Source organism: Bos javanicus, chromosome 16, assembly GCF_032452875.1.
Source record: "Bos javanicus breed banteng chromosome 16, ARS-OSU_banteng_1.0, whole genome shotgun sequence".
NCBI classification, from domain to species: domain Eukaryota; kingdom Metazoa; phylum Chordata; class Mammalia; order Artiodactyla; family Bovidae; genus Bos; species Bos javanicus.
This window is the reverse complement of record NC_083883.1, coordinates 6,298,237-6,442,415: the sequence shown is the minus strand read 5'-3', so window position 1 is coordinate 6,442,415 and position 144,179 is coordinate 6,298,237. Positions and strand designations below refer to the sequence as shown.

The following is a 144,179-nucleotide window of genomic DNA, read 5'->3' as shown; positions in this document are numbered from 1 at the left end:
AACACAAAAATACAAAGGATCATAAGAGACTACTATCAGCAACTATATACCAATAAAATGGATAACTTGGAAGAAATGGACGAATTCCAAGAAAAGTATAACCTTCCTGAACTGAACCAGGGAGAAAGAGAAAATCTTAATAGGCCCATCACAAGCATGGAAATAGAAACTGGAATCAATTTCCAACAAACAAACGCCCAGAACCAAATGGCTTCATAGGTGAATTTATCAAAAATTTAGAGACAAGCTAACACCTATCCTTCCCTGGTGGCTCAGAGGATAAAGCATCTGCCTGAATGTGGTAGACCCACGTTCAATCCCTGGGTAGGGAAGATCCCTTGGAGAAGGAAATGGTAACCCACTCCAATACTCTTGCCTAGAAAATCCCACAGATGGAGAAGCCTGGTAGGCTACAGTCCATGGGGTTGCAAAGAATCGGACACGACTGAACAACTTCACTTTCACTTTTCTTTTCAACACCTACCTACTCAAACCCTTCCAGAAAGTATCAGAGGAAGGTAAAGTCCCAAACTCATTCTATGAGGCCAACATCACCCTAATTCCAAAACCAGACAAAGATGCCACAGAAAAAGAACACTAAAGGCCAATATCACTGATGAACATAGATGCAAAAATCCTTAACAGAATTCTAACAAGCAGAATCCAACAACATAATAAAAAGATCATACATCATGACCAAGTGGGCTTTATCTCAAGGATGCAAGGATTCCTCAATATTTACAAATCAATCAATGTCATACACTACATTAACAAATTGAAGGGAAAAAACCCATATATTTATCTCAAAAGATGCAGAGAAAGCCTTTAACAAAACTCAACATCCATTTATAATAATAAAAAAAAAACCCTACAGAAGGAAGGCATAGAAGGAACATACCTCAACATAATAAAAGCCATATATGATAAACCCACAGCAAACATTATCCTCAGTGGCAAAAAATTGACATCATTTCCCCTAAAGTGAGGAACAGGACAAGGGTGCTCATGCTCATCACTACTATTTAACATAGTTTTGGAAGTTTTATCCACAACACTCAGAGAAGAAAAGGAAATAAAGGAATCCAGATTGGAAAAGAAGAAGTAAAACTCTTATGGTTTGCAGATGACATGATCCTCTACATAGAAAACCCTAAAGACACCATGAGAAAATTACTAGAGCTAATCAATGAATATAGTAAGTTTTCAGGATATAAAATTAATACACAGAAATCCCTTGTATTCCTATTCACTAACAATGAGAAAACAGAAAGAGAATTTATGGAAAGAATCACATTCATCACTGTGATGAAATGAATAAAATACTTAGGAATAAATCTACCTAAAGAAACAAAAGACCTATACATGGAAAGCTATAAAACACTGATGAAGGAAATCAAAGATGACACAAATAGATGGAGAAACATGTTGATGGATAAGAAGAATCAATATACTGAAAATGAATATACTACTCAAAGCAATCTATAGATTCAGTGCAATGACATTTTTTCACAGAACTAGAACAAATAATTTCACAATTTTATGTAAATACAAAAAACCTCGAATAGCCAAAGCAATCTTGAGAAATAAGAATGGCACTGGAGGAATCAATCTGCCTGACTTCAGACTATACTACAAAGCTACAGTCATCAAGATAGTATTGTACTGGTACAAAGCCAGAAATATAGATCAATGGAACAAAATAGAAATCCCAGAGATAAACCCATAAACCTGTGGACACCTTATCTTTGACAAAGGAGGCAAAAATATACAATGGAGTAAACACAATCTCTTTAACAAATGGTGCTGGGAAAAGTAGTCAACCATCTGTAAAATAAGGAAACTAGAACACCTTCCAACACCATACATAAAAGTAAACTCAAAATGGATTTAAATCTAAACGTAAGATCAGAAACTATAAAACTCCTTGAGGAAAACATAGGCAAAACACTCTTGACATAAACCACAGCAAGATCCTCTATGACTCACCTCACAGAGTAATGGATATAAAAGCAAAAATAAACAAATGAGACCTAATTAAATGTAACAGCTTTTGCACAATGAAGAAAACTCTAAGCAAGGTGAAAAGACTGCCTTCAGAGTGGGAGAAAATAATAGCAAACAAAGCGACTGACAAAGAACTAATCTCAAAATCATATAAACAACTCATGCAGCTCAATACCAGAAAAACAAACGACCCAATCCAAAAATGGGACAAAGGACTAAGCAGACATTTCTCCAAAGAAGACATACAGATGGCTAACAAACACATCGAAAAATGCTCAGCATCACTCATTGTCAGAGAAATGCAAATCAAAACCACAGTGAGGTACCATCTCCTGCCAGTCAGAATGGCTGCTATCTAAAAGTCTAATGCAGGAGAAGGTGTGGAGAAAAGGGAACCCTCTTACACTGTTGGTGGGAATGCAAACTACTACAACCACTATGGGTAACAGTGTGGAGATTCCTTAAAAAAAAACTGAAAACAGATCTACCATATGACCCAGCAGTCCCACTGCTGGGCATACCCGTTGAAGAAAACAGAATTAAAAGAGAAACATGTACCCCAGTGTTCATCGTAACACTGTTTACAATAGCTAAGACATGGAACCAACCTAGATGTCCATCAGCAGACGAATGGATAAGAAAGTTCTGGTACATATGCACAACAGGAATATTACTCAGCTATTAAAAAGATTGCATTGGAATCAGTTCTAATGAGGTGTATGAAACTGGAGCCCATTATACAGAGTGATATAAGTCAGAAAGAAAAACACCAATACAGTATATTAATGCATATATATGGAATTTAGAAAGATGGTCATGACGACCCTATACGCAAGACAGCAAAAGAGACACAGATGTAAAGAACAGAATTTTAGACTCTGTGGGAGAAGGCAAGGGGGGATGATTTGAGAGAATAGCATTGAAACATGTATATTACCATTTGTGAAATAGATCACCAGTCCAAGTTTGATGCATGAAACAGGGTACTCAAAGCTGGTGCACTGGGACAACCCAGAGGGGTGGAATAGGGAGGGAGGTGGGAGGGGGGTTCGGGATGGGGGTATACCTGTGTCTGATTCATGTCAATGTATGGCAAAAGCCACCACAATATTGTAAAGTAATTAGCCCTCAATTAAAATAAAAAATTAAGTAAAAGAAAATTGTTGTTCAGTTGCCAAGTTGTGTCCAACTCTTTGCGACCCCATGGACTGCAACATGCCAGGCTTTCCTGTCTCTCACCATCTCCTTGAGTTTGCCCAAGTTCATGTCCATTGAAATGGTGATGTCACCCAACCATATCATCCTCTGTTACCCTCTTCTCCTTCAAGAGAAAAGGCAGTAGTTACCTACAAGGAGACCCTAACAAGTATCAACAGCTTCTGAAGAATATTTTTTAGGTCACAATGGATTGGCACAACATATACAAGGTAATGAAAGGGAAGAACTTGCAGCCAAGACTACTGTATTCAGGAAAATCATATTGCAACCATAGTGTGATGTCCCTTCACACCTGTCATAATGGCTACCATGAAAAGGACAATATCAAGTGTTGTCAAAGATGTGGAGGAAAGGGAATCTTTGTGCACTGTTGGTGGGATTGTAAACTGGCAGAGTTGCTATGGAAAAGAATGTGTGATTTCCTTTAAAAATTAAAAATAAGACTCTCATATGATCCAGCTAATCCACTACTGGATATTTATTCATAGGAACCAAAAACACTAATCTAAAAAGATTATGCACTCCAATGTTCACTGCAGCATTACACACAATAACCAAGACTTGGAAGCCACCTAAAGAATCAACTGATATATAAGTAGATAAAGAAGGTGTTTTATACATACACACGATATGAACTATGACCGAGCCATGAAGTATGAAACGTTTCCATTTGCAACAACATGGGTATGTCTAGGATGTATTTATTCTAAGAGATATAGGTCAGATAGAAAAAGACAAATGCCACGTGATTTCACTTATTTGTGGAATCTAAAAACAAAACAAAAGGAAAACAGGCTCATACAGATACAGAAAATTAGTGGTTCTTGCAAGAAAGGAGGAGGGGGTTGGCAAAGTAGATACCGGGGATTTTGATGTACAAACTCCAATTATGTAATAAGGAGACCAGGGGGATATAACATACAGCATACAGAATATGGTCAATAACATTGTAATAAATTTGTTAGGAACTATTGTTACTAGACATACTGCTAGTCATTTTATAATGTATGTAAAAGTAAAATCATTTTGTAGCCCATATGGAGCTAACATACTGTTATACATCCAACATTTCAATAAAAAATTCATTTAAAAAAGGATGAAGGGGCATATTGAACAAGTAGTAGTAGCATAGTGTTTATGGAGACAAATAGCTTGCAAGTTTCAAATATCTGTCAGTTTTAAAATTCTGTAAATTGTTCTGAGTATTCTTTTCTTTCTTTTTTTTTCTTATTTTAAAATCCAAAGTAATATTTGATTATATTTAAAAGATTTTCAAAAAAAATTTTTTTTAATTTAAAGATTATATTTTGGGGAGGGAGGTGGGAGGGGGGTTCAGGATTGGGAACACGTGTACACTCGTGGCAGATTCATGCTGATGTATGGCAAAACCAATACAATATTGTAAAGTAATTAGCCTCTAATTAAAATAAATAAATTTAAATAATAAAGATTATATTTGTACTTTACTCTTTGATCTCTGTACTTCATATAGAAAAAATTGGATGTTCTCAACCACCTCAAATAGACCATGGAACCATTAACTCATCTAGCTCTGCAAAAGAAAGGAGAGAAATACACAAACAAAGGCTGTATGCACATGGGACGAAGTTAAGTTATATATGTGAAGAAGGCTTCGAGATATCTGAAAATAATGTGATAATATGCCAAATGGGAAAGTGGAGCTCTCCACCTCAGTGTGTAGGGGAGGACACTAGGCAAACCAAAATCTATTTTCAGTATCATTCATTAAAACTAATCAATTGTCATCAAAGTCATGAGACTTGATCCTTTAGATTTCTAAATACATCAAGTAACTTATCTATTTATACATCATTTATGTATTAAAATAAAATGTATATCAGATCAGATCAGATCAGTCGCTCAGTCATGTCCAACTCTTGCGACCCCATGAATTGCAGATCGCCAGGCCTCCCTGTCCATCACCAACCCTCAGCGTTCACTCAGACTCATGTCCATCGAGTCAGTGATGCCATCCAGCCATCTCATCCTCTGTCGTCCCTTCCTCCTCCTGCTCCCAATCCCTCCCAGAATCAGAGTCTTTTCCAATGAGTCAACTCTTCGCATGAGGTGGCCAAAGTACTGGAGTTTCAGCTTTAGCATCATTCCTTCCAAAGAAATCCCAGGGCTGATCTCCTTTAGAATGGACTGGTTGGATCTCCTTGCAGTCCAAGGGACTCTCAAGAGTCTTGGCTAACAAACACATGAAAAGATGCTCAACATCACTCATTATCAGAGAAATGCAAATCAAAACCACTATGAGGTACCATTTCACACCAGTCAGAATGGCTGCGATCCAAAAGTCTACAAATAATAAATGCTGGAGAGGGTGTGGAGAAAAGGGAACCCTCTTACACTGTTGGTGGGAATGCAAACTAGTAGAGCCACTATGGAGAACAGTGTGGAGATTCCTTAAAAAACTGGAAATAGAACTGCCTTATGATCCAGCAATCCCACTGCTAGGCATACACACTGAGGAAACCAGAAGGGAAAGAGACACGTGTACCCCAATGTTCATCGCAGCACTGTTTATAATAGCCAGGACATGGAAGCAACCTAGATGCCCATCAGCAGATGAATGGATAAGAAAGCTATGGTACATATACACAATGGAGTATTACTCAGCCATTAAAAAGAATACATTTGAATCAGTTCTAATGAGGTGGATGAAACTGGAGCCTATTATACAGAGTGAAGTAAGCCAGAAGGAAAAACACCAATACAGTATACTAACGCATATATATGGAATTTAGAAAGATGGTAACAATAACCCTGTGAACGAGAGCAAAAGAGACAGTGATGTATAGAACAGTCTTATGGACTCTGTGGGAGAGGGAGAAGGTGGGAAGATTTGGTAGAATGGCATTGAAACATGTAAAATACCATGTATGAAACGAGATGCCAGTCCAGGTTCGATGCACGATACTGGACGCTTGGGGCTAGTGCACTGGGACGACCCAGAGGGATGGTATGGGGAGGGAGGAGGGAGGAGGGTTCAGGATGGGGAACACATGCATACCTGTGGTGGATTCATTCTGATATTTGGCAAAACTAATACAATTATGTAAAGTTTAAAAATTAAAAAAAAAAAAAAAGAGTCTTCTCCAACACAACAGTTCAAAAGCATCAATTTTTTGGTGCTCAGCCTTATTCACAGTCCAACTCTCACATCCATACATAACCACTGGAAAAACCATAGCCTTGACTAGACGAACCTGTGTTGGCAAAGTAATGTCTCTGCTTTTGAATATGCTACCTAGGTTGGTCATAACTTTCCTTCCAAGGAGTAAGCGTCTTTTAATTTCATGGCTGCAGTCACCATCTGCAGTAATTTTGGAGCCCCCAAAAATAAAGTCTGACACTGTTTCCACTGTTTCCCCATCTATTTCCCATGAAGTGATGGGACCGGATGCCATGATCTTCGTTTTCTGAATGTTGAGCTTTAAGCCAACTTTTTCACTCTGCACTTTCACTTTCATCAAGAGGATTTTGAGTTCCTCTTCACTTTCTGCCATGAGGGTGGTGTCATCTGCATATCTGAGGTTATTGATATTTCTCCTGGCAATCTTGATTCCAGCTTGTGTTTCTTCCAGTTCAGCATTTCTCATGATGTACTCTGCATAGAAGTTAAATAAGCAGGGTGACAATATACAGCTTGATGTACTCCTTATCCTATTTGGAACCAGTATGTTGTTCCACATCCAGTTCTAACTGTTGCTTCCTGACCTGCATACACATTTCTCAGGAGGCAGATCAGGTGGTCTGGTATTCCCATCTCTTTCAGAGTTTTCCACAGTTTATTGTGATCTACATGGTCAAAGGTTTTGGCATAGTCAATAAAGCAGAAATAGATGTTTTTCTGGAACTCTCTTGCTTTTTCCATGATCCAGCAGATGTTGGCAATTTTATCTCTGTTTCCTCTGCCTTTTCTAAAACCAGCTTGAACATCAGGAAGTTGATGGTTCACATATTGCTGAAGCCTGGCTTGGAGAATATTGAGCATTACTTTACTAGCATGTGAGATGAGTGCAATTGTGCGGTAGTCTGAGCATTCTTTGGCATTGCCTTTCTTTGGGATTGGAATGAAAACTGACCTTTTCCAGTCCTGTGGCCACTGCTGAGTTTTCCAAATTTGCTGGCATATTGAGTGCAGCACTTTCACAGCATCATATTTCAGGATTTGGAATAGCTCAACTGGAATTCTATCACCTCCACTAGCTTTGTTCATAGTGATGCTTTCTAAGGCCCACTTGACTTCACATTCCAGGATGTCTGGCTCTAGGTCAATGATCACACCATCGTGATTATTTGGGTCATGAAGATCTTTTTTGTACAGTTCTTCTGTGTATTCTTGCCATCTCTTCTTAATATCTTCTGCTTCTGTTAGGTCCATACCATTTCTGTCCTTTATCGAGCCCATCTTTGCATGAAATTTTCTTGAAGTGATCTCTAGCCTTTCCCCTTCTGTTGTTTTCCTTTGCATTGATCGCTGAAGGCTTTTTTATCTCTTCTTGCTATTCTTTGAAACTCTGCATTCAGATGTTTATATCTTTCCTTTGCTTTTCACTTCTCTTCTTTTCACAGCTATTTATAAGGCCTCCCCAGACAGCCATTTTGCTTTTTTGTATTTCTTTTCCATGGGGATGTTCTTGATCCCTGTCTCCTGTACAGTGTCACGAAACTCATTCCATAGCTCATCAGGCACCCTATCTATCAGATCTAGGCCCTTAAATCTATTTCTCACTTCCACTATATAATCATAAGGGATTTGATTTAGGTCATACCTGAATGGTCTAGTGGTTTTCCCTACTTTCTTCAATTTAAGTCTGAATTTGGCAATAAGGAGTTCATGGTCTGAGCCACAGTCAGCTCCTGGTCCTGTTTTTGCTGACTGTATAGAGCTATATATATATACATTAAATCAAATTTGACATATAAAATTAATCATTTTTGCTATTAATAATTTCATTAGTTCTATAGAGAATCACTTTTCAACCTGGCAATTATTTTGTATTAACACTGGATGTGCAATAAAATTAAACAACTATTTATATTGGTAAACCTTTTTATATTTCTATTTAAGTTTCAAAAAAACTTCATATATCTTCCTTAAAATGTCTCTTTTAATTTCTTGCAATATATAGTACTTTTCCTAAGATTATGTGTGGAGTCTCAATGTGTTTTTCTTTTATTACTCATGATTGGTTAGAGAAGCACTGATGGTTTCTTTCATATATTGGTAATTTTAGTTTCAAGTTCTTGCTCAAGTGGACACACACCAGAATGGTAATTTTAAGAAAAATTTGTGCACTTTCCTCCCATGTCATAGAAGTTCCTGTATAATGATTTATTATTTTCAAGTAAAACTACCAAGTATGTTGACCAGTACATCAAATTAAATTTCAAAGTTAGCAAAACATGAAATCATTCTTTCATTTCTTCCCAGGACTTCCTTGTGGACTTCCACCTTATATTCAGAATGGTGTTGTATCTCACAAGAAAGTTACCAGTATGGAGAAGAAGTTACTTACGACTGTGATGAAGGGTTTGGAACTGATGGACCTGCATCTGTAAGATATTTAGGAGGGGAATGGTCTCGTCCACAAGATTGCATAAGTATAGTGTTTTTCCTTTTATTCTAAAGCTGACACATATCTTTTAATTCAAAGCATAAATGGCCCAAATATGAAATTAAGCAGTAATTCTAGAATATAACAAGGTATCTATGAAAAGTTCTGAATTCTGGTAGAGAATTAATAACCCTAGAAATAATAAAAGTTTGATTTGCTGTTGTAGTTCCATCATTCAGTCATTTATGACTCTTTGCGACCCTATGGACTGTAGCAAGCCAGGCATCCCTGTCCTTCACTGTCTCCTGGTGTTTGCTTAAACTAATGTCCATTGAATTGGTGATGATGTTCAACCATCTCATTGTTTGCTGTCCCCTTCTCCTCCTGCCCTCAATCTTTCCCAGCATCAGGGTCTTTTCCAATAAGCCAGCTCTTCGTATCAGGTAAACAAAGTATTGGAGCTTCAGCTTCAGTATCAGTCCTTCGAATGAATATTCAGGGTCAATTTTTTTTAGGATTGACTGCTTTGATCTTGCAGTGCAAGGTACTCTCAAGGGTCTTCTCCAGTACCATAGTTCAAAAGTATCAATTATTTGGCACTCAGCCCGACTCTTCTTTATTGTCCAACTTTCAAATCATACATGACTACTGGAAGTCATAGCTTTGGCTAGGTGGACCTTTGTAGGTAAAGTGATGTCTCTGCTTTTTAATATGCTGTCGAGGTTTGTCATAGCTTCTCTTCCAAGGAGCAAGTGTCTTTTAGTTTCATGGCTGCAGTGACCATTCACAGTGATTTTAGAGCCCAAGAAAACAAATTCTGTCACTGTTTCCATTTTTTCTGCATTATTTTCCATAAAGTGTTGGGACTAGATGACATGATCTCCATTTTTTGAATGTTGAGTTTTAAGCCAGCTTTTTCAGTCTCTTCTTCCACCTTCACCAAGAGGCCCTTTAGTTCTTCTTTACTTTCTGCCATTAAGGTGGTGTCATCTGAGGCATAGCTGAGGTTATTGGTATTTCTCCTGGCAATCTTGATGCTTCATTCCACCAGGCATTTTGCATGATGTACTCTGCATATAAGTTAAATAGGCAGGATGACAATATACACCCTTGAAATACTCTTTTCCCAATTTTCAGCCAGTCAATTGTCCATGTACAGATCTAACTGTTACTTCTTCACCTGCATAGTTTTCTCAGGAGGAAGGCAAGGTGGTCTGGTATTCCCATCTCTTCAAGAATTTTCCACAGTTTGTTGTGATCCACACAATCAAGGGCTTTAGCATAGTCAATGAAGAAGAAGTAGATGTTTTTCTGGAATTTCCTTGCTTTTTCTGTGATCCAATGGAGGTTGGTGATTTGATAACACTAAACTATCTGTTTCACATCATCTTGGGTGCAGTTTGAGTTTGAACATCCTCTGATATACATCTCAGATTTCTGGTCTCTGTTCCTGTACCATGGTTGAACTCTGCTCTTAACACTACTTAATTTGCTGTTAATTTGTCAATCATTTCTTTGTAATATGCAATTTTCTAAGGCACTTAACATAATGCAAGGTAACATATTTTGATAAAAGCAAAAATAGAAACATTCATAATTTAGGTGGGCTGTCATGGGAGAAGATAACTTAAATTTGAGAAGTATGCAGCTCTACCTCTTAGAATGTCACCATTCCCATGTTGTATTTTTGATAATATAGAGACAGTCAATGTGACTAAATCAAGATTTCTGACATTTGTCTCAAGGTATAAGAGAAATGCTGTAGAATATTCATTCATTTGATATGTAGCTATTTATTTTCTGGAATATAATCAGTGGTCGTTATGCATCTTTAAAGATGTACTGAACAAATGCATAATCTTTTCTCTTTCAGGCACAAATTGTGTTAACTTTCCCATCTTTGAGGATGCTGTACTCATAGATCAGGAGAAGGATTTCTATGGGTCAGGAGAACAAGTGGCTTTTAAGTGTCTATCATATTATCAGTTGGATGGATCTAATACTATACAGTGTATTAAGAGCAAATGGATAGGAAGGCCAGCATGCAGAGGTACTTTGGTAAATTTTTAAATTTATATAAGTATCTGAAATAATATAATGTAGAAAATTGCCTCCACTATCATTAAATGGACATAGATTACTGTTAGGCCAGGTCAAAAGCAGTTTGTGCCTGAACATAAAAAGGGATGGGCTTATGTTCCCAGTGTTTGGTTTTGCAGCCCAATAGTTCTCAAAGCACAGTCCTGGCAGAGCATTCTCAGCACATTCTGTAAACTGTTAGATATGGAAGCAGATTCACAGGCTTACTCACACTTGTTGAATCAAAACCTCTGGGGCTGCAACTCTGACAATGTCTTGATGGTTCCCAAGGAATTCTGTGTATATTTCAGTTTAGGACCCATGGCTACAGCCTCTTGTAGTTACAGTCTCTGCATCCCTTGAATCACACTGAGGAATGCACATCATTGATGGTGATGTCCTTAGCATTTGCCCCAAAATATCATTAAAGTATAGTTTTGTAAATTTACACTTTATTTTTCTATTATTTTTCCAGATCTTCTGTTCAAATCTTTAATCATCTTTTCCTTGCAACTATAGTATTCTTCAAAGTGTGTTAATTATTGATTAAGTCTCTGAAGAAGAACCTACTGTGTTTATTTTCTGAAAGGCCCTAAAGTTATATCTCATAAACAGGATATATATAAACCAAATCTTGATGTCAAATGATATTTTTATTATGTTTTGCTTATGGTTTAAAATTCATTTTGAATTTATATACTTTATAATTTTTATTATACTAACCTCAAAAAGAGATTTCCAGGAAAATTCTTTTTCTTCAGTGACCTAAAAATTGAGTATCACTTTTCTAGTGAAGTATAGGGGAGATATTTAAGATACAGAAGTTTAATTCATGCTGAAAAATATTGCTTTATTTCCTTTCCCTTACATACACACACACACAAACACACACAGAGAAGTCTCTCAGTCGTGTCCAACTCTTTGCAACCCCATGGATTATAGCACACCAGGCTCCTCGGTCCACGGGGTTTTCCAGGCATGAATACTGGAGTGGGTTGCCGTTTCCTCCTCCAGGGGATCTTCCTGACCCAGGGATCCAGCCCGGGTCCTCCTCATTGTAGGCAGACGCTTCACTGTCTGAGCTACCAGGGAAGTCCATCAAAAACACAGAAGAGTAGTAGTAAGTTTCAAAAGGATGTCAGTTGAGATCTTTTATAGACTAAATCTACTTCCTAAAAGTCAACTCACCAATTATATGCACAGCTGGAGACAAGAGGCTGCAAAAAAAGGTCCAACTGAAAAATATCTTGGGGACCCAATTAGATCCATTTATTCTATGTCTGTGGATTTAAAATGATCATCATCCACGGTGGAATAGATGTGTTCCTCATTCCTTAGAAAATCCACAGCTAGCTTGATTGAGGCTACGGACATGTGTTGGAGTCAGTTCTTGAGATCCTGAAAGTTCAATCCTTCAGTTCTTGGGCAAGCCTTGATCAAATTCAGCACCTGGTACATGAGGCCATTTGCTGGTATGAAGTTAATCCCACTGAAGTTCCCAGCTTCACCCATTCCTGGACTGATGATAGGTGCTCTCCCTGCTGAAGGCTGACTGTTCGACTTGCTCAGCATCGTGTGTGCATTGACTACTTCCAGAATATGTGTGGTGAACTCATTCATATCCTCCAGGGGCATGATCTTAAAGGCTGCCAGGCTTTTCTTGTTCTGGAAAGATCTCAGATGACTTTAACATATGTTTCTGGAGGGACCACAGTTTTTTCACCGCTGGCATCATCTGTGTCAACCCACTGGTGAATATCAGTGGGTGCAGCTGTCATGTCATCTATCTTGTAAACAATGTTGGTTGCACTCTTCTCTGCATTTCTGATAATCCCCACAATACTGACCTGTGAAATCTCAACATTTCCAATTCTGAATACTTCATCAACCAGAGCAGCAGAAAGCAGCTGAGATATGGTACAGGGTACAATGTGCTGAGCTCGAGGTCTGGATTTCTTTTTGGCCTGGGAAGCTGTTGGAGATCCAAAGCTCCCAGGGGACTGTGTGTAGCCACCGGCTCCCCCAAAAGAGCAGGTGCTATAGCTTTCAAACCCACTATTCCACATGTTCGAGATGATTGCCTCAAGAGAGAGTTCCAGAAGGTTCCAGCCCAGGTCCTCCTCATTGAGGAGGGTTTGCCAAACCCCCTCAAGACCCCTGGCACTCCAGCTGCAGTTTATATATTTATACATATATAAACTGATGACAGATTATGTCTTTCATGACAGATTAACTGTTGAATTGAAAGGACCATGGAATATATTTGACATTCTATTTCCTCCTTGCTGTTCATGATAATCATTATACTAGAGATACTTTTTTTACCTTTCTATTCAGATATTTCCTGTGTGAATCCACCTCAAGTGGAAAATGCTATTATACAAAATCAGAAGTCTATATATCAAAGTGGTGAGAGAGCACGTTAGGAATGCACTGGGAATTATGACTTTTGGGGGAGATAGATGTCATATGTTTAAATGGAACTTGGACAAAACCATCTCAGTGCAAAGGTAGAGTATCTTACTCACCCTGTCCACACAGTTTAGATAATATATATAATAAGAACAAAATATATTGAATCAAAATTAGGATGAAGTAGCCTTTCTGGAATAATTTTTAGTTGCAAAAAAATGGTGCTGAAAATCCAGTTCTTTTGTGGTCTGAATATGTGATCTAACATGTTTATTGTATGACAGTGTTGACCAGATTTGAGCAGTTGGAATAATGGGACATTTCCTGTATTAAAACATTGAGATAGTCAATTGTTTTCTGAAGATAAGTGTGTAAAAGATACCATAGTTACATGTAACAGCCCAATAAATTCCGCTTTGAGACATGGAATAAGCAGCTGGGTCCTGATCACAAAATCTGACATAGATGTGGGCAGCTGTACCTATGGATGATATTTAAAGGTAGGTTGCTAGCTGAGTTCCAGCAGAGCTATTTAAAATCCTACAGGATGATGCTACAAAAGTGCTACACTCATTACATCAGCAAATTTGGAAACCCAGCAGTAGTCACAGGAGTGGAAAAGGTCAAACCTCACCAATTCCCAAGAAGTGCAGTACTAAAAAATGTGCAAATCACCAGACAATTGCAGTCATCTCCCATGCTAGTAAGGTTATGTTCAAGATCCTCAAGCTAAGCTTGATGTGAATAGCTGATTCATCTGAAGGTTGAAGGCAGACAGAGAAGAGGGTGACAGAAGATGAGATGTTTGGGTGACATCACCGATTCAATGGACATGAACTTAGGCAACTCTGGGAGATGTCAGGGACCTGGAAACCTGGCATGAGCAGTCTGTGTGGTCACAAAGTGTTAGACACGACTTGATGACTGAAGAATAACTAGTGTACACATAAAAATAAAGAGTCTGAACTTGGTACTGGGACACTTCAGTGTTTAGAGATCATATAGGATGGGAATCCAAACCAAGAAGTACATTCAGTTCAGTTCAGTTCAGTCACTCAGTCGTGTCCAACTCTGTGATCCCATGAATCACAGCACGCCAGGCTTCCCTGTCCATCACCAACTCCCAGAGTTCACTCAAACTCATGTCCATCGAGTCAGTGATGCCATCCAGCCATCTCATCCTCTGTCATTCCTTTCTCCTGCCCCAAACCCCTCCCAGCATCAGGGCCTTTTCCAATGAGTCAACCCTTCACATGAGGTGGCCAAAATATTGGAATTTCAGCTTCAGCATCAGTCCTTCCAATGAACACCCAGGACTGATCTCCTTTAGGATGGACTGGTTGGAATTCGTTGCAGTCCAAGGGACTCTCAGGAGTCTTCTCCAACAATGCAGTTCCAAAGCATCAATTCTTCAGCACTCAGCCTTCTTCACAGTCCCGCTGTCACATCCATACATGACTACTGGAAAAACCATAGCCTTGACTAGACGGACCTTTGTTGGCAAAGTGATATCTCTGCTTTTCAATATACTATCTAGATTGGTCACAACTTTCCTTCCAAGGAGCAAGCGTCTTTTAATTTCATGGCTGCAGTCACCATCTGCAGTTATTTTGGAGCCCAAAAAAATAAAGTCTGACACTGTTTCCACTGTTTCCCCATCTATTGGCCATGAAGTGATGCGACCAGATGCCATGATCTTAGTTTTCTGAATGTTGAGCTGTAAGGCAACTTTTTCACTCTCCTCTTTCACTTTCATCTAGGGGCTTTTTAGTTCCTCTTCACTTTCTGCCACAAGGGAGGTTGACACCTCCCTTGCAGATGACTCTGCATATCTGAGGTGATTGATATTTCTCCAGGCAATCTTGATTCCAGCTTATGCTTCTTCCAGCCCAGCATTTCTCATGATGTGCTCTGCATATAAGTTAAATAAGCAGGGTGACAATATCCAACCTTGATGTACTCCTTTTCCTATTTGGAACCAATCTGTTGTTCCATGTACATTGGCCACTTCTAATTTTTCTAGTTAACTTTTGCCTGGTGTGTAATTTTTGCAATCTCCACTTGAACATGTTTTCATGTTTGAAGCGACTTTTTTTTTTATATATACAACATACAGTTGAGTCTTGTTTAGGTGTCTACCCTGGCATTTTCAGGTTTTTAATTGATGTGTTTAAGACCATTTATATTTAAAGTGACTTATTAACTATCAAGGACAGTCTGCCATTTTCTTATTTGTTCTGTGTTTGTTTCCTTCATTTCTCAACGTTTTTCTTTTCTTGACTTCCTTGTGGATTTTTGAACATTATAAAATAATTTGACTTGGATCTACATTGTTTTTGAGTATACATCTTTGCACGGTTTTCTTTGTCTCTCTAGGTATTAAGATACACTTAGGTAGTTTATACAGAGAAGGCAATGGCACCCCACTCCAGTACTCTTGGTCTGGAAAATCCCAGGGACAGGGGAGCCTTGTGGGCTGCCATCTATGGGGTCACACAGAGTTGGATACGACTGAAGTGACTTAGCAGCAGCAGCAGGTAGTTATTCACTCCCTACTGTTGCTGACATTTTACCACCTCAGATGAAATGTGGAATGCTTACTTCCATTTAGATTTATTGGTTCTCTCCACATTTTTAATATAAATGTCTGTAGTATCCTCTCTATATACATTGAGCACCATATCAGATGACAATTTTGCACAACTGTAATTAAATCAACAGGGAAATCACACTCTTATTATACTTACCCTTTCTTAAAAAAAAAACTCCATTCTAAAATCTCAATTCTTTTTCTATTTTGCTTTTGAAAAGTTCTTAAGCATAGTTCTGTTGGAGACAAATTCTCTCAGTTTTGCTTTGTTCGGGAAATCCTTTCTTTCTCCCTTTAATTCAAAAGGATAGTTTACAAGAATTTGGAGTTGACAGTTTTTTTCATCCAGCTTTGGAAAAATGTTCTCACTTCTTTCTGGCTCTATGCTCATTGATGAGATTTCCACCGAAGCTTGAATCCTTTTTTCCAAATATGTATCGCATAATATTTATCCCCAATAAGTATTGCATATCTATCTAGCTGTTTATGAGATTTTTTTTTTCTCTAAGTTTCAGGAACTTGAACATGATGTATCTTGTTTAACTTTTGATTTAGTATTGGCATATAGCCGATTAACACTGTTGTGCTAACTTCAGGTAAATAGCGAAGGGACTCAGCCACACATATGCATGTGACCATTCTCACCCAAACTCCCTTCCTATCAAATTTGCCACATTACACTCCACAGAGTTCCCTGTGCTATACAGTAGGTCCTTATTTGTCATCCACTTAAAAAATAGCAGTATGTTCATGTCCACCCAAATTCCCTGTCTCTTCTCCCATCATTCCCCCTGGCAACCATAAATTCCTTCTCTAAGTCTGTGAGTCTGTTTCTGTTCCACAAATAAGTCTGTTTGCAAAATTTAAGATTCCATATATAGGGGACGTCTTAGAATTTTTCTCCTTCTCTGTCTAACTTCACTCAGTATAACACTCTCTAGGTCCATCCATATTTTTGCAAATTACATTATTTCATTCTTTTAGTGGATGAGTAATATTCCATTGTACATATGTACCACATCTTCTTTACCCATTTCTCTGTTGATGGACATTTAGGTTGATTCCATATCATGACTATTGTAAACAGGGCTGCAATGAACATTAGGGTGTGTGTTTCCTCTTAGACCAAGTTTTTCACCAGATCCATGCCTGGGACAAGATTGCAGGGTTATATGGTAGCTCTGTTTTTAGTTTCAAAGGAGTGTAAATACTTGTCTCCATAGTGGCTGTATCAACTAACAGTGTAGGAGGGTTACCTTCTCTCCACATACTCGCCAGCATAGCTCTTTTGACTCATGTTAAGGAATATCATGCTGTAGTTTTGATTTGAATCTCTCTAATAATTAGTGATATGAGCATCTTTTCATGGGTGTCTTGCCCATCTGCATGTCTTCTTTGGAGAATAAACCTAAGGAGACAGAAGATCTGTAATCTGAAAACTGTAGTACACTAATGAAAGAAATTGAAGACAAAAACAGATGGAAGGATATACCATTATCTTTGATTAGAAAATCAATATTGTCAAAATGACTGTAATATCAAAAACAATCTACAGATTCAATGCAATCTGTACGTAATTATCAATGGCAATTTGTCACAGAACTAGGGAAAAAAAAAAAAAAGAAACTTACAATTTGAATGGAGACACAAAAGGCCAAAAATAGACAAAGCAATCTTGAGAAAGAAAAATGGAGCTGGAGGAATGACACTCCCTGACTTCAGACTATACTACAAAGCTCTAGACATAAAAAAAATAAAATAAAATAAAAATAGGGTACTCATTATGACATCAGGACTTATGAATCAGTTAATTGAAATGGACAGGAATGGGCAAATTTAATTCAAATTCAAATATAATTCCAGTCTGGAATTTTGTATGATGTTAAATTAGTAGGGTGACAATATACAGCCTTAACATATTCCTTTCCCAATTTTGAACCAGTTGTTGTTCCATTCTGGTTCTAACTGTTAGAACTATGGGCAAGAATTCCTTAGGAGAAATGGAGTAGCCCACACAGCCAACAGAGGAGTCTGAAATGGAGTACTTGGGTTCATTTTCAACAATGACAAACTTATCTCCATTCATTTCCAAGGCAAGTCACTTAAAATCACAATAATCCAAGTCTATGCCCATCCACTAATGTCAAAGTATATGAAGTTGACTGGTTCTATGAAGACTTATATTACATTCTAGATCAAAACATCAAAACAAAAAAATCTGCTTTTCATACAGGGAACTGGAATGCAAAGGTAGGAATAAATGGATACCTGGAGTAACAGGCAAGTTTGGCCTTGGAGTACGAAATGAAGCAGGGGAAAGGCTAAAAGAGTCTTGACAAGAGAAGATATGGGTCATAGGAAATACCCTCTTCAAAAACACAAGAGACATTTCTACACATGGACATCATGAGATGGTCAGTACCAAAATCAGAATGATTATATTATTTGCAGTCAAAGATAGAGAAGCTCTATACAGTTGGCAAAACCAAGACTGGAAGCTGAGTGTGGCTCAGATCATGAGGTCCTTTTTGTGAAATTCAGACTTGAAGAAAGCAGGGAAAATCACTAGGCCATTGAGGTCGTTTATGATTATATAGCAGAAGACATAAAAAGATTCAAGGGATTAGATCTGAGAGAGTGCCTGAAGAACTGTGGATGGAAGTTTGTAACTTTGTACAGGATGCAGTGAGCAAAACCATCTCCAAGAAGCAGAAATGCAACAATGCAAAATGGCTTTCTGAGAAGGCCTGACAGAGGTGAAAAAAGAAGAGATGCAAAGTGCAAAGGACAAAAGGGAAAATATACCCATCTGAATGCAGAATCCAAAAAATAGCAAGGAGGGATAAGAAAGCCTTGTTAGGTGACCAATGCAAAATAATAGAGGAAAGCAATACAATGGGGAAGACAAGAGATGACTTCAAGAAAATTAGAGGGAGCAAGGGAACATTTCATGTAGTGATGGGCACAGTAAAGGGCAGAAACAGTATGCCCCTAAGAGAAGCAGAAGGTATTAAGAAGAGGTGGTAAGAATATACAGAAGAACTGTACAGAAAAGGACTTAATGACCCAGATAACCATGATGGTGTTGTCACTCACCTGGAGCCAGAAATCCTGGAGTGTGAAGTCAAGTGGACATCACTACAAACAAAGTTGTGGAGGTGATGGGATTCCAGCTGAGCTAGTTCAAATGCTAAAGATGATTCTGTGGAAGTACTGCACTTAATATGGAAATTTTATTTGGAAGTAAAATTTGGAAATTTGGAAAACTCAGCAGTGGCCATAGAACTGGAAAAGGTGAGTTTTTATCCCAGTATCTAGAAGGGAAATGCCAAAAAATAGTCATACTAGCACAACACAACTGGATTCATTAAACATGCTAGCAAGGTAATACTCAAAATCCTTCCAGCTGAATTTCCAAAACATGTGAACTGAGAACTTCAAGATGTACAAGCTATATTTCAAAAGACGGCAGAACTAGATATTAAACTGACAACATCCTTTGGATCATAGAAAAAGCAAAGGAATTGAAGAAACACTCTGCTTCATTGATTACATTAAACTCTTTGATTGTGTGGATCACAGAAAACGGTGGAAAATTCTTACAGAGATGGGAATACTTGACCACCTTACCTGCCTCCTGAGAAACCTGTATGAAGGTCAAGAAGCAACAATAAAAACTGGAATGGAACAACAAACTGGTTCAAAATTGGGAAAGGAGTATGTCAAGGCTATATATTGTCACCCTGCTAATTTAACATCATTCAAAATACCAGGCTGGAAGAAGCACAAGCTGGAATCAAGATTGCCAGGAAAAATACCGATAACCTCAGATACACAGATGACATCACACTAATGGCAGAAAGCAAAGAGGAACTAAAGAGCCTCTTGATAATGGTGAATGAGGAGATTGAAAAAGCAGCTTAAAACCACATTCAAAGAACAAAGATCATAGTATCAGGTTCCATCACTGTATGTCAAAAATGGGGGAAGATGGAAACAGTGACAGACTTCATTCTTTTCAGCTTCACAGTCACTGTGGATGCTGACTGCAGCCATGAAATTAAAAGACTGCTTGGAAGAAAAGCTATGAAAACCTTGACAGCATGGTAAGAAGCAGAGACATCACTTTACCAACAAACGTTCGTATTGTCAAAGTTATGGTTTTTCAAGCAGTAATGTATGGATGTGAATGTTTGACCACAATGAAGGCTGAGTACCAAAGAACTGATTTTTTGATCTGTGGTGCTGGAGAAGACTCTTGTGAGTCCCTTATCCTGCAAGGAGATCAAGCCAGTCAATCCTAAAAGAAATCAGTCCTGAATATTCATTGGAAGGACTGATGCTGAAGCTGAAATTCCAGTATTTTGGCCACCTGATGAGAAGAGCTGACTCATTGGAAAAAGAACCTGATATTGGAAAAGATTAAGCACAGGAAGAGAAGGGACATCAGCAATGAGATGGTTGGATGGCATGATCGACAGAATGGACACGACTTGGAGCAAACTCCGGGAGTTAATGAAGGACAGGGAAGCTGGGATTTCTACAATCCATGGGGTTGCAAAGAGTCAAAAACAATTGAGCGACTGAACAACACAACAGGAACTGATTATGATGTATCTTGACATTAAGTTATTTGGCTCTATCTCATTTGGATTTCACTGAGCAGTTTTAGTATGTAGTTGTTATTTTTGGTTAGTCACTAAGTCATATGCCCTATTTGAGAAATTATCAGCCATTATTTTAAAAAAAATTTTTGGAGTGTATTTCCTATATAATATAGTGTTAGTTTCACTGTACATCAAAGTGAATCAGCTAAACATATACATATATCCCCATTCTTTTGGATTTCCTTTACATTTAAGCCATCAGAAAATGATGGAATAGGGAAATCAGCCATTATTATTATTATTATTATTTTTTATCTCTTATTCTTTATTTTCAACTTCATGTTCAACCTTCTTTGCTATCTTCCCACAGGTCCTTGAAACTGTGTCCATTTTCTTTCAGTCTATTTTCCAAGTTAGTTAATATTCAAGCATATTGATCCTTCTGCCATCTGCAATATATTGTCCCACCATGTGGTTTTCTAATAATCTATTTTTAGTTCTACCAATTGGACTAGATTTTTAAAAACCACCATCAAATGATTTCAATATCTGTGTCATCTCAGTGTTGTCTTCTCTTGATTGCTTTTTCTCTTTTGAGGTTTACCTGGTCTTTGGTCTGATAAATGATTTTCAACTGTATTCAGACACTTGGGCTTTTATATCTTGAGACTAAGGATGTTATTGGACTTCTTCATTAATCAGGCCTCCATTACTGCCATGTAGGGTGCAAGCCCAAGGTTCCCACCTGGCCTCCTCTGACACCAGGAGAAAGGGTAGAAGTTTCTTGTTCATTCCTTCAGTTCAGTTCAGTTCAGTCACTCAGTCATGTCCAACTCTTTGTGACCCCATGAATTGCAGCACACCAGGCCTCCCTGTCCTTCACCAACATCTGGAGTTCACTCAAACTCATGTCCATTGACTCAGTGATGCCATTCAGCCATCTCATTCTCTGTCGTCCACTTCTACTCCTGCTCCTATTCCCTCCCAGCTCAGGGTCTTTCCCAATGAGTCAGCTCTTCGCATGAGGTGGCCAAAGTATTGGAGTTTCAGCTTCAACGTCAGTCCTTCCAATGAACACCCAGAACTGATCTCCTTTAGGATGGACTGGTTGGACCTCCTTGCAGTCCAAGGGAGTCTCAAGAGTTCACTCATTATGTGAGTGGAAATGTGGGCTGCTTACTTGGACCCTGTAGATCAAGGCATGGAAAGGACTGGTCTGAGGTTTCTGCCATTGTGTGTTTCTAGACTAAATCAGTCCAGTTCAGTTGCTTAGTCATGTCTGACTCTTTGAAACTCCATGGACTGCAGCACACCAGGCTTTCCCATCCATCACCAACTCCCAGAGCATAACTAACCTCATGTCCATCAAGTCAGTGATGCCATCTTACCATCTCATCCTCTGTTATCCCCTTATCTTTCCACTTTCAATTTTCCCAGCATCAGGGTTTTCTCCAAAGAGTCAGTTCTTTTCATCTGCCGGCCAAAGTATTGGAGCTTCAGCTTCATCATCAGTCCTTCCAATGAATATTCGGGACTTATTTCCTTTAGGATTGACTGGTTTGATCTCCTTGCATTCCAAGGGACTCTCAAGTTTCTTCTCCAACACCACAGTTCAAAAGCATCAATTTTTCGGTGCTCAGCTTTCTTGAAAATCCAACTCTCATATGCATACATGATGACTGAAAAAATCTTAGCTTTCACTAGGTGGAATTTGTTGGCAAAGTAATTTCTCTGCTTTTTGATATGCTGTCTAGGTAGGTCATACCTTTTTTCTAAGGAGCAAGTGTCTACCATCTGCAGTGATTTTGGAGCCCCAAAATAAAGTCTGTCACTGTTTCCATTGTTTCACCACCTGTTTGCTCTGAAGTGATGGGACCGGATGCCATGTCCTTAGTTCTATGAATGTTGATTTTTAAGCTAACTTTTCCACTCTTCTCTTTCACTTTCATTAGGAGACTCTTTAGTTCTTCTTCACTTTCTGCCATAAGGGTGGTACCATCTGCATTTCTGAAGTTGTTGATATTTCTCCTGACAATATTGATTCCAGCTTGTGGTTCATCCAGCTTGGAATTTTGCATGATGTACTCTGCATATAAGTTAAGTAAGCAGGTGACAGTATACAGATTTGATGTATTCCTTTCCTGATTTGGGACCAGTTTTTCTTCTATGTCTGATTCTAACTGTGGCTTCTTGACCTGCATACAGATTTCTCAAGAGGCAGGTCAGGTGTTACCATCTATTTAATTTCCACAGTATGTTGTGATCCACACAGTCAAAGGCTTTGGTGTAGTCAAAACAGAAGTGAATTTTTTTTTTTTTTTTTTTTGTGGAACTCTCTTGCTTTTCTGATGATCCAGTGGATGTTGGCAATTTCATCTCTGGTTTCTCTGCCTTTTCTGAATCCAGTTTGAACATCAGGAATTTCATGAGTCACATGCTGTTGAAGCCTAGCGTGGAGAAGTTTGAGCATTACTTTACCAGCGTGTGAGTTGAATGCAATTGTACGGTAGTTGGAACATTCTTTGGGATTGCCTTTCTTTGGGATTGGAATGAAGATTGACATTTTGCAGACCTTTGTTCCCTGCTGAATTTGCTGGCATATTGAGTGCAGCACTTAAAGAGCATCATCTTTAGGATTTGAAATAGCTCAACTGAAATACCATCACCTTAACTAGCTTTGTTCACAGTCATGTTTTTTAAGGCCTACTGACTTTGTATTTTAAGATGTCTGGCTCTAGGTGAGTGATCACACCTTTGTGGTTATCTGGGTCATGAAGATCTTTTTTGTATAGTTCTTCTGTGTATTCTTGCCACCTCTTCTTAATATCTTCTACTTCCACTAGGTCCATACCATTTTTGTCCTTTCTAGTGCCCATTGTTGCATGAAATATCCTTGGTATCTATAATTTTCTTGAAGAGATCTCCAGCCTTTCCCATTCTATTGTTTTCCTCTATTTCTTTGCACTGATCACTGAGGAAAGCTTTCCTATTTCTCCTTGCTATTCTTTGGAATACTGAATTCAAATAGTTATCTTTCCTTTTCTCCTTTGCCTTTGATATCTGTTCTTTTCTCAGATATTTGTAAGACCTCTTGAGGCAACCATTTTGCCTTTTTATGTTTTGTTTTTTTTTTCCCACAGGGGATGATTTTGATCCCTTCCTCCTGTACAAAGTCAGGAACCACTCTTCATAGTTGTACAGGCATTCTGTCTTATATATGCCCTTGAATCTATTTGTCTCTTCCACTGTAATTGTAAGGGATTTGATTTAGGTCATGCCTGAATGGTCTAGTGGTTTTCACATCTTTTTTCAATTTAAGTATGAATTTGGCAACATAGAGTTCATGATCTGAGCCACAGTTAGCTCCCAGTTTTGTTTTTGCTGACTGTATAGAGCTTCTCCATCTTTGGCTGCAAAGAATATTTTCAATCTGATTTTGGTATTGACCATTTGGTGATGTCCATGTGTAGAGTTTTCACTTGTGCTGTTGGAAGAGGGTTTTTGCTATGACCAGTGTGTTCTCTTGGCAAAATTCTGTTACTCTTTGCCGTGCTTCATTTTGTACTCTAACACCAAACTTTCCTGTTAGTCCAGATATCTCTTGACCTCCCACTTTTGCATTCCAGTCCCCTATAATGAAAAGGACATCTTTTTGCTTGTTAGTTCCAGAAGTCCTTGTATGTCTTCAGAAAACTATTCCACTTCAGCTTCTTCAGCATTACTGTTCAGGACATACACCTGGATTACTGTGCTTGTCAATGGTTTGGCTTGGAAATGAACAGCAATCATTCTGTCATTTTTGAGATTGCATGCAAGCACTGCATTTCAGACTGTTTTCTTGACTATCATGACTACTCCAATTCTTCTTAGGGATTCTTGCTCACAGTAGTAGATATACTGGTCATCTGAGTCAAATTCAGCAATTCAAGTACATTTAAGTTTGCTGATTTTTAAAATGCCGATGTTCATTCTTGCCATCTCCTGTTTGACCACTTCCAATTTGCCTTGATTCATGGACCTAACATTCTAGGTCCCTATGCAATAGTGCTCTTTACAGCATCAGACTTTACATCCATCACCAGTAACACCCACAATTGGATGTTGTTATTTTTCTTCATCTCTTCATTCTTTCTGGAATTATTTCTCCACTGATCTTCCACATATTGGGCACCTCCCCACCTGAGTTCATCTTTTAGTGTCTTATATTTTTGCCTTTTCATACTGTTCATGGGGTTCTCAAGGTAAGTATACTGAAGTGGTTTGCCATTCCCTTCTCCAGTGGACCACATTTTGTCAGAATCCTCTGCCATGACCCATCCAACTTGAAGGCCCTATATGTCATGTTCAGAGTTTCATGGAGTACTACAAGCCTGTTGTCCATGTGATCAGATTGGTTAGTTTTCCGTGATTGTGGTTTTCACTCAGTCTTCCTTCTGATGGATGAGGATAAGAGGCTTATGGAAGCTTCCTGATGAGAGAGACTGACTAAGGGTTAAACTGGGTCTTGGTCTGATGGAAGGCGACATGCTCAGTAAATCTTTAGTTCAATTTTCTCTTGATGGGTGGGGTTGTGTTCCTGCCCTGTTTTTTGACTTTGGCCAAAAAAACCAAGGAAATAAGGAAGATACTGGTGACCTCCTTCAAAAGGTCTTATGCATGCACTGCCGCACTCAATGCCTCCAAACCTGCAGCAGGCCACTGCTAACCCATGCCTCTGCTGAAGACTCCTGGACACTGACAGGCAAGTCTGGGTCTGTCTCTTGTGGGGTCACTGCTTCTTTCTCCTGGATTCTTTTGTGCACAAGGTTTTGTTTGTGCCCTCTGAGAGTCTGTTTCTGCAGTGCTGTGTAAGTTCTGGTGGCTCTGTGGTGGGGTTAATTGTAGCCTCCTCCAAGAGGGCTTATGCAATACCCAGGTCTACTGCACCCAGAGCCCCTGCCCCTGTAGCAGTGCACTGCTCACCCATACTTCTGCCAGAGACACTCAGACACAATTCTGGCTTAGTCCCTGTGGGGTCTCTGGGTCTTGGTGCACACAAAGACTTGGTGTGCACATTTAGTTTAGTATTTCTAGATTAAGTCAGTATTGTGAAAACTGTTTGTATCTTGCTAGGCTACTCTTTTCCGGGCCTTTTCTTAAAGAGATCAACTGCTTCATGAGACTTTTTTTCTTTCTGAACTTGTATTATTTCTGGGTTGCTGTCTCTGTGGCCCATTCAGGGTACATAGAAGGCAAAATGAAAACCCCAAGGACTCTCTTCAGTGTAACTCTTTGAATCCCAAGGTCCCTAAGCAGATTGACTTACTACTTGTTTCACAGTGTTGGTTTTTATAATATGTTCAGGACCTTTATTTAGCACAAGGAATACTTAGCAGATGCTATAAGCAAAAATATTTTTAATTCATCTTGTCCAGAAATGGAAGCAAAATTTGCTTTCAGACACTGCAGCATGTTGTATAAAAGGGTAAAAGGTTGTTTTTTTGTTTTTTAATCTTAGCTATCCATCTTTCCAGCATATACTCTGAAAGAAAACATGTTTGAACATCAGGACACTGCAAAGCAGACATATTTGTTAAAGTGCAATATGTGCTTCCATAGTGGTAAAATAAGGTCTTAAAATGTGTATTTCTGATTAAGTGATTAAAATTCCTTCTATAAATCATTTCTGTCTTTCAAAATTATGTTTTGATATGATATATCTGGCTGATTTTCCTTTTATTTGTTTAAAACTGTAGGAGTTGTCTTTGAATAAAGCAAACACCATTATTTTTTACTCTCTCAAGGAAAATGTGGGCCTCCTCCACCAATAGACAACAGAGATATTACCTCACTCTTGCAATAGGCATATCCTCCAGGAATGAGTATTGAGTACCACTGTCAGGCCTACTATGTGCTTTGGGGAAACAGAAACATAGTATGTCAGAATGGAGAGTGGTCACAACCACCAAAATGCTTAGGTAAATGCTTTAAACTTCTCTTGGATCCTGGGATAATCCTTGTACACAGCATAATGTTTAACTGTCTATGATAGAGGTTTTCTGAATTAAATAACAACCAGGTAATGCTTGCACGCCAAGGATTAATATCTGTATATAGAAATAAAGTTAGAAAATGTCATGTTCAAGCAACAACGGCTCCTTTATGAAAGCTCTTCATACGATAAATGACATTATGAATCTTATAACATTTAATGATTACACTAAACAAAGTATCTCATTCTTATAACATTAATTTTTTCAAAATGATGAAATTTACATTATACATTTTCAGTGTATTGGTTTGGAAAAAGTTTGTGGAAGAATTTTTGGACCAAAGTTCTTGAAACCCTGAAATTCTGTTGAATGTATTTGCATATTACTCACAGGTTTATGTTTATTTTCTTTAACTTTAGAGGCATGTGTAATTTCGGAAGAAATAATGAAAAAAAAACATCACATACAGTTAAAATGGAAACACGATACAAAACTTTACTCTAAGAGAGAGGATAATATTGAATTTATGTGTCAGTATGGTTATCATCGACTGACACCACATCATGCGTTTCAAACAACTTGTCAGGAAGGAAAGGTGGTGTATCCTCGATGTGGATAAAACCTTGACCAAATGCAGTTGTAAAACTGAAATATGTACATGTATTCAGATTTTTCCTTATTAATTCAATTCTGTTTCTTTTATCAAGTATTTTTTAACTCATCTTGAATCATAAATCAGATTTGTGTTAAATATTATGGGGACAATGTAATTGAGAGATGGGTCCAATGAATCACTTCTTAAAAGTATCTCATTAAACTTGGCAAATCAAAATGTTATGTGTCCTGTTCATGAAACATTTATAGCAAGAAATTAGATTCAATCACTTCCATGCCTCCTTCCATCCATCAGTTTCCTAACCTTCTTAAAGCTTTCTCCATTACTTCTGAGGGTTTCTGAAACTCTGTTTTAGAAGACATGGGAAAAAAGTGTGGAAAGAAATGGAAAAAAATCAAAATATTGATAATATCACTTAACAAACATATAAAAGCAAACTATGTCATACTTATGTCAGCAATTAAATATAAGTAGTTTATCTTACTTTTGCTCATCTATCAATAGATGAATAAACCTTAAATGATGAGAAAGATAATATTTTAAGTTCAGTTCAGTCACTCGGTCATGTCCAACTCTGCAACCCCATGCACTGCAGCACTCCAGGCCTCCCTGTCCATCAGCAACTCCCGGAGTTTACTCAAACTCATGTCCATTGCATCAGTGATGCCATCCAACCATCTCATCTTCTGTCGTCCCCTTCTCCTCCCTCCTTCAATCTTTCCCTGCATCAAGGTCTTTTCAAAGGAGTCAGCTCTTCACATAGGTGGCCAATATATTGGAGTTTCAGGACAGATTTCCTTTAGGCTGGACTGGTTGGATTTCTTAATATTTTACAAGATGCTTATCAAAGTACATATAATAATTCAAATAAAGAACAATGAGAATCACATTGCATAACTACTATAGCACAGCATATAAGTGATTAAAAAATTCAACATTAAATATACACACATACATAAAGACACTCTGCTTTAAACACTGAATAACTTTTTACAGAAAAATATTGGCAAGAAATGTAAGAAACTATTTAGTATATCTAGAGTTGAATTCACAGATAATAGGTGTAAAAGTTGTTTCACTTCTTTTTACTTACATGAATTCTTGAATTTTTCTGTCTTCAGTGTATATCAACATTGAACCTCAAAATATTTTCTAAAATAAATATGCAAAGTGACACAAGAGGAGCTTCAGAGATCAATTTGGTAATGAACTCCGGGTCTAGTAATGTTTTCCTGATTTTGCTGGTACAGAGCATTTTAGAAACATTCACCTCCAGTCTGAAAATGATTTTTATGTTCATACATTTTAAACAGCATATTAAGCTTAAATCAGTTAACTATAAACATTTTAAATTTCTAAATATTATAAAAATTTTATTATTAAAACAGATATAATTAATGAAGCCAAAATATTTAAGGTGATATCTTATTACTTTGTACTGCATGAAGTCAAGTGACCTTCTTAGTCTAAGAATCATGGCCATCACCATTGGTGCTAATTGATCGAAATCTGAATTGCTAGTAACAGCTGGTTTTCTCACCCTGAAATGAAATGGTTACAGTTGACAAGTTACCTTTGCTGTAAATGTTAACATTTTTGTAGATATTATTTCTCCAAAGTTTTCAACTAATGGTTGTAGAATCTATTTATGACTCGAGGCTGCAAACAGTTATTTCACTGTTGTCTAGAAAATGGTGATTTTTAAAGATCAGTTCTATCATTTTTTTGCATTTACAGTTATTCTGTGTAAAGATGAGTGCTAATTTACAGACTCTGTTCATAATCAATTTTCACCTAAAAAGTTTTAGCAAATCTTTAAAATAATTTGTTTTTAAATAATTTGTAGTTGACATATAGTTGATTTACAAGTTTCAGGAGTATAACACAGAGATCCATAATTTTTAAAGATTATACTATATTTAGAGTTATTGTAAAATATTGGTTATGCTTCCTGTGTTGTATGGTATGTCCTTGGGGATTCTTTATTTTATACTTAATACCTCTTAATCAAATACACCTATCTTGTCCCTCCCTGCTTCTCTCTCTCCAATGGCAAACACTTGCTCATTATCTGTATCTTTGAATCTGTTGCTGTTTTGTTATATTCATTCATTTTTAATTTTTTTTAATTCCACATATAAGTGATATCATATGGTACTTGTATTTCTCTGTATGACAAATTTCACAGAGAATAATACCTTCCAAGTCCATTCATGTTGTGTAAAATGGCAAAAATTCATTCTTTTTTATAGTTACTTGGCCCCTTGTGTAAATACATACATACACACACACACACACACACACACACACACATATATATATATACACACATACATACATACATACATACATACACACACATAATTAGTGGTTTTGGTTAAATCTACTATAAAGATAAGAAAAGCATCATATCTTTTATCAGTGTAATCTTGGTTATTAACTGGACATGGAACAAAAGACTGGTTCCAAATAGGAAAAGAGTACATCAAGGCTGTATATTGTCACCCTGCTTATTTAACTTTTATGCAGAGTACATCATGAGAAACGCTGGACTGGAAGGAGCACAATCTGGAATCAAGATTGCCCGGAGAAATATCAATCACCTCAGATATGCAGATGACACCTCCCTTATGGCAGATAGTGAAGAGGAACTCAAAAGCCTCTTGATGAAAGTGAAAGAGGAGAGTGAAAAAGTTGGCTTAAATTTCAACATTCAGAAAACTAAGATCATGGCGTCTGGTCCCATCACTTCATGGGAAATAGACGGGGAAACAGTGGAAACAGTGTCAGACTTTATTTTTTGGGGCTCCAAAATCACTGCAGATGGTGACTGCAGCCATGAAATTAAAAGACACTTACTCCTTGGAAGGAAAGTTATGACCAACCTAGCTAGCATATTCAAAAGCAGAGACATTACTTTGCCAACAAAGGTCCGTCTAGTCAAGGCTATGGTTTTTCCTGTGGTCATGTATGGATGTGAGAGTTGGACTGTGAAGAAGGCTGAGCACCGAAGAATTGATGCTTTTGAACTGTGGTGTTGGAGAAGACTCTTGGGAATCCCTTGGACTGCAAGGAGATCCAACCAGTCCATCTGAAGGAGATCAGCCCTGGGTGTTCTTTGGAAGGAATGATGCTAAAGCTGAAACTCCAGTACTTTGGCCACCTCATGCGAAGAGTTGACTCATTGGAAAAGACTCTGATGCTGGGAGGGATTGGGGGCAGGAGGAGAAGGGGACAACAGAGGATGAGATGGCTGGATGGCATCACTGACTTGATGGACGTGAGTCTCAGTGAACTCCAGGAGATACTGATGGACAGCGAGGCCTGGTGTGCTGTGATTCATGGGGTTGCAAAAAGTCGGACACGACTGAGCTACTGAACTGAACTGAGGGTATAGGAGATTTAAATTTGAGTCATATTCGTCCAAATTTATATGCTTACACTGCATAAGGAGTATTAATTTTCAAGCTGTAATGGCCTTTGGCTAAGCATATTTGAAGGTTTTGTTTTTAAGGAAATTGAAAAAGAGCTGTGAAGCCTAGTTTATTTTGTATAATTCTGGTGTGCAGGGGTGGGATGTAAAACAGTGGAATTGTTTTACAGTTGTCCCAGTATTTCAGAAGGCCAGTTATAAATAAAATTTGTTACAATTTTTTTAGTTTCTTCTTAATTGTACTAAGATATCTAATATTTTTGGAAAACACAGGGCAAAAATACATATATATTTATAAATATGTACCTCTAGGAGATGAAATTAAATGAAAGGATCATCACTTGAGGTACTAGAAAATAGACTATGATCTGGCACCTTAAATAAGTACTAGAGAGGAGAATCTAGACATATTTTATAAGTCTGCAATGTGAAACACCAGGGGAAAAAGGATTACATACAAGATGCAAGTCTGGAAAAAAATAATAAAGAGTGAGTCTAAGGAAGTCTAAGGAAGTAAGAACACAAATTATTTTTTCAGTTTCAGTGAAAGGTTGTGATTTTCTTTATGATCATAATCATAAAGATTATGATTTTCTAAACTAAACTATGTGGATCATTACATGCAAATGTGAGTATTGTGAACATATCTCAGACTTTTTTTTTTTTAAACCAATTTTATTGGAGCACAGTTGATTTATAATGTGTAATATCAGATGCATTGCAAAGTGACTCAGTTAAAGATATACACATTTTTTAGATTCTTTTCCCATATAGGCTGTAACAGAGTATGGAGTAAAGTTCCCTGTCTTATATGGTATGTCCTTGCTGCTGCTGCTGCTAAGTCACTTCAGTCATGTCCGACTCTGTGTGACCCCATAGACGGCAGCCCACCAGGCTCCCCTGTCCCTGGGATTCTCCAGGCAAGAAAACTGGAGTGGGTTGCCATTTCCTTCTCCAGTGGATGAAAGTGAAAAGTGAAAGGTAAGTCGCTCAGTCGTGTCCGACTCTCAGCGACCCCGTGGACTGCAGCCTACCAGGTTCCTCAGTCCACGGGATTTTCCAGGCAAGAGTACTGGAGTGGGGTGCCATTGCCTTCTCTATGGTATGTCCTTAACAATCATCTATTTTACATATAGTAGTCAAACTTCTTGTTTGACTACTACATATATATATATATAGTTGTCAAACTTTTTTTTAATTAAAGAATTATCAACAGATCCTACACACAGTCAGTTATCTTGGGGAGAAGTGGCCTTATCCATATAGTAAGATGCAAATGATAAATTATACAGCCCAAGTCTAATATCAAGAAGGAAATTTAGGTTTACACTAATCCCTTATGAGAATTCAATATTTTAAATCCATCAAGGATAATTAATATTAAAATCTTTTATTAATTATGAAAATATATTGAATAAAATAAAATGGTTTCAGAATCACCCTTAAAAGTAGTTATTTTTAATGGAGGAATTCACAAACATGAAATTAAAAAACAAAACTCACAATACAATGTTCAAGGGATTGATATCAAATTTGTATAAAAAGTGTAGTACACAAGTTGACAGAAAAATGTCTTGATCATTTTAAAGTTTATATATATATATTTTATTATTTTATTTTATTTTTTAGCTTTACAATGTTGTATTGGTTTTGCCATATATCAAAATGAATCCGCCACAGGTATACACGTGTTCCCCATCCTGAACCCTCCTCCCTCCTCCCTCCCCGTACTATCCCTCTGGGTCGTCCCAGTGCACCAGCCCCAAGCATCCAGTATCATGCATCGAACCTGGAATGGCAACTCGTTTCATATATGATATTATACATGTTGCAATACCATTCTCCCAAGTCATCCCACCCTCTCCCTCTTCCACAGAGTCCAAAAGACTGTTCCATACATCAGGGTCTCTTTTGCTGTCTCGCAGCACTGTTTATAATAGCCAGGACATGGAAGCAACCTAGATGTCCATCATCAGATGAATGGATGATAAAGCTGTGGTACATATACACAATGGAGTATTACTCAGCCATTAAAAAGAATACATTTAAATCAGTTCTAATGAGGTGGATGAAACTGGAGCCTATTATACAGAGTGAAGTAAGCCAGAAAGAAAAACACCAATACAGTATACTAACATATATATATATATATATATGAATGGAATTTATAAAGATGATAACAAGAACATTGTATGCGAGACAGCAAAAGAGGCACAGATGTATAGAACAGTCTTTTGGACTCTGTGGGAGAGGGAGGGTGGGGATGATTTGGGAGAATGGCATTAAAACATGTATAATATCAGATAAATGAATCGCCAGTTCAGGTTCGATGCAGGATACAGAAAGCTTGGGAATGGTGTACTGGGATGTCCCAGAGGGATGGTATGGGGAGGGAGGTGGGAGGGGGGTTCAGGATGGGGAACATGTGTACACCCGTGGCGGATGCATGTTGATGTATGGCAAAACAAATACAATTTGGTAAAGTAAAAAAAAAAATAATTAATTAATTTAAAAATAAATAAATAAATTATGCCATCAAAAGGAAAAAATTGAAAAATAAAATCTGATTTTACTCAGGTACTTACATACAATAAGCTTACACTCTTTAAGCACACAGTTCAAGAAATTTTGACCAATGAATACAGGTGCATAAGAGTCATCTAGTCAAAATATAGGCTGCTGTTCATTCAGCTGTGTCTGACTCTGTGGGACCCTATGGACTGTAGGCTGCCAGGTTCCTGGGTCGATGGGACTCTCCAGGCAAGAATACTGCAGTGGGTTGCCATTCCCTCCTCTGGGTGATCTTCCCCACCCAGAGATCAAACCTATGCTCTTACATCTCCTGCACTGGCCGGCAGGTTCTATACCACTAGCACCATCTGTTCAATAACCCCGAAGAATCTTATGCAGGCAATCCTCTTCATCAAACCCTAACCTCTGAGAACCATTAATGTCACTTCTGTGACTGTACTTTTGCCTTTTCTGAAAAGAACAGCCACAACCTGGGAATAATCTAAGTAGCACTCAATTGGTAGGTGGATAGACGTTTGTTCTTATCAGCCAACTCTGTGAGTCATATGTTTCAGTACTAGAAGTTAAATTACTGAGATTTTTCTTCAGTTTCCAATATTAGTATATAATCATTTGAAATCTTCAAATGTATAATCTTCAGATATACACTTGAAATCTTCATTAAGTACAAATCTAACCGATTCATGACTTGAATTCAGGTAACACACGACAGCACAGTAAATATATCAATACACATATAGAGAACTGCAGTTAACTTTTTTTTGAAGAGCTATTAACTTTGGAAAGAAGATGGAGTGAGTCCTCCAGAATCTGCATTTTGAGATCAAACTTTCTTAAGTGATAGAATTTAGGTAGAACCTTTGGATGGTGATTAGGATTAGAGGAGGTCTTTGGCATGGAACACTTATACATGGAATTGGGGACCCTGGAACACTAACAATAGCACTTGCTTCCTTTTGTTTCGATTTGTTCTTCTTAATTCCATGTTCTCTCTGAGAATGAGTACAATATTCTTTGCTTCTTTGTAGCTTCTGGGAGTGGCCATCAGTCCTTGTTGGTTTCTGGCTTGCAGCTGCATTAGTCTAACTGCTGCTTCTCTGGTCACAGAATATTTTCTCTAGGTGTCTTTGTCTTTACTTGTATTTTTTTCTTCTTAAAAGACATCAATCATATTTCATTGAAGCCCACCAAAACGATCACATCTTAACTTGATTACATCTGTTAGACACCTAATTCCAAATAAAGTAAGACTTTTAGGTCTTGGCTGTATGGATTCTAAAAACTCTTTTGAGGACACTGTTTGACACATAACAGTGCACATTGCAACCTCTCAGCTTCCTGTGTTTCTCAAGTGTCAAATATATTCACCCAATCCCAACATCTCCCAAAGTTTCACCCTTTTCAGCACCCACTCTAAGGCCCAAATTTTATTAAATGTCTTGTAAATAAGTTATGGGTGAGATGCAGTTTCTTGTCCATCCTTGGGCAAAATTCCTATTTGTGTGTGACCCTATGAACCAGAAAACAAGGAATGTGCTTCCAAAGTACAACATTAATACATACATTGAATAGACGTTACCATTCAAAAATGGAGAAAGAGAAATAAAAATGAGTCTCAAGTCTTAAACTCAAAGCCCATGAGGAGAAATCTCATTAGATTCCAATTGAGAGAGCACTTCTCTATGAAAAAAAAAAAAAAAAACCATGGAGGACAGCCCCAACTTTTCAACCCACCAGAGAAGTGAGCCTACTTTCTCAGCTGAAAGAAGCCCTGTTATCAGAGTTCTATCTTTGGAGGCATTCTTCCTTTATGTGTACGATGCCTGTCCCTTTCAGTCCATGCTGAATGCATTTCTGCTAGCACAAAGTTCTCAAACACCTTGTCAGTCTCTTGTGCTTTAATATGTATAAGTTCTCAGCCATGTGGATAAAACACAGATCATCCTCAGCTAACAGCATCTATTTCTGTCTTGTGCTGTGCCATGCTAAGTTACTTCAGTTGTGTCCGCCTCTCTGCGACCCCACGGACTGTAGCCTGACCAAGTCCTCTGTCCATTGATTTCTCTAAGCTACAATACTGGAGTGGGTTGTGGTTTCCTTCCCCAGGTGATTTTCTCAACCCAGGAATCAAATGCCCATCTTTTAAGTCTCCTGGAATCTCATGCAGGTTCTTTACCACTAGCTCCACTGAGAAATTTCAAATTATCTCCTTCTTAATGACTTCTTAATGACTGATGATTCATTCTTCCATTTACAACTCATTTCATGTATTTTATGCAAGCAGAGAGAAGAAATTAGATGAATCTTTCATAGTTGTGTTGGCAATCTCCTGAACTAAATATCCAAGTTCACCTTGGATATTTTGTAGGTGGTAATTTTGTATCAACTTGGCCTGGTTATAGTACTCAGTAGCTTGGTCAAATAAGTTTGGCTCTTTCTCTGAAGGCATCTTAAAGATATGATTAACATTTAATCAGACTTTGAATAAGTAAATTACCATTCATAACATGGGTGTAATTCATCCATTCTGTTGAAAGTTTTAAGAGAAAACACTGAGCTCCTTCCAGGATAAAGGAACGCTGCCTCTCAAGGTTTCCAAAGGAAAAACTGCAACACACACCCTTCCTGAATTTTCCAGGCTGCCACCTACCCTGCAGGTTTCAGACCTACCAGTCTTCACAATTACATGAGCCAGATCCTTAAAACAAATCTGAGTCTGATGTGTGTGTGTGTGTGTGTGTGTATGTATGGTGGGGAGTTTGGGAACTTTGTATTTTCTGCTCACATTTGCTATGAACCCAAAATTGCTTTAAAACACAGAGTTCATTTTCTAATGAAGTAATTTGTAGAATTATGTGTGTGATTTCATAATCCATTCTCCACTATATTCTTCTTTATTTTAGTGTTAGGAAATCGCAGTTTGTAATTGGAGATATGACTTGCTAGTAAGGATGACGTTTCTAGCCTCCCTTGAAGTTTTTATACCCAAGAATGTTTAGTGGTAAGATAATTGCCTAAGAAGATATCAAATTAAGAAAAACTAAGTTTTAGTAACAACCGATACTTATCTAAAACCAGCTTGAACATCAGGAAGTCCACGGTTCACATATTGCTGAAGCCTGGCTTGGAGAATTTTGAGCATTACTTTACTAGCATGTGAGATGACTGTAATTGTGCGGTAGTTTGAGCATTCTTTGACATTGTCTTTCTTTGGGATTGGAATGAAAACTGACCTTTTCCAGTCCTGTGGCCACTGCTGAGTTTTCCAAATTTGCTGGCATACTGAGTGCAGCACTTTCACAGCATCATCTTTCAGGACTGGAATAGCTCAACTGGAATTCTATTACCTCCACTAGCTTTGTTCGTAGTGATGCTCTCTAAGGCCCACTTGACTTCACATTCCAGGATGTCTGTCTCTAGGTCAGTGATCACACCATCGTGATTATCTGGGTCATGAAGATCTTTTCTGTACAGTTCTGTGTATTCTTGCCATCTCTTCTTAATATCTTCTGCTTCTGTTAGGTCTATACCATTTCTGTCCTTTATCAAGCCCATCTTTGCATGAAATGTTCCTTTGGTATCTCTGATTTTCTTGAAGAGATCTCTAGTCTTTCCCATTCTGTTGTTTTCCTCTATTTCTTTGCATTGATTGCTGAAGAAGGCTTTCTTATTTCTTATTGTTATTCTTTGGAACTCTGCATTCAGATGCTTATATCTTTCCTTTTCCCCTTTGCTTTTCACTTCTCTTCTTTTCAGAGCTATTTGTAAGGCCTCCCCAGACAGCCATTTTGCTTTTTTGCATTTCTTTTCTATGGGGATGGTCTTGATCCCTGTCTCCTGTACAATGTCACCAACCTCATTCCATAGTTCATCAGGCAATCTATCAATCAGATCTAGACCCTTATATCTATTTCTCACTTCCACTGTATAATCATAAGGGATTTGATTTCGGTTATACCTGAATGGTCTAGTGGTTTCCCCTACTTTCTTAAAATTAAGTCTGAATTTGGCAATAAGGAGTTCATGGTCTGAGCCACAGTCAGCTCCTGGTCTTGTTTTTGCTGACTATATAGAGCTGCTCCATCTTTGGCTGCAAAGAATACAATCAATCTGATTTTGGCATTGGTTTTAGAAAAGGCAGAGGAACCAGAGATGAAATTGCCAACATCCGCTGGATCATGGAAAAAGCAAGAGAGTTCCAGAAAAACATCTATTTCTGCTTTATTGACTATGCCAAAGCCTTTGACTGTGTGGATCACAATAAACTGTGGAAAATTCTGAAAGAGATGGGAATACCAGACCACCTGATCTGCTTCTTGAGAAATCTGAATGCAGGTCAGGAAGCAACAGTTAGAACTAGACATGGAACAACAGACTGGTTCCAGATAGGAAAAGGAGTAAGTCAAGACTGTATATTGTCACCCTGCTTATTTAACTTATATGCAGAGTACATCATGACAAACGCTGGACTGGCAGAAGCACAAGCTGGAATCAAAATTACAGGGAGAAATATCAATAACCTCAGATATGCAGATGATACCACCCTTATGGCAGAAAGTGAAGAGGAACTCAAAAGCCTCTTGATGAAAGTGAAAGTGGAGACTGAAAAAGTTGGCTTAAATCTCAGCATTCAGAAAATGAAGATCATGGCATCTGGTCCCATCTCTTCATGGGAAATAGATGGGGAAACAGTGGAAACAGTGTCAGACTTTATTTTGGTGGGCTCCAAAATCACTGCAGATGGTGACTGCAGCCATGAAACTAAAAGACGCTTACTCTTTGGAAGGAAAGTTATGACCAACCTAGGTAGCATATTCAAAAGCAGAGACATTACTATGCCAACAAAGGTCCGTCTAGTCAAGGCTATGGTTTTTCCTGTGGTCATGTATGGATGTGAGAGTTGGACTGTGAAGAAGGCTGAGCACCAAAGAATTGATGCTTTTGAACTGTGGTGTTGGAGAAGACTCTTGAGAATCCCTTGGACTGCAAGGAGATCCAACCAGTCCATCTGAAGGAGATCAGCCCTGGGATTTCTTTGGAAGGAATGATGCTAAAGCTGAAACTCCAGTACTTTGGCCACCTCATGTGAAGTGTTGACTCACTGGATAAACTCTGATGCTGGGAGGGATTGGGGGCAAGAGGAGAAGTGATGACAGAGAATAAGATGGCTGGATGGCATCACTGACTTGGTGGACGTGAGTCTGAGTGAACTCCAGGAGTTGGTGATGGACAGGGAGGCCTGGCGTGCTGCGATTCATGGGGTCGCAAAGAGTCGGACACCACTCAGCGAATGATCTGATCTGATCTGATCTGATCTTATGCTTATCTATACTACATTTCAAAATATTGTATAATTAATATGTGCAATCTTCATGAAAGGCCTTATTACTGGGTATGGTGGTGGTTTAATTGCTAAGCCATGTCTGATTCTTGTGACTCTATGGACTGTAGAATGCCAAGCTCTTCTGTCCATGGGATTCTCCAGGCAAGAATACTGGAGTGGGTTGTCATTTCCTTCTTCAGGACATCTTCACAACACACGAGCTAAACCTGGATCTCCTGAATTGCAAGCAGATTCTTACTAATGAGCTATTAGGGAAGACCACAGAAAGGAAGCTCATATACTGAGTATATGTTTGTAGATATTTCACAGATGAGATGGAAGCCACACAACTCATAGTATATCACTGAAGACCTCACATCTATCCCATTGTTATGACAAAACTTAAATTCTTATTAGTCTGTCTCTTAATACTGTGCCATTTTCAAAAATGTTATGCTACTTCTTAAATGCATAGGATATTTTATATAGAATTCTACACAATTTTATATAACACAGCAATACATGAAAGAAGCAGAAAAAAATGGTGGAGGAGTAAAACAGGGAGGTGTCCAGCTTCCCCACAAATACACCAAAAACTCATCAAGATATTGAACAACACTTACAAAGCAGCCTCTAAGAGACAGCAGAAGACCCCAGGCCTCCAGGGTGGCAAGTTAAGCTCACTGGAATGAGGTGGGACAAAAGATAAGACATAAAAAGTGAAAAGAAGAGATGCAGAATTTCAGGATGGGAGATTGTGCCTGAGACTGAACCACTGAGGTGGGAATATTGAGTCCAAGATCCAAGACTGCTAGAGAACTCCTAACTGCACACACACACCCCCATGGAAAGTAATTACTGATAAAATCTACGAAGGCCTAGAACTGTAAACAGAGTCTGATATCACTGGGCTGCCAACAGCATACTCTACAGGATATCTTACCCAGTCAAGTGGCAAGACAAAAGCACAAAAACAATATCAGCCACAAGATTCCCACAGACCCTCCAAATTATACTGCCTCACACAGCCTTCTCCATCAGGAAAAAAAACATAAACAGTAAAACAACTCACTTCCTCCTCTACAATGCAGGCTTAAATTATGCCAACAAGAAATCAACACAAACCACTGAAACAACCTTTCCCACTGAGAGCAAAAACCAAAAGGAAGAAGGGATACATCCCTAAAGTCCGGGAAAGGAGACTTCAAATGAAGTACGTTAGAGGAAAAAAAAGAAAAACAGAAAAGACACAGAAATATAGGACAAATGAAGAAACAAGGTAGAAACGCACAAGACCAAATAAACAAGGAGGAAATCAGCAAACTACCTGAAAAATAATTTAGAATAATGATAGTAAAGATGTTCCAAAGCCTCAAAAATAGGATGTAGAATATGCAAGAAACAACACAATTAATGCAATTACCAAGGACATAGAAGAAGTAAAGAATAAATAACAAAGAGAAATGAATGACACAATACTGAATTAAAAATACTCTAGAAGGAACCAATAGTAGAGTAACTGAGACAGAAAAACAGATGAGTGATCTAGAAGACAGAATGGCAGAAATAACTGCTGAAGAGAAAAATAAAGAAAAAAGAATGAGAAGACACCTGTGACAGTATTAAACTCACCAATGCTTGAGTTATAGGGACCTCAGAAGAAGAACAGAAAAATAAAGGCACTGAGAACATTTTTGAGGAGATTATAGTTGAAAACTTCCTCAATATGGGAAAGGAAAAAGTCAATCAAGTCCAAGAAACACAGAGTCTAATATAGGATAAACCCCAGGAGAAAGATGTTGAGACAAATACTAATCGAGCTAACAGATATTAAACACAAAGATTAAAAGCACAAAGATAAAGACAGAATATTAAAGGCATCAAGGGCAAAGAAACAAATAACATACAAGGGAAAGCCCATACAAGTAACAGCAGATCTTTCAGCAGAAACTCTGCAAGCCAGAAGGTAATGTCAGGAAATATTTAAAGTACTAAAAGAAAAAAAAAAAAAAATCTACAATCAAGCCTATTCTATCTAGTAAGGATCTCATTCAAAATTGATGGAGAAATCAAAAGCTTTACAGAAAAGTAAAATTTAAGAGACTTTCAGTTCAGTTCAGTTCAGTTCAGTCGCTCAGTCGTGTCCGACTTTTTGCGACCCTATGAATCCCATCATGCCAGGCCTCCCTGTCCATCACCAACTCCCGGAGTTCACTCAGATTCACATCCATCGAGTCAGTGATGCCATCCAGCCGTCTCATCCTCTGCTGTCCCCTTCTCCTCTTGCCCCCAATCCCTCCCAGCATCAGAGTCTTTGCCAATGAGTCAACTCTTCTTTTGAGGTGACAAAGTACTGGAGTTTCAGCTTTAGCATCATTCCTTCCAAAGAAATCCCAGGGCTGATCTCCTTCAGAATGAACTGCTTGGATGTCCTTGCAGTCCAAGGGACTCTCAAGAGTCTTCTCCAACACCACAGTTCAAAAGCACCAATTCTTCGGCGCTCAGCCTTCTTCACAGTCCAACTCTCACATCCATACATGACCACAGGAAAAACAATAGCCTTGACTAGACGGACCTTCGTTGGCAAAGTAATGTCTCTGCTTTTGAATATGCTATCTAGGTTGGTCATAACTTTCCTTCCAAGGAGTAAGCGTCTTTTAGTTTCATGGCTGCAGTCACCATCTGCAGTGATTTTGGAGCCCAGAAAAATAAAACTATTTCCACTGTTTCCCCATCTATTTCCCATGAAGTTATGGGACTGAATGCCATGATCTTCGTTTTCTGAATGTTGAGCTTTAAGGCAACTTTTTCACTCTTCACTTTCACTTTCATCAAGAGGCTTTTTAGTTCCTCTTCACTTTCTGCCACAAGGGTGGTGTCATCTGCATATCTGAGGTGATTGATATTTCTCCTGGCAATCTTGATTCCAGCTTGTGCTTCTTTCAGCCCAGCATTTCTCATGATGTACTCTGCATATAAGTTAGACAAGAGCTAATACCTATACTTCTAAAACACTTTCTAAAATTTGCAGAGGAAAACACTTCCAAATGCATTCTACAAGGCCACAATCACACTGATGCCAAAATCAGACACTGATATTACAAAAAAAGATAAAGGCCAATATCAGTGATGAATATAGGTGCAAAAATCCTCCAAAAAAGTATAACAAACAGAATTCAAGAACACAATAAAAACATCATACACCATGTCAGGTGAGTTTCTTCCAGGGTTCAAGTATTCTTGGATATACTCAAGTCAATTAATATGATTCACCATGTTAACAAATTGAAAGCTAAAACAAAATGATAATTTCAATAGATGCAGAAAAAGCTTTCAACAAAATTCAGCACCAATTTATGATAAAAAAAAAAGCCTCTCCAAAAAAATAGGTATAGCAGGAAGCCACCTTAACATGATAAAGGGCGTATACAACAAACCCACAGAGAAACTTAAAGCATTACCTCTAAGCTCAGAAACAAGAACAGGGTGCCCAGTCATGCAACTAATATTTAAAATAGCTTTGGAAATCCTAGCTACAGCAATCAGAGAAGAGATAGAAATAAAAGAAATCCAGATTGGAAAGGAAGAAGTAAAACTCACTATTTGCAGATGACATTATACTCTACGTAGAAAAGCATAAAGATACTATAGATCAGTCTTATGGACTCTGTGGGAGAGGGATAGGGTGGGGAGATTTGGGAGAATGGCATTGAAACATGTATAATATCATGTATGAAAAGAGTCGCCAGTCCAGGTTCAATGCACAATACTGGATGCTTGGGGCTGGTGCACTGGGACGACCCAGAGGGAGGGTATGGGGAGGGAGGAGGGAGGAGGGTTCAGGATGGGGAACACAGGTATACCTGTGGTGGATTCATTTCGATATTTGGCAAAACTAATACAATATTGTAAAGTTTAAAAATAAAATAAAATTTTAAAAAATTAGTAGAAATTATCAGTGAATTTAGTAAAGTCACAGATTATAAAGTTAATACACAGAAATCACTAGTATACCTATAGAATAACAAAGAAAAATCAGAAAAAGAAATTAAGGTATCAGTCCCATTTACCATTGCAACAAAATGAATAATATACCTAGGAATAAGCCTAACTATGGAGAGAAAAGAACTATATACAGAAAATTATGAGACACGGATGAAAGAAATGAAAGATGGCATTAAGAGATGGAGGATATTCCATGCTCCTGGGTTGGAAGAATCAATATGGTGAAAACGACTGCACTACCCAAAACAATCTAAAGATAGAAAGCAATATCAAATTACCAATGGCATTTTTCACATATCTAGAACAAAAAAATTCACAAATTCTATGGAGACACAGAAGACCCCAAATAGCCAAAGTAATTTTAAGAAAGAAGAATAGAGCTGGAGGAATCAACTCACCTGATTTGAGACTATATTACAAAGCTATAGTCATCCAGAGATCATGGCACAAAAACAGAAGTATAGACCAATGGAACAAGATATAAAGCTGAGAGATAAACCCACACATCCATGGGCACCTTATCTCTGAAAAAGGAGGCAAGAATATACAATGGCAAAAATGTGGTCTCTCCAATAACTGATGCTGGAAGAACTGGATAACTATGTGCAGAGGAATGAAATTAGAACACTTCATAATACCATACCCGAAGGTAAACACAAAATGGATTAAAAACTAAATCAGACACTATAAAATCCTTAGAAGAACAGATAGGCAGAACACTGTATGGCATAAACCATAGCATGATCTTTTATGACTCACCATCTAAAATAAATGAAATAAAACAAAAAATAAATGTGTGATCTAATTAAACTTATAAGCTTTTTCACAGCAAAGGAAACTATAAACAAAGTGAAAAGACAATCCTCAGGATGCAACAAAACAATAGCAAATGAAACAATTGATAAAGTAATAATTTCCAAAATATGCAAGCAGCTCATACAACTCAATACTAGAAAAACAAACAAGCCCATCAAAAAGTGGGCAAAAGACCTAAACAGACATTTCTCCAAAGAAGACCTACAGATGGCTAATAAACCCATGAAGAGATGCACAACATCACTTTAGAGACATGCTAATCAAAACTACTATGAGATGTCACCTCACACCAGACCAAATGGACATAATCAAAAAATTCACAAACAACAAGTGTTGAAGAGGGTCTGGAGAAAGGGAACCCTTCTGCACTTCTGGTGGGAATGTAAATTGATACAGCCACTATGGAAGATAGTATGAACATTCCTTAAAAGAACATTAAGAATAAAACCACCCTATGACCTAGCAACACCACTTCTAGGCATATACCCTGAAGAACTCAAAACTGAAAAAGACACCTGTACCCCAGTATTCATTGTAGCACTATTTACAATAGCCAATGCATGCAAAAAACCTAGATATCCATCAACAGTTTAATAGACAAAGAAGCTATGGTACATATATAAAATGGAAAACTACTCAGTCATAAACAGGAATGCATTTAAGTCAGTTCTGATGAGGTGGATGAACCTAGAGCTTATTATACAGAGTGAAGTACATCAGAAAGAGAAAAAAACATATATCATATATTATTGTACTTATAAGGAATCTAGAAGCATGATCTGAGAAGCAATGGCACCCCACTCCAGCACTCTTGCCTGGAAAATCCCATGGACGGAGGAGCCTGGTAGGCTGTAGTCCATGGAGTCGTGAAGAGTCAGACACGACTGAGCGACTTCACTTTCACTTTTCACTTTGATGCATTGGAGAAGGAAATGGCAACCTACTCTAGTATTCTTGCCTGGAGAATACCAGGGACGGAGGAGCCTGGTGGGCTGCCATCTATGGGGTCGCACAGAGTCAGACACGACTGAAACGACTTAGCAGCATCAGAAGCATGGTACTGATGAACCTGTTCACAGAGCAGCAGTGGAGATGCAGACATAGAGAACAGTCTTATGGACAAGGGTGGGGGAGAAGAGGGAGAGGGTGAGATGAATGGAGACAGCAGCATAGATGCATATACACCAATATATGTAAACAATAGCCAATGGGAATTTGTTGTATCACTCAGGGAACTCAACCAGGGTTCTGTAATAACCTAGATGGGGTGGGAATGGGTGAGAGGTGGGAGGGAGATTCGTATGTACACCTCTGGTTAACTCATGTTGATGTATGACAGATTGAAACTAATACTGTAACACTATCATGAATCAATTAAAACAAATAAATATTTTTTAAAAAAGAATAGGAGCAGAAATTTCTCTCCTAAAACATTAAGAAGTGACACAGTTCAGTTACTCATACAAGGTCAGGTGTCAGGTTTGCTGTTGATCAATCACTAACCAGTGTCTGACTCTGTGACCACATGGACTGTAGGACGCCAGGCTCCTCTGTCCTCTATTGTCACCTGAAGTCTTTCCTGTCCATTGAGCCAATGATGCTATCTAACCCATCTCGTCCTCTGCCATCCCCTTCTCCTTTTGCCTTCAATCTTTCTCAGCATCAGGGTCTTTTCCAATGAGTCAGCTCTTTGCATCAGGTGGCCAGAGTACTGGAGCTTCAGCTTTGACATCAGTCCTTCCAGTGAATATTCAGGATTGATTTCCTTTAGGATTGACTGGTTTGATCTTACACTTCAAAGACTTTCAAGAGTCTTCTTCAGCACTGCAATTCAAAAGCATCATTTCCTCAGTGCTCAACTTTCTTTATGGTGCAACTCTCAGATCCATACATGACTACTGGAAAAAAACATAGCTTTGACTGAATGGGGCTTTGTCAGGCATGTGATGTCTCTTTCAGTACACTGTCTAGGTGACTGCAGCTCCATGAAATTATAACACGCTTACCCATTGGAAAGAAAGTTATGACCAAGCTACAGGTGTTAGGTTAGTAAATGGTATACAGGAAGGACAGCGAAGCCTGGTATGCTGTAAGACTGAGTTGACTGAACAACAACAACAACAACATATGAAGGAAACAGTGGGAGGGAAAACAAGAAGCTTAATTGAAACTGTGCAAAGATGAGTTTGTAAAATTGAACATTTTCAGTTACTGCACCTAACTGTAAGTTTATTCCCACTGAGGACAAGTCTATTTGTTATCTCAACTGAAATATGCTATTCAAGTAGTTTGATGATCTTTTCTATCATGATGTATATGGGGTTTTTTTCCATACCTCCAAGCAATTCTCCAACACAAACTGAGTATTCTACAATTTAGTACATACTAATACCATCTACCTGAAACAGCTTCAGATCCCAGAGGTTAAGAGCTCAGTCCCACAAACATGCTGCCCTCCCCACTTCAGAAGCTGATGACAAATCCATGTGACCCTGCACTTCTAGTCTAATCATTAATATTGGAGGTAGCTACAACTTTTTTTTTTTTTTTAGTGTCAAGGTAGACATTTTTTGTTTTTATTTTATTATTATTATTATTAATTTTTTTTTACTTTACAATATTGTATTGGTTTTGCCATACATCAACATGCATCTGCCATGGGTGTACACATGTTCCCCATCCTGAACCCCCCTCCCACTTCATTCTTCAATATCTGCAAATCAATCAATGTAATACACCACATTAACAAATTGAAAAATAAAAGCCATATTATTATCTCAATAGATGCAGAGAAAGCCTTTGATAAAATTCAACATCCATTTATGATAAAAACTCTCCAGAAAGCAGGAATAGAAGGAACATACCTCAACATAATAAAAGCTATATATACAACTTTGTCTTCAGGTTCAGTTACTTTGCTAGTGTGGCCCATGGAACTCAACAGAAACTAAATAGATTAACTCATGACCAGCCAGATGGAAGGGAGGCCTAAGGCAAGGTGTGATAGAAGTTAATAGAAGACAGCAGGAACCTACTAAATGCAGAGCTTCCATGCTCTTCCAGGGTTCACTCTCCCAGTTCCTCCAAGCTATCAGTGCTGGAGATTATCAGAACTCAGGCACCACTACATGGGCATAAAGTATTTCTTCATTCACCATTGCTAACTGATGGAACCTCCATTTTCTTGCCCTTCCCTGGACATCAGGAGGGTAGGATTGTTGTTTCAACTGTCTAATCACATGGCTAGTTGCCCTGGGCAACTAGCTTCCATCCTTAAAGGATTTCCAAAAGTCACTGTATTAACATAACAAAAGACATATAGGAAATTTCAAAAGTTTCTAGAGTTCTATTCCCAAAATGGGGACAAAGACCAACTATGTCTATTTTATTGAAAATCACAATATCACAAACACGAAAATTGTTGCAAGTTTTTTTCAGATGGTAACATATTGGCAGTGTATTGTATCAATCATTATAATTTGCTTGCACAAATAAATTTTCTATTTGTCTTTGCAAAAATTTGATTTCTTGTATTTTTTAAACCAAGTATTAAACAAGTATTAATCAATTTTTTAACCAAGTATTTTAACCAGGTTGTGTTGATTATTAGTTTGTCTGCATTTGTTAAGATGTTCAATCACTAATAACATTCTTTTTCCAGGCTTACAATTTCTTACTCTGCCAAAGTGCAAGGTTTAGGTCATAATATAAGGGCTTTTCGGAGAAGGCAATGGCACCCCACTCCAGTACTCTTGCCTGGAAAATCCATGGACGGAGGAGCCTGGTAGGCTGCAGTCCATGGGGTCGCTAAGAGTCGGACATGACTGAGCGACTTCACTTTCACTTTTTACTTTCATGCTTTGGAGAAGGAAATGGCAACCCACTCCAGTATTCTTTCCTGGAGAATCCCAGGGACACAGGAGCTTAATGGGCTGCTGTCTATGGGGTCGCACAGAGTCGGACACGACTGAAGTGACTTAGCAGCATAAGGGCTTTTCACCAGAAAATGGATATTTCCCTTTCCTGGAAAATGTAACTATCTGTAATTTAGGCCTTTTATGTCATTAAACTATCTGGCACAAAGATAGATATGAACACAGGCTGGGGACATTGAAGTCAGCCACCAAATGGTCACTGTCTATTGCTACATAATGTGGATAGGAAACTATATTTGAATACAGGAGATTCTCCGAAGATTCTCCTTTCCACTATTCCATTTTCCAATAAAGGTTAATAGAAGATAGCAGAAACCTACTAAGTGTGAGATCCTTCTAATTTCTGACCATTTGGAAATGAAGTTTAGGTTAACCGCAAAAGGTAAGTGACATGGACTGTTTCATTGCTGGCTGAAAAAAAGGCAGATATATAATCAGGTTTAGAAAAACAAATTTATAATTTCAACAGACTCTAAAGGTGACTACTGTACTGAGGATTGCTTCATTGTGCTTTCTAGCTTGATTCTTATAAATAAACTTGTAAATTTCTAACTACATTTTCCTCTTGGCCCTTATGGTTTTAAAGAAAAATCATTCCATTTTTTAAAGTACAAGACACCTGTGTGGAGTTGTGACTAAATTAAAAGAGGTAATAATGTCACCATATATAAATAAGGTGATTCAGTAAGTTTGGAATGCAGCCTATAGAAAGAGAACAAAGGAATCTTCATTTTATTTATTTATTTTTTCCTTAATTACCTTTTATTTTTTTTAACATAAATTTATTTATTTTAACTGGAGGCTAATTACTTTACAATATTGTAGTGGTTTTGTCATACTTTGACATGAATCCATCATGGGTGTATGTGTGTTCCCCACCCTGAACCCCTGTCCCACCTCCCTCCCTATCCCATCCATCTGTGTCATCCCAGTGAACTTCCCTGGAAGTGACATGTGTCCCTCACTGTGGATAAACTTTTCATCATTAACCTAGATGTTTTATCATTGGCGCTGTATAGATGGAGAAGTCTTGAGGCTACTGTAAGAATAAGACTGAAAACAAGAGGCAGGAGGCTTAAGTACAAATCCTGAGAATACCAGGGACTCCAGGGAACATTAATCAATAGGAGCTCATCAAATGCCTCCATACCTACACTGAAACCAAGCACCACCCAAGGGTCAACAAGTTCCAGAGCAAGACATACCATGCAAATTCTCTAGCAACACAGGAACATAGCCCTGAGCTTCAATATACAGGCTGCTCAAAGTCACTCCAAACCCACTGACATCTCATAACTCACTACTGGACACTTCATTGCACTCCAGAGAGAAGAAATCCAGCTCCACCCACCAGAAAACCAACACAATCTTCCCTAACCAGGAAACCTTGACAAGCCACCGATCCAACCCCACCCACAGGGAGGAAACTCCACAATAAAGAGAACTCTACAAACTGCTAGAATACAGAAAGGCCACCCTAAACACAGCAATATAAACAAGATGAAGTGGCAGAGAAATACCCAGAGCAGGTAAAGAAACAGGAAATATGCCCACCAAACCAAAAAAAAAAAAAAAAAGAGGAAGAGATAGGGAATCTACCTGATAAAAAATTCCAAATAAATGATAGTGAAAATGATCCAAAATCTTGAAAACAAAATGGAATCACAGATAAATAGCCTGGAGACAAGGATTGAGAAGATGCAAGAAAGGTTTAACAAGGATCTAGAAGAAATAAAAAAGAGCCAACATATAATAAATAATGCAATAAATGAGATCAAAAACACTCTGGAGGGAACCAACAGTAGAATAACAGAAGCAGAAGATAGAATAAGTGAGGTAGAAGATAGAATGGTAGAAATAAATAAAATAGAGAGGAAAAAAGAAAAACGAATTAAAAAAAATGAGGACAATCTCAGAGACCTCTTGGACAATGTTAAATGCCCCAACATTCGAATCATAGGAGTCCCAGAAGAAGAAGACAAAAAGAAAGACCATGAGAAAATACTTGAGGAGATAATAGTTGAAAACTTCACTAAAATGGGGAAAGAAATAATCACCCAAGTCCAAGAAACCCAGAGAGCCCCAAACAGGGTAAACCCAAGGTGAAACACCCCAAGACACATATTAATCAAATTAACAAAGATCAAACACAAAGAACAAATATTAAAAGTAGCAAGGAAAATAACACACAAAATAACACACAAGGGGATTCCCATCAGGATAACAGCTGATCTTTCAATAGAAACCCTTCAGGCTGGGAGGAAATGGCAGGACATACTTAAAGTGATGAAAGAAAATAACCTACAGCTCAGATTACTGTAGCCAGCAAGGATCTCATTCAAATATGAAGGAGAAATCAAAAGCTTTACAGAGAAGCAAAAGCTGAGAGAATTCAGCACCACCAAACCAGCTCTCCAACAAATGCTAAAGGATCTTCTCTAGATAGGAAACACAGAAAGGGTGTATAAACTCAACACAAAATAATAAAGTAATGGCAACAGGATCATATTTATCAACAATTACCTTAAATGTAAATTAGTTGAATGCCCAACCAAAAGACAAAGAGAGGCTGAACGGATACAAAAACAAGACCCCTATGTAGGTATGTTGTCTACAAGAGATCCACCTCAAAACAAGTGACACATAAAGACTGAAAGTGAAGGGCTGGAAAAATATATTCCATGCAAATAGAGACCAAAAGAAAGCAGGAGTAGCAATACTCATATCAGATAAAACAGACTTTAAATCAAAGGCTGTGAAGAGAGACCAAAAAAGGACATTACATAATGATCAAAGGATCAATCCAAGAAGAAGATATAACAATTATAAATATATATGCACCCAACATAGGAGCACCACAATATGTAAGACAAATGCTATCAAATATGAAAGGGAAAACTAGCAATAACACAATAATAGTGGGAGACTTTAATACGCCACTCACACCTATGGATAGATCAACTAAACAGAAAATTAACAAGGAAACACAAACTTTAAATGATACAATAGACCAGTTAGACCTAATTAATATCTATAGGACATTTCACCCCAAAACAATGAATTTCACCTTTTTCTCAAGCACACATGGAACCTTATCCAGGATAGATCACATCCTGGGCCATAAATCTAGCCTTGGTAAATTCAAAAAAATTGAAATCATCCCACTCATCTTTTCTGACCACAATGCAGTAAGATTAGATCTCAATTATAGGAGAAAAGCTATTAAAAATTCCAACATATGGAAGCTGAACAACACACTGCTGAATAACCAACAAATCACAGAAGAAATCAAAAAAGAAATCAAAATATGCATAGAAACGAATGAAAATGAAAACACAAAAACCCAAAACCTGTGGAACACTGTAAAAGCAGTCCTAAGGGGAAGGTTCATAGCACTACAGGCATACCTCAAGAAACAAGAAAAATATCAAATAAATAACCTAACTCTACACCTAAAGTAACTAGAAAAGGAAGAAATTAAGAACCCCAGGGTTAGTAGAAGGAAAGAAATCTTAAAAATTAGGGCAGAAATAAATGCAAAAGAAACAAAAGAGACCATAGCAAAAATCAACAAAACCAAAAGCTGGTTCTTTGAGAGGATAAATTAAATTGACAATCCATTAGCCAGACTCATCAAGAAACAAAGGGAGAAAAATAAAATCAACAAAATTAGAAATGCAAATGGAGAGATCACAACAGACAACACAGAAATACAAAGGATCATAAGAGACTACTATCGGCAATTATATGCCAATAAAATGGACAACGTGGAAGAAATGGACAAATTCTTAGAAAAGTACAACTTTCCAAAATGGAACCCGGAAGAAATAGAAAATCTAACAGACACATCACAGGCATGGAAGTTGAAACTGTAATCAGAAATCTTCCAACAAACAAAAGCCCAGGTCCAGACAGATTCACAGCTGAATTCTACCATAAATTTAGAGAAGAGCTAACAGCTATCCTACACAAACTCTTCCAGAAAATTGCAGAGGAAGATAAACTTCCAAACTCATTCTATGAGGCCACCATCACCCTAATACCAAAACCTGACAAAGATGCTACAAAAAAAGAAAACTACAGGCCAATATCACTGATAAACATAGATGCAAAAATCCTTAACAAAATTCTAGCAATCAGAATCCAACAACACATTAAAAAGACGACCAAGTGGGCTTTATCCCAGGGATGCAAGGATTCTTCAATATCCACAAATCAATGAATGTAATACACCACATTAACAAATTGAAAAATAAAACTCATATGATTATCTAATAGATGCAGAGAAAGTCTTTGACAAAATTCAACATCTATTTATGATAAAAACCCTCCAGAAAGCAGGAATAGAAGGAACACACCTCAACATAATAAAAGCTATATATGACAAACCCTCAGCAAACATTATCCTCAATGGTGAAAAATTGAAAGCATTTCCCCTAAAGTCAGGAACAAGACAAGGGTGCCCATTCTCACTACTACTATTCAACATAGTTTTGGAAGTTTTGGCCACAGCAATCAGAGCAGAAAAAGAAATAAAAGGAATCCAAATTGGAAAAGAAGAAGTAAAACTCTCACTGTTTGCAGATGACATGATCCTCTACACAGAAAACCCTAAAAACTCCGCCAAAAAATTACTAGAGCTAATCAATGAATATAGTAAAGTTGCAGGATATAAAATCAACGCACAGAAATCCCTTGCATTCCTATGCACTAATGAGAAAATAGAAAGAGAAATTAACGAAACAATCCCATTCACCATTGCAATGAAACAATAAAATACTTAGGAATATATCTACCTAAAGAAACAAAAGACCTACATATAGAAAACTATAAAACACTGGTGAAAAAAAAAATCAGAGGACACTAATAGATGGAAAAATATACATGTTCATGGATCAGAGGAATCAATATAGTGAAAATGAATATACTACCCAAAGCAATCTATAGATTCAATGCAATCCTTATCAAGCTAACAATGGTATTTTTCACAGAGATAGAACAAATAATTTCACAATTTGTATGGAAATACAAAAAACCTCGAATAGCCAAAGCAATCTTGAGAAAGAAGAATGGAACTGGAGGAATCAACCTGCCTGACTTCAGGCTCTACTACAAAGCCACAGTCTTCAAGACAGTATGGTACTGGCACAAAGACAGAAATATAGATCAATGGAACAAAATAGAAAACCCAGAGATAAATCCACGCACATATGGACACCTTATCTTTGACAAAGGAGGCATGAATATACAATGGAGAAAAGACAATCTCTTTAACAAGTGGTGATGGGAATACTAGTTAACCACTGAAACTAGAACACTTTCTAACACCATACACAAAAATAAACTCAAAATGGTTTAAAAATCTAAATGTAAGACCAGAAACTATAAAACTCCTAGAGGAAAACATGGGCAAAACACTCTCTGACATAAATCACAGCAGGATTCTCTGTGACCCGCCTCCCAGAATATTGTAAATAAAAGCAAAAATAAACAAATGGGACCTAATTAAACTTAAAACCTTCTGCACAAAAAAGGAAACTCTAAGCAAGGTGAAAAGACAGCCTTCAGAATAGGAGAAACTAATAGCAAACAAAGCAACTGACAAAGAATTAATCTCCAAAATACAAGCAACTCCTGCAGCTCAAATCCAGAAAAATAAACCACCCAATCAAAAAATGGACCAAAGAACTAAACAGACATTTCTCCAAAGAAGACATACAGATAGCTAACAAACACATGAAAAGATTCTCAACATCACTCATTATCAGAGAAATGCAAATCAAAACCACAATGAGGTACCATTTCATGCCAGTCAGAATGGCTGCTATCAAAAGTCTACAAGCAATAAACGCTGGAGAGGGTATGGAAAAAAGGGAACCCTCTTACACTGTTGGTGGGAATGCAAACTAGTACAAGCACTATGGAGAACAGTGTGGAGATTCCTTAAAATACTGAAACTAGAACTGCTATACGACCCAGCAATCCCACTGCTGGGCATACACACCAAGGAAACCAGAATTGAAAGAGACACGTGTACCCAAATGTTCATCGCAGCACTGTTCATCTTTACGCACCAATGTTCATCTTTACGAGAGCTGTGAGATTGATTATCCCAAACTGTGGTCTATAGCAGTACTTCATTTTGTTTTCTAAATTAGTGAATATTAATGTATTGTATGAAACTGCTACAAATGTTTTATCCATTCTCTGAATGTTCATGGGACCAATGTGCATTTTTGCCATTTAGAATAAAGCTGCAAGAACAGTTCTCTCTATGTATCTTTTTGTGGGCATGCACTCTAGATCCTCTGGTGAGGGAGAGGATAATGGGATAAACTTCCAGGTGCAAAATAGATGAGTCATAAACATGAAATATTCAAGTAGAACATATAGGTAATAACTATGCAACTTTTAAAATCTTGATAGATGGTAACTAGACTTACTGTGGCAATTATTTTGAAATGGACAGAAACATGGAATTACTATACTGTGCATTGGAAAGTAACACAATGTTGTAGGCCAACTGAGCAAAAAAATACTTTGAAAAAGAGATCTGATTTATGGTTATCAGAGGCTAGGGCTGGAGATAGGGGAACTGGATGACGCCAGTCAAAAGGTATCAACTTCCAGCTGTGAGATAGGTTAATACTAAGGATGTAGTGTACAACATGATTAATATGATTTAATTCTGCTGTCTCTTATGTATGGAAGTTAATAGGAGAGTAAGTCCTGAGTTCTCATCACATTTTTTTCTTTAATTTTATATGTATATGAGTTGATGGATATTCACAAACCTTATTGTTGTAATCATTTTATGATATATTAAAATTACATCATTAGGCCATACACCTGAAACTTATTCAGTGCTTTATGTCAATTATATGTCAACAAAATTGGGAAAATTGATAATCATAAAACTCACACATAAATAGCATGTAAGTAACGTGATTGTTCTATAACTTGTGTGACTGTTTTTAAGATCTAATATAATTACAAAAAAATCTATTCACTTCCTTAAGCCCATGAAAATATGAATGACCCAAATGGCTGGGAAAAACTTCACCTACTCTCTAGAAGTACATTATTGAATGTTAGTATCTGATATATGGCTTTGGAACCAGTCCATATTAGCCACAGAGAGTTGTGCACATAGATGTCAGGTGATGAATACAATAACTTATTGTGAAACTACCAACAGAAACAAGTTGGGGAAATCTTGAAACTTTGAACTTTGGTATGTACACAATGGCACTAATTAACTAGGTTCATTGTAATGCATTTAAATTCAGTCACACTTGGTAACTGCACATGGAGCAGATTTTGAACCCTAAACAGTGCAACTGGAGTATTTGTGTGAATGTACCATTGTGAATATCTAACATGTTGTTGCTAATCAGTGTCCTTCTCACCTCGTGGTTTTACACTGCTCACGGACAGGGTAAGTTGAAACAGATATAAACACTCAGCCTTCCTCCTAAATATAACTATTTACTTTCCTTGTGTGTATTCTGATCTAGTTGACTGGTTAAAATAGTCTACACTGTGAGATAACCATAAGAATATATTAATGGAAAAATTATCAGATATTCACCTAAAAGAGGAAAACAAAATAAATACTTTTCTATGTCAGCTGAGTTTCACAGTGCAAAAAGGTATGTAGTTTATAGGGCCATGTGAATATGCTCATGAAAATGTGAATAGAAAATGTGTCACAGAAAAGCTAGATTATAATTCTAGAATGTTTAGGAGAGTCTTACTTGTAATATGAGGAAAATCTGGAGAACAATGGTTATTTTTATACTTTTACACATGGTGACTTTGCAGGTTCAAATCTCATTTTAAATATGTTCAGTTGACTGTATTGTGATTACAGCTTAATAGACCTATTCAAGGTCATTAACATCACTGTTAGTTTAAGGCTTTAAAAAATCCAGCTTGGGTACCAGATACATTTTCCTTTTACAAAATGTGGAATACAGTTTTAAATTCCAGTGTAATGCTGATACATTTAGAATTATTTTCAGAAAGAAATGGAAATGTTGACAACCTTGAAAAAAACTTGTCATTTTATTTTTAAACATAAGTTCTTTTCATTAGTTATCTATTTTTTACACAATAGTGTATGCATGTCAAGCTCAATCTCCCAATTCATCCCTCTACCCTTGGGCCCCTTTTTATCCATACATCCATTCTCTTCATTAGCAAAGAGTTCCTTGCATACTTCAATCATCTGAATTTTCTGTAACTTTTTTTTTCCCTAGAAACCATAATGCAATGAGTGTAATTAACTGAACAAGGATATAATTCATAGATGAAATATTAATTCAAATTGTATACTGAGATAAAACATTATTTCTACTTTTGTTATTCCAAGGGAAACCTTGTAATTATCCAGTAATAAAACATGGACGGCTATATTATTCATACAGAGGATACTTTCCAGCACGTGTAAATCAACAGTTTGTCTATAACTGTGATCATTATTTTGTGCCTCCTTCACAACGTTCCTGGGACCACCTGACTTGCACAGCAGAAGGATGGTCTCCAGAAGAACCATGCCTCAGTAAGTAAACCTCTTTAAGTTTATATGCATAATCTTTGAAAGAGTAAAGAGACAAAAGTTGACAAGTGAGTACAGTTAAGTGTTATATAACAACAGTAAGGCCAAGGGATGAGTTCTATGAGCAAAAAATCCAATAGAACTTCCCTTTACTAGAAACTTTTCATGTAAATCCTGTGAGAGATACAGAGACTTTACAAGAATATGTGCATCATTTATACATATTTTACTCATAAAACTAAAGACAAATAATATGGAATGTTATCTTTTTCATTTTCCACAAATGTGGTACTAGCTTCCATTTTTATTGTTGCATGTTATATTTTAATACTAATGTATTCTTATGTAAATTATATAAGGTTAATCTTTAATGTACTATTTTCCCAAATTTATGTTGTATTTCTTTCATATTAATTTTATGATCCTAAGGACAATGTATTTTCAATTATTTGGAAAATGGACATACCCCACATCCTGAGGAAAAATATTTACAGGGTGAAACTGTAAGAGTTCGCTGCTATGAAGGCTACAGTCTTCAAAATGATCAGAACACAATGACCTGCACAGAGAGTGGCTGGTCTCCTCCTCCCAGATGCATCCGTGTCAGTGAGTAAACTGGGCTGAAATCCCATGTGTTCATAATTTTCTAAGACTCAGCTGTATTATCCACTTCAAAAGTTTATATCAGATTCTTGTTTTGCCAAAGGACCTATTTAATTTTATTGTTTACAAATGTCTATGAGTGTACGTATAGACTTCTTGATAAGTATATAACAAAATACATGTACCTATTGATAGACAGTAGTCAAGAAAAGAGGAAAAGAAGAAACCTGTAATAACAGAGTGAGCTCAGAAAAATGGCAGGAGTCTCACTGTCTCTCCTGATATAAACACAGACTTTGACCATCATTTGTGGATAACGATGGTATCTTTGTGGGGTCCAGGAGTCTAGCAGAGACATGACAGCATGCTGCTAGGGCACTAAGATTCAAGGCTGGACACCTCACAGGGGGTTAGAGACGTAGCCTCATACTGCCCCTGAAGTGGCTCTGCTTAGTGCCAAGACAGACCCCTCAGCACAGGATTTTACCTGTGGGGAAAATAAGAGCGTGTGAGCAAGGGCGGCGTCCTCATCTTCCATCACACTTCTCTCTCCCCTTATCCAGGACACTGGGGTCACCTGCATGGCTGGGATGGGGAGAGGCCAGGAGCACAGCATCCAGGGCTAGAATTCTTCAAGGAACATGGGTCCTACTGACAATGTGGAGACCCCACCAGGGAGCCCCAAACCATTTCAGACACCGTGCTTGTGGTTCTGTGCACCCCTGGGACCCTCATCTCATCCACATCCCCTCCCCAGGTCCAGCTCCCTGTCTAAGTCCCCATGGTTGCATCTAGACCTTTGCAGATGGCCTGTGGTAGATCTAGAAGCCAATCTGTCCCCATGGGTCTGTGAGAAAGCATAGGAATGTAAGCATTTGGCATTGCCCCAGGGAAGCAGTCAGGAAACTGTCAGCACAGAGACTGTCTTTGCTGCGTTGATAGATGCATATGAGCTTCAGAATTCTCTCCTAGGAGGAACTGAGTACATGGGACAGGTGTCTCCTTAAAAAATGTCTGAAAAATCTCAAAATCCCTATCAATGTGACAGTGTACTTCCCTCCCCAGGTCAGTCTGTAAAAACTGGAGAGAGTGACTGCTTTAAATGCAAACACAGCAACCTGAGACTTCAAGGGACACAGACATCAAAGGACTAAAATGTTAACAAAGAAACAATAGTTTTTCAGTTACTGACCCCAAATAACAGATATGGACGATTTGTCTGATAAGTAACTCAAAGTAATTGCTTAAGAATTTCATTGAGATAGAAGAAAACAGTGGAGAAGGAAATGGCAACCCACTCCAGTATTCTTGCCTGGGAAATCCCATGGACAGAGGAGCCTGGATGGCTACAGTCCATTGAGTCTCAAATAGTCAGACACAACTGTAGTGACTTAGCATGCAAACATGCAATCCTTTATATTTAGAGTAATTATTGATAGATAAGGATGTATTAATATTATCTTTTTTATTTTACAGGATGTTTTGTAGTTTCCTAATTATTTCCTTCCTCTGATGGCTTGCCTCTTTGAATTCATGATTTTTGTTATAGTAGTATGCATTTAATAAACTTTTTTTTTTTTTACCATTTGTGAATCTAGTATGGATTCTTGCTTTATGTAAAGCAAGAATTTACATAAAACACCTTACAGAGAGAGCAGTGTATTTTATGCTGACAATATATGAACATCAACCACATATTAAATCTCCTTCTTTTTACCCTTCTCCATTTTATCTTTTTGATGTCATGATTTACCTCTTTTTATAGTGAGTACTTAATTAAAAAATAATTGTAGATATAGTAATTTTTATATTCCTGTACTTTAACTCTTAAATAGTTAAGTGTTTAACATTCCATATCAAGGTACTGCAGTGTTCTGAATGTGAATTTGCACTTAAGTTTACCAGTGTACTAGGTATTTGCATGGAATGAATTAGCATTCTTTTACTTAATCTTCAATAATTCCTTTTAATGTTTCAGTAATGAAGGTCTGTGTGCCTACTCAGTTACCTCAGCTGTGTCTGACTCTTTGGGACCCTGTGGGCAGCCTGGTCCCGCCAGGCTCCTCCCTACACGGGGTTCTCCAAGCAAGAGTATTGGAGTGAGTTGTCATGCCTTCTTCAAGGAAGGTCTAATTGTGCTCTGTTTCCTCAATATTTGTTGGTCTGGTGAAATCTTTATATTCTTTTCTTTTCTGAATGATATTTTCAAGTATTCTTCTTTGGCAGTTTTTTCTTTCAACACTTGGAATATATCATCCCACTTTCTCCTGGCCTAGTAGGTTTCTGCTGAGAGATTTGCTAAGATCCAAATGAAGGCTCCTTAGTAAATTTCTAAGTTTTTGTTTTGTTAGCTTGTTTGTTTTTTCTTCATGCTGCTTGAAGGCTTCTCTATTTTTCTTTGATTTTGCAACTTTATTATAAATGCGTGTTGTAGAGGATTTTTTAAGTTGATTTGGTCACCTGTAAGCTTCCTGAACTTAGATATTCAAATATGATCTTTGATTTGGGGAGTTCTCAGACATTACTCCTTAAATATATTTTTTGCCTCATCTCCTTTTCTGCTCCTGGAACTTCAATAATTTGCAAATCAGTTCTGTTTTCAATGTAGCATAGATCATGTAGCCTTTCTTTGTTCTTTTACATTATTTTGTTTTTAATTTTGTTTTTAATCTCCCTGGACAGGATAACTTTGATATATCATCTATCTGACAGATTCTTCTACCTTTTTGACTCTGTGGTTGATGCTCTTTAATGAATTATTTCATTTCATCCTGGAACCTTCAGCACCAGAGTTTCTGTTTTTTTATGATCTGTATATTTTTATTAAACTGCTTGTTTTGTCCATTGTTTATTGTTTTCCTGCTTTTGTTCAAGTATCTTACTGTATTTTCTATAACACACCAAGTTATTTAAAGTGGCTATCTTGAATTCTTCACTGGATAAATCACACATCGCCAATTGAATATGAATACTGAAGATTTTTATACTTTGTTGCTGTCATGATACTTTGAGTTCATGTTCCTTGAAGTTTTGTGGTGCTGTTTTTCTAATTAAAGTTCCAGTCTCCTTTGGGTGAGAGACAACTTCCTTCAACCCTGCTAGAGACTCCGCAACTATTTCAGATCTTCTATAGTGGCACCTGCTGACACTTCTCATCCCTGTTTTGTCAGAATTTCTGTGCTTCTACGTCTTGTCTAGATAAATTAGCGCACCAGAAATGGTACTGACAGCCTGTCCTTTGTTTTCCCCAAAGTAGCACTACATCTTTTTTTAATTTTTTTTTTTACTTTAAATTTTTTTTTATTTTAAATGGAGGCTAATTACTTTACAATATTGTAGTGGTTCTTGCCATACAATGACATGAATCAGCCATGGGCATACATGTGTTCCCCATCCTGAACCCCCCTACCACCTCCCTCCCCATCCCATCCCTCAGGGATATTTCAGTGCACCAGCCCTGAGCACCCTGTCTCATGCATCGAACCTGGACTGGCGATCTGCTTCAAATATGATATTATCCATGTTTCAGTGCTACTAATCTTGTGTTCCTGTTCTGGGCCACAGATTTAAGCCAAATTTCAGTGCAAGCTCACTGGTGGTCTGTCAAAGGTTGCTCTTCCCTCTGAGTCAGTTGTAACCACAGGGATCTGGCCACAGGATGTGAATGAAGCAGACAGAGGTCCTCTTGTCAATACCTGGAGTTTCACAGAAGGACTTAGCTCCATGCATGAATTTTTAAGATAGGCTTTCCAGGACTCCTGGAGTGCAGCTGAGAGGGAATTGTGATGGTTCATGAGCCACTGTAGGCATCACAGTCAAGACAGAGATCTGTCTGCCTTTTACCTCATGCATGCATGAGCGAGCCTCCTCCTGGGTCCATTGGCATATGGAATTTCAGGGGTGGATGGTTGTTTATTTTATATTTATTTATTTTTAATAGAAGTATACTTACTTTATAGTATTATGTTGGGTTCTACCAAAAATCAACAAGAATCAGCCATAGATTTACCCATGTCCCCTCCCACATGAACATCCCTCCCAGCTCCCTGCCCATCCCACCCTTCTAGGTTGTTACTGAGCTCTGGTTTGAGTTCCCTGAGTCATACAGCAAATTCCCATTGACTGTCTATTTTACATATGGTAGTTTAAGTTTGCATGCTAACCCTCTCCATACATCCCACCCTCTACTTCCTCCCTGCCAGCCGTGTCCATAAGTCTGTTCTCAGTGTCTGTGTCTCTATTGCTGCTGTGCAAATAGGTTATCAGTACAATATTTCTAGATTTCATGTATATGTGTTAGTATACGATATTTGCTTTTCTCTTTCTGACTTACTTCACTCTGTATACTAGGCTCTATGTTCATCCACCTCTTTAGGACTGACTCAAGTGCATTCCTTTTTATGACTGAGTAATATCCCACTGTATATATGCAGCACAGCTTCTTTATCTATTAATCTGTGGACATCTATGTTGCTTCCATGTCCTAGATGTTATAAATGGAACTGCAGTGAACATTGGGGTACATGTGTCTTTTTCAATTTTGGTTTCCTCAGGGTATATACCTAGGAGTGGGATTGGTGGGTCATATAGTGATTTTACTCCTGGCTTTGTAAGTACTCTCCATTTTGTTCTTTAGAGTGGCTATATCAATTTACATTCCCACTAACAGTGCAAGAGTGTTCCCTTTTCTCCACACCTTCTCCAGCATTTATTGTTTGTAGACTTTTTGACGATGGTCATCCTGACTGGTGTGAAGTGATATCTCATTGTAGTTTTGATTTGCATTTCTCTAATAGTGATATTGAAATATATTTATGTGTTTATTCACCATTTTAGGTCTTTAGACAAATGTCTGTTTAGGTCTTTTTCCCATTTTTTGATTGGATTATTTGTTTTTCTGGTATTGATTTGTATGAGCTGCTTGTATCTTTTGGAAATTAATCCTTTGTCAGTTGTTTCATTTGCTATTATTTTTTTCTCTTTCTGAGCATTGTCTTTTCACCTTATTCATAGTTTCCTTTGCTGTGGAGAAGGTTTTAAGTTTAACTATGTCCCACTTGAGTATCCTTGTTTTTATTCCACTACTCTAGGAGGTGGGTCATAGAGGATCTTGCTATGATTTATGACATAGGGTGTTCTGCCTGTGTTTTCCATCCATTTTGAGTTTATCTTTGTGTATGGTGTTAGAAAGTAGTCTAATTTCATTCTTTTCCATGTAGCTGTCAAGTTTTCCCAGCAGCACTTATGAAAGCACTCTATTTGCCCCATGGTATATTCTTGCCTCCTTTGTCAAACATAAGTTTTTCATAGGTGTATGGGTTAATCTCTGGGCTTTCTATCTTGTTCCATTGGCCTATATTTCTGTTGTTCTGCCAGTACCATACTGTCTGGATAACTATAGCTTTGTAGTCAGTCTGAAGTCAAGAAGGTTGATTCCTCTAGTTCTATTTTTCTCTCTCAAGATTGCTTTGGCTATTCAGGTCTTTTGTGTTTCCATATGAATTGTGACTTTTTCTTCTAGTTCTTTGAAAAATAACATTGGTATTTTGATACAGATTGCATTGAATCTGCAGATTATATTTGGTAGTATAGTCATTTTCATAATGTTGATTCTTCTAACCCAGGAACATGGAATATCTCTCCATCTATTTATGTTGTCTTTGATTTCTTTCCTCAACGTCTTGTACTTTTCTGTATACAGCTCTTATGTCTCCTTAGGTTTTTTCCCTAGGCATTTGATTCTTTTTGTTGCAATGGTAAATTAAGATACCTTAATTTCTCTTTCTGATGTTTCATTTTTAGTACAGAGGAATGCAAGTGATTTCTGTGTATTCATTTTGTATGCTGTCAGTTTGCTAAATTCACTGATTACCTCTAGTAATTTTCTGAACATATCTTTAGGGTTTTCTAAGTATAGTATCGTCTGTCTGCAAACAATGAGAGTTTTGCTTCTTCTTTTCCAATCTGGATTCCTTTTATTTCTTTTTCTTCTCTGCTGTAGCTAGGGCTTCCAAACAATGTCGACTAATCGTGGTGAGTGTGGGCACCCTTTTCTTTTCCTCATCTCACAGGGAATGCTTTCAGTTTTTCACCTTTGAGAATAATGTTTGCTCTGGGTTTCTCACATATGGCCTTTATTATGTTGAGGTAGGTTACTTCTTTGCTCATTTTTTGAAGAGTATTTATCATAAATGGGTACTGAAATTTTTCAAAAGCTTTTTCTGCCTCTGTTGAGATGACCATATGGTTTTATCTTGCAATTTGTTAATATGGTATATCACATTGATGGATATACACAAGTATATTGAAGAATGCTTGCATCCTTGGGATTAACCCAACTTGATCATAGTGTGCTATCTTTTTAATGTATTTTTGAATTCTGTTTGCTAGAGCTTTGTTGAGGATTTTTCCATCTATTTTCATCAATGATATTGGCCTGTACTTTTCTTTTTCATGTTGTCTTTGTCTGGTTTTGGTATTAGGGTTATGATGGCTTTGTAGAATGAGTTTGGAAGTGTTCCTTCCTCTGCAGGTTTTTGAAAGAGTTTGATAAGAATAGGCATTAGCTCTTCTCTAAATGTTTGAGAGAATTCACCTGTGAAACTATGTGGCTTTGTGCTTCAGTTTTTTGGGAGTTTTTAAAATCACATTTTCAATTTCAGTGCATGTAATTGGCTTGTTAATAATTTCTATTTCTTCCTGGTTCAGTCTTGGTAGATTGCACTTTTCTAAGAATACATCCATTTCTTTCAGGTTGTCCATTTTATTAGCATATACTTGCTCATAGTAGCCCCTTGTGATCCTTTGTATTTCTGTGTTGTCCGTTACCCTCTCCTTTCTCGTTCCTAATTTTGTTGCTTTGATTATTCTCCCATTTTTTCTTGATGGATTTTACTAATTGACAATTTTGTTTATCTTCTCAAAGAAGTACCTTTCAGTTTTATTAATCTTTACTAATGTTTCTTCACTTCTTTTTCATTTATTTCTGATCTGATCTGTAGGATTTCTTTCCTTCTACTAACTTTGTTTTTTTTTTTTCTTTTTATGTCCTTCTTTATCCAGTTGTTTTAGGTGTAAAGTTAGGTTGTCTGATGTTTTTCTTTTCTTTTTTTTTTTTTTTTGCTATAAACTTCCCTCTTAGAATTGTTTTGTTGCATCCCATAGGTTTTGAGTTGTCATGTTTTCATTGTCATTTGTTTCAAGAATTCTTTTATTTCCCTTTTGATTTCTTCACTTACCTGTTCATTATGTAAAAGCATATTGTTTAATCTCCAAGTGTTTGTGTTTTTTACTGTCATTGACATCTAGTCTCATAGTATTGTGGTCATAGAAAAATGCTTCATAGAACTTCAATTTTTAATAATTTACTGAGGTTTGATTTTTGGCCCCAATATAGTCTATCCTGGAAAATGTTCCAAGCACACTTGAGAAGAAAGTGTATTCTTTTGGAATTGTGTGGAAAATGCTGAATATATCAATTAAGTCCCTTTGGTCTAATGATTCATTTAAGGTTTGTGTTTCCTTATTGAGATCTTTCCTGATGGCTCAGAGGTTAAAGTGTCTGCCTGCAATGTGGGAGACCTGGGTTTGATCCTTATTAATTTTCTGTTTTGATGATCTGCCCATTGGTGTAACTGGGGTGTTAACATCCCTTACCGTGATTGTGTTGCTGTCAATTTCCCTTTTTACGTTTGTTAGTATTTGCCTTATGTACTGAGGTGTTTCTGTGCTGGGTGCATAGATGTTTAGAATTTTGTCTTCTTTTGGGATTGATCCCTTGATCATTATGTAATGTCCCTTCTTATTTTAAAGTTAATTTTGTCAGAAATGAGAATTGCCACTCCAATTCCTTTTGATTTCCATGTGTATGGAATATGTTTTCCATCCTTTTACTTTCAGTCTGTATGTGTTTCTAGGTCTGAAGTGGGTCTCTTGTAGACAGCCTATATATGGGTCTTGTTGTCTATCCATTCAGCCAATCTGTGTCTTTTGGTTGGAGAGTTTAATCCATTTACATTTAAAGTAATTATTTATATATTACTATTAACATTTCACTATTATAATATAATATAATGGTGTATGTTCCTATAGCATTTTTTAAATTAATTAATTTATTTTAATTGGAGGCTAATTAATTGACAATATTGTAGTGGTTTTTGCCATACGTTGACATGAATCAGCCATGGGTGTACATGTGTCTCCCATCCCACCTCCCTCCCCATTCAATCCCTCAAAGTCAGCCCAGTGCACTGGCCCTGAGCCCCTTGTCTCATGCATCCAACCTGGACTGGCAATCTTTTTCACATATTATAATATACATGTTTCAATGCTATTCTCTTAAATCATTGCACCCTTGATTCTCCTACAGAGTTCAAAAGTCTGTTGTTTGCATCCTGTATCTTTCACTGTCTCACATATAGGGTCATCATTAACATCTTTCTAAATTCCACATATATGCCTTAATATACTGTACTGGTGTTTTCTTTCTGACTTACTTCACTCTGTATGCTGCTGCTGCTAAGTTGCTTCAGTCATGTCCGACTCTGTGTGACCCCATAGATGGCGGCCCACCAGGCTCCCCCGTCCCTGGGATTCTCCAGGCAAGAACACTGGAGTGGGTTGCCATTTCCTTCTCCAATGCATGAAAGTGAAAATGAAGTCACTCAGTCGTGTCCGACTCTTAGTGACCCCATGGACTGAAGCCTACCAGGCTCCTCCGTCCATGGGATTTTCCAGGCAACTGGAGTGGGATGTCATTGCCTTCTCCATCACTGTGTATAATAGGCTCTATTTTCATCCACCTCATTAGAACTGATTCAAATGCATTTTTAATCGCTGAGTAGTATTCCATTGTGTATACATATTACAGCTTTCTTATCCATTAATTTGCCAATGGGCATATATGTTGCTTTCATGTCTTAGCTATTGCAAATAGTGCTATGATGAACATTGGGGTACACGTGTTTCTTTCAATTCTGGATTCTTCAGTGTGTATGACTAGCAGTGGGATTGCTGGATCATATGGCAGTTCCATTTCCAGTTTTTTAAGGAATCTCTACCTGGTTCTCCATAGTGGCTGTACTAGTTTATATTTCCACAAACAGTGTAAGAAGGTTCCCTTTTTTCCATATTCTCCAGCATTTACTGTTTGTAGACTTTTTGATAGCAGCCTTTCTGACCAGCATGAGATGGTACCTCATTGTGATTTTAATTTGCATTTCTCTGATAATGAGTAATGTTGAACATCTTTTCATGTGTTTTTTAGCCATCTGTATGTCTTTTTGGAGAAATGTCTGTTAGTTCTTTGGCCCATTTTTTGATTGAGTCATTTATTTTTCTGTAAATTGATCTTCATGAGCTGGTTGTATAGTTTGGAGAATAATTCCTTGTCAGTTGCTTCGTTTGCTATTATGTTCTCCCATTCTGAAGGCTGTCTTTTCACCTTACTTGTAGTTTCCTTGGAGAAGGCAATGGCACCCCACTCCAGTACTCTTGCCTAGAAAACCCTATGGACAGAGGAGCCTGGTAGGCTGCAGTCCATGGGGTCGCTAAGAGTCGGATACGACTGAGCGACTTCACTTTCACTTTTCACTTTCATGCTTTGGAGAAGGAAATGGCAACCCATTCCAGTGTTTTTGCCTGGAGAATCCCAGGGACAAGGGAGCCTGGTGGGCTGTCATCTATGGGGTCACACAGAGTCAGACACGACTGAAGTGACTTAACAGTAGAAGCAGCATAGTTTCCTTTGTTATGCAAAAGCTTTTAAGTTTAATTAGGTCCCATTTGTTTATGTTTGCTTCTATTTCCATTACTCTGGGAGGTGAGTCATAGGAGATCTTGCTGTGATTTATGTCAGAGTGTGTTTTGCCCATGTTTTCCTCTAGGAGTTTTATAGTTTCTGGTCTTACATTTAGATCTTTAATCCATTTTGAGTTTATTTTTGTGTATGGTGTTAGAAAGTGTTCTGGTTTCATTCTTTTACAAGTGGTAGACCAGTTTTCCCAGCACCACTTGTTAAAGAGATTGTCTTTTCTCCATTGTATATTCTTGCCTCCTTTGTGAAAGATAAGGTTTCCATAGGTGTGTGGGTTTATCTCTGGGCTTTCTATCTTGTTCCATTGATCTATATTTTTGGCATTGTGCCAGTACCATGCTATCTTATTGACTGTAGGTTTGTAATATAGTCTGAAGCCAGGTAGATTGATTCCTCCAGTTCCATTCTTATTTCTCAAGATTGCTTTGGCTATTCGAGATTTTTTTGTATTTCCATACAAATTGTGAGTTTATTTATTCTAGTTCTCTGAAAAATGCCATTAGTAGCTTGATAGGAATTGCATTGAATCGATAGATTGCTTTTTGTAGTATACTCATTTTGTATACTACATTTTGTATACTACTATATACTTCTGATCCATGAACATGGTATATTTCTACATCTATTTGTGTTCTTTGGGTTTTTCATCAATGTTTTATAGTTTTCTATATATAGGTCTTTTGTTTCTTTAGGAAGATTTATTCCTATTTTATTCTTTTCATTGCACTAGTGAATGGAATTGTTTCCTTAATTTCACTTTCTGTTTTCTTAGGTAGTGTATAGGAATGCAAGGGATTTCTGTGTGTTAATTTTATATCCTTCAACTTTACTATATTCATTGACTAGCTCTAGTAATTTTCTGGTAGACTCTTTAGGGTTTTCTATGTATAGGATCATGTCATCTGCAAACACTGAGAGTTTTACTACTTTTTCCTGATCTGGATTCCATTTATTTCTGTTTTCTCTTCTGATTTCTGTGGCTAAAACCTCCAAAATTATGTTGAATATAGTAGTGAGAGTGGGCACCTTTCTCTTCTTCCTGACTTTAGGGAAAATACTTTCAATTTTCACCATTGAGGGTAATGTTTGCTGTGGGTTTATCATATATGGCCTTTATTATTCTGAGTTATGTTCCTTCTATGCATAGCTTCTGGAGGTTTTTTTAATCATAAATTGATGTTGAATTTTGTCCAAAGATTTCTCTGCATATATTAAGATAATCATATGGTTTTTATCTTTTAATTTGTTATTGTGGTGTATCACCTTGATTGATTTGTGAAAGTTGAAGGATCCTTGCATCCCTGGGATAAAGCCCACTTGGTTATGATGTATGATTTTTTAAATATGTTGTTGGATTTTATTTCCTAGAATTTTTTTAAGGATTTTTGCATCTATGTTCATCAGTGATATTGGTCTGTAGTTTTCGTTTTTTGTGGCATCTTTGTCTGGTTTTGGTATTAGGGTGATGGTGGCCTCATAGAATGAGTTTGGCAATTTACCTTCCTCTGCAATTTCCTGGAAGAGTTTGAGTAGGATAGGTGTTAGGTCTTCTCTAAATTTTTGGTAGAATTCGGCTGTGAAGCCATCTGGTCCTGGGTCTTTTGTTTACTGGAAGATTACTGATTACAGTTTCGTTCCCATGCTTGTGATGGGTCTGTTAAGATTTTATCTTCATTCCTGGTTCAGTTTTGGAAGGTTAGACTTTTTTAAGAATTCGTCCATTTCTTTCAAGTGGTCCATTTTAGTGTCATAAAGTTGCTGATAGTAATCTCTTCTGATCCTTTGTATTTCTGTGTTGTCTGTTGTGATTTCTCCATTTTCACTTCTAATATTATTGATTTGATTCTCCTCCCTTTGTTTCTTGACGAGTCTGGCTAATGGTTTTTCTATTTTATTTATCTTTTCAAAGAACCAGCTTTTAGTTTTGTTGATTTTTGCTGCAGTCTCCTTTCTTTTTTAACTACTTCTGCCCTAATTTTTATGAGTTATTTCCTTCTACTAACCCTGGGGTTCTTCATTTCTTCTTTTTCTAGTTGCTTTAGGTATACAGTTAGGTTATTTATTGGATTTTTCTCTTGTTTCTTGAGGTAGGCTTGTAATGCTATGAACCTTCCTCTTAGCACTGCTTTTACTGAATCCCTTAGGTTTTGTGTTGTCATGTTTTCATTTTCATTCATTTATATGCATATTTTGACTTCTTTTTTTACTTCTTCCATGATTTGTTGGTTATTCAGAAGCATGTTGTTTAGCCTCCATATATTTATATTTTTAATAGTTTTTTTTTTTTTTCCCCTGAAGTTGACATCTAAGCTTACTGCATTGGGATCAGAAAAGATGCTTGGAATTATTTCAATTTTTTGAATTTACCAAGGCTAGATTTATGGCCCAGTATGTGGTCTATCCTGTAGAAAGTTCCATGTGCTCTTGAGAAAAGATGAAATGCATTGTTTGGGGGTGAAATGTCATATAGATGTTCATAGGTCTAACTAGTCCATTGTATCATTTATAATTTGTGTTTCCTTGCTAATTTTCTGTTTAGTTGATCTATCCATAGGTGTGAGTGGAATATTAAAGTCTCCCACTTTTATTGTGTTACTGTTAATTTCCCCTTTCACACTTGTTAGCATTTGCCTTACATATTGTGGTCTGCCTATGTTGGGTGCATATATATTTATAATTGTTATATCTTCTTCTTGGATTGATCCTTTGACCACGTCCTTCTTTGTCGTTTTTCATGGCCTTTACTTCAAAATCTATTTTATTTGATATGAGTATTGCTACTCCTGCTCTTTTTGGTCTGCATTTGTTTGAAATATATTTTTCCAGCACTCTACTTTCAGTCTGTATGTGTCCCTTGTTTTGAGGTGGGTCCCTTGTAGACAGCATATATAGGGGTCTTGTTTTTTTATCCATTCAGCCAGTCTTTGTCTTTTGGTTGGGGCATTCAACCCATTTCAAGTAATTATTGTTAAGTGTGATCCTGTTGCCATTTATTTTGTTGTTCGGGATTTGAGTTTATAAACCTTTATGGCTTCCTTTGTAGCTTAGTCAGGAAAGAATCTGGCTGCAGTGCAGGAGACCTGGGTTTGATCCCTGGTTTGGGAAGGTCCCCTGGAGAAGGAAATGACAACCCACTCCAGTATCCTTACCTGGAAAATTTCATGGACAGAGGAGCCTGGTGGGCTGCCGTCCATGGAGTCGCAAAGAGTAGGGCATGACTGAGTGACTAACACTTTCTTACTTATAAACCTTTTCTGTGTTTCCTGTCTAGAGAAGTTCCTTTATCATTTGTTGAAGAGCTGGTTTGGTGGTGCTGAATTCTCTCAGCTTTTGCTTGTCTGTAAAGCTTTTCATTTCCTCTGCATATTTGAATGAGATTCTTACTGGGTATAGTAATGTAGGTTGTAGGTTTTTCTCTTTCATCACTTTAAGTACGTCCTGCCAATCCCTTCTGGCCTGAAGAATTTCTGTAGAAAGATCAGCTGTTATTCTTATGGGAATCCCCTGTGTGTCATTTGTTGGTTTTCCCTTGTTGCTTTTAATATTTTCTCTTTGTGTTTGATCTTCATTAATTTGTTTAATATGTGTCTTGGGGTGTTTCACTTTGGGTTTATCCTGTTTTGTACCCTCTGGCTTTCTTGGACTTGGGTGGCTATTTCCTTCCATATTTTAGGGAAGTTTTCAAGTATTATCTCCTCAAGTATTTTCTCATGGCCTTTCTTTTTGTCTTCTTCTGGGACTCCTATGATTCAAATGTTGGGGTGTTTAACATTGTCCCAGAGGTCTGTGATGTTGTCCTCATTTCTTTTAATTCTTTTTTCTTTTTTCCTCTCGGCTTCATTTATTTCCACCGTTCTATCTTTCACCTCACTTATCTTATCTGCTGCTTCAGTTATTCTATTGTTGGTTCCCTGCAGAGTTCTTTTGATCTTATTTATTGCATTATTCATTATTGACTGACTCTTTTTTATCTCTTCTAGGTCCTTGTTAAACATTCTTGCATCTTCTCAATCCTCGTTTCTGGTCTATTTATCTGTAACTCCATTTTGTTTTCAAGATTTTGGATCATCTTTACTATCATTATTCTGAATTCTTTTTGAGATAGACTCCCTATCTCCTCCTCTTTTGTATGATTTTTTGGGAATTTATCATGTTCCTTTACTGGATGAATATTTCTCTGCCTTTTCATTTTGTTTAGATTTTTCTTTTTGGGGTGGCCTTTCTGTATGCTGGAAGTTTGTCATTCCTCTTTATTGTGGAGGTTGCACCCTGTAGGTGTGGTTGGATGTGTGGCTTGTCAAGGTTTCCTGGTTATGGAAGCTTGCGTTCATGTTCTTGTGGGTGGAGCTGGATCTCTTCTCTCTGAGTGCAGTTAAGTGCCACGTAGTGAGTTTTTAGGTGTCTATGGGTTTGGTGTGCCTTTGGACAGCCTGTATATTGAAGCTCAGGGCTATGTTCCTGTGTTGCTGGAGAATTAGCATGATATGTCTTGCTCTGGAACTTGTTGGCTCTTGGGTGAAACTGTGTTTCAGTGTAGGTATGCAGGGTTTTGGATGTGCTCTTGTCGATTAATGTTCCCTGGAATCAGTAGTTCTCTGGTGTTCTCAAGTTTTGGATTTAAGCCTCTTACCTCTGGCTTTTAGTCTTAATCTTACAGTAGCCTCAAGATTTCTCCATCCATACAGCACTGCTGATAAAACATCTAGATAAATGGTGAAAAGAATCTCCACAGTGGGGGACACCCAGAAAGGTTCACAGAGTTACATGGAGAAGAGAAGAGGGAGGAGGAAGATAGGTGAAGAGGGGAATCAAAAGGGGAGAGAGCAGTCTAGCCAATAATCAATTCTTTATGTGCTGTCCACAGTCTGGAACACCCAGAGAGTTTCACAAAATTAAATAGAGAAGAGAAGAGGGAGAAGAGAGATAGAGGTGACCACGAGGAGAAGAGGGGCAGTCAAAAGGGGAGAGACCAATCTAGCCAGTAATCAGTTCCTTAAGTGTTCTCCACAGCCTGGAACACCCAGAGAGATTCAGAGTTAAGTAGAGAAGCGTTGGGGAGGGAGGAGATAGAGGTGACCTGGGGGACAATATGGAGAGTTAAAAGGGAAGAGAGCAATCAAACCAGTAATCACACCCCTAAGTAAAAATGGGTACTGAAGATTAGATTCTTAAAGGTACACAATTGATAACAGATACCAAAAATCAAAGATTAAAAATTTAGAGTAGAGTAGCAGTAGTAGTAGTCCAAATTAAAAATTTAGACTCTGAAAAAATACAACATTAAAAATACAAAACCAATCACAAATTATAAAAAATACATATGTGAAATTTGCTTTAAAAAATAAGGTCTTTTTTTGCAAGGTAACAGTACGTTATAAAAATGAAAATTTAAGGTGTAATATAGAACTGAAAAATTTAAAACAAATGATAACATTAAAAATATATCTAGGAATTTCTCTGGAGAAGTTGAGGGCAGTGTGGGGTCAGTTCAGTTTCAGATAGTTCCTTGTTCCAACTTATACTTCTTTTCAAGATCTCTAGGCCCCCTCCAGTGCTTAGTCAATGCTAACTACAGGGTTTCAGTCTGTTGTGCCTGTCACTTTGAGAGCAGTTCTCTGTTACTTGTTTGTTTTGGCTTCCTCTGTTTGCAAGTCTCTTCAGTGTCTAATTTCCGCCCTGACGCAAGGGAGTGAAGGTGGTCACTTATTTAGGCTCACTTGTTCAGTCGTGCTGTGGAGAGGGAGGAATACTGCAAACAAATATCACTGGCATGTGTGGGGAGTGCTCACAGTGTATGGACCACACTGGGTTTCCCTAGCTCATGGTGGCTGTGCTAGGGAAACCTGTCTACACTGCTCAGACTCCAGGTTGCTTTGAGGGGAACTTTCCAAAGCGGGCCCTATGTTGCATGCACTTCCCAGGTCTAAGCTGCTCAGGTTCAGGTTCTCCACAAAGGCATAGACTTGGCTGGGCCTGCGTTTTTTGCCCTTCCCAGGTCCGAGGAGCTCAGGCAACCAGGTCTTGGCAAGCACACTGCCCCGGTTGTGCAGTGAGTCTTATCACCTCTCTGGTCCCACTCACTCAGTTTACTGGATGCACCACCAGAGCGCCGTCTCAGGTGTGTCGATGTGTCTCCTCTGGGGAGCTGATCTCAGGTTGCAACCCTCCTGGCAGATGTCAACTGTCCAATATCCCAGGAAGACATGGTTAGCAAATGGGAGCCTGTTCCCAGTTTGGTGGAGGATGCCATCTCTGGGGCTAAAGTTGCCCCTCGCCTTCCAGCTCTGGCTGTCGCCTGCCTGTCTCTCTACCTCCTGTGGGGGCGAGGAGCCGGTCAGCAGCCTGGAGCTCTCCTTTGGCATTCGCTCAATCCTTTGTTCTGTGAGCGGGCCAGGATGTGGCTTAGGTTAGAGCTTTTCTTTCTCTCTCTCTCTCTTTTTTTCCCTCTCTCTGTCTGTCCCACAGTTTGGGTTGCTATTTCACGTTAGCTCCCTCAGATTGTACTCAGGGCATTCAGGACTGGCCCTTAACCCTAAGCAATGCAACGGTGCCTCCCCCACTTGCTGGTGGCAGACATGAGCATCTGAGCTATTTCTCCTCTTGGAGTTTTGGTTAAGGCACATATTCTCTCTCTCTGTGTGTGTGTGTGTGTGTGTGTGTGTGTGTGTGTGTGTGTGTGTGTTTCCCCTCCCTGTTATGTTGCCCTCTTCCTGGTGGCTCAGTGGTTAAAGCATCTGGCCGCACTGTGGGAGACCTGGGTTCAATCCCTGGGTAAGGAAGATCCCCTGGAGAAGGAAATGACAACCCACTCCAGTATTCTTGCCTGGAAAATTCCATGGATGGAGGACCCTGGTAGGCTACAATTCATAGGGTAGCAAAGAGGCAGACACAACTGAGCGACTTCACTTTCTTTCTTTCTTTCACTTTATGTTGCCCTCTGAGATTCCAAAACTTCCCACAGACCCACTGGTAAGAGGGTTTCCTAGTGTTTGGAAACTTCTCCCCTTTCACGACTCCCTCCCCAGGACGGGTCTCTGTCCCTAACTCTTTTGTCTCTCTTGTTGGCTTTTATATTTTGTCCTACCTCCTTTGGAAGAGAATGGGCTACCTTTCTGGGTGCCTTTCTGCCAGTGTTCAGAAGTTGTTTTGGGGAAGTTGCTCAGCATTCAAATGACCTTTTGATGAATTTGTGGGGTAAAAGTGATCTCCCCGTCCTATTTCTCCTCCATCTTAAGACCACCCCCACTTAGCATTTTCTTAATTGTTTGTTTTATTTTGTAGGTCTTTCCTTTGTCTTATGCTTATTGCCTATATGTCTCTTTAATATATTTTGTAAAGCTAGTTTGGTGGTGCTAAATTCTCTTAACTACTGTTTGTCTGTAAAGGTTTTAATTTTCCATCAATTTTGAATGAAATCCTTGCCAGGTAAAGCAATCTTGCTTGTAGATTTCCCCCTTTCAGTACTTTAAATATATCCTGCCATTCCTTTCTGGCCTGTAGGATTTCTGCTGAAACATCAGCAGTTAATTGAATGGCTTTTCCCTTGTGTGTTACTTGCTGCTTTTCCCTTGCTGCTTTTAATATTCTTTCCTTGTGTTTAATCTCTGTTGGTTAGTATGTGTCTTGACGTGTTTCTGCTTGGATTAATCCTGTATTGGACTCTCTGTGCTTCTTGAACTTGATTGACTATTTCCTTTCCTATGCTGGGAAGGTTTTCAATTATAGTATCTTCAAAAAAATTCTCAGTGCCTTTCTGTTTCTCTTCTTCCTCTGGGACCTCTATAACTCAAATGTTGGTATGTTTAATACTGTCCCAGAGGTCTCTGAAGCTCTCCTCAATTATTTTCATTCTTTTTCCTTTACTCTGCTCATCAGCAACTATTTCAACCATTCTATCTTCCAGCTCACTGTTCCATTCTTCTGCTTCAGTTAATCTATTATCATTTCCTTCTAGAGTATTTTTAATTTCAGTAATTGTGTTATTCATCTTTGTTTGTTTATTCTTTATTTCTTCTATATTCTTGGTAATTGTGTTAATTTTGTTGATTGCTTCTTGGTATTTTATACATTCTATTTTCAAGGTTTTGGAACATCTTGACCATCATTATTCTGAATTTTTTTGCAGGTATTTGAACTATTTCCTCTTAGGGTTTTTTTTTTTTTTTTTGGTCTTGTGTGCTTCTAGTTTGTTCCTTCATTTGAGCAATATTTTTTTACCTTTTCTTTTTTTCATTATTACATTTGATGTCTCCTTTTCTCAGGCTTTCAGGTCGAATTCCTTCTTCCTTTTAGTTTCTGCCCTTGCTGTGTAAGGTTGTGCCAGTGGTTTGTGTAGGCTTCTTTTGGGTGTGACTTTTGTTTGTACTCTGGTGAAAGGAGGTAAATTCTTTGTTTGTTTGTTTGTTTTTTTCCCTCTGATGGGCAGGGCTGTATGAGGTGGCAATCATGTTTACTGATGACTGGGTTTGTATTTTTATCTTTTTGTTTTTTGGGTGTGGCATCCTACACTGGGTGCTGCTGGCAGTTGGGTCATGCCAGATGTAGACAAGCAGAGGCCTTTATGGGAGTTCTCACTAATAAATACTCCCTGGGCTTAGGAGTTTTATGGCAGTCTAGAGTCTTGTCAGCGCTCCCACTTCAAAGGTTCTGGGTCTGATCTCTGGCCAAGGAAGTGAGATTCCACAGGTGGTTTGTAATGGCATTAAAGGGGATAAAACAAACACACTAAAACAAGAAACGAACTACAAATCTCAGACAAATGGCAGACACAAAATCAGGAAAGTACTAACAAAAAAATGGGAAACATACACACACATATACACACATAAACAAAACCAAAATAGTGAAAAAAATAATAATAAAAGTAGAAGAGATTGATCCAGTGAGCAAAGGAAAGTAAGAATGATATCAACTAGTTATTAACAAATCTGACTAAAAGCATAAACTGGAAAACAAAAACAAAGCCATATGTCAACAGGGGAATAAAACAACTAAAGCAAAACAGACTAATAAACATAATGAGGAAAAGCGAGAAAAGGAAAAAAATAAAGAAAGGCTAGAGAAGCAAATTTAAATAGAGGTAGATAAAGAAGTTTTACATATATTAAAGAAAAACAACAACAGAAAAAAAATAAGAAAAGCAAGCAAAAGAATATATGTGGAAAAATAGTGATAATATATATTGTTTTAAAGCTTTGAAAATTAAAGAGGAAAACAACCCTCAAAACCACAAAAGCCCTTTCTAGGGGACTTGCATCCCTGTCTGGTGTATCTACAGCTGTGGCAAAGTTAGTCTGTGTGATCCTCATTCCATTCAGACTCTCACTGGTCAGCTGCTTCACTTTCCAACAGTCTCAGTGCTTCAGCTCTGTCGCAAATATTTGCCCTCCTATGCAGCTCTGTCCCTGCTTCAGGCAGAAGTATTTAAAGGAAATTAAATGTGTGGTTAAAAAATTTTCTCAAAAGTGTAAATAGATTTAATTGTAGTATTAAAATCAACAGCTACAACAACAGAGAGCAAAAAACAAGTAAAAATTTAAAAACCCAGTAGCAACTACTGAATAAATTAAAATTTAAGAATAATAAATATTTTTCTTGGATCAGCTGTCAGCATCCTTTTCCTCAATGTGAGTCACAGTCCACCTCACCTCCCTAGGATGCCCTCCAGTTCTGGGCTGGTCTCTTACCTGTTGTGGCCACAGCCCAGACTCTAATCTGGTCCTACTCTTTCATGTTCTTGCTCTCATGTCTATGTCTTCCAGTGCTAGTGTGTTTTCTTTTGCAGGAACTCTCACTGTCGTTTATATATTCAATAGATACAAAGTCTTCCAGGTGATCATGTGGATTCAATCTTCAGCTTGTACCACTGGTGGGAATGTTTGGTTCTATTCCTTAGACACCTGCCCCTGGATTTCACTTGTGGTTTTATCTCCACCTTTGCATGTGAGTCGTCCACAGGAGTTTACTCCTGAGGTTCCCCTGGAGGACTTGGGTGTGCCCCAGGGAGGACCGAATGTGGAGGTGGTGCAGTTGTTTGGATTGCAGGAGCCCTGGAAGTACCAGGTGTTAAGGGGAGCCACTGGGTAGGACAGCAGGAAATATGGTGAATTTAGGGTTTTTGTAGCCTCTGGTTGCTCTGTCCTTGTGGGATTGAGCTAGGGAGTGACACAGGAGCTTGGATAATGGAGACCATGGCAACGCCGGATACATAGCTGTGGCTACTGTCACAGGAGGTATGTGACTATTAGGGATTTTTTCTAGCTTCTGAAAGCTCTGCACAGTGAGGATTGAGCATGGAGGTGACACAGCTGCTTGAATTATGGGAACCCTGGCAGTGCCAAGAGTGCAGGGAAACCAACTGTCTCAGCTGCAGAAAGCGATAGTCCTATTAGAATCGTTTCCTAGCTTCTGGCATCTGGCCATCAGAGAGCCTCTTTGGCTGGTCCTTCTCTGTTGCTTGACCCCTTCAGGAGCTTACAGACCCCCCACTTGGGGTCATTGTCTGTTGTTCATCACAACAGGACTTAAAGATCACCCTGGCTGGGGTCCTTCTTTGTTGCTTTGCACGTCAGGTCCTTAAAGGGCCACGCTCTCTGTGTTGTTTCAGCTGTCTGGTGCTGATATGTGCAGAGAAAGGCTATAGAGATGGCTCCATTCTCTGTGTGTTACTCAGCAGTATCACGCTGCCTCCAGGTTAGCTGGCTTTCCTTCATAAGCAACTCCCACTGCGCTCTCCTCTCTCAGGTTCCTTCACACCATCTCCCTTCAGTCAACAGTAGACCTTGCCATGGGATTGCTTTCCAATCTCTATGTTCCAGCTCCAACCTTAAACCCTTTCTAGGGGACTTGCATCCCTGTCTGGTGTATCTACAGCTGTGGCAAAGATAGTCTGTGTGATCCTCATTCCATTCAGACTCTCACTGGTCAGCTGCTTCACTTTCCAACAGTCTTAGTGCTCCAGCTCTGTCACAAATATTTGCCCTCCTGTGCAGCTCTGTCCCTGCTTCAGTTCCCAACCCCAGATGCAGATCCATTTCTACTCACTCTCTTCTTTTTTTGCCCTCCTTCCTTTGTCCTGCTGAGTGTTGCCTGGTTCTATATATTCTTTTCCAGTAGTCAGGTTCTCAGCTGGTGTTCTGCAAGATCTTCTGTGTCTGGAGGTATATTCCTGATGTATCCATGGAGAGAGATGTACTCCACGTGCACCTACTCTTCTGCCATCATGGATCTCAGTGTATGGTATAGAGCCCACACCTCACTCCAAGTCAGGATTGCTGTGGGTGGTTGTCAAATTTCTGTTGTTGGGCTGGGATAAAAAGCAATGGATATCTTGTTCTTCTCATTTGAACATACTTCTCAGTTGATCATTTTTCTTGATTCTCTGTGTTGATATCTGTGCATTAGACTAAACATCCACTTGTCCTAGTCTTTACAGATTGGCCTCAGAAGTAGAACCTTTCCAGAATTCAGCCTTTTCAATCAGCCTGGCCAGAACTTTGGTTACCTCTTTAACCTCTCTGCTCATCCAAACTTCTGTGTTTGTAGTCAGCCTCCTCCAGGAGTTGAGAGTATGCAGTGATCTACAAGTCAAAATACTTGGTGGAACAGGCAATTGGAGTTTATCACCTCACTCACTCTGCACTCACTGACTTGGGGAAAGGAGCTGTGGTTAATGCCTGCATGCTAGTTCAAACCCTGTGCCTTCTGCACCATGATTTAGTTCTCTGTAGTCCCCAGGCACAAATGCAAACTTTGGGTTTCATCAGCTCTCAGGGACAGGTTAGTTAGAAGCCAATTCCTCAGGCAGAATTGGAAAAGATGAAGGTCCAGATGTGCCGTCTGACTCCATCCATGGAGAAACTGGGAGTTGCTTACTCTTCATTAAGCTAGGGGAAGACCTGTGAAAAGTGCTGGTACATATTCATAACTGCCACTTCATTTCTGTAATCCCAGGAGACTGGAAACCCTAGGCCTCCCAGAGGCAGGTAAATTGGAAGCTGGACCCTGGACTGCTGCTGCTGCTAAGTCGCTTTAGTCGTGTCCGACTCTGTGCGACCCCAGAGACGGCAGCCCACCAGGATCCCCCATCCCTGGGATTCTCCAGGCAAGAATACTGGAGTGGGTTGCCATTTCCTTCTCCAATGCATGAAAGTGAAGAGTGAAAGTGAAGTCGCTCAGCTGTGTCCAACTCTAGAGACCCCATGGACTGCAGCCTACCAGGCCCCTCCATCCATAGGATTTGCCAGGCAAGAGTACTGGAGCGGAACACTGGACTAGCATTTGCAAAATCAGAGACCTAGATTGTGGATCAAACTCTTTGCTCCTCCAGGAGAAGCTGGAAATTGAGTGTTCCCTTCAAATTGTATGGATCTGCTGCATGGATTTTATTGCAGGAATGTGTCTTAGTTTTCCCTGCCACTTAGGATTTTGGCATTTTCTCACTTGCCTTGAATGCAGAACTTCTCATCTACTGTTTCTATTTTGAATCAAAGGAGCTAATATACACATAGTTGTTAATTCAGTGTGTCTGTGGAGGGAAGGAGAGGTCAAGGTGGCCTATTCCACTCTCTTACTAATATCACTGCAGTATTTCCAAATTGTATGTGTTGGGCTTGTTTGCTTTTCTATTTTTAGTTTTATGGAAAAACAATTACTGATTTTCAGTCTTTATCATTACTATTATTGCTATGTAATTTTAAAATTCCCCTCAGCACACTTTTGTGTCATCCCATAAATCATATGAAACTTTACTTATTATGGTTTTATTTTCATTCAATTCAAAATATTCAGTTTGCTCTTTTGATTTCTTCTTTATGCATCAAGTACTAAAATAAATTAGCTGAATTCTATGAAGATGTCTAGTAGGTGACAGAATTGTACTTTTCCAAGTTTAGTTATTCATGGTTTGAAGGATCAATATTTTGTCCTTAGTAAAATGAATGGATGTATTGATTTTTGTCATCTTCATTGAACTCCATGTACTGATATGGCTTTAAGCACTCAGTTTTGATGACAGCATTTCAACTTCTCAGAGACAAAGGCTGGGGTCACTATGGTGGAAGATTCTGTGATCGTCACCTGATCTGTGTTCTGGGTTGTGTAAGAGATCCAGACTAGACAATACTTTCAACAAGTCCCAGGAAAGGAAACCCATTGCTAAAAGATTTCTGACATGCTGTGGGATTCCAGATCCTTTAGACAAACAGATTTCTAATAATTTCCTATAAGGGATTTGGAGTATTTTAAATCTTGCTTTGTTCTAGAAAATAGAAATCAAGTGTTTTAGTTTAATATCTTTGGAAATTCATAGTTGTTTGTTTTTTCTTTTCTCTTACACAGGACCTTAAATGATTAGAAGTTTTCTTGGTTTATAGTCATAAATGACCCCCCTTTTTTGTATCATTATCTTATTTTGGTCCTTATGAAATGTGTATCAAATATATGCTTACCTTTTCTTTATGCTTTCTCCCTTTTAGAAACATGTTCAAAATCCAATATAAGGATTGAGAATGGATTTTTGTCTAAATCTACCTTTACGTATCCCCTAAATAAACAAACAGAATATAAGTGTAAACCAGGATATGTAACAGCAGATGGTAAGACATCAGGGTTAATTACATGTCTGCAAAATGGATGGTCAGCTCAACCTGTATGCATTAGTAAGTAATTCATTATCTTAGTATTGTTTATCCTGATGATAACTATACAGAAGTATTCTTTAACTTTGTTCTTTTTTCCTTTTTCTTTCTTTCTTTCTTTTTTTTTTTTTGATGGGGTAGGGTCATATGAAGGGTTTTGTGGTTCCATGGATGTATTTGAAAAGATCAATTACAAAGCTTTGAAAAATGTATCTTTTTTAAAAAATTATCAGTGGAGTAGAAAATCATTGTACCTTTTAGTTCAACGTTTTGTCACTTTAAAACATCCTGTGACTAAAATCTAATTTTGCTAAGAGCCTTACTTCTCTTCCAGGATAAATTCATTTATTTTCAGCTGAGACCTTTATGCTGATTGCCTCTGCTTTTATTTTAGGAGACTCTTAAGCCAGAGTCTCTGCTCCTAAGCCTAAAAGTTATGTTTTTAAGCAAAGATGTGAGGCCATGGTGCATAAACTTCAAATAATACGATATATAATTCATATGTTTGAGTCTCTAGGATAGATATCCTTGCGAAAAATTCTCTTTTAGGAAATCATCATAAACATCCAGTTAGTGGAGACAGAGAAACACTTCTAGACAGGACCAAATTCTGCTGTGCTGAAGGTTTTTCTTGTAGCAATACATAGATGTTTATGAAGATTTTCTAAGAAAAATTAATGAGTTTGTCTTATTCATCCCAAAGCTACACAGTGATATTTTTGAAGTGATATTTTACATACTCACTTTAAGTGAATTGGTTATTTATAATATCCCTTTCTACTGTTTTCATTTTATTTTTCCAGTGTCTATAGTACTACAGGCACTACACCCTCAAAATGAAAAAAGTTGCACATATCAAACTTATTTTATTCTAATATATGACACTTTTCCATTATAACACTCTTTTTATGAAAAATGTCTCTATTATTATATGTTACTAGTATAATTTTGCTTTAACATATTATGAAATTTGAAGCAAATTATTTAAACTATTAACATCAGTCTATGGTGTTAGTGAAAACAGATTGTTAACATATTTTCTTGTAAATAGCTATAAATAATAGAATTATGTGTGTATTGAATCTTGATAAGTATAAAAGAATATACAACCATTAGAAATATAGTTGGAAAAGGAAAATCAGCATGTGAATTTTAAAAACTTTATAGCATCTTTAAAAAAATAACTTGCCTTTTGAAAATTACTTTTTTTCAATGAAGTTTTCCCTGGCAAATATGTCACAACTGCTAATTAATTTGGCATTTATTTTAATACTAGCTTTGGGAAAAAATGCATAAGTACAGCAACTGAGGAACATGTTCATAAAGTAAATAATTCAGGAACCTTAAGTGTTGAGAAAAAAGTTGCATAGAAATACACTTGTTTTCACTTTGAGTAATTATTTCAGGACAGTGATATATCACTGGCATGGTTGGCTAATTTTTTATGATTAGTACATACTAATTGGTGAAGCCCTTTTCCCTTGAGATGAAACTCAATCAAATTGCCCACTAAATAATATTAGAAATGAAACCACAATCCCATTATCCCGTAGAATCCTGTGACAGGCCAGTATTTGAGAAGGCCAGAGTCAAAAGTGATGGCACGTGGTTCAGACTGAACGACAGACTGGACTACGAATGTGTTGATGGGTATGAGAACCGAGATGGACGCACCACAGGCTCCATAGTATGTAGTCAAGACGGCTGGTCTGATAAAGCTGCATGCTATGGTAAGCGCTCTTTTCCAGATGTTCTTTCCTTGAAGATAAGCAAAATTTAACAGTAATTGTCAGAAGTGTTTTATTTTTACCAAATTACACTGATCTAGAATCATCTTTAAGGAATGATGCTTCCTTCTACTTTAATGTAAACTGGAAGGAGGGGAAGTTTTAAAGTCCAACGACTCACTCAATACCAAAATGACAGGGTCTTGCAACCTGTTCAAGTATTTGCTCGTAAGTTTCTGCTTATACCTCCTACCTTGAATGTTAACTTCTGCAGGTTTTGACAGGTGCTTTTTATTTTCTGACTTTGACAAGTTCTGAGGGCAATGACATGGATCTCTTTTATTTTGCCAATGAGATGTGTTTTTTCCAGGTCTAGAAATAGGGCTTCTGTCTCTGGTAAGCTGAGTGGATGTTGAGTGTCCCAAGTCAAGGGAAGAGTTATGTGCAAACTTTGGCAGCAAAGTAATATTTGGAAAATATGAAGGTGGGCAGATTCTTCTGAATGAGAGAGGATTTTATGAGCTGAAGCTGATATGAGGCAAAGGAAAGATGAGCTGGGTTATTTCAAGGCATATTAACATTGATTGATTTTATGATTCATGAAAAGCCATAGGGAATTTTAAGAAAAGGAATTATATAATTTTATTTGGATTTTTGAAGGCCGTTTGTGGATATTTCTGCATGCTGTGCTTATGATGGACAAGAGAAGATTCAAAAAACCATGTGGGGTGAAAAAGTGTGGGGATTAGATAAATTCTTGGCTGAAGTGTTTCAGGGCAGAGAATAGATTTGGGATATATTTTCCTGGTAATAAATGCACATAATGTTGCTAAATGTTGGTTGTCAGAAAGAGCAAAAGTTGAAGGGACTCATGTTTTGAATACCATTTTCTCATACACAAGTAAGCAAATGGAAATGACTTTATACATGGTACTGGCAGGAGAAAGAACACTCTTGCAAGAGCATCACAACTTTGACCTGAACACATTGTGGTTGGGCCAATGGGGACCATAAACATTGGATACATCAACTGTAGTGTTGAATGCATAGGTTTAAACAGGAGATATACACATGAGATTATCACTCTCTAAATAATGACATCAGATTAGAAAAGAATGTAGAATGAAAATAGAAGAAAGTTCAAGACTGAGTCCTGAAGTTTCCAACACTGAGGTGTCTGACAGAAGAAGAATAGATGGCGAAGTGGACAGAAAGAAAGAAGGACCCAGAGAATTTAGGAGGAAAAATGTAAGAATAAATGTTGCATAGATTGGAAAGAAGAAAATGATTTAAGAACAAGGGATAATAAATTGACTAATAGTAATTTCTATGGAATCAGCTTGAAATGGTTCTATATCCAATTCCACCATTTGCTAAATATGAATCTAAGGGCAACAACCTATTTGAAGCTTTGTTCACTCCTCTGAATCTGTAAAATGATTTAATATTTATAAATGTTCTAATATTTCAAAAGATCTTTTAGTTATTAAAATAAATTATTCATATACACTTGTCATAATACCTGCCATACAGTTTAGTCAAAGAAATTGTAAACTAATTACATTAGAATAGTTACACTAATTAATACTTCTAATTCAGTTAATAAGCCAGGTTAAAAGACTAAAAATGTGGTGCCAACATTAATTGTGAGAGATACAGTTTCAGATGGAGTAGATAGGGAAAGACCTACTTAAAACCTGCTAAATAAATTATTAGTAAGAAATGCAATACAGCGTGTGGACATAACTCTTTGAAAAGGCTTGGTTGTGACAGAGAACAAGAGGTTCAGGATAGAGATTTCAGGTAGACACACAGGGGAAGCTTGTTAGAGGAACAGGCCAGGCTTGTTCAACAGTTTTCAGAGCCCAGGTAATTTCACTTTCAGGCTGTCAGCAAGCACCTAATATGTGCCAGAAGTGGCCTAAGAGTACTTGTGAAGAATACAGTGGGGGACAGTGGAATGTCTTTCAAGAGTTTTCATGCCACTATGAGAAAAAAAAAGATGAATTAAGGCAAATAATGAACCAAAAAGTAAAAATATTTCTATTATATTGTTCCAATAAGTGTATTCTAAGAACAAAAGAATCCAAGTGCTTAGAAAGTAGGAAGGACTGCAGATCAACTTTATGTAGGAAGACGTCTATGCAAAGAGAACCTGGAAACCATTCGTCAGCAGAGGCACACGCCTTTGCAGCAGCCGTGGCAGCAAAGCAATTGGCTTATTTAAAAAGATCAGATGGTAAAGAATCTGCCTGCAATGCAGGAGACTTGAGTTCAATCCCTGGGTCAGGAAGATCCCTTGGAGAAGGGAATGGCAACCCTCTGCAGTATTCTTGCCTGAAGAATTCCACAGAAAGAGAAGTCTGGTGGGCTCTAGTCCATGGGGTCAAAAAGAGGCATACCTGAGAGACTACACTTTCACTTTCAAAATTTCTGAGCCAGCTGACAGTAAAATATCCACTTGCATTGTGGGAGACCTGGATTGGATCCCTGGGTCGGGAAGATCCCTTAGAGAAGGGAATGGCAACCCACTGCAATATTTTTGCCTGAAGAAGTCCATGGAATTTTGGCGAGCTGCAGTCCAAGGGATCACATAGAGATGGACACGACTGAGCTACTAACAATTCTAAGTAAAGGGAAAGGCTTTTAAGATGATCATGTCTTTCTTACAGTCACTCTATGTGAAGACAACAGATGGAAAAAGCCTAATAACAAGATCTTTTTGTTGTTGTTAAACCAGTATTTAACACAGTATGATAAAATAGGAATTTTACATAAGATAAGCATAAAATATGTAAACAAAGTCACATAAATTAGAAGTATTGCTATGTGGAAGTTTGGAATAGAATTTTAGGAAAAGAATCCCAATAGTTCTCATCAATAGTAACCTCTCATCTAAGCTACAAATGTCAACATTAAAACAAAAGCAGAAACAAAGTTATTGATTTTGAGGGGAGGGGGCATTACTTTTAAAACTAGTTAGCTTATATACAATTTTATGATAATGTTTGAAAATTTTAGATAGTATGATCCTTCTTTTTGGTGAGATTCTAGTTCTTAAATTCCAATTGAGAAGTTTATAAATGATTTAGCAATAGGAAGATTTCAAATAAAGAATAATGCAATTTTTGATAATATGTAGCAACCCCTGATGGCTCAGATGGTAAAGAATCTGCCTACTATGAGGGAGACCTGGGTTTGATCCCTTGGTTAGGAAGATCCCCTAGAGAAGGGAATGATCACCCACTCCAGTATTCTTGCCCAGAGAATTCCATGGACAGAGGAACCTGGCCAGCTATACTCCATGGGGTCACAAAGGGTCAGACACAACTGAGCGACTAATCCACACACAGCAATGTTACAAATTTCTTAGATTTTGCACATTTTCAATGATAAGTTTAAACATTTTTAAAATGAATCAGAATAATTAAACATATATTAATAGTTAAGCTCATTTATAGGTACAATAAGATTAGATGTTTGTGTTGTCATATACCTAGAATGTCAAGACACCTAGAATATGCCTATGTGACCTTGAACATGTTTACTCATTTTGTTTCATGTTTCAGTTTGATTTCTACACTTGTAGATAAAATTAAGTGATTTTTAATGTGCCTGTAACTCAAATACAAGAGAAATGTCTCTCTTGTGTGTTCTAGTTTCCCAATTATGTTTTTTATAATATCATTTTTTCATTTGTATTCAATTTTAAAATTGTGCCTTTTTTTAAAATTCTGTAAGATATTTCTACATTTTGAGACCAAAAAAGTAGCATTATATTTTGTAAATGTCAGTGATAAAATCAGATCCAGTATTAACAAGTTGACTTTACTAATAAATAATCAGGCATATATGTCGCTGCTCAATACCTTAATATTTCTCAAAATCCCAGATGAATGCAGAGGGTGTATAAAACCTAACATAATGCTTTTCAAGGAAGAGCATTAATGTGTGTTCTGTGTATGTAGTATCCAGCACCTCGTTTTATGTGACACAAATAATATTTATTTTGCAATGGTTAAATATTCTCACTCAATTACTTATCTTTTTTGATAGAAAGAGAATGCAGTATTCCCGAAATGGATCCATACTTAAATGCTTATCCCAGGAAAGAAATATATAAAGTTGGAGATGTGCTGAAATTCTCCTGCAGTCAAGGCCGTATTATGGTTGGAGCAGATTCAGTTCAGTGTTACCACTTTGGATGGTCCCCTAAACTTCCAACGTGTAAAGGTAAATATTTATCTGACAGTTGTTGGAGCAAGAGTTGGGATTTCAGATATCAACCTTTTATTTCCCTCCCTTAATTTTCTGTGCACTTCCAGTGCATCTATATAGTCTAATGCATTAAGGCAGAGATATACCCACCAAGGTGGAGAAGGAAATGGCAACCCACTCCAGTATTCTGCCTGGATAATCCTGGGGACAGAGAAGCCGGGTGGGCTGCTGTCTATGGGGTCGCACAGAGTCGGACATGACTGAAGTGACTTAGCAGCAGCATACCCACCAAGGACATATGCTGGGTAGTAGATACCTCAGTTTTCCTTCTTTAAGAAATTAACCTCCAGCTGCTTCTTGAAATATGTGGTGGAGAATCCACAGAAATGCATGAGGAACCTGACACTGGCAGGATTTCTTCTAAGTTTTCCTTTTTTCCCGCAATTTCACCATTAATATTGGAGAGTTTATATACGGTGGGCTTTACATCTAGTGTCCACAAGTATGTCTAAAGAGTGTTCAAGTAACATAAAGTCAATTCAGTCACATGTATCAAATCATGTGAATCAAAGTTAAAGTGTTCAAACGCTTCTCTCAAATGATTTTTTTTTCAAAAAGTTTTCATAGTGTTTCTGTGGAATAAAATATTGCTATAATTTATACACCCAGATTGAGTAACTGGTTTGCACATTTATTTAGCATGTCTGGATAGTGAACATGCTTTCTGAGCATACATAGACTTCAATATGTTAGTACAAGATGAGTAACAGAATCAGTAAACACTATTCTTTTTTCATTGTTTAAGAATGCTAAAATAAATTATATAACAAATAAAAGATCATTTAGAGAAATAAATTTCTGCATTAGCTGGAATTTTCAGTTATAAGACACAATGTAACCATTATTTATGCAATATTTCTACAGCAAGGAAAGTAAAATCGTGTGCTCCACCTCCTCAACTTCTCAATGGGAAAGGGAAAAAATTACACAAAGAAGAATATGCACACAATGAGGTCGTGGAATATGCTTGCAACCCCAGATTTCTGATGAAGGGTTCTCATAAAATTCAGTGTGTTGATGGAGAATGGACAGCTTTACCTGTGTGTATTGGTAATGTATTAAAAATAGTAATGTTTTCAAGGTAAATCATTACTCTTATTTGTATTCATATACACATTTAAATAATATTTTAAAGACGAATATATTTTTGTGCATTTTCAGAGGAGAAGCGTACCTGTGGAGATATACCTGACCTTGATCACGCCGATATCAAGCCTTCTGTCCCTCCTTATCACCATGGAGACTCAGTAGAGTTCAGTTGCAGAGAAGCATTTACAATGATTGGACCCAGATTTATCACGTGTATTAGTGGAGAGTGGACCCAGCCTCCTCAGTGCATTGGTCAGAATACACATCTCAAATTGACCTTTAGTATTTGCAGCCATTGTGTTGAAATTTAGAATTATCCTTGAAAATGTCAGATCTTAAATTATAATGATCCCAAACATTTGATTTTTATAGTCCAATATGTGTCTAAAGAGGAAAAATATAAACTAGCAATAGAATTTTATGCATCTTTCTGTCCTGATTTTAACATTGTTTATCTTGACAAGTGTGAAGCTAAATCTTACTGATAGATACTCATGTGATTAAAATGGGAGTACTAGTTACCAGGAAAATACAACTATCATTGCAGAAATGCCATTTTTGCTTTTATATGATACTCTTTCTTTTTTTTTTATTTTTTAATTAATTTTATTTTATTTTTAAACTTTACATAATTGTATTAGTTTTGCCAAATATCAAAATGAATCCACCACAGGTATACATGTGTTCCCCATCCTGAACCCTCCTCCATCCTCCCTCCCCATACCATCCCTCTGGGTCGTCCCAGTGCACCAGCCCCAAGCATCCAGTATCGTGCATTGAACCTGGACTGGCATCTCGTTTCATACATGATATTTTACATGTTTCAATGCCATTCTCCCAAATCTTCCCACCCTCTCCCTCTCCCACAGAGTCCATAAGACTGTTCTATACATCAGTGTCTCTTTTGCTGATACTCTTTCTTTTAGAACATTTGAAACCAGGAATTATAGTTGAGGAAAATACCCATTTGATACATTTCTGTAGGAATCTTGCCATTCTCAAGCTTCTAACTATAATTTTTCTATCTGTTTCAAATTCTGCAAAGATAATTTACTGTGCTGGGGAGGGTGGGCTCCAGCCCTCCCTGTTAGTAGGTAACTCTGTCCTGGGAGGCACTTGGGGTGGGGCCAGGAACCTGCCCTGACACATTTCCCTGTAAGAGACTCATCCTGACTTTTGGATGACCAAGTCTTTGATGACTGACCAGGAGAATCGATGTTAGCTGCCTTCTTTCATTTTCTCTTGCAATAGACTTTTTCCTGGAGTTTTCCTGGGCTCTGCATTCAAAGAGAGCCCTGCATGTCCAGGCCTATTGACTCAGATATTTCTAGTCATTAATTATTCCAAGAAGAAGGCAGGGCTTTGGCTCAGGCCCTGAACGAGGGCAGGGACCGATAGCTGTTTTCTTTGCCGACAGTATGTCAAAAGACCCATACTCAAAAGACCAGTTGACAGATGGGAGACATTCAGTGGGAGTTTATTTAGTTAAATAGTAATTTTTTGCTTATTAATCCCTGCATTTTCATGAAGACATTCCTGTCCTAGGTATTGCCAGTTCTTCAAGACCAAACCTCATCTTTGTCCTCTTCTATCTCCTCAAATGACCTCACCTCATTTGACTTTTCATTCTACCTAATGCCAAAATGTTTGCTTCAATTATTACTCTTCTGACCTCAGAGTTTTCCTTGCAAAGGTTAATCCTCTACCTGTATTCAGTTTAATGTAGTCCCCCTTTGCTATAATAGACCTTATTCCAGTTTTCTTCTCTCGAGGTTTATTTTGTAACTCTGTCTAATCTAGCTTGTCATTCTTCCTACTATGCTTATTTTCTCCTAATAAAATACGTCTGCTTTCCTTCCAGAAATCAGTCCATCATAGGATGAGGCCTGCAGCCACTATTTCTCCTTTTGAGTATACATCTTCCTTTGTCCACCATTCCTTGAAGAATACTACTGGTTTTATGTCCCTCAACACCCTGAACAAAACTTAAAAATAAGGCTAATTCTCAAGCCTTTAGTGTATTTTCAATTCAGCTTGTTATTTTATTTTTTCAGAGTTTCATTTTGAAACCATCACTTTTCTTTGACTACCTACTTGACTTTTCCTTATTTTATTCATTTTACTTAACCTTTATCATTAACAAATCATTAACATATACTGCCAAAGCCCTATACGGATATTTTGTCAAATTCTAAAAGAACTTCCACCTTCATTGAATTTATGAAATAGGTATATGTATATATATATATATATATATATATATATATATATATATATATAAAGCTTTTTTTTTAGTCCATATTTAACTTATGCTGGAGCTAGCAAAAAATTGCTATCATGGTTCTATATTGCATTATAATGATCTGATACATAACATAGTGGCTCAAAGACTCCAAGTTTATATACAATATAGGTTGTAACTTTAAGTACCCATCTTCTTATTTCAAGTGTTTGTTTATTTTTGGTGTCAGGTAAAAGATTTGCTTAAAAGTTAAGATTCTATACAAAACACCTTGGATGTAGTTTTCTTATTATGTTTCATATTATTTCTTGAAAAAAACATATATAAAGTAGCAACTTTGTATGCTTTGTCCACAGAAAATTGTTTTTATTTTATTGTTTTAAGATTGTGAATTAAAAATAATGTAGAGATGCTTAAGGTCAACAAGCAAATTATATGAACATTTGCACAGATTTCAAGTTTGGGACCAAATTTATTCATGTGATAGCTATTCGCTATGTAGATCATCAGAAAGTATTCCAGTCAAAAAGGCAGAAATCTTTAGGATGGGTATTTTCTCTGAAACTTCAAAAACTGGATGCAAAACTCAGGCTCATGTATAATTTTTCATCTCATGCAATTTGATCAGCAAAAACTTGGCTGGTGGAATTTGTAGGCAGAAATTGTAACATCATTATTTTATTGACAAAATAAACTATTTTTTGTTATTGGCTATTTGGTTCTTTAGAAGTAGTCTTTTCAAGAGAATATTTTCATTTTATAGCAACAGATGAACTTAGGAAGTGTAAATGGTCAACATTATTTCCACCTGAGGGAAAACCAGCACATAGGATTGAATATGACCATAGCACCAACAAAAGTTACCAATGTCGAGGAAAATCAGAACACAAACACTCAATCTGTATAAATGGAAAATGGGATCCTAAAGTAGACTGCAAAGAAGGTAATCTCTTGTGCATAATGTTTTAAAAAATGTATTCTATTTCTCTCTAACTTGTAAAAGTAGTATCTTTGTGTCCTTCAAGGAAATTTATCTATTTATCATTCCAAATATTTTCCATCTGCAAGGTAATTTAGAAGCTAATCAAAATACTGCGTCTAAATATTAATTGTATAATGTACCTTAGTCAGCTATGTGGCAAACCACTCAGAGACTTTGTAACTTTAAATTAACATCTGGGCAGTAGGTGTGCTCATTTTTACATGAAAAAGCATTGCTTCTGATTTTGTGTATTACACATAAATGTACTTATGCTTATGCTGAACTATTATGTATTTATCAATGTATCTATATGTATCAATCTATGTATCTATCTATTTATATATATTTATGTATCTATCTAGTCATCTATTTCTCTGTTTAACTATCATGAAAAGTCTTGAGTCATGTTTACATGATGAATTCCAATTGAATAGGTTCATTTCAGTTTTCCACTTTTAATATCTGTGTTTCTCTGCTCCGACTCCCTATCTTCTCCCTATCTTGGCTCCCTATCTTGACTCCCTATCGTCAATATGTTTACCAATTTCTAGAATATCTAGAAAGCCTAGAATATCTAGAAAGAAGCTTCAAATCAATAGAAAACGAGATCTACTGTCTAATATTCAACCTCATAATTCAACCTTTTATAGAGATCCCTATATAAAAAATCATATAACAATAAAGCTGTATTAATGGAGAATAAATTATTTCGAAAAGCATAACTATTTGGGAATTAACAACAAGCTTCTAAATAACTGCCATGCTGATACATAATGTACATTGTATATCATGGGCTTCCCTGATAGTTGAGCTGGTAAAGAATGTGCCTGCCATGCAGAAGACCCCAGTTCAATTTCTAGATCAGGAATATCCCCTAGAGAAGAGTTAGGCTGCCCACTCCAGGATTCTTGAGTTTCCCTGGTAGATCAGTCTACAATCTGCTTGTGGGGGGCGGGGAGAGGGACCTGGGTTCAATCCCTGTGTTGTGAAGATCCCATGGAGGCAACCCACTCCAGTATTCTTGCCTGGAGAAGCCCCAAGGACAGAGGAGCCTGGCAGGTTGCAGACCATGGGATCACAAAGAGTGAGACATGACCGAGTGGCTAAGCACAGTGTTGTATATTATACATTATATATCTATGATTGTTGGCCCTTGTGAATTAACTTTTCTATAATTATAAAATATTTCTTACTTTTTGTCATGCACCTTGTTTGGAAATCTATATTAGCTTATTAAATATAATTAAATTAAAACAATTTAATATTTCATATGATGAAAGAATTCCCAACAAATTTCAAGGAATTCAAGTTTATAAATTATTCTAAATTAATCAGCTCAGATAAGATCAATCACTCAATCATGTCCAACTCTTTGCGACCCCATGAATCGCAGCACGCCAGGCCTCCCTGTCCATCACCAACTCCCAGAGTTCACCCAGACTCACATCCATCGAGTCAGTGATGCCATCCAGCCATCTCATCCTCTGTAGTCCCCTTCTCCTCTTGCCCCCAATCCCTCCCAGCATCAAAGTCTTTTCCAATGAGTCAACTCTTCGCATGAGGAGGCCAAAGTACTGGAGTTTCAGCTTTAGCATCATTTCTTCCAAAGAAATCCCAGGGATGATCTCCTTCAGATGGACTGGTTGGATCTCCTTGCAGTCCAAGGGACTCTCAAAAGTCTTCTCCAACACCACAGTTTAAAAGCATCAATTCTTTGGTGCTCAGCCTTCTTCACAGTCCAACTCTCACATCCATACATGACCACAGGAAAAACCATAGCCTTGACTAGACAAACCTTTGATGGCAAAGTAATGCCTCTGTTTTTGAATATGCTATCTAGGTTGGTCATAACTTTCCTTCCAAGGAGTAAGCGTTTTTTAATTTCATGGCTGCAGTCACCATCTGTAGTGATTTTGGAGCCCAGAAAAATAAGGTCTGACACTGTTTCCACTGTTTCCCCATCTATTTCCCATGAAGTGGTGGGACCAGATGCCATGACCTTCGTTTTCTGAATGTTAAGCCTTAAGCCAACTTTTCCACTCTCCACTTTCACTTTCATCAAGAGGCTTTTGAGTTCCTCTTCACTTCCTGCCATAAGGGTGGTGTCACCTGCATATCTGAGGTTATTGATATTTCTCCCTGCAATCTTGATTCCAGCTTGTGTTTCTTCCAGTCCAGCGTTTCTCATGATGTACTCTGCATAGAAGTTAAATAAACAGGGTGACAATATACAGCCTGATGAACTCCTTTTCCTATTTGGAACCAGTCTGTTGTTCCATGTCCAGTTCTAACTCTTGCTTCCTGACCTGCACACAAATTTCTCAAGAGGCAGGTCAGGTGGTCTGGTATTCCCATCTCTTTCAGAATTTTCCACAGTTGATTGTGATCCACACAGTCAAAGGCTTTGGCATAGTCAATAAAGCAGAAATAGATGTTTTTCTGGAACTCTCTTGCTTTTTCCATGATCCAGCAGATGTTGGCAATTTGATCTCTGGTTCCTCTGCCCTTTCTAAAACCAGCTTGAACATCAGGAAGTTCACAGTTCATGTATTGCTGAAGCCTGGCTTGGAGAACAAATTAATAGCAAACATAAAATTAAAAAAGCTTGCTACACAACTGCATCTTTAAGGAAACAAGTAACATTTACAAGTAGTGAAGTACATATGTTCTACAGTTTCTTCTAGAAACTTTATAATTTTATGTGAGTATAGTTAAGTATGTTACCTGTCTCATGTTAACATTTGAGTATTGCATAAAGTAGGTGTTGATGTTTTATGGATGGATTGTCAATTATTTTAAGAATATGTGTGGCAAAGCCGTTGAAGTGAAAAATCAGTTAACTATGAAAGTGTTGATTTATTTCTGAACTTCCTATTTAGTCACTTAACTATCTTCACTGCTGCCAATTACCTTGTAACTAGCTTTTTAGCAGGCTGAAAGGCTGATAATAGTCTCCAAGTATGTTCCTCTCACTCAAAATTACTTTAGTTATTTTGGTTTTGAACATAGAAATTTCAGGGGAAACTTACAAATTTTGATAAAATATTGGATTGTATATCGAACAGGATGACTTTGTAATGAGAAATGAACTGTGGACAATTGGCTTCTTTACCATATCGAATTTTGAATTCATAAACATGGTATGTCTCTATTTATTTCTGCTTCAATTTTTCCAGACATACAAATAGGCTCCCCTGGGGGCTCAGACAGTAAAAAATCTGCCTGCAATTCAGGAGACATGGGTTCAATCCCTGAGTAGGGAAGATTTCCTGGAGAAGGGAATGGCTACCCACTCCAGTATTCTTGCCTGGAGAATCCCATGGACAGAGAAGCCTGGCAGGCTGCAGTCCATAGGGTTGCAGAGAGTTGGACACGACTAAGCACACGTGGGATCTGTTATCCAGTTTGCTACTTCGAAAAATTCCCTTGATAAAGAATTCAATTTCTTTAATAGGGAGTATGCTATTCACATTTTCTACATTGTCTTATCACTGTGTAAAAGTTGCATTTTTCAAGAAATATCTCTATTTTACCTAACTTATGAAATTGATTGATGTAAAATCATTTCTAATAGTCACTTAGCATTCTATTTTTCTTTTAATATATAGTATATTTGGTAATCTCACCTCTTTCATTTTTGGTATTGAGAGTTGTTTCCCTCCTTTATTTTGTGAATAGAGTTTTGTTTTTCAAAATTATCATTTTCTTTTTTTTTCTTTATATTTTCTTTTCTTTTATTTTATTTTTAAACTTTACAATATTGTATTAGTTTTGCCAAATATCAAAATGAATCCGCCACAGGTATACCTGTGTTCCCCATCCTGAACCCTCCTCCCTCCTCCGTCCCCATACAAATTAACATTTTAAACACACTTAGTTTCTTCCATTTCCTCTCTTGTCTATTTTTTATCTTGTTAATATTCATGATTTTTAACTTTCTTAATTTTCTGTTTTCTCTTTTCAATTAATCTTTCTCAATTTTTTCTCTCTTGTGGACTTTTCTTTTTTTTCTGATCTCTTCATTTTAATTTTACTCTCTCATTTTTTAAGATAAAAAATGAAAACATTGATTCAAACCATCATGCGTTTTAAATCTAAACCTGTAAAACTATCTTTTTTCACTTCTAAGTATTGCTTTACCTGTGCCTCAAAAATGTATAAATATGTATCAATTTTATTTTCAATTAACTGTATGTGAAACATTTTCTAATATTCCTAGTGGCTTCTTTATGTAACAGTTGTTTAGAAATGTGTTGTTTAATTCCCCCATATTTATGTTTTTCTAAATAATTCATTCTCCATTAACAGTAATACTGTGGTATGATTGTTATCTAGAGAGCTGCATATATTTACTGTACACAATTTGATGATTATCATTGGTGATTACATAGATAATTTATTCTTATTGATTTCTAATCTAATTCACTTGTCATAGAACACACTCTGTAAATTTTTAATTTTTGAATTTTATTCTTTCTTGTTGCACATCATATTGTCTATCTTTGTGATGTTTCCATTTCATATAAAGTATATGTGTATTCTAGTTTCTAGATCAGGTTAGCATTGTTCATAGTGTTCTAAAATGTATCTATGTCTTAAAATAGCTTTTTCTAGTTGTTTTATCCATCAGAGTAGCAAATCCATCTCAGAATTGCTAACAAGGGGTGTGGATTTGTCTATTTCTTCCTTCAGTTCTGCCCATCCTTACTTCATGTATTCTGATATATTTTTAGATACATTATATATTTATAATGGCTTAGTCCTTGTGAATTACTTTTTTAATATTTATAAAATAGGTCTTCATAGTTTTCATAATATGCCTTCTCTGGAAGTAAACACTAATTTGTTGAAATATAGATAATTTAAAACACCTGATTTTTTTCATGTGATAAAAGAATTCCTAATCAATTTCATGTAATGTGTCATCAAATTATTCTCTGTAAATTAAAAGCAATTGTAAATTAAAAGAAAGCTAGCTAAACAACTTATTCACCCATATCACAACACTTAAAAATTAAAAGGAAAATTAAAAACAATTTTTTTCTGTTATTTAATGACAAAAATATGTTAAATTAAGTAAAATGAAAACTATATACTTTGCAATCTTTGGTATACAGCAAAAAACAAAGATATGTATAGATTAAAACTTGCTTTACTAAAAAAAGGGACTTAAGTAATAGGTAGTACAATCTAGAATCTAGAAAAGAACATACATCCAAAGAACATAGAGGGAAAGAAAAACTAAAATTAAAATGTCAATTTTTATAATAAGATAAAAAGTATAAATAGCTGATTTGCAAAATATTCAGTTTATGGGGAAATGTGTATAGACTAACTTTTGCATGACTTTTAACAAATTAAAATTATTAGGACAAAAATGTTTAAACATCAGACATAAAAGAAAATAAATTATTGAATATACATTGATAAAAATGTCAAAATAGTTAAAACAGAAATAAGAGAAATATTTTTGATGAAACATAAACTATTCCAAGTCTTCCCTGGTGGCTCTGATGATAAAGAGTCCACCTGAGTTGCAGGAGACCTCGGTTCGATTCCTGTGTTGGGAAGATCCACAGGAGGAGGGCAAGGCAACCCACTCCAGTATTCTTGCCTGGAGAATCCAGAATCCCCATGGGCAGAGGAGCCTGGCAGATTATAGTCCATAAAGTCGCAAAGAGTCCGACATTACTGAGTGACTAAGCACAACACGGCACAAAAAAAACTCCCATTGACTTAGATCAAAATAGAAAATCTGATGATATTACTAATGATGAATAAAGTGTTTTCAGTCAAATATTTCCCTGAATTTAATACAAAATATTGGCTCCCTGAAAGGATTTATGAGTTTCCAGCCTATATTTGCATAGTGTTTCTAATGAAATAGAAATGAAGTATGACAGGAGAAAGCAAAACCAAGGAGTCATCAGTTCAGTTCAGTTCAGTCGCTCAATCATGTCCAACTCTTTGCGGCCACATGAATTGCAGCATGCCAGGCCTCCCTGTCCATCACCAACTCCTGGAGTTCACCCAGACTCACATCCATCGAGTCAGTGATGCCATCCAGCCATCTCATCCTCTGTCGTCCCCTTCTCCTCCTGCCCCCAATCCCTCCCAGCATCAGAGTCTTTTCCAATGAGTCAACTCTTCGCATGAGGTGGCCAAAGTACTAGAGTTTCAGCATTAGCATCATTCCTTCCAAAGAAATCCTAGGGATGATCTCCTTCAGAATGGACTGGTTGGATCTCCTTGCAGTCCAAGAGACTCTCAAGAGTCTTCTCCAACACCACAGTTCAAAAGCATCAATTCTTTGGTGCTCAGCCTTCTTCACAGTCCAACTCTCACATCCATACATGACCACAGGAAAAACCATAGCCTTGACTAGGAATCAAAGAGGGCTACAAATTCTTCCAGGTGTATTCATGTAGTCTTCCCTCAGTTGAGCAGAACAGGCTTTGTCTTCAGATTATGAATTGTATATTTGAGGTATCTTTATTTGATGGACTCAGACACAGTTTACAGAGGGATCTTTTATACCCTCTGGTCACATAGAAAAATCCAGGCTTGCTAATCCGTTAAAGAAGGTGCATTCATCAGTGTATATATCGTTTAACAGTGCAGGTAAGCTAGTGAATTGTACCTCCAGGAGAGTACTGACCTGTAAACATACACTCTAAATCCCAGTGAACCTATCTAACTCTTACCTTGTTCAAGAATCAGCATCAAATTAATAGGTTATTAACTAAATGTAGTTTCTCATCTGGCTAATCAACTCCCATGGTAGAAAAATTTGTGAGGGCTTCATTCCAATTCCAAAATATCTAATCATGAATATCTGCTAAAAAAAAAAAAAGAGAGAGAGAGAGAGAGAGACCTTGATAACAGTTTTTCCTCAGTACCTATAACTGAGTGAACAATTCAATTAGGGCATCCTAAAGGTTAGAAAAAAATAAAATCCATTTTACATAAATCATGCAACATTAAGCACAGGAAGAATAAAAGGAAGAAACTAAGACCATGAGACAATGAACCAAATGTGATATACTGAAGTGCTAAACAAGCTTAAGAGTATAATTAGAGAGTATCATATTATTTGATCATTTATGATATATCATTAGAGCTTTCTGTTTATTGAAAAATTTTCCTTTAATATTTGAACTTATGCTTTTTAATCAAGAAATCTTATTTTAACATTTTCAGAAGCACAAAAACAACCATGCCCACCTCCACCTCAGATTCCCAATGCTCGAGATATGACAACTACAGTGAAATATCAGGATGGAGAAAAAATATCAATTCTATGTAAAGAAAATTATTTAATTCAAGATGCAGAAGAAATTGTGTGCAAGGATGGGAGATGGCAGTCAATCCCACGTTGTACTGGTAAGTAGTGCATGCATAAGTTTTTTTTTAAATATGGATCAGCAAAATGAAGTCCTCTCTGTCTCTTCAAATTTATCTTGAAACAGTAAATCTCAGTTTCAGTTTATGAACTGATGAACACTTTCACTTCTGATGTGAAACACAGACAAACTCCTTGGGCTACTGTGCAAATAACAGGTAAAATTTATGTTTATGCAAATTTTATTCCTAATGATCAAAAGGACAAGAATGAAGGGACAACTGGGCTGCCCAGCCTGGGAGTCACGGTCCTGAAAAATAAGCCCCCAGAAATTCTGACTTAGAAGGCCAGAGTAACTTGTGCACAAGAAAGCCAGAGGTCTTTAGGAAACAGAGTTTCTTCTGTTCTTTAAAGGCATACAAAATCTCATATACTCTGTGTCCCAGTAAAGAAGCATCAATGGGAAAGAGGCTTGGGTTAGACTAATTTGTTTATCTTTGTGAAACTTCTAGAGAGATAGGAGACAATTGGGATCATAGATACTGGTGCCAGCCATCACGAGAGACAAGTACAACTTTTGAGTTCTCCCTAACACACACATACATAGCTTACTAGCACCAGAGGCTTAACAACTCAGCAGCATGACAGCACCAACCCCAGACTCCACTGGGCTCCACAGCTGCTACACTGGTATCTCACCTTGCTCTTGGGTGTGATATCACCAGCTCAAGTACACTTAGGCCCTGAAGCCAGCTCTATCAATACTTCATCCTGCATATGAGTGGGCTGGCAGCCACCACATGAGGCACAGTCTGTCAGCCACCTGGGGAGGAGGTGGGAACCTTGTCTACCAGTGCACCCAGAGTAGTTGGCATTGACATGACAGAAGGGCACCCCTATATCATCTAGATCTGCTGCACACATCCTACAGAGGGGAGCATTCTGTTGGGCCCCATAGATTTCTGCATAAGACCACTTCTCTAAGATCAGGAATATACTTAACTCTTAGAAATAAACACAGAGTTAGGTAAAATTAGGAGACAGAGAAATGCATTCCAAATGAAGAAATAAGACAAATCTCAGAAAAGTCACTAAATAAAGTTAACATAAGCAATCTACCCAATAAAGCATTCAAGGTAATGACCATAAAGATGTTCAGTGGACTGTATAGAAGAATGGATGAAAACACATTTTTAAGAATAAGAAAACATAAAGAAGGACTAAACAGTGCTGAAGGATACATGGCAAAACCAATACAATACTGTAAAGTTACAAAATAAAAAAAATACAGTAGAGAAAATCAATAATAGATTAGAGGATTCAGAAGAATGGATCAGAGATCTGGAAGGCAGGGTAGTGGAAACTTCCCAAACAGCATAGGAAAAAGAAAGAAAAACATTAAAACTATTTATAAAATGAGGATAGGTTAACAGACATCTGGGACAACATCAGTACCATTCTCATTATAGGGATCTAAAATAGAGAGAGACAGAGACTTATTTGAAGAAATAATAGCTAAACTTTTCTAACCTGGGGAAGGAAAGAGACATTCAGGTCTAGAAGTCAGACAGTCCCAAAGAGAGATGAACCTGAAGAGGTCCATACCAGGACACATTATCATTTAATAGAAAAAAAAAATAATAATGTTGTTGTTCTAAAGTAAACGGCAATGGGATCATACTTACCAATAATTATCTTAAATGTAAATGGGTTGAATACCCCAACCAAAAGACAAAGACTGGCTGAATGGATACAAAAACAAGACCCCTATATATGCTGTCTAAAAGAGACCCACCTCAAAACAGGGGACACATACAGACTGAAAGTGAAGGGCTGGAAAAAGATATTTCATGCAAATGGAGACCAAAAGAAAGCAGGAGTAGCAATACTCAAATCAGATAAAATAGACTTTGAAATAAAGGCCATGAAAAGGGACAAAGAAAGATACTACCTAATGATCAAAGTATCAATCCAAAAATAAGATATAACAATTATGCACCCAACATAGGAGTATCTCAATATGTAAGGCAAATGCTAACAATATGAAAGGAGAAATGAACAATAACACAATAATAGTGGGAGATTTTAATACCCCACTCACACATATGGACATGTCATCCAAAGAGAAAATTAGCAAGTCAACACAATCTTTAAATGATACAATGAACCAATTAGACCTAAATGATATCTATAGGACATTTCACCCCCAAACAGTGCATTTCACCTTTCTCAAGTGCACAAGGGCCATTCTCCAGGATACATCACATCCTGGATCATAAATCTAGCCTTGGTAAATTAAAAAAAAAATTGATATCCTTTCAGAGAACTTTTCTGATCACAATGTGGTAAGATTAGATGTCAACTACAGGAAAAAGAAACTATTAAAAATACAAACATATTGGAAGTTAAGTAACACGATTCCTAATAACCAATAAACTAATGGAAGAAATCAAAAAGGAAATCAAAATATGCATAGAAACAAATGAAAATGAAAACACAGCAACCAAAGACATATGGGAATCAGTAAAAAGAGTACTAAGAGGAAGGTTCATAGCTTTACAAGATTACCTCAAGAAACAAAAGAAAAATAAATAACCTAACTTTATACCTAAAGCAAATAGAAAAAGAAGAACCCCAGGGTTAGTATAAGGAAGGAAATCATAAAAATTAGGGCAGAAATAAATGAAGAAGAAACAAAGAAGACTATAGCAAAAATCAACAAAACTAAAAGCTGCTTCTTTGAGAAGATAAATAAAATAGACAAACCATTAGCTAGACTCATCAAGAAAAAAAGGGAGAAGAATCAAATCAATAAAATTAGAAATGAAAATGGAGAAATCAGAGCAGGCAACACAGAAATACACAGGATCATAAGAGACTACTATCATCAAATATATGCCAATAAAATGGACAACTTGGAAGAAATGGATGAATTCTGAGAAAAGTATAACCTTTCAAAATTGAACCAGGAAGAAAGAGAAAATCTTAACAGACCCATCACAAGCATGGAAATAGAAACTGGAATCAAAAATTTTCCAACAAACAAAAGCCCAGGACCAGACAGCTTCATAGATGAATTTATCAAAAATTTAGAGATGAGCTAACACCTATCCACTAGACCATTCAGGTATGACCTAAATCAAATCCCTTATGATTATACAGTGGAAGTGAGAAATAGATTGAAGGGCCTAGATCTGATAGATAGAGTGCCTTATGAACTATGGACTGAGGTTCGTGACATTGTACAGGAGACAGGGATCAAGACCATCCCCATAGAAAAGAAATGCAAAAAAAGCAAAATGGCTGTCTGGGGAGGCCTTACAAATAGCTGTGAAAAGAGAAGCGAAAAGCAAAGGAGCAAAGGAAAGATATAAGCATCTGAATGCGGAGTTCCAAAGAATAGCAAGAAGAAATAAAAAAGCCTTCCTCAGCTATCAGTGCAAAGAAATAGAGAAAACAACAGAATGGGAAAGACTAGAGATCTCTTCAAGAAAATTAGAGATACCAAGGGAACATTTCATGCAAAAATGGGCTTGATAAAGGACAGAAATGGTATGGACCTAACAGAAGCAGAAGATATTAAGAAGAGATGGCAAGAATACACAGAAGAACTGTACAAAAAAGATCTTCACGACCCAGATAATCAGGATGGTGTGATCACTCACCTAGAGCCAGACATCTTGGAACGTGAAGTCAAGTGTGCCTTAGAAAGCATCACTACAAACAAAGTTAGTAGAGGTGATGGAATTCCAGTTGAGCTCTTTCAAATTCTGAAAGATGATGCTGTGAAAGTGCTGCACTCAATATGCCAGCAAATTTGGAAAACTCATCAGTGGCCACAGGACTGGAAAAGGTCAGTTTTCATTCCAATCCCAAAGAAAGGTAATGCCAAAGAATGCTCAAACTACCGCACAATTGCACTCATCTCACACACTAGTAAAGTAATGCTCAAAATTCTCCAAGCCAGGCTTCAGCAATATGTGAACCGTGAACTTCCTGAAGTTCAAGTTGGTTTTAGAAAAGGCAGAGGAACCAGAGATCAAATTGCCAACATCCGCTGGATCATAGAAAAAGCAAGAGAGTTCCAGAAAAACATCTATTTCTGCTTTATTGACTGTGCCAAAGCCTTTGACTGTGTGGATCACAAGAAACTGTGGAAAATTCTGAAAGAGATGGGAAAAGCAGACCACCTGAACTGCCTCTTGAGAAATTTGTATGCAGGTCAGGAAGCAAGAGTTAGAACTGGACATGGAACAACAGACTGGTTCCAAATAGGAAAATACGTCAAGGCTGTATATTGTCACCCTGCTTATTTAACTTCTATGCAGAGTACATCATGAGAAACACTGGACTGGACGAAACACAAACTGGAATAAAGATTCCCAGGAGAAATATCAATCACCTCAGATATGCAGATGACACCACCCTTATGGCAGAAAGTGAAGAGGAACTAAAAAGCCTCTTGATGAAAGTGAAAGTGGAGAGTGGAAAAGTTGGCTTAAAGCTCAACATTCAGAAAACGAAGATCATGGCATCCGGTCCCATCACTTCATGGGAAATAGATGGGGAAACAGTAGAAACAGTGTCAGACTTTATTTTTCTGGGCTCCAAAATCACTACAGATGGTGACTGCAGCCATGAAATTAAAAGACATTTACTCCTTGAAAGGAAAGTTGTGACCAACCTAGATAGCATATTCAAAAGCAGAGACATTACTTTGCCAACAAAAGTTCATCTAGTCAAGGCTATGGTTTTTCCAGTGGTCATGTATGGATGTGAGAGTTGGACTGTGAAGAAGGCTGAGCGCTGAAGAACTGATGCTTTTAAACTATAGTGTTGGAGAAGACTCTTGAGAGTCTCTTGTACTGCAAGGAGATTCAACCAGTCCATTCTGAAGGAGATCATCCCTGGGATTTCTTTGGAAGAAATGATGCTAAAGCTGAATCTCCAGTACTTTGGCCACCTCCTGCGAAGAGTTGACTCATTGGAAAAGACTCTGATGCTGGGAGGGATTGGGGGCAGGAGGAGAAGGGGACGACAGAGGATGAGATGGCTGGATGGTATCACTGACTCGATGGACGTGTGTCTGTGTGAACTTCGGGAGTTGGTGATGGACAGGGAGGCCTGGCATGCTGCGATTCATGGGTTCGCAAAGAGTTGGACACTACTGAACGACTGAACTGAACTGAACACCTATCCTTCCCTGGTGTTCAGAGGGTAAAGCATCTGCCTTCAATGTGGTAGACCTGCGTTCAATCCCTGGGTAGGGAAGACCCTTTGGACAAGGAAATGGCAACCCACTCCAGTAGTCTTGCCTGGAAAATCCCACAGTCGGAGAAGCCTGGTAAGCTACAGCCCATGGTGTCACACAGAGTCGGACACGCCTGAACAACTTCACTTTCACTTTTATTTTCAACACCTATCCTACTCAAACCCTTCCCTGAAAATATCAGGGAAGGTAAACTCCCAAACTCCTTCTGTGAGGCCAACATCACCCTAATTCCAAAACCAGACAAAGATGCCACAGAAAAAGAACACTAAAGGCCAATATCACTGATGAACATAGATGCAAAAATCCTTAACAAAATTCTAGCAAACAGAATCCAACAACATATTAAAAAGATCATACATCATGATCAAGTGGGCTTTTTCTCAGGGATGCAAGGATTCCTCAATATTCACAAATCAATCAATGTCATATACCACATTAGCAAATTGGAGGGAAAAAACCCATATGATTATCTCAAAAGATGCAGAGAAAGCCTTTAACAAAGCTCAGCATCCATTTATGATAAAAACCCTACAGAAAGAAGGCATAGAAGGAACATACCTCAACCTAATAAAAACCCTATATGATAAACCCACAGCAAACATTATCCTCAGTGGCAAAAAAAATTGAAATCATTTCCCCTAAAGTGAAGAACAGGACAAGGGTGTTCATGCTCACCACTCCTATTCAACATAGTTTTGGAAGTTTTATCCACAATACTCAGAGAAGAAAAGGAAATAAAGGAATCCCGATTGGAAAAAAAGAAGTAAAACTCTCATGATTTCCAGCAAAACTCTTTTTCTTCAGTGCCCTAAAAATTGTGTATCACTTTTCTAATGAGGTATAGGGGAGAGATTTAAGATACAGAAGTTTAATTCATGCTGAAAAATATCACTTTATTTCCTTTCCCTTAACCTTACATATAAACTGATGACAATTAGCAGTCTTCCATGACAGATGAACTGCTGAAAAAACCATGGAATATATTTGACATTCTATTTCCTCCTTGCTGTTCATGATAATCATTATATAAGAGAGACTTTTTTCCCTTTCTATTCGGATGTTTCCTGTGTGAATCCACCTCAAGTGGAAAATGCTATTATACACAATCAGAAGTCTAGATATCAAAGTGGTGAGAGAGCATGTTATGAATGCATTGGGAATTATTACCTTTTTGGGGAGATAGATGTCATATGTTTAAATGGAACTTGGAGAAAACCACCTCAGTGCAAAGGTAGAATATCTTACTCACCCTGTCCACCCAATTTAGGGAATATAATAAGATATATTGAATCATAATTAGGATAAAGTAGCCTTTCTGGAATAATTTTTAGTTGCAAAAAAAAAATGATGCTGAAAATCCAGTTCTTTTGTGGTCTGAATATGTAATCTAACATGTTTATTGTATGACATTGTTGACCAGATTTGAGCAGTTGGAATCATGGGACATTTCCTGTCTCAAAACATTAAGATAGTCAGTTGTTTTCTGAATATAAGTGTGTAAAAGGTACCACAGTTACATTTAACAGCCCAAGAAATTCCGCTTTGAGACATGGAATAAGCAGCTGGGGCCTGATCACAAAATCTGACATAGATGTGGGCAGCTGTACCTATGGATGATATTTAAAGGTAGGTTACTAGCTGAGCTCCAGCAGAGCTATTTAAAATCCTACAGGATGATGCTACAAAAGTACTACACTCATTACATCAGCAAATTTTGGAAACCCAGGAGTAGTCACAGGAGTGGAAAAGGTCAATCCTTACCAATTCCCAAGAAGGGCAGTACTAAAAATGTTCAGATCAAAAGACAAATGCAGTCATCTCCCATGCTAGTAAGGTTATGTTCAAAATCCTCAGCTAAGCTTGATGTGAATAGCTGATTCATTGAAAGGTTGAAGGCAGACAGAGAAGAGGGTGACAGAAGATGAGATGTTTGGGTGACATCACAATTCAATGGACATGAACTTAGGCAACTCCAGAGGAGGTCAGGGACATGGAAACCTGGCATGAGCAGTCCGTGGGGTCACAAAGTGTTAGACATGACTTGGTGACTGAACAATAACTAGCTGAACTCATTCAGGAAATGAGTGTACACATAAAAATAAAAAGTCTGAACTTGTTACTGGGACACTTCAGTGTTTAGAGATCAGACAGGATGGGAATCCAAACCAAGAAGTACATTCAGTTCAGTTCAGTTCAGTTCAGTCACTCAGTCGTGTCCAACTCTTTGGGACCCCATGAATCACAGCACACAAGGCCTCCCTGTCCATCACCAACTCCCGGAGTTCACTCAAACTCATGTCCATCGAGTCAGTGATGCCATCCAGCCATCTCATCCTCTTAATGAGATGCCCCAGGAAGCATGGTCTTTTCCAATGAGCCAACTCTTCACATGAGGTGGCCAAAATATTGAAGTTTCAGCTTCAGCATCAGTCCTTCCAATGAACACCCAGGACTGATCTCCTTTAGGATGGACTGGCTGGATCTCCTTGCAGTCCAAGGGACTCTCAAGAGTCTTCTCCAACACCACAGTTCAAAAGCATCAATTCTTTGGCACTCAGCTTTCTTCACAGTCCAACTTTCACATCCATACATGACCACTGGAAAAACCATAGCATTGACTAGATGGACCTTTGTTGGCAAAGTAATATCTCTGCTTTTCAATATACTATCTAGGTTGGTCATAACTTTCCTTCCAAGGAGTAAGCATCTTTTAATTTCATGGCTGCAGTCACCATCTGCAGTGATTTTGGAGCCCCCAAAAAATAAAGTCTGACACTGTTTCCCCTGTTTCCCCATCTATTTCCCATGAAGTGATGGGACCAGATGCCATGTTCTTTGTTTTCTGAGTGTTGAGCTTTAAGCCAACTTTTTCACTCTCCTCTTTCACTTTCATCAAGAGGCTCTTTAGTTCCTCTTCACTTTCTGCCATAAGGGTGGTGTCATCTGCATATCTGAGGTGATTGATATTTCTCCCAGCAATCTTGATTCCAGCTTGTGCTTCTTCCAGCCCAGCATTTCTCATGATGTACTCTGCATAGAAGTTAAATAAGCAGGGTGATACTATACAGCCTTTTCCTATTTGAAACTAGTCTGTTGTTCCATGTACATTAGTGATAGTGAAGTCGCTCAGTTGTGTCCGACTCTTTGCGACCCCATGGACAGTAGCCAAACAAGCTCCTCCATCCATGGGATTTTCCAGGCAAGAATACTGGAGTGGGTTGCAATTTCCTTCTCCAGGGGATCTTTCCAACCCAGGGATCGAACCCGGGTGTCCTGCATTGTAGGCAGACGCATGTTAACTTTTGCCAGGTGTGTAATTTTTGCAATCTCCACTTAAACATGTTTTCGTGTTTAAAGTGACTTTTTTTTTAGACAACATACAGCTGAGTCTTGTTTAGGTGTCTACCCTGGCATTTTCAGGTTTTTAATTGATGTATTTAGGACCATTTATATTTAGAATGACTTATTAAGAACAGTCTGCCATTTTCTTATTTGTTTTTTGTGTGTTTCCTTCAATTCTCAAAGTTTTTCTTTTCTTGACTTCCTTGTGGATTTTTGAACGTTATAAAATAATTTGACTTGGATCTGCATTGTTTTTGAGTATATGTCTTTGCATGGTTTTCTTAGTCTCTCTAGGTATTAAGATACACATAGGTAGTTTATCCAGAGAAGGCAATGGCACCCCACTCCAGTACTCTTGCCTGGAAAATCCCAGGGACAGGGGAGCCTGGTGGGCTGCCATCTTTGGGGTCGCACAGAGTCGAATTCGACTGAAGTGACTTAGCAGCAGCAGGAGGTAGTTTACCACTCCCCACTGTTGCTGACATTTTACCACCTCAGATGAACTGTTGAATGCTTAATTCCATTTAGATTTATTGGTTCTCTCCATATTTTTAACATAAATGTCTGTAGTATCCTCTCTATATACATTGAGCACCATATCAGATGACAATTTTGCACAACTAAAATAAAATCAACAGGGAAATCATATTCTTATTATATTTTCCCTTTCTTTAAAAAAAAAAAAAAGGGAGAAAAAACTCCATTCTAAAATCTCAATTCTTTTTCTATTTTGCTTTCTTTTGAAAAGTTCTTAAGTATAGTTCTGCTGGAGACAAATTCTATCAGTTTTGCTTTGTTTGGGAAATTTTTTCTTTCTCGCTTTAATTCAAAAGGATAGTTTACAAGATAATTTACAAGAATTTGGAGTTGACAATTATTTTCATCCAGCTTTGGGAAAATGTTCTCATTTCTCTCTGACTCTATGCTTATTGATGAGATTTCCACCGATGCTTGAATCCTTTTTTCCAAATATGTATTGCATAATATTTATCCCAAATTAGTATTGCATGTCTATCAAGCTGCTTATGAGATTTTTTTCTGTAAGTTTCAGGAATTTGAACATGATGTATCTTGTTTAACTTTTGATTTAGTATTGGCATATAGCTGATTAACACTGTTGTGCTAACTTCAGGTAAACATTGAAGGGACTCAGCCACACATATGCATGTGACCATTTTCACTCAAACTCCCTTCCTATCAAATCTGCCACATTACACTCCACAGAGTTCCCTGTGCTATACAGTAGGTCCTTATTTGTCATCCACTTAAAAAATAGCAGTGTGTTCATGTCCACCCAAATTCCCTGTCTCTTCTCCCATCATTCCCCCTGGCAACCATAAATTCCTTTTCTAAGTCTGTGAGTCTGTTTCTTTTCCAAAAATAAGTTGTCTGCAAAATTTCTTTTAAGATTCATATAGGGGATGTCTTACAATTCTTCTCCTTCTCTAACTTCACTCAGTATAACACTCTCTAGGTCCATCCATATTTTTGCAAATGACAGTATTTCATTCTTTTTTTTTTAATTTTATTTTATTTTAAAACTTTACATAATAGTATTAGTTTTGCCAAATATCAAAATGAATCTGCCACAGGTATACATGTGTTCCCCATCCTGAACCCTCCTCCCTCCTCCCTCCCCATACCATCCCTCTGGGTCGTCCCAGTGCACTAGCCCCAAGCATCCAGTATCGTGCATTGAACCTGGACTGGCAACTCGTTTCTTACATGATATTTTACATGTTTCAATGCCATTCTCCCAAATCTTCCCACCCTCTCCCTCTCCCACAGAGTCCATAAGACTGTTCTATACATCAGTGTCTCTTTTGCTGTCTCGTACACCGGGTTATTGTTACCATCTTTCTAAATTCCATATATATGCGTTAGTATACTGTATTGGTGTTTTTCCTTCTGGCTTACTTCACTCTGTATAATAGGCTCCAGTTTCATCCACCTCATTAGAACTGATTCAAATGTATTCTTTTTAATGGCTGAGTAATACTCCATTGTGTATATGTACCACTGCTTTCTTATCCATTCATCTGCTGATGGACATCTAGGTTGCTTCCATGTCCTGGCTATTATAAACAGTGCTGCGATGAACATTGGGGTACACGTGTCTCTTTCCCTTCTGGTTTCCTCAGTGTGTATGCCCAGCAGTGGGATTGCTGGATCATAAGGCAATTCTATTTCCAGTGTTTTAAGGAATCTCCACACTGTTCTCCATAGTGACTGTACTAGTTTGCATTCCCACCAACAGTGTAAGAGGGTTCCCTTTTCTCCACACCCTCTCCAGCATTTATTATTTGTAGACTTTTGGATCGCAGCCATTCTGACTGGTGTGAAATGGTACCTCATAGTGGTTTTGATTTGCATTTCTCTGATAATGAGTGATGTTGAGCATCTTTTCATGTGTTTGTTAGCCATCTGTATGTCTTCTTTGGAGAAATGTCTATTTAGTTCTTTGGCCCATTTTTTAATTGGGTCGTTTATTTTTCTGGAGTTGAGCTGTAGGAGTTGCTTGTATATTTTTGAGATTAGTTGTTTGTCAGTTGATTGATTTGCTATTATTTTCTCCCATTCTGAAGGCTGTCTTTTCACCTTGCTAATAGTTTCCTTTGATGTGCAGAAGCTTTTAAGGTTAATTAGGTCCCATTTGTTTATTTTTTATTTTATTTCCAATATTCTGGGAGGTGGGTCATAGAAGATCCTGCTGTGATGTATGTCAGAGAGTGTTTTGCCTATGTTCTGCTCTAGGAGTTTTATAGTTTCTGGTCTTACGTTTAGATCTTTAATCCATTTTGAGTTTATTTTTGTGTATGGTGTTAGAAAGTGTTCTAGTTTCATTCTTTTACAACTGGTTGACCAGTTGTCCCAGCATCACTTGTTAAAGAGATTGTCTTTAATTCATTGTATATTCTTGCCTCCTTTGTCAAAGATAAGGTGTCCATATGTGCGTGGATTTATCTCTGGGCTTTCTATTTTATTCCATTGATCTATATTTCTGTCTTTGTGCCAGTACCATACTGTCTTGATAACTGTGGCTTTGTAGTAGAGCTTGAAGTCAGGTAGGTTGATTCCTCCAGTTCCATTCTTCTTTCTCAAGATCGCTTTGGCTATTCGAGGTTTTTTGTATTTCCATACAAATTGTGAAATTATTTGTTCTAGCTCTGTGAAGAATACTGTGTTGGTTATTTCATTCTTTTAGTGGATGAGTAATATTCCATTGTATATTTGTACCACATCTTCTTTACACATTTCTCTGTTGATGGACATTTAGGTTTTCCATATTATGACTATTGTAAACAGTGCTGCAATGAACATTAGGGTGTGTGTTTCCTCATAGACCAAGTTTTTCACCAGATCCATGCCTGGGGCAAGATTGCAGGGTCATATGGTAGCTCTATTTTTAGTTTTCAAAGGAGCGTAAATACTTGTCTCCATAGTGGCTGTATCAACTAACAGTGTAGGAGTGTTATCTTCTTTCCACATACTCACCAGCATAGCTCTTTTGACTCATGTTAAGGGATATCATGCTGTAGTTTTGATTTGAATCTCTCTAATAATTAGTGATATGAACATCTTTTCATGGACGTTTTGCCCATCGGAATGTCTTCTTTGGAGAATAAACCTAAGGAAACAGAAGATCTGTAATCTGAAAATGTAGTATACTAATGAAAAAATTGAAGACAAAAACAGATAGAAGGATATACCATTATCTTTGATTAGAAAAATGAATATTGTCAAAATGACTATACTACCAAAAGCAATCTACAGATTCAATGCAATCTGTATGTATTTACCAATGGCAATTTTTCACAGAACTAGAAAAAAAAAAAAAACTTAAAATTTGAACGGAGACACAAAAGGCCAAGAATAGACAAAGCAATCTTGAGAAAGAAAAATGGAGCTGGAGGAATGACACTCCCTGACTTCAGACTATACTACAAAGCTCTAGACACACACACAAATATATATATATATTTATATATAAATATATATAATATATTATATATATAATATAATAAATATAAATATAATATATATAATATAATATATAAATATAATATAATATATATTATACAATATATTATAGATAAATATTATATATTTATATTAATATATAAATATTATATAATAATAAATATTATATATATATTTATTACTCATTATGACATCAAGACTTACGAATCAGTGAATTGAAAGGGACTGGAATGGGCAAATTTAATTCAGATGACCATTATATCTACTACTATGGGAAAGAATTCCTTAGGAGAAATGGAGTAGCCCTCACAGCCAACAAAAGAGTCTGAAATGCAGTACTTGGGTGCATTCTCAAAACGACAAAATTATCTCCATTCATTTCCAAGGCAAGTCACTTACAATCAGAGTAATCCCAGTCTATGCCCCACCCACTAATGTCAAAATATATGGTTGACTGGTTCTGTGAAGACTTATATTACATTCTAGATCAAAACATCAAAATAAAAAAACAATCTGCTTTTCATACAGGGAACTGGAATGCAAGGTAGGAATAAAAAGATACCTGGAGTAACAGGCAAGTTTGGCCTTGGAGTACAAAATGAAGCAGGGGAAAGTCTAAAAGAGTTTTGACAAGAGAAGACATGGATCATAGCAAACACCCTCTTCAAAAACACAAGAGCCAATTCTACATATGGACATCATGAGATGTTCAGTACCGAAATCAGAATGATTATATTCTTTGCAGTCAAAGATAGATAAGCTCTATACAGTTGGCAACACCAAGACTGGAAGCTGAGTGTGGCTCAGATCATGAGGTTCTTATTGCGAAATTCAGACTTGAATTGAAGAAAGCAGGGAAAACCACTAGGCCATTCAGGTCTTTTATGATTATATAGCAGAAAGGATAAAAATATTCAAGGGATTAGATCTGTGAGAGTGCCTGAAGAACTATGGATGGAGGTTTGTAACTTTGTACAGGAGACAGTGAGCAAAACCATCCCTAAGAAGCAGAAATGCAACAATGCAAAATGGCTTTCTGAGAAGGCCTTACAAAGAGATGAATAAAGAAGAGAAGCAAAGTGCAAAGGACAAAAGGGAAAATATACCCATCTGAATGCAGAATCCAAAGGATAGAAAGGCGAGATATGAAAGCCTTGTTAAGTGAGCAATGCAAAAAAATAGAGAAAAGCAATACAATGGGGAAGACTAGAGATGTCTTCAAGAAAATTAGAGAGAGCAAGGGAACATTTCATGTAATCATGGGCACAGTAAAGGGCAGAAACAGTATGCCCTTAAGAGAAGCAGAAGGTATTAAGAAGAGGTGGCAAGAATATACAGAAGAACTGTACAGAAAAGGACTTAATGACCCAGATAACCACAAGTCACCTGGAGCCAGAAACCCTAGAGGGTAAAATCAAGTGGACATCACTACAAACAAAGCTAGTGGAGATGATGGGATGCCATCTGAGCTAGTTCAAATCCTAAAAGATGATGCTGTGAAAGTACTACATTTAATATGCCAGCAAGTCTGGAAAACTCAGCAGTGGCTATACAACTGGAAAAGGTGAGTTTTTATCCCAGTCTCTAGAAGGGCAACGCCAAAGAATGTTCGTACTACCACAACACAATTGGGCTCATTTCACATGCTAGCAAGGTAATACTCAAAATATTCAAGCTAAATTTCAACAACTTGTGAATTGAGAACTTCGAGATGTACAAGCTAAATTTAGAAAGACAGCAGAGCTAGAAATTAAATTGACAACATCCGTTGGATCATAGAAAATGCAAAGGAATTGAAGAAACACTGCTTCATTGACTACACTAAAGTCTTTGACTGTGTGGATCACAACAAACTGTGGAAAATTCTTACAGAGATGAGAATACTTGACCACCTTACCTGCCTCCTGAGAAACCTGTATGCAGGTCAAGAAGCAACAGTTAGAACCGGAATGGAACAACAAACTGGTTCAAAATTTGGAAAGGAGTATGTCAAGGCTATATTGTCACCTGCTACTTTAACTTCACACAAGATACCAGGCTGGAAGAAGCACAAGCTGGAATCAAGATTGCCAGGAAAAATACCAATAACCTCAGATACACAGATGACATCACACTAATGGCAGAAACCAAAGAGGAACTAAAGAGCCTCTTGATAATGCTGAAAGAGGAGATTGAAAAAGCTAGCTTAAAACCACATTCAAAAAATGAAGATCATGGTATTGGGTTCCATCACTATATGTCAAAAATGGGTGGAAATAGAAACAGTGACTTCATTCTTTTCAGCTTCACAATCACTGTGGATGCTGACTGCAGCCGTGAAATTAAAAGACTTCTTGGAAGAAAAGCTATGAAAACCTTGACAGCATGGTAAGAAGCAGAGACATCACTTTACCAACAAAGGTTCATATTGTCAAAGTTATGGTTTTTCATGCAGTAATGTATGGATGTGAATGTTTGAGCACAAAGAAGGCTGAGTACCAAAGAACTGATTTTTTGATCTGTGGTGCTGGAGAAGACTCTTGAGAGTCCCTTAGACTGCAAGGAGATCAAACCAGTCAATCCTGAAAGAAATCAGTCCTGAATATTCATTGGAAGGACTGATGCTGAAGCTGAAGCTCCAGTATTTTGGCCACCTAATGAGAAGAGCTGACTCATTGGAAAAGAACCTGATATTGGAAAAGATTAAGTACAGAAAGAGAAGGGATATCAGCGATGAGATGGTAGGAAGGCATGATTGACAGAATGGACATGACTGTGAGCAAACTCCGGGAATTAATGAAGGACCAGGAAGCCGGTCTTTCTACAATCCATGGGGTTGCAAAGAGTCAGAAACACTTAAGCGACTGAACAACACAACAGGAACTGATTATGATGTATCTTGACATTAACTTCTTTGGCTCCATCTCATTTGGAATTCACTGAGCAGTTTTAGCATGTAGTTGCTGTTTTTGGTTACTTGCTAAGTCATATAACTGATTTGAGAAATTATTAGCCATTATTTAAAAAACATTTTTTGGAGTGTATTTCCTATACAATATAGTGTTAGTTTCACTGTACATCAAAGTGAATCAGCTACGCATATACACATATGCCCATTCTTTTGGATTTACTTTCCATTTAGACCATCAGAGAATGAATGCATAGGGAAGTCAGCCATTATTTTTTTTCAACTTCATGTTCAACCTTCTTTGCTATCTTACCACGGGTCTTTGAAGCTATGTCCATTTTCTTTCCAGTTTATTTTCAAGGTTAGTTAATATTCAAACTTATTGATCATTCTGCCATCTGCAATATATTGTCAATCCATGTAGTTTTTTAATAATCTATTTTCTAGTTCTACCAATTGGACTAGATTTTTAAAAACTATCATCCAATGATTTCAATATCTGTGTCATTTCAGTGTTGTCTTCTGTTGATTGCTTTTTCTCTTTTGAGGTTTACCTGGTCTTTGGTCTGATAAATGATTTTCAACTGTATTCAGACACTTGAGCTTTTATATCTTGAGACTAAGGATGTTATTGGACTCCTTCATTAATCGGGCTTTCATTACTGCCATGTAGGTTGCAAGTCCAAGGTTCCCACCTGGCCTCCTCTGGCACCAGGAGAAACGGCAGAGGTTTCTTGTTCACTCTTTCAGTTCAGTTCAATTCAGTCACCCAGTCGTGTCTGACTCTTTGCGACTTCACGAATTGCAGCATGCCAGGCCTCCCTGTCCATCACCAATTAGGGGAGTTCACTCAAACTCATGTCCATCGAGTCGGTGATGCCATCCAGCCATCTCATTCTCTGTCGTCCCCTTCTCCTCTTGCGCCTAATCTCTCCCAGCATCAGGGTCTTTTCCAATGAGTCAACTCTTCACATGAGGTGGCCAAAGTATTGGAGTTTCAGCTTCAACATCAGTCCTTCCAATGAACGCCCAGGACTGATCTCCTTTAGGAATGGACTGGTTGGACCTCCTTGCAGTCCAAGGGACTCTCAAGAGTTCGCTCATTATGTGGGTGGAAATGTGAGCTGCTTACTTGGACCCTGTAGATCAAGGCATGGAAAGGATTGGGCTGAGGTTTCTGCCATCATGTGTTTCTAGACTAAAGCATTCCAGTTCAGTCACACAGTCATGTCTGACTCTTTGCAACTCCATGGACTGCAGCACACCAGGATTTCCCATCCATCACCAACTCCCAAAGCTTAACTAACCTCACATCCATCAAGTCAGTGATGCCATCCTACCACCTCATCCTCTGTTATCCCCTTACCCTTCCACCTTCAATTTTCCCAGCATCAGGGTTTTCTCCAAAGAGTCAGTTCTTTTCATCTGCTGGCCAAAGTATTGGAGCTTCGGCTTCATCATCAGTTCTTCCAATAAATATTCAGGACTGATCTCCTTTAGGATTGACTGGTTTGATCTCCTTGCAGTCCAAGGGATTCTCAAGAGTCTTCTCCAAAACCACAATTCAAAAGCATCAATTTTTTGGTGCTCATCTTTCTTTATAGTCCAACTCTCACATCCATACATGATGACTGAAAAAAATCATAGCTTTCACTAGGTGGAATTTGTTGGCAAAGTAATGTCTCTGCTTTTTGATATGCTGTCTAGGTAGGTCATAACATTTTTCTAAGGAGCAAGTGTCTTTTAATTTCATGGCTGCAGTCACCATCTGCAATGATTTTGGAGCCCCAAAATAAAGTCTCTCACAGTTTCCATTGCTTCACCATCTGTTTTCTCTGAAGTGATGGGACCAGATGCCATGACCTTAGTTCTCTGAATGTTGATTTTTAAGCTAACTTTTCCACTCTCCTCTTTCACTTTCACTAAGAGGCTCTTTAGTTCTTCTTCATTTTCTGCCATAAGGGTGGTGTCATCTGCATATTTGAGCTTGTTTATATTTCTCCTGACAATACTGATTCCACCTTGTGCTTCATCCAGCTTGGAATTTTGCATGATGTACTCTGCATAGAAGTTAAGTAAGCAGGTGACAGTATACAGACTTGATGTGCTCCTTTCCTGATTTGGAACCAGTTTTTCTTCCATGTCTGATTCTAACTGTGGCTTCTTGACATGCATACAGATTTCTCAAGAGGCAGGTCAGGTGTTACCATCTATTTAATTTCCACAGTTTGTTGTGATCCACACAGCAAAAGATTTTGGTGTAGTCAATAAAACAGAAGTGGATTTTTTTGTGGAACTCTCTTGCTTTTATGATGATCCAACGGATGTTTGCAATTTGATCTCTGGTTTCTCTGCCTTTTCTGAATCCAGTTTGAACACAGGAATTTCATGGGTCACGTGCTGTTGAAGCCTAGCTTGGAGAAGTTTGAGCATTACTTTACTAGTGTGTGAGATGAATGCAATTGTACGGTAGTTGGAACATTCTTTGGGATTGCCTTTCTTTGGGATTGGAATGAACATTGACATTTTTCAGACCTTTGTTCACTGCTGAATTTGCTGGCATATTGAGTGCAGCACTTAAAGAGCATCATCTTTAGGATTTGAAATAGCTCAACTGGAATACCATCACATCCACTAGCTTTGTTCACAGTGATGCTTCTTAAGGCCTACTTGACTTTGTATTTTAGGATGTCTGGCTCTAGGTGAGTGATCATACCTTTGTGGTTATCTGGGTCATGAAGATCTTTTTTATATAGTTCTGTGTATTCTTGCCACCTCTTCTTAATATCTTCTACTTCTGTTAGGTCCATACCATTTTTGTCCTTTATAGTGCCCATCGTTGCATGAAATGCCCTTGGTATCTGTAATTTTCTTGAAGAGATCTCCAGTCTTTCCCATTCTATTGTTTTCCCCTATTTCTTTGCACTGATCACTGAGGAAGGCTTTCTTATCTCTCCTTGCTATTCTTTGGAACACTGCATTCAAATCATTTTATCTTTCCTTTTCTCCTTTGCCTTTAGCATCTCTTCTTTTCTCAGCTATTTGTAAGGCCTCTTGAGGCAACCATTTTGCCTTTTTTACGTTTCTTTTTTTGGGGGATGATTTTGATCCCTTCCTCCTGTACAAAGTCAGGAGTAACTGTCCATTGTTGTTCAGGAATTCTGTCTTATCAAATCCCTTGAATCTATTTGTCTCCTCCACTCTAATTGTAAGGGATTTGATTTAGGTCATGCCTGAATGTCTAGTGGTTTTCACATCTTTCTTCAATTTGAGTATGAATTTGGCAACAAGAAGTTCATGATCTGAGCCACAGTCAGGTCCCAGTCTTGTTTTTGCTGACTGTATAGAGCTTCTCCACCTTTGGCTGCAAAGAATATAATCAATCTGATTTTGGTATTGTCCATGTGTAGAGTTTTCCATGGATATTTGGTGATGTCCATGTGTAGAGTTTTCACTTGTGTTGTTGGAAGAGGGTGTTTGCTATGACCAGTGTGTTCTCTTGGCAAAACTCTCCTACTCTTTTCCCTGCTTCATTTTGTACTCTTAATGCCAAAATTGCCTGTTAGTCCAGATATCTCGACCTCCCACTTTTGCATTCCAGTCCAATATAATGAAAATGACATCTTTTTGCTTGTTAGTTCTAGAAGTCCTTGTATGTCTTCAGAAAACCATTCCACTTCAGCTTCTTCAACATTACTGTTCGGGGCATAGACCTGGATTACTGTGCTTGTTAATTGTTTGGCTTGGAAATGAACAGCAATCATTCTGTCATTTTTGAGATTGCATGCAAGCACTGATTTCAGACTGTTTTGTTGACTATCATGGATACTCCATTTCTTCTTAGAGATTCTTGCTCACATTCTACCAGATTCTACCAGATCACTGGTAGATATACCAGTCATCTGAGTCAAAGTCACCCATTCAAGTCCATTTTAGTTTGCTGATTTTTAAAATGCCGATGTTCATTCTTGCCATCTCCTGTTTGACCACTTCCAATTTACCTTGATTCATGGACCTAACATTCCAGGTCCCTATGCAATAGTGCTCCTTACAGCATTAGACTTTACTTCCATCACCAGTCACATCCACAATTGGATGTTGTTTTTGCTTTTTCTTCATGTCTTCATTCTTTCTGGAATTATTTCTCCACTTATCTCCTGCATTTTGGGCACCACCGCACCTGAGGAGTTCATCTTTCAGTGTTCTATCTTTTTGCCTTTTCATGCTGTTCATGGGGATCTCAAGGCAAGAATTCTGAAGTGGTTTGCCATTCCCTTCTCCAGTGGCCCACATTTTGTGAGAATCCTCCGCCATGACACATCCAACTTGAAGGCCCTATGCAGCATGGCTTAGAGTTTCATGGAGTTCTACAAGGCTGTTGTCCATGTGATCAGATTGGTTAGTTTTCTGTGACTGTGGTTTTCATTCTGTCTTCCCTCTGATGGATGAGGATAAGAGGTTTATGGAAGCTTCCTTATGAGAGAGACTGTCTCAAGGTGAAACTGGGTCTTGGTCTAATGGAAGGGGCCATGCTCAGTAAATCTTTAGTTCAATTTTCTGTTGATGGATGGGGTCGTGTTCCCTCCCTGTTTTTTGATCTGTGGCCAAACAATGGTGGAGATAAGGAAGATACTGGTGACCTCCTTCAAAAGGTCTTATGCATGCACTGCCACACTCAATGCCCCCAAACCTGCAGCAGGCCACCTCTAACCCATGTCTCTGCTGAAGACTCCTGAACACTGACGGGCAAGTCTAGGTCAATCTCTTGTAGAGTCCCTGCCTCTTTCTCCTGGGTTCTTTTGTGCACAAGGATTTTTTTATGCCCTCTAAGGGTCTGTTTCTGCAGTCCTGGTTAGGTTCTGGCGGCTCTGTGGTGGAGTTAATTGCAGCCTCCTCCAAGAGGGCTTATGCAATACCCAGGTCTACTGCACCCAGAGCCCCTGCCCCTGTAGTAGTGCACTGCTCACCCATACTTCTGCAGGAGACACTCAGACACAATTCTGGCTTAGTGTCTGTGGGGTCTCTGGGTTCTGGTGCACACAAAAACTTAGTGTGCACACTTCGTGTAGTATTTCTAGACTAATTCAATATTGTGAAAACTGTATCTTGCTAGGCTACTCTTTTCTGGGCCTTTTCTTAAAAAGATCAACTGCTTCCTGAGACTTTTTTTCTTTCTGAACTTGTGTTATTTCTGGGTTGCTGTCTCAGTGGCCCATTCACAGTACATAGAAGGCAAAATGAAAACCCCAAGGACTCTCTTCAGTGTAACTCTTTGAATCCAAAGGTCCCTAAGCAGATTGACTAACTACTTGTTTCACAGTCTCCTGTGTTGGTTTTTATATTATGTTCAGGACCTTCATTTGGCAGAAGGAATACTAACAGATGCTATAAGCACACATTTTTTTACCTCATCTTATCCAAAAATGGAAGCCAAAATTTCTTTCACAGACACTGCAACATGTTGTATATCACGGTAGTTTTTTTTTTTTTTTTTTTTTAGCTATCCATCTTTCCAGCATATACTCTGAAAAAAAAAAAAAAAAAAAAAACATGTTTGAACATCAGGACACTGCAAAGCAGACATATTTGTTAAAGTACTATATGTGCTTCCATGGTGGTAAAATAAGGCCTTAAAATGTGTATTTCTGATTAAAATTCTTTCTATAAATCATTTCTGTCATCATAAATCTTAAGTTTGGATATGACATATTTGGTTGCATTTTTATTTTATTTGTTTAAAACTGTAGGAGCTGTCTTTGAATAAAGCAAAAACTATTATTTTTTAGTCTCTCAAGGAAAATGTGGGCCTCCTCCACCAATAGACAATGGAGAAATTACCTCACTCCTGCAATCAGTATATCCTCCAGGAATGATTGTTGAGTACCGGTGTCAGGCCTACTATGAACTTCAGGGAAACAGAAAAGTAGTATGTCGGAATGGAAAGTGGTCACAACCACCAAAATGCTTAGGTAAATGCTTTAAACTTCTCTTGGATCCTGGGATAATCCTTGTACACAGTAACGTTTAACTGTTTATAATAGAGTTTTTATGGATTAAATAACAACCAGTTAATGCTTGAACACCAAAGATTAATATCTGTACATAGAAATATAGTTAGAAAATTTCATGTTCAAGCAACAATGGCTCCTTTATGAAAGCTCTTCATATGATAACTGACATTATGAATCTTATAACATTTAATGGTTATACTAAACAAAGTATCTCATTCTTATAACATTAACTTTTTAAATATGATGAAACTTACATTATACATTTTCAGTGTATTGGTTTGGAAAAGGTTTGAGGAAGAATTTTTGGACCAAAGTTCTTGAAACCCTGAAAATCTGTGTATTTGCATATTACTCAAAGGTTTATGTTTATTTTCTTTAATTTTAGAGGCTTGTCTAATTTCAGAAGAAACAATGAGAAAACATCACATACAGTTAAGATGGAAATACGATAAAAAACTTTACTCTAAAACAGAGGATACTATTGAATTTATGTGTCAATATGGTTATCGTCAACTGACACCAAAACATACATTTCGAACAACTTGTCGGAAAGGAAAGGTGGTGTATCCTCGATGTGGATAAATCCTTGACTAAATGCAGTTATAAAACTGAAATATGTACATGTATTCAGATTTTTCCTTATTAATTCAATTCTGTTTCTTTTATCACATCTTTTTTAACACATCTTGAATCATAAATCAGATTGTGTTAAATATTATGGGGACAATGTAATTGAGAGATGCGTCCAATGAATCACTTCTTAAAAGTACCTCATTAAACTTGGCAAATCAAAATGTTATGTGTCCTGTTCATGAAACATTTACAGCAAGAAATTAGATTCAATCACTTTCATGCCTCCTTCTATCCATCAGTTTCCTAACTTTCTTAAAGCTTTCTCCATTACTTCTGAGGGTTTCTGAAACTCTGTTTTAGAAGACATAGGATAAAAGTGTGGAAAGAAATGGAAAACATTCAAAATATTGATAATATCATTTAACAAACCTATAAAAGCAAACTATGTCATACTTACGTCAAGAATTAAATGTATGTAGTTTATCTTACTTTTGCTCATCTATCAATAGATGAATACACCAAAAATGATGAAATACATAATATTTTCAGTTCAGTTCAGTCACACAGTCGTGTCCGACTCTTTGCGACCCCATGCACTGCAGCACTCCAGGCCTCCCTGTCCATGCTCCAACTCCCTGAGCTAACTCAAACTCATGTCCATTGAGTCAGTGATGCCATCCAACCATCTCATCCTCTGTCATCCCCTTCTCCTCCCTCCTTCAATCTTACCCTGCATCAGGGTCTTTTCAAAAGAGTCAGCTCTTCACATCAGGTGGCCAATATATTGGAGTTTCAGCTTCAGCATCAGTCCTCCCAACGAACATTCAGGAGTGATTTCCTTTAGGCTGGAGTGGTTGGATCTCATAATATTTTACAAGATGCTTGTCAAAGTACACATAATTCAAATAAAGAACAATAAGAATGATATTTTGTAACTACAATAACATGGCATATATGATTAAAAATTCAACATTAAATATACACACACACACACAAAGACACTCTGCTTTAAACACTGAATAACGTTTTATAGAAAAATATTGGCAAGAAATATAAGAAACTATTTAGTATAGCTAGAGTTGAATTCACAGATTCAACAGTGTAAAAGGTGTTTCACTTCTTTTTATTTACATGAAATCCTGAATTTTTCTGTCTTCAGTTTATATCAACTTTGAACCTCAAAATATTTTCTAAAATAAACACGCAAAGTGACACAATAGGAGCTTTAGAGACCAATTTGGTAATGATCCAGGTCTAGTAACATTTTCCTGATTTTGCTGGTACAGAGCATTTTAGAAACATTCACCAGCAGTCTGAAAGGTGATTTTTATGTTCACACATTTTAAACAGCATATTAAGCTTAAATCAGTTAACTACAAACATTTTAAATTTCTAAATATCATAAAAATGTTATTATTAAAATAGATTCAAACAGTCAAGCTACAATATTTAAGGTGATATCTTACTTTGTACTGCATCAAGTTAAGTGACCTTCTTAGTCTAAGAAGCATGGCCATCACCATTGGTGCTAATTGATTTAAATCTGAATTGCTGGTAACAATTGAATTGCTGAAAACAAATTGCTGGTTTTCTCACCCTTAAATGAAATTGTTACAGTTGACAAGTTATCTTTGCTGTAAATATTAACATTTTTGTAGATATTATTTCTTCAAATTTTTCAACTAATCGTTGTAGAATCTATTTGTGACCCAAGGCTGCAAACAGTTATTTCACCGTTGTCTAGAAAATGGTGATTTTTAAAGATCAGTTCTATCATTTTTCTGCATTTATTGTCATTCTTTGTAAAGATGAGTGTTAATTTACAGACTCTGTTCATAATTAACTTTCACCTAAAAAGTTTTAGCAAATCTTTAAAATAATTTGTTTTTAAATAATTTGGAGTTGACATATAGTTGATTTACAAGTTTCAGTTGTATAACACAGAGATCCACAATTTTTAAAGATTATACTGTATTTAGAGTTATTGTAAAATGTTGATTATGCTTCCTGTGTTGTATGGTATGTCCTTGGAGATTCTTTATTTTATACATAATACCTCTTAATCAAATACACCTATTGTCTTTCCCTGCTTCCTTTTCCCCACTGGCAACCACTTGCTCATTATCTGTATCTGTGAGTCTGTTGCTGTTTTGCTATATTCATTCATTTTTTTTTAATTTTTTAAAAAATGTAAATGTATTTATTTTAATTGGAGGCTAATTACTTTACAACATTGTATTGGTTTTGCCATACATCAACATGAATCCGTCACAGGTGTACATGTGTTCCCCATCCTGAACCCCCCTCCCACCTCCCTCCCCATCCCATCCCCCTGGATCATTCCAGTACACCAGCCCCAAGCATCCTGTATCCTGCATTGAACCTGGACTGGTGGTTCATTTCATAATATGGTATTATACATGTTTCAATGCCATTCTTCCAAATCATCCCACCCTCTACCTCTTCCACAGAGTCCAAAAGACTGTTCTATACATCAGTGTCTCTTTTGCTGTCTCATACACAGGGTTATTGTTACCATCTTTCTAAATTCCATATATATGCATTAATATACTCTATTGGTGTTTTTCTTTCTGGCTTACTTCACTCTGTATAATCAGCTCCAGTTTCATCCACCTCACTAGAACTGATTCAAATGTATTCTTTTTAATGGCTGAGTAATACTCCATTGTGTATATGTACAACAGCTTTCTTATCCATTCATCTGCTGATGGGCATATAGGTTGCTTCCATGTCTGGCTATTATAAACAGTGCTGTGATGAACATTGAGGTTCACATGTCTCTTTCAATTAATTTTTTTTTAATTCCACATCTAAGTGATATCATATGGTACTTGTATTTTTCTGTATGACAAATTTCACAAAGAATAATACCTTCCAAGTCCAATCATGTTGTATAAAATGGCAAAAATTCATTCTTTTTTATAGTTATTTAGCCCCTTGTGTAAAAAAAAAAAAAATATATATATATATATATATATATATATATATATATATATACACACACACACACACACACACACACACATAATTAGTGGTTTTGGTTAAATCTTCTATAAAGATAAGAAAAGCATCATATCTTTTATCAGTGTAATCCTGGTTATTGAAGGTAAGCTAGGGAATAGGAGATTTAAACTTGTTCATAGTCATCCAAATTAATATGCTTACACTGAGTAAGGAGTATTAATTTCCAAGCTGTGATGGGCTTCGACTAAGCATATTTGAAGGTTTGTTTTTAAGGAAGTCTAAAAAGAGCTGTGAAGTCTAACTTATTTTGCATGAATCTGGTGTGCAGGGCTGGGAGGTAAAACAGTGGAATTGTTTTACAAATGCCCCAGTACTTCAGAAGGCCAGTTATAAATATAATTTATTACAGTTTCTTTTAGTCTTTTCTCAATTGTACTAAGACAGCTAATATTTTTGGAAAACACAGAGTGAGAAAATATGTATTTATAAATATGTACCTCTAGGAGATGAAGTTAAGTGAAAGCACCATCACTTGAGGTACCAGAGAATAGACTATGGTCCGGCACCATAAATAAGTACTAGAGAGGAAAATCTAGACATATTTTGTAAGTCTGCAGTGTAAAACACCAGGGGAAAAAGGATTACATACAAGGTGCAATTGTGGAAAAAATAATGAAGACTGAGTCTAAGGAAGTAACCTGGACAGCAAGAACCAAATCAATTTTTCAGTTTCAGTGAAAAGTTATGATTTTCTAAGCTAAAAATGAGACAATATATATTATATGTGGATCATTACATGCAAATATGAGAATCTTGAACAAATCTCAGACTTATTTTATATTTTAAAACAAATTTTATAGCAGCATAGTTGATATATAATGTGCAATATATCAGATGCATTGCAAAGTGAATCAGTTAAAGATATTCACTTTTTCTAGTTTTTTTTTTCCATATAGGTTGTAACAGAGTATGGAGTAGAGTTCCCTGTCTTATATGATAGGTCCTTATTAATCATCTATTTTATATATAGTAGTCTGTATATGTCAGACATCATTTTTTTAATTAAATAATTATGAGCAAATATTACACAGTCAATTCTCTTGTGGAGAAGTGGCCTTATCCTCATGCTAAGATGCAAATGATAAATTATACAGCCCAAGTCTAATATTGAGAAGGAAATTTAGGTTTACACTAATGTCTTATGAGACATCAATCTTTTAAATCCATCAAGAATAATTAAGTCTAAGATCTTTTGTTAATTATGAAAATATATAGAATAAAATAAAATTCTTTCAGAATCACTTTAAAAATAATTATTTTAATGGAGTATTTCACAAACACGAAATTAAAAAACAAAACTCAAAATGCAATATTCAAGGGGTTGATAGCAAATTTGTATAAAAAGTTTAGTACTCACGGTTGACAGAAAAATGCCTTGTTCATTTTTAAATGTTGATATTTGGTATTTACAGTTATTCCCTTAAAAATAGATTACTTTTACGTTACATATTGTTTTAAGTTAAATGGAAGTAATAAAACAAAGAAGTGTACTTTTGACATCTGAAAAATAAAATCTGATTTTACTCAGGTACTTACATACAAAAAGCTCACACTCTTTAAGCACAAAGTTCAAGAAATTTTGACCAATGTATACAGTTGCATAAGAGTCATCTAGTCAAAATATAGACTGCTGTGCATTCAGCCGTGTCTGCCTCTGTGCGACCCTATGGACTGTAGGCTGCCAGGCTCCTGGGTCGATGGGACTCTCCAGGCAAGAATGCTGCAGTGGGTTGTCATTTCCTCCTCCGGGTGATCTTCCCCACCCAGAGATCAAAGCTATGTTCTTACATCTCCTGCATTGGCCGGCAGGTTCTGTACCACTAGCACCATCTGTTCAATAACCCTGAAGAATCTTCTGCAGGCAATCCTCTTCATCAAACCCTAACCTCTGAGAACCATTAATCTAGCTTCTGTGACTGTAGTTTTGTCTTTTCTGAAAAGAACAGCCACAACCTGGGAATAATCTAAGTGTCAGTCAACTGATGGGTGGATAGACGTTTGTTCTTATCAGCCAACTCTGTGAGTCATATGCTTCAGTACTAGAAGTAAAACTATTGAGACTTATTCTTCAGTTTCCAATATTAGTATATCATCATTTGAAATCTTCAAATGTATAATCTTCAAATATACATTTGAAATCTTCATTAAGTATAAATGTAACCAATTCATGGCCTGAATTCAGGTAACACACAACAGCACAGTAAATATATCAATACACATATAGAGAATTGCAGTTAACTTTTTTTTGAAGAGCTATTAACTTCGGAAAGAGATGGAGTAAGTCTTCCAGAATCTGCATTTTGAAATCAAACTTTCTAAAGTGACAGAATTTAGGTAGAACATTTGGATGGTGATTAGGATTAGAGGAGGTCTTTGGCATGGAACACTTATACATGGGATTGGGGCCCCTGGAACACTAACAATAGAACTTGCTTCCTTTTGTTTTGATTTGTTCTTCTTAATTCCATGTTCTCTCTGAGAATGAGTACAATATTCTTTGCTTCTTTGTAGCTTCTGGGAGTGGCCATCAGTCCTCGCTGGTTTTTGGCTTGCAGCTGCATTAGTCTAACTACTGCTTCTCTGGCCATAGAATATTTTCTCTAGGTGTCTTGGTCTTTACTTGTATTTTTTTCTTCTTAAAGGACATCAATAATATTGCATTGAAGCCCACCAAAACGATCACATCTTAACCTGATTACATCTGTTAGATACCTAATTCCAAATAAAGTAAGACTTTTAGGTCTTGGCTGCATGGATTCTTAGAACTCTTTTGAGGACACTGTTTGACACATAACAGTGCACATTGCAGCCTCTCAGCTTCCTATGTTTCCCAAGTGTCAAATATATTCACCCAATCCCAACATCTCCCAAAGTTTCACCCTTTTCAGCATCAATTCTAAGGCCCAAATTTTATTAAATGTCTTGTAAATAAGTTATGGATGAGATGCAGTTTCTTGTCCATCCTTGGGCAAAATTCCTATTCATGTGTGACCCTATGAACCAGAAAACATGGAATGTGCTTCCAAAGTACAATGTTAATACATACATAGAATAGACATTACCATTCAAAAATGGAGAAAGAGAAAGAAAAATGAGTCTCAAGTCTAAAACTCAAAACTCATGAGGAGAAATCTCATTAGATGTCAATTTAGAGAACATTTCTGTATGGAAAAAAAAAAAAAAAAAAGCCTGTTGGGGATATCCACAACTTTTCAACCCACCAGAGAAGTGAGCCTACTTTCTCAGCTGAAAGAAGCCCTGTTATCAGAGCTTTATCTTTGGACACATTCCTCCTTTATGTGTATGATGCCTGTCCTTTTCCATCCATGCTGAACGCATTTCTGCTAGTATAAAGTTCTCAAAAACCTTGTCAGTCTCTTGTGCTTTAATATATATAAGTTCTCAGCCATGTGGATAAAACACAGATCATCCCTGGATAGCAGCATGTCTATTTCAGCCTTTTGCTGTGCCGTGCTAAGTCGCTTCAGTCCTGTCCGACTCTCTGCGACCCCAGGGACTATAGTCTAACCGGGTCCTCTGTCCAATGGATTCTCTGAGCAACAATACTAGAGTGGGTTGTGATTTCCTTCCCCAGAGAATTTTCTCAACCCAGGAATCAAATGCCCATCTTTTAAGTTTCCTGCATTGTCATGCAGGTTCTTTGCCACTAGCTCCACTGAGAAATTTCAAATTATATCCCACTGACTTCTTAATGATTGATGATTCATTCTTCCATTTACAACTCACCTCAGGTATTTTATGCAAGCGGCAAGAAGAAATTAGATGAATCTTCCATAATTGGGTTGGCAGTCTCCTGAACTAAATATCCAAGTTCACCTTGGATATTTTGTATGGTGGTTAATTTTGCATCAACTTGGCCGGGTTATAGTACTCAGTAGCTTGGTCAAACCAGCTTGGCTGTTTCTCTGAAGGCATCTTAAAGATATGCTGCTGCTGTTGCTGCTGCTAAGTCGCTTCAGTCATGTCAGACTCTGTGTGACCCCATAGACAGCAGCCCACCAGGCTCCCCCGTCCCTGGGATTCTCCAGGCAAGAATAATGGAGTGGGTTGCCATTTCCGATTAACATTTAATCACAAACTTTGAATAAAGTAAATTACCTTTCATAACATGGGTGTATTTTATCCATTCTGATGGAAGTTTTAAAATAAAGCATTGATCTCCTTCCAGGAAAAAGGAACTCTGCCTCTCAAGGCTTCCAAAGGAAAAACTGCAACACACACCCTTCCTGAATTTTCCAGGCTGCCACCTACACTTCAGGTTTTAGACCTACCAGTCTTCACAATCACATGAGCCAGATCCTTAAAACAAATCTCAAACTGTGTGTGTGTGTGTGTGTGTGCGTGTGTGCGTGTGTGCGTGTGTGTGTGTGTGTGTGTGTGTGTGTGTGTGTGTGTGGTGGGGAGTTTGGGAACTCTGTATTTTCCACTCACATTTGCTATGAACCTAAACCTGCTTTAAAATATAGAGTTCATTTTCTAATGAAGTCATTTGTAGAATTTTGTGTGTGATTTCCTAGTCCATTCTCCACTATATTCTTCTTTATTGTAGTGTTAGGAAATCAGTTTGTATCTGGAGATATGACTTGCTAGTAAGGATAACGTTTCTAGCTTCCCTTGAAGTTTGTCTCCCCAGGAATGTTTAGTAGTAAGATAATTGCCTAAGAAGATATAAAATTAAGAAAAACTAAGTTTTAATAACAATCTATACTATATTTCAAGATATTGTATAATTAATATGTGCAATCTTCACAAAGGGCTGTATTACTGGGTATGGTGGTGGTTTAATTGCTAAGTAAATAACTCCAGAAAGAATGAAGGGATGGAGCCAAAGCAAAAACAATACCCAGCTGTGGATGTGACTGGTGATAGAAGCAAGATCCGATGTTGTAAAGAGCAATATTGCATAGGAACCTGGAATGTCAGGTGCATGAATCAAGGCAAATTGGAAGTGGTCAAACAAGAGATGGCAAGAGTGAATGTCGACATTCTAGGAATCAGCGAACTGAAATGAACTGGAATGAGTGAATTTAACTCAGATGACCATTATATCTACTACTGCGAGCAGGAATCCCTCAGAAGAAATGGAGTGGCCATCATGGTCAATAAAAGAGTCCGAAATGCAGTACTTGGATGCAATCTCAAAAACGACAGAATGATCTCTGTTCGTTTCCAAGGCAAACCATTCAATATCACAGTAATTCAAGTCTATACCCAACCAGTAACACTGAAGAAGCTGAACTTGAACGGTTCTATGAAGACTTACAAGACCTTTCAGAACTAATACCCAAAAAAGATGTCCTTTTCATTATAGGGGACTGGAATGCAAAAGTAGGAAGTCAAGAAACACCTGGAGTAACAGGCAAATTTAGCCTTGGAATACGGAATGAAGCAGGGCAAAGACTAACAGAGTTTTGTCAAGAAAATGCACTGGTCATAACAAACACCCTCTTCCAACAACACAAGAGAAGACTCTACGCATGGACATCACCAGATGGTCAACACCGAAATCAGATTGACCATATTCTCTGCAGCCAAATATGGAGAAGCTCTATACATTCAGCAAAAACAAGACCAGGAGCTGATTGTGGCTCAGACCATGAACTCCTTATTGCCAAATTCAGACTTAAATTGAAGAAAGTAGGGAAAACCACTAGACTATTGAGGTATGATGTAAATCATATCCCTTATGATTTTACAGTGGAAGTGAGAAATAGATTTAAGGGCCTAGATCTGATAGATAGAGTGCCTGGTGAACTATGGAATGAGGTTTGTGACATTGTACAGGAGACAGGGATCAAGACCATTCCCATAGAAAAGAAATGCAAAAAAGCAAAATGGCTGTCTGGGGAGGCCTTACAAATAGCTGTGAAAAGAAGAGAAGCCAAAAGCAAAGGAGAAAAGGAAAGATATAAACATCTGAATGCAGAGTTCCAAAGAATAGCAAGAAGAGATAAGAAAGCCTTCCTCAGCAATCAATGCAAAGAAATAGAGGAAAACAACAGAATGGGAAAGACTAGAGATCTCTGCAAGAAAATCAGAGATACCAGAGGAACATTTCATGCAAAGATGAGCTCGATAAAGGACAGAAATGGTATGGACCTAACAGAAGCAGAAGATTTTAAGAAGAGATGGCAAGAACACACAGAAGAACTGTACAAAAAAGATCTTCACGACCAAGATAATCACGATGGTGTGATCACTGACCTAGAGCCAGACATCCTGGAATGTGAAGTCAAGTGGTCCTTAGAAAGCATCACTACGAACAACGCTAGTGGAGGTGATGGAATTCCAGTTGAGCTATTTCAAATCCTGAAAGATGATACTGTGAAAGTGCTGCACTCAATATGCCAGCAAATTTAGAAAACTCAGCATTGGCCACAGGACTGGAAAAGGTCAGTTTTCATTTCAAGCCCAAAGAAAGTGAAAGTGAACACCGCACAACTGCACTCATCTCACACACTAAAGTAATGTAATGTAATGTAAAGTAAAGTAATGCTCAAAATTCTCCAAGCCAGCAATACGGGAACCATGAACTTCCAGATATTCATGCTGGTATCAGAAAAGGCAGAGGAACCAGAGATCAAATGGCCAACACCTGCTGGATCACTGAAAAAGCAAGAGAGTTCCAGAAAAACATCTATTTCTGCTTTATTGACTATGCCAAAGCCTATGACTGTGTGGATCACAATAAACTGTGGAAAATTCTGAAAGAGATGGGAATACCAGACCACATGATCTGCCTCTTGAGAAATCTGTATGCAGGTCAGGAAGCAACAGTTAGAACTGGACATAGAACAACAGATTGGTTCCAAATAGGAAAAGGAGTACGTCAAGGCTGTATACTGTCACCCTGCTTATTTAACTTATATGCAGAGTACATCATGATAAACGCTGGGCTGGAAGAAGTGCAAGCTGGAATAAAGATTGCCTGGAGAAATATCAATAACTTCAGATATGCAGATGATACCACCCTTTTGGCAGAAAGTGAAGAGGAACTAAAAAGCCTCTTGATGAAAGTGAAAGAGGAGAGTGAAAAAGTTGGCTTAAAGCTCAACATTCAGAAAACTAAGATCATGTCATCTGGTCCCATCACTTCATGGGAAATAGATGGGGAAACATTGGAAACAGTGTCAGACTTTATTTTGGGGGGGCTCCAAAATCACTGCAGATGGTGATTGCAGCCATGAAATTAAAAGACATTTACTCCTTGGAAGGAAAGTTATGACCAACCTAGATAGCATATTCAAAAGCAGAGACATTACTTTGCCAACAAAGGTTCGTCTAGTCAAGGCTATGGTTTTTCCAGTGGTCATGTATGGATGTGAAAGTTGGACTGTGAAGAAAGCTGAGTGCCAAAGAATTGATGCTTTTGAACCGCGGTTTTGGAGAAGACTCTTGAGAGTCCATTGGACTGCAAGGAGATCCAACAAGTCCATTCCAAAGGAGATTAGTCCTGGTTGTTCTTTGGAAGCTGAAACTCTTATGCTGGGAGGGATTGGGGGCAGGAGGAGAAGGGGACGACAGAGGATGAGATGGCTGGATGGTATCACTGACTTCATGGACATGAGTTTGGGTGTATTCCAGGAATTGGTGATGAATAGGGAGGCCTGGTGTGCTGCAATTCATGGGGACACAAAGAGTCGAACACGACTGAGTGACTCAACTGAACTGAACTGATCCTACTCAAATTCTTCAGAAAATTGCAGAGGAAGATATACTCCAAAATTCATTCTGTGAGGTCACCATCATCCTAATTCCAAAACTAGACAACGATGTCACAAAGAAAGAATGAACATAGATACTAAATTCTTCAACAAAATTCTATTAAACAGAATCCAGCAACATATTAGAAAAATCATGCATCATGACCAAGTGGGTTTTATTCCAGGGTTGCAAGGTTTCTTCAATATTTGTAAATCAGTCAATGTGATACACCACATTAACAAATTAAAATATAAAAACCATATGATTATCTCAATAAATGTAAATAAAGCCTTTAAAAAAATTCAAAATCCATTTATGACAAAAACTCTCCAGAAAGCAGGCCTAAAAGGAACATACCTCAACATAATAAAAGCCATATATGATAAGCCCACAACAAACATTATCTTCAATGGCAAAAAATTGAAAGCATTCCCCATAAGATCAGGAACAAGACAAGGGTGCCCACTCTCACCACTACTATTCAACATAGTTTTGAAAGTTTTAGTGACAGCAATCACAGTAGAAATGGAAATAAAAGGAATCCAGATTGGAAAAGAAGAAGTTAATCTCTCACTGTTTGCAGATGACATGATTCTCTACATAGTAAACCCTAAAGACACCACCAGAAAATTATTGGGGCTAAGAAATTAATACAGTAAAGTTGCAGGATATAAAATTAATACACAGATATCCCATGCATTCCTATACATTAACAATATGAAAACAGAAAGAGAAATTAAGGAAACAATCCCATTCACCATTGCAATGAAAAGAATAAAATATTTAAGAGTAAGTCTACCTAAAGACACAAAATACTTATATATAGAAAGCTATAAAACACTGATGAAAGATATCAAAGATGACACAAATTGATGGAGAAATACACTGTGTTCATGGATCGGAAAAATCAGCACAGTGAAAATGAGTATACTACCCAAAGCAATCTATAGATTCAATATAATCCCTATCAATTTTCACAGAAGTAGAACAAATAATTTAACAACTTGTATGGAAATACAAAAGAATCTCGAATAACCAAAGCAATCTTAAGAAAGAAGAATGGAACTGGAGGAATCAGCACGACTGACTTCAGACTACACTACAAAGCTACAGTCATCAATACGGTATGGTACTGGCACAAGCCAGAAATATAGATCAATGGAATAAAATAGAAAGCCCAGAGATAAATCCACGCACCTATGGACACCTTATCTTTGACAAAGGAGACAAAAATATACAATGGATAAAAGACAATTGCTTTAACAAGTAGTGCTGGGAAAACTGGTCAACCACTTGTAAAAGAATGAAACTAGAACACTTTCTAACCATACACAAAAATAAACTCAAAATGGATTAAAGATCTAAATGTGAAACAGAAACTATAAAACTCCTACAGGAAAACTTATGCAATACACTCTCTGACATAAATCACAGCAGATTATCTATAACCCATCTTCAATAGTAATGGAAATAAAAGCAAAAATAAACAAATGGACCTAATTAAACTTAAAAGCTTTTGTGCATTGAAGGGAACTGAAGTAAAGATGAAAAGACAGCCTTCAGAGTACGAGTAAATAATAGCAAATGAAGCAAATGAAGTTCTTTGTCAAGAACTAATCTCAAAAATATACAAACAACTCATGCAGCTCAATACCAGAAAAATAAATGACCCAATCCAAAAATAGGCCAAAAAATAAACAGACATTTCTTCAAAGAAATGATTCATATGGCTAATAAGCACATGAAAAAATGCTCAACATTACTCATTATCAGAGAGTTGCAAATCAAACCCACAATGAGGTACCATCTCATGCTGGTCAAAATGACTGTTATCAAAAGTCTACAAACAATAAATGCTGAAGAGGGTGAAGAGAAAAGTGAACCCTCTTACACTGTTGGTTGAAATGCAAACTAGTACAGCCACTATGGAGAACAGTGTGGAGATTTCTTTTTTTTTTTTTTTTGAGAAGAAATCATTCTTTTTATAAGTTTACAGGGATAACCCTGTATATGAGACAGCAAAAGAGACACTGATGTATAGAACAGGCTTATGGACTCTGTGGGAGAGGGAGAGGGTGGGAAGATTTGGGAGAATGGAGATTTCTTAAAAAACTGAAAATAGATCTGCCATATGACAATGGAATGCCAGCAATCCCACTGCTAGGCATACACACTGAGGAAACCAGAATTGAAAGAGACACATATACCACAATGTTCATCATAGCACTGTTTACAATAGCTAGGACATGAAAGCAACCTAGATGCCCATTGACAGAAAAAAAAAAAAAATGGATAGGAAAGCTGTGGTACATATACACAAAGGAATATTAGACAGGTATTAAAAAGAAAACATTTGAATCAGTTCTAATGAGGTGGATGAAACTGGAACCTATTATACAGTGATGTAAGTCAGAAAGAAAAACACCAATACAGTATATTAATAAATACATATGGAATTTAGAAAGATGGTCACCACGACCCTATATGTGAGATAGCAAAAGAGACACAGATATAAAGAACAGACTTTTGGACTCTGTGGGAGAAGGCGAGGTGGGGATGATTTGAGAGAATAGGATTGAAACATGTATATTACCATATATGAAATAGATCACCCCTAAGTTCGATGTATGAAACAGGGCACTCAAAGCTGGTGCACTGGGACAACCCAGAGGGGTGGAATAGGGAGGGAGGTGGAAGTGGGGTTCAGGATGGGGCTATACTTGTGGCTGACTCATGTAATGTATGGCAAAAAAAAAAAAAATAAATATATATATATATATATATATAGTAAAGTAGTTAGCCTCCAATCAACTAATTAATATTTTAAAGGTTGTTGTTCTGTTGCCAAGTCATGTACAACAATTTGTGACCCCATGGACTGCAACAGGCCAGGCTTCCCTGTCTCTCACCATCTCCCAGAGTTTGCCGAAGTTCATGTCCATTGAATTGGTGATGCCATCCAACCATCTCATCCTCTTCCATCCTTTTCTCCTTCAAGAGAAAAGGCAGTAGTTACCTACAAGGAGACCCTTACAAGTATCAGCAGCTTCTGAAGAATCTTTTTTTGGTCACAAGGGACTGGCACAACATATTCAAAGAGATGAAAGTAAAAAAAAAACTTGCAGCCAAGACTACTGTATCCAGGAAAACCATATTGCAACCATAGTGTGATGTCCTTTCACACCTGTCATAATGGCTACCATGAAAAGGACAATATCAAGTGTTGTCAAAGATGTGAAGAAAAGAGAATATTTGTGCACTGTTGGTAGGGTTGTAAACAGGCAGAGTTGCTATGGAAAAGAGGATAGAGTTTCCTTTAAAAAATAAAAATAGAACTACTGTATGATCCAGCAATTCCACTACTGGGTATTTATTCAAAGGAACCAAAAACACTAATCTAAAAAGATACATGTACTCCAATGTTCATTGCACCATTGCATACAATAACCAGGATTTGGAAGCAACCTAGAAAGTCCACTGACAGGTAGATAAAGATGTTTTATATATATACATGCAATATGAACTATAAACAAGCCATAAAATATGAAACATTTCCATTTTCAACAACATGGATGTGTCTGCTACTACTAAGTTGCTTCAGTCGTGTCCGACTCTGTGTGACCCCATAGACGGCATCTCATCAGGCTCCCCCGTCCCTGGGATTCTCCAGGCAAGAACACTGGAGTGGGTTGCAATTTCCTTCTCCAATGCATGAAAGTGAAAAGTGAAAGTGAAGTTGCTCAGTCATGTCAGACTCTTCATGACCCCATGGACTGCAGCCCACCAGGCTCCTCCATCCATGGGATTTTCCAGACAAGAGTACTGGAATGGGGTGCCATTGCCTTCTCTGGTGGATGTGTCTAGGATGTATTATTTTAAGTGAAGTAGGTAAGATAGAAAAAGACGAATGCCACATGATTTCACTTATTTATGGGATCTAAAAATAAAACAAAACCAAAGGAAAACAGGCTCATATGGATACAAAAAATTAATGAGTTGTTGCAAGAAAAGAGGAGGGGGTTGGCAAGGTAGATACAGGGGATTTAGAAGTACAAACTCCAGTTATGTAATAAAGAAGCCAGGGGGATGTAATATACAGCATACAGAATATGGTCAATAATATTGTAATAAATTTGATACGGACAGATTGCTACTAGACATACTGGTAGTCATTGAATAATGTATGTAAAAGTAAAATCATTTTGTAGCCCATTTGAAGCTAACATACTGTTATACATCCAACATTTCAATAAGAAATTCATTTCAAAAAGGATGAAGGGGCATACTGAACAAGTAGTAGCAGCATTGTGTTTATGGAGACAAATAGCTTGCACATTTCTAATATTTTTGAGTTTTAAAAACCTTTAACTTGTTCCAAGTATTATTTTTCTTCAATTCTTATTTTAAAATCCAAAGTAATATTTGATTGTATTAATATGTTTAATTTAAAGATTATATTTGTACTATACTCTTTGACCTCTGTACTTCATATAAAAAAATTGGATGTTCTCAACCACCTCAAATAGACCATGGAACCATTAACTCATCTAGCTGTGCAGAAGAAAGGAGAGAAATACATGAACAAAGGCTGTAAGCACATGGCAGGAAGTTAAGTTATGCTTGTGAAGAAGGCTTCGAGATATCTGAAATGATGTGATAATATGCCACATGGGAAAGTGGAGCTCTCCACCTCAGTGTGCAGGTGAGGACACTAGGCAAAACAAAATCTATTTTCATTACCATTCATTAAACTAATCAATTGTCATCAAAGTCATGAGATTTGATCCTTTATTTCTAAATACATCAGATCAGTCCCTCAGTTGTGTCTGACTCTTTGCGACCCCATGAATCGCAGCACGCCAGGCCTCCCTGTCCATCATCAACTCCCAGAGTTCACTCAGACTCACGTCCATCGAGTCAGTGATGCCATCCAGCCATCTCATCCTCTGTCGTCCCCTTCTCCTCTTGCCCCCAATCCCTCCCAGCATGAGTCTTTTCCAATAGGTCAACTCTTCGCATGAGGTGGCCAAAGTACTGGAGTTTCAGCTTTAGCAACATTCCTTCCAAAGAAATCCTAGGGCTGATCTCCTTCAGAATGGACTGGCTGGATCTCCTTGCAGTCCAAGGGACTCTCAAGAGTCTTCTCCAACACCACAGTTCAAAAGCATCAATTCTTTGGCACTCAGCCTTCTTCACAGTCCAACTCTCACATCCATAGATGACCACAGGAAAAACCATAGCCTTGACTAGACGAACCTTTGTTTGCAAAGATCTCTGCTTTTGAATATGCTATCTAGGTTGGTCATAACTTTCCTTCTAAGGAGTAAGTGTCTTTTAATTTCATGGCTGCAGTCACCATTTTCAGTGATTTTGGAGCCCAGAAAAATAAAGTCTGACGCTGTTTCCACTGTTTCCCCATCTATTTCCCATGAAGTGATGGGACCGGATGCCATGATCTTCACTTTTCAATCTGGCAATTATTTTGTATTAACACTGGATGTGCAATAAAATTAAACTTAACTATTCATATTAGTAAACCTATTTATATTCCTATCAATTAAAGTTTCAAAAATATGTCATATGTCTTCCCTAAAATCCCTTTTAATTTCTTACAATATATAGTACTTTTCCTGAGATGATGTTTGGAGTCTCATTGTGTTTTTCTTTTATTACTCATGATTGGTTAGAGCAGCACTGATGGTTTCTTTCACATATTGATAATTTCTGTTTCAAGTTCTTGCTCAAGTGGACACACACCACAATGGTGATTTTAGGAAAAATTTGTGCACTTTTCTCCCATGTCATGGAGGTTCCTGTATAATCATTTATTATTTTCAAGTAAAATTACCAAATATGTTGACCCAGTACATCAAGTTAAATTTCAAAGTTAGCAAAACATGAAATAATTTTTTTTTATTTCTTCCCAGGACTTCCTTGTGGACTTCCACCTTATATTCTGAATGGTGTTGTATCTCACAAGAAAGACAGTTACCAATATGGAGAAGAAGTTACTTACAAATGTGATGAAGGGTTTGGAACTGATGGACCTGCATCTATAAGATGTTTAGGAGGGGAATGGTCTTCTCCACAAAATTGTATAAGTATAGTGTTTTCCCTTTTATTCTTAAGCTGACAAATATCTTTTAATTCAAAGCATAAATGGCACAAATAAGAAACTAAACAGTAATTCTAGAATTTAACAAGGTATCTATGAAAAGTTCTGAATTCTGGTAGAGAATTAATAACCCTAGAAATAATAAAATGAAATCTCTCAGTCGTGTCCGACTCTTTGTGACCCCACGGACTGTAGCTTACCAAGCTCCTCGGGCCATGGAATTCTCCAGGCAAGAAAACTGGAGTGGGTCACCATTTCCATCTCCAGGGGATCTTCCCGACCCAGGAATCGAACCCAGGTCTCCTGCATTGTACGAAGACGCTTTAGCATCTGAGCTACCAGGGAAAGTTTGATTTGTTGTTGCAGTTAAGTATTCAGTCATTTCTGACTCTTTGCAACCTCATGGACTGTAGGAAGCCAGGCGTCCCTGTCCTTCACTGTCTCCTGGAGTTTGCTTAAACTCATGTCCATTGAACTGGTGATGCCATTCAACCATCTCTTCCTTTGCAGTCCCCTTCTCCTCCTATCCTCAATCTTTCCCAGCATTAGGGTCTTTTCCAATGAGTTGGCTTTTTGTGTCAGGTGACTTCCCTGATGGCTCAAATGATAAAGCATCTGCCTACAATGTGGGAGACCTAGGTTCAATGCCTGGGTCGGGAAGATCCTCTGGGGAAGGAAATGGCAACCCACTCCAGTACTCTTGCCTGGAAAATCTCATGGACGGAGGAGCCTCGTAAGCTACAGTCCATGGGGTCGCAAAGAGTTGGACTCGACTTAGGGACTTCACTCACTTTCACTTTCACTTTCATCGGGTGACCAAAGTCTTGGAGCTTCAGCTTCAGCATCAGTCCTTCCACTGAATATTCAGGATCGATTTCTTTTAGGGTTGACTGGCTTGATCTTGAAGTGCAAGGGACTCTCAAGACTCTTCTCCAGCACCACAGTTCAAAAGTATCAATTCTTTGGCACTCAGACTTCTTTATTGTCCAACTCTCAAATTTGTCCATGACTACTGGAAAAGTCATAGCTTTGACTAGGCGGACTTTTGTTGGCAAAGCGATGGCTCTGCTTTTTAATACACTCTCGAGGTTTGTCATAGCTTTTCTTCCAAGGAGCAAGCACCGTTTAATTTCATGGCTGCAGTCACAAACAGCAGTGATTTTAGAGCCCAAGAAAATGAAGTCTGTCACTGTTTTCATTTTTTCCCCATCTATTTGCCATGCAGTGATGGGACCAGGTGCCATGATCTCCATTTTTTGAATGTTGAGTTCTAAGCCAGCATTTTCAGTCTCTTCTTTCACCTCCACCAAGAGCCCCTTTAGTTCCTCTTTACTTTCTGCCCTTAAGGTGGTGTCATCTGAGGCATAGCTGAGGTTATTGGTATTTCTCCTGGCAATCTTGATGCCACCTTGAGCTTCATCCAGCCAGGTATTTTGCATGATGTACTCTGCATATAAGTTAAATAAGCAGGATGACAATATACACCCGTAAAGTACTCTTATTCCAATTTTGACCCAGTCAATTGTCCATGTACAGATCTAACTGATACTTCTTCACCCACATAGAGTTTTCTCAGAGGAAGGTAAGGTGGTCTGATATTCCCATCTCTTCAAGAATTTTCTACAGTTTGTTGTGATCCACACAATCAAGGGCTTTAGCATAGTCAACGAAGCAGAAATAGATGTTTATCTGGAATTCCCTTGCTTTTTCTGTGATCCAGTGGAGGTTGGCAATTTGATAACACCAGCTAAATTGTCTTAGTTTCACATCATTTAAGGTGAAGTTTGAGCATCCTCTGATATACATCACAGATTTCAGGTCTCTGTTCCTGTACTATGGCTGAACTTTGCTCTTATCACTACCCAATTTGCTGTTAATTTATCAACCATTTCTTTGTAATATGCAATTTTCTAAGACATTTAACATAATTCAAGGTAACATATTTTTATAAAGGCAAAAATAGAAACATTCATAACTTAGATGGGCTGTCATGGGAGAAGAGAATTTAAATTTGAGAAGTATGCAGCTCTACCTCTTAGAATGTCACCATTCCCATGTTGTATTTTTGATAATATAGTCAATGTGACTAAATCAAGATTTCTGACACTTGTCTCTAGGTACAAGAGAAATGCTTTAAATATTCATTGGTTTGATATGTAACTTTATTTTCTAGAATATAATCAGTGGTGGCTATGAATCTTTAAAGATATACTAAACAAATGCATATTCTTTTCTCTTTCAGGCACAAATTGTGTTAACTTGCCCACCTTTGATGATGCTGTACTCATAGATCAGGAGAAGGATTTCTATAGGTCAGAAGAACAAGTGGTTTTTAAGTGTCTATCATATTATCAGTTGGATGGATCTAATACTATACAGTGTATTAAGAGCAAATGGATAGGAAGGCCAGCATATATAGGTACTTTGGTAAAATTTTAAAATTTATGTAAGTGTCTGAAGCAATATAATGTAGAAAATTGCCTCCACTATCATTAAATGGACATAGATTACTTTTAGGCCAGGTCAAAAGCAGTTTGTGCCTCAACATAGAAAGAGATGGACTTGTGTTCCCAGTGTTTGGTGTTGTAGCCCAATAGTTCTCAAAGCACAGTCGTGACAGAGCATTCTCAGCACATTCTGTAAACTGTTAGATATGCAAGCAGATTCACAGGCTCACTGAGACTTGTTGAATCTAAACCTCTGGGGCTGAAACTCTGACAATATCTTGATGATTCCCAAGGAATTCTGTGTATATTTCAGTTTAGGACCCATGGCTACAGCCTCTTGTAGTTACAGCCCCTGCATCCCCTGAATCACACTGAGGAATGCACATCATTGATGGTGGTGTCCTTAGCATTTGCCCCAAAATATCATTAAAGTATATATATATATATATATATATATATATATATATATATATATATTTTTTTTTTTTAATTTACACTTTATTTTTCTATTATTTTTCCAGATCTTCTGTTCAGATCTTTAATTAATCATTTTCTCCCTGCAACTATGGTATTCTTCAGAGTGTTTAATTCTTCATCGAGTCTCTAAAGAAGAACCTGATGTGTTTATTTTCTGAAAGGCCCTAAAGTTACATTTCATAAACAGGAGGAATGTTAACCAAATTTTGATGTCAAGTGATATTTTATTATGTTTTCCTTATGATTTATAAGTTCATTTTGAATTTATATACTTTATAATTTTTATTTTACTAACCTCAAAAAGAGATTTCCAGGAAAACTCTTTTTCTTCAGTGCCCTAAAAACTGTTTATCACTTTTCTAGTGAAGTATAGGGGAGAGATTTAAGATACAGAAGTTTAATTCATGCTGAAAAATATTGCTTTATTTCCTTTGCCTTAACTTTACATATAAACTGATGACAATTAGCAGTCTTTCATGATAGATTAACTGTTGAATCAAAACAACCATGGAATATATTTGACATTCTATTTCCTCCTTGCTGTTCATGATAATCATTATATTAGAGATACTTTTTTATCTTTGTAGTCAGATGTTTCCTGGGTGAATCCACCTCAAGTGGAAAATGCTATTATACACAATCAGAAGTCTAGATATCAAAGTGGTGAGAAAGCACATTATGAATGCATCGGGAATTATGACCTCTTTGGGGAGATACATGTGGTAGGTTTAAATGGAACTTGGACAAAACCACCTCAGTGCAAAGGTAGAGTATCTTACTCACCCTGTCCACCCAATTTAGAGAATATATTAAGAACAAAATATATTGATACTAAATTAGGATGAAGTAGCTTTTCTGGAATAATTTTTAGTTGCAAAAAAAATGGTGCTGAAAATCCAGTTCTTTTGTGGTCTTAATATGTAATCTAACATGTATATTGTATGACTGTTAACTAGATTTGAGCAGTTGGAATCATGGGACATTTCCTGTCTTAAACATTAAGATACTCAGTTGTTTTCTGAAGAATAAGTGTGTAAAATATACCATAATTACATTTAACAGCCCAAGAAATTCCACTTAGAGACATGGAATAAGCAGCTGGGGCCTGATCACAAAATATGACATAGATGTGGGCAGCTATAACTATGTATGATATTTAAAGGTAGGTTACTAGCTGAGTCCCAGCAGACCTATTTCAAATCCTACAAGGTGATGCTACTAAAGTGCTACACTCATTACATCAGCAAATTTTGGAAACCTAGAAGTGGTCACAGGAGTGGAAAAGTTCAGTACTCACCAATTCCCAAGAAGGGAAGTACTTGAAAAAAGTGACAGACTTCATTCTTTCAGCTTCACAATCACTGTGGATGGTGATTGCAGCCATGAAATTAAAAGATACTTTATCCTTGCAAGAAAAGCTATGAAAACCTCAAAAGCATGTTAAGAAACAGAGACATCACTTTCCTAACAAAGGTTCTTATTGTCAATGATATAGTTTTTCAAGCAGTCATGTATGGATATGAATGTTTGACCACAAAGAAGGCTGAGTACCAAAGAACTGATTTTTTTGAACTGTGGTGCTGGAGAAGACTCTTGAGAGTCCCTTATCCTGAAAGGAGATCAAGCCAGTCAATCCTCAAAGAAATCAGTCCTGAATATTCATTGGAAAGACTAATGGTAAAGTTGAAGCTCCAGTATTTTGGCCACCTGATGAGAAGAGCTGATTCATTGGATTAGACCATGATGTTGGAAAAGTTTAAGGGCAGGAGAAGGGACATCAGAGGATGAGATGGTTGCATGGCATGATCGACAGAATGGACATGACTTTGAGCAAACTCCTGGGGGTTAATGAAGGACAGGGAAGCCTGGCTTGCTACAATCCATGGGGTTGCAAACAGTCAGAAACAATTGAATGACTGAACAACACAACAGGTACTGATTATGATGTATCTTGACATTAAGTTCTTTGGCTCCATCCCATTTGGAATTCACTGAGCAGTTTTAATATGTAGTTGTTTTTGGTTAATTGCTAAGTCATATGCCCTATTTGAGAAATTTTCAGCCATTACTGAAAAAAATAATTTTGGAGTATATTTCCTATACAATATAGTGTCAGTTTCACTGCACATCAAAGTGAATCAGCTAAACATATACATACACATATCCCCATTCTTTTGGATTTCCTTTCCATTTAGGCCATCAGAAAATTATTGCACAGGGAATCAGCCATTATTTTTTTTTATCTCTTATTCTTTATTTTCAACTTCATGGTCAACAGTTCTTTGCTATCTTCCCACAGATCCTTGAAGCTATGTCCATTTTCTTTTCAGTCTATTTTCAAAGTTAGTTAATATTAAACTTATTGATCCTTCTGCCATCTGCAATATATTGCTGAACCATGTGGTTTTATAATAATCTTTCTAGTTCTATCAATTGGACTAGATTTTTAAAAACCATCATCCAATGATTTCAATATCTGTGTCATCTCAGTGTTGTCTTCTGTTGATTGTTTTTTCTCTTTTGAGGTTTACCTGGTCTTTGGTTTGATAAATGATATTCAACTGTATTTGGACACTTGAGCTTTTATATCTTGAGACTAAGGATATTATTGGACTCCTTCATTAATCAGGCCTCCATTACTGCCACATAGGTTGCAAGTCCCACCTGGCCTCCTCTGACACCAGGAGAAAAGGCAGAGGTTTCTTATTCCTTTATTATGTGGGTGGAAATCTGGGCTGCTTACTTGAACCCTGTAGATCAAAGCATGGAAAGAATTGGCCTTAGATTTCTGCCATCATGTGTTTCTAGACTAAATCAGTTCAGTTCGGTTGCTCAGTTGTGTCTGACTCTTTGCAACCCCATGGACTGCACCATACCAGGCTTCCCTGTCCATCACCAACTCCCAAAGTTTAACTAAACTCATGTCCATCAAGTCAGTGATGCCATCCTACCATCTAATCCTCTGTCAACCCCTTATCCTTCTGCTTTCAATCTTTCTCAGCATCAGGGTCTTTTCCAAAGAGTCAGTCCTTTGCATCAGGTGGCCAAAGTATTGGAGTTTCAGCTTCATCATCAGTCCTTCCAATGAATATTCAGGACTGATTCCCTTTAGGACTGACTGGTTTGATCTCCTTACATTCCAAGGGACTCTCAAGAGCCTTCTCCAACACCACAGTTCAAAAGCATCGATTTATCGATGCTCAGCTTTCTTTATAGTCCAACTCTCATATCCATACATGACAACTGGAAAAACCATAGCTTTCACTAGACAGAAATTTGTTGGCAAAGTAATATCTCTGCTCTTTAATATGCTGTCTAGGTAGGTCATAACTTTTTTCTAAGGAGCAAGTGTCTTTTAATTTCATGGCTTCAGTCACCATCTACAGTGGTTTTGGAGCCCCCCAAAATAAAGTCTGTCACTGTTTCCATTCTTTACCATCTATTTGCTATGAAGTGATGGTACTGGATGCCATGACCTTTGTTCTCTAAGTGTTGATTTTTAAGCCAACTTTTTTACTCTCCTCTTTCACTTTCATCAGGAGACTCTTTAATTCTTCTTTACTTTCTGCCATAAGGGTGGTATTATCTGCATATCTGAGTTTGTTGATATTTCTCCTGACAATCTTGATTCCAGGTTGTCCTTCATCCAGCTTGGGATTTAGCATGATGTACTCTGCCTATAAGTTAAGTAAGCAGGCTGACAGTATACATCCTTGATATACTCCTTTACTGATTTGGAAGCAGTTTGTTCTTCCATGTCTGATTCTAACTGTGGCTTCTTTACCTGCATACAGATTTCTCAGGAGGCAGGTAAGGTGTTCAGTTCAGTTCAGTCACTCAGTCGTGTCTGACTCTTTGTGACCCCATGAATCACAGCAGTCCAGGCCTCCCTGTCCATCACCAACCCCCGGAGTACACTCAGACTCATGTCCATCAAGTCAGCAATGCCATCCAGCCATCTCATCCTCTGTCGTCCCCTTCTCCTCCTGCCCCCAATCCCTCCCAGCATCAGAGTCTTTTCCAATGAGTCAACTCTTCGCATGAGGTGGCCAAAGTACTGGAGTTTCAGCTTTAGCATCATTCCTTCCAAAGAAATCCCAGGGCTGATCTCCTTCAGAATGGCCATCTATTTATTTCCACAGCACATTGTGATCCACAGAGTCAAAGGCTTTGGTGTAGTCAATAAAGCAGAAGTAGATTATTTTGTGGAACTCTCTTGCATTTTTGATGATACAACGAATGTTGGCAATTTGATCTCTGGTTCCTCTGCCTTCTCTGAATCCAGCTTGAACATTAGGAATTTCGTGGGTCACGTGCTGTTGAAGCCTACCTAGCTTGGAGAAACTTAAGCATTACTTTACTGATGTGTGAGATGAATGTAATTGTATGGTAGTTTGAACATTATTTGGTATTGGAATGAAAACTAACATTTTCCAGTCCTGTGGTCACTGCCATATTTTCAAAATTTGTTGGCATATTGAGTGCAGTACTTAAAGAGCATCATCTTTTAGGATTTGAAATAGCTCAAATGGAATTCCTTCACCTCCACTAGCTTTGTTCGCAGTGATGCTTCCTAAGGCCCACTTGACTTTGTATTCTAGGATGTCTGGCTCTAGGTGAGTGATCACACAAATGTGGTTATCTGGGTCATGAAGATCTTTTTTGTATAGTTCTTCTGTGTATTCTTGCCACTTATTTTTAATATCTCTCACTTCTGTTGGATCCATACCATTTTTGTCCTTTATATTGCCCATCGTTGTATGAACTGTCCTTGGTATCTCTAAGTTTCTTGAAGATATCTCTAAGTTTCTTGAAGATATCTCTAATCTTTCCCAATCTATTGTTTTCCTCTATTTCTTTGCACTGAACACTGAGGAAGGCTTTCTTATCTCTCCTTGCT

General features: G+C 37.5%; 1 protein-coding gene, 1 long non-coding RNA gene and 1 pseudogene across 4 annotated transcripts; 2 read left to right on the top strand and 1 right to left on the bottom strand.

Annotated features, from left to right (window-relative positions):
- Positions 1 to 12,158: 12,158 nt before the first annotated feature.
- Positions 12,159 to 12,985, bottom strand: LOC133227540 (replication protein A 32 kDa subunit-like; annotated as a pseudogene).
- Positions 12,986 to 26,207: 13,222 nt separating this feature from the next.
- LOC133227543 (uncharacterized) lies at positions 26,208 to 119,691 on the top strand. The gene is made up of 3 exons (XR_009729858.1): positions 26,208 to 26,455; positions 26,890 to 27,274; positions 119,665 to 119,691. It is a non-coding gene; the product is annotated as an uncharacterized LOC133227543 (long non-coding RNA).
- Positions 54,419 to 122,252, top strand: LOC133227537 (complement factor H-like). Of its 3 annotated transcripts, XM_061382128.1 has the most exons (12): positions 54,419 to 54,568; positions 55,505 to 55,693; positions 56,120 to 56,296; positions 79,583 to 79,765; positions 81,298 to 81,474; positions 85,528 to 85,704; positions 86,614 to 86,799; positions 86,911 to 87,090; positions 89,844 to 90,023; positions 97,263 to 97,445; positions 118,673 to 118,855; positions 119,283 to 119,691. In XM_061382128.1, exons 1-12 carry the CDS (start codon positions 54,511 to 54,513, stop codon positions 119,477 to 119,479), a joined length of 2,070 nt encoding a protein of 689 aa, XP_061238112.1. In that variant the 5' UTR covers positions 54,419 to 54,510; the 3' UTR covers positions 119,480 to 119,691. The 3 variants fall into 3 exon arrangements, with proteins under 3 accessions (XP_061238112.1, XP_061238113.1, XP_061238114.1); XM_061382129.1 differs by lacking the exon at positions 118,673 to 118,855 and having other exon boundaries at positions 54,431 to 54,568; positions 119,283 to 122,252; XM_061382130.1 differs by lacking the exon at positions 55,505 to 55,693 and having other exon boundaries at positions 54,431 to 54,568.
- The last annotated feature ends 21,927 nt before the right edge of the window (positions 122,253 to 144,179 follow it).

What these genes read in the sequence shown, in the direction of transcription:
- LOC133227537 (XM_061382128.1), top strand. Translation starts at nt 54,511, where the DNA reads ATGTTGTTGCTAATCAGTGTCCTTCTCACCTCGTGGTTTTACACTGCT. An exon ending in TAAACTTCCAACGTGTAAAG is followed by an intron (nt 85,705 to 86,613) that starts GTAAATATTTAT and finishes ATATTTCTACAG; the next exon opens with CAAGGAAAGTAAAATCGTGT. An exon ending in AGCTTTACCTGTGTGTATTG is followed by an intron (nt 86,800 to 86,910) that starts GTAATGTATTAA and finishes GTGCATTTTCAG; the next exon opens with AGGAGAAGCGTACCTGTGGA.